This window comes from Bombina bombina, chromosome 4, assembly GCF_027579735.1.
Source record: "Bombina bombina isolate aBomBom1 chromosome 4, aBomBom1.pri, whole genome shotgun sequence".
NCBI lineage: Eukaryota > Metazoa > Chordata > Amphibia > Anura > Bombinatoridae > Bombina > Bombina bombina.
The window spans coordinates 953,033,785-953,149,311 of NC_069502.1; the positions used below are offsets into that span (position 1 = coordinate 953,033,785).

The window sequence follows — 115,527 nt, forward strand, 5'->3', positions numbered from 1 at the left end:
TTACTGAAAATGTGAAAAAGTATGAAGGAATTGTTCAAAATTCACCAAAATTTCACCACAGTGTCTTAAAGCCTTAAAAGTATTGCACACCAAATTTGAAAGCTTTAACTCTTAAAATAACGTAACCGGAGCCGTTTTTATATTTAACCCCTATACAGTCCCTGGTATCTGCTTTGCTGAGACCCAACCAAGCCCAAAGGGGAATACGATACCAAATGACGCCTTCAGTAAGCTTTTTCTATGTATCTGAGCTCCTCACACATGCATCTGCATGTCTTGCTTCCCAAAAACAACTGCGCAATAGAGGTGCGAAAATGAGGCTCTGCCTATGATTAGAGAAGGCCCCCAGTGAAAAAGGTGTTCAATACAGTGCCTGCCGGTTATTTTACATAATTCCCAAGAATAAAATAACTCCTCAAAACTATGAAGTATTAAAAATGCTTATATATCAATCGTTTTAGCCCAGAAAAATGTCTACCAGTCTTTAAAGCCCTTGTGAAGCCCTTTATTCTATTTTAATAAAAATGGCTTACCGGATCCCATAGGGAAAATGACAGCTTCCAGCATTACCAAGTCTTGTTAGAAATGTGTCATACCTCAAGCAGCAAAAGTCTGCTCACTGTTTCCCCCAACTGAAGTTAATTCCTCTCAACAGTCCTGTGTGGAAACAGCCATCGATTTTAGTAACGGTTGCTAAAATCATTTTCCTCTTACAAACAGAAATCTTCATCTCTTTTCTGTTTCAGAGTAAATAGTACATACCAGCACTATTTTAAAATAACAAACTCTTGATTGAAGAATAAAAACTACATTTAAACACCAAAAAACTCTAAGCCATCTCCGTGGAGATGTTGCCTGTACAACGGCAGAGAATGACTGGGGAAGGCGGAGCCTAGGAGGGATCATGTGACCAGCTTTGCTGGGCTCTTTGCCATTTCCTGTTGGGGAAGAGAATATCCCACAAGTAAGGATGTCGCCGTGGACCGGACACACCTATGTTGGAGAAAAGGAAGTTAGCTATATAATGTTGTGTATTTATTTCCTTTTTATCTCTATATCTATTAGTGCAACAAGTTTGGGGCAAACATTTGCACCAAATTTGTAGAAATAATATTGTCCCCTTGCTTTGTAATGAGAGACAAAGTTGTAGCATAATCCATCAGTAGTAATATATTTTTATCCCTATATCTGCTAGTGCACCAAATGTGGAGCAATAATATTGTTTGATTTAGAAAGGATATATAATTTTAATAAAGTTTCTAATTTACTTTTATTATGTCATATGCTTTATTCTCTTGCAGCATCGAACATAAGCTTTTGGTGTTTTCCGACTCACATTGAGTTCTATGGAATCTGCGACCTCAAGGGTGGCGGATTGAAAACTAGGTACGCTGAGTCGGAAAAGAAGCGAGTGTAAATGTAAAATATTTGATAACTTCGTGAGAGCTTCAAATAGTGTCGATTAGGAGGGCGAATGTACACAATTCCGCTCGAATACCAGGGTTTTCAACTTGCATCGATCCGAGTCAACATTTCAACATTTGCCAATCTTGACGCTTTGATAACTACGGTGGATCAATCTTGCAACAATTACGACGCGGAATTCCAGGGTATTTTCAGTTGACACTTTGATAAATAGGCCCCCAATACTTGAATCCCCTTTAAAATACAAAACTGCCATGATAGAGTATATGGTCACTCACAAATAAGACAGGACACCTGTAACATGTTAATAGGCCTTTATTCAAGAGGATCCATATTTAACATGCTATGACATGATCTTCACTCACTGACAAAAGCTATTTCATTCATAGAAATAAAGGGAGTTGCAATGTTGGTGCATGTTAGAATATGGTCTTGTAATACGAAAAAGTATAATATGGTGTAAACTAAAAAAATAGGCTTAAAAAAGAATCATATCTACAGAACAGCATAACATACAGTGACATAATTACCTTGTACAAATCTAGACAGTGTATGGATGTCTCGGGGTATGTGCCTACACACGTTCCTTTGATTCAAAAGGGAATCGATAAAGAGGTATCTCTTGGATTCTCTCTGAATCCACATATTTTGTTGGAATGGTAATCACCCATCATATGACTTGTAGTTCCAGCGAGCACACATGCAATCTACATTCATTACTCAACATACAAGAGTGAGTTGTAAATCTTATAAAAAAGGGTGCTTGTGACTCTATTCCCTTTGTAATCTCTACATGTACCTTGTCTTGAAAATAAATCCACCCCTTCCAGAATACATTAAAAACCTGCAATAAAAAAAAAAAAGTTCCTACTACAATCAATAAGGAATTAAAAGCAGGTAACCTACCAACCAGACATAACAATTGCTGTTATACAACCTTAGGATTAAAGGGACATGATACCCAAATGTTGAAACACTTGAAAGTGATGCAGCATAGCTTGGAAGACTAGAACATATCACCTGAACATCTCTATGTAAAAAAGAAAAATATTTTACCTCAAAATGTCCATTGTAAAGGACTTAAGCAGCAAATCAGTATGCCTGTCCCGGGACTTGCAAAGGGGTGTGCCTCATACACACTCATGTTATTTCCCTATTCAGTTTAAGGAAGTTTACTATGAAATCTCATGACCTCACAGTTCATGACCTCAGCATTGCTGATGCAGATTGGCTGCTGTTCATTTCTTTCTTTTTTTTTTACCTGCAGCTGGACAGTAACTGAAAGATAACTTTTTTCCTGAACACCTAATCTGGTGAGCTGAGGAAATTAAGGTAAAATATCTTACTTTTTTACATAGAGATGATCAGGTAATATTTTCATGGCAGCTTTTTACAGTTATGCTGCATCACTTTCAAGTGATTTAGCATCAAAGTATTCTCTCCCTTTAAACACTTATAGTCTGAAATGCTTTAGGAAACCATGTCCTGATACTGCTGGGTTGCACAAGCATCTTTATGTCTGTTTAATAAAGTTAATTCTGCTTTTCACTAATTTGTAAAAAATGTCAGCAACTTTAATTTGATGCTGTTTACATTTCCTGTGAGGGAACAGTGACACCCAGGATACATGACAAAAAATGACTACACAGAAGGGATGGTAGCGAGCGATTCGGTTTTGACCACATCTGTCCTTTTGATTTATTTTCCTGTGGATGAAAGTCTTGACAAAAAACAATAAAATCGGAACTAGAACAAAAAAATGCAAAATACTAAAAAATATTGAGCTAAGGCACTATAATGAATCAAAGAAAGTCTTCCTCACATTCCAATTTGCATGTCGTATGTCAAAGATGATACATTTGCTTCTGATCATTACTTAAAACTTCATGTCCCATTTAATTGCCATTGTCCGCTTCACCTACCTTTAAATGAAAAAATAAAATGCTAAAAACTACGTTTTGGCATGGAAAAGCAAAGCTTTGTCCTCTTCACTTTGGCTTATCCATTTTGTTTTACATTTTTATAAATAGTGTCCGCTTATACTTTTTTGATGCTGCGTGAAATACTGGTCATCTGCGTGTCTGACAATAAATAAGTGGCTGCAGTGCTTGGGGGTGTAGATAAGGCATTATCAGAGTCTTATGAATATACTGTCTGGGTTTTGCTTCTGCGCTGCGTCGCTGAGTGGAAACACTGTGGATATGGCCAAATCCACAATGCCTTGGCAAAGCTCTGTGTAAAGTTTCCTTTAAAAGAAAAACAAAAGGACAAATAATTATTTAGGTCTGAAACATCAGTGAGCATCAATTCATATTACCCCTTTACAAAAAAAGTAATCAAATAAACTGTTCAATGTACCTTTATGTTTAAATCATTTTTATTATTAACAAATTCTTTGTACATAAACCAAACAATTTCCATGAATTATACAAAGAAGAAATTATTATTTCCTCCCGTCCGATCCTCCAAAGGAGCAGGAAGTAAACAAATTAACATATTGGAGGATAGCAGCTTTAACACAGTCTTACAACCTTTCCCCCACTACCTCTCTAAGTATCTAAACCCCCATCATGCTTTTGGGAGTTTCTCTGTTGGATGTTGTGGACCTTGTGAAAATAATTAAGTTACATATTCCAGTAGTTGGTCCTCTACCAGTGGGTTCACAAATAGAATAGTTGTTTCTGATCTGACTATATGTGGGGTTATCATCTAACAATTATACTGATGTAAATAGGTTGTTTTACATGTATTTTTCTAATAAACATTTAAAACAGTACAAACAGTGCAAATGAAATTCCCTCTCCCGAATTCCCCTTTCATTTATAAAGGGTCTAGCAAGAAGATAGTTATTGGGGAGGAGGAGGGAGGGAAAACATAGGATAGGGAGGGGGGGGAAGCGTCTCTGCCTCCCAGCGATCCTCTAAGGTCTGCTGAATTTGCTCATATACAGTGTTCAGAATACCAATTGTACATCCTATCGTCCTCTATGAGATGTCGGGTTACTAATCCAGTAGTACCATATCTTCTGGAAAGAGGTTCTATTATTTAACGTATCCACTGCAGATTCATACATAGTATAGGTATGGCTAATCTTATTGTATACTTCCAACCATGGGGGCGAGCCTATCTTCCAATATTTTGCAATACACACCCTTGTCACTGTACAAAGGATTCTGATGAATGTGTTAATATATCTGTGAAATTTATCTATTTGTTCATGTAGTAGTGCTTGTTGGGCAGTGAGTGTGACCTCCTCCTCTAATAATTGACTAATCAGTGTGGAGAGCCTCTGCCATGTCCCACGTATCCCCTCACAGTCCCACCACATATGTCTATAGGATCCCAACTCCCCACATCCTCTATAACATAGTTTGCTTCCATTTGGCTGCATATGGGCCGTCCTTATTGGGGTTAGGTACCATCTAAATACGGTTTTCATCACATTTTCCTTCAAATCCATACTAATTAACCCCCTATCCGCTTCCTGGATCATTCTCTCCCACTCCTGTATGTCCTTAACCATATCTAGATCTTTTTCCCACGCTAACATCATCATGGATTTGGCTCTGTTGGGTGGTGTCTGCAGTGCAAGGTATATTTTAGAAATATTGTGTTTAGTTCTCGTAAAGCTTGCGCCACAGGTCTCTAATATCGTGGATTGTCCACTTCTTGAGATTTTCAAGAAGGAGTGTAAAGATGAGTGTAATTGGAGGTAGATGTACCAGTGGAGTTTTGTAGGAGCTAGCTTTGACTGCAGCTGTGTAAAGGGGAGCAACTGACCCTTCTGTATCACGTCCGCTACCCTGTAAAGCCCCTTGTTTTCCCATTTGGCTACTATCACACAGGAGCCATCAGGCATGAGGCATCTAATTGGGGTCAGTAAGGAGAATTCAGGAAATAAGTCTGGTCTTTTAAGTGTTTGTCTCCAGGTTTTTGTGGTCAGGTCTGAGGTGTATGTTTTAGTAAGTTCCCTATCTGGGGTCACAGGATGTGCATCCCATAAAATCGAATCTCTCTCCCCTCCCATCCCCCTTAGGAGACAAGAGTCTTGGGCCAGTCTGGCGGCTCTATAGTATTCCATTAGGTCAGGAGCGCCCACTCCTCCTGCTGCTCTACTTCTGTTTACCACTTGTCTTGCTATTCTGGCCAATTTTGGGCCTCTTATATAAGCTAATATTTCAGTTTGTAGTTTAATAATATCTGTCCTAACTATTTTGATGGGTAGGGCTCTAAAAAGATATAAAAGGCGTGGAAGTACATTCATTTTAATCAACGCTACTCTCCCCATCCAGGAGAAACCGCACGTTCGCCATTTAACAAGGTCGTTTCTGATCTGGCCAATAAGTGGGGTGTAATTATGTTTGTATAAAAGATGCATCTGTACCGGGAGATTAATACCTAGGTATTTGATTGTTTTGGAGACCCACCGAAATTCAAAATTAAGTTCAATAATTTTACGCGTGTGTGGAGGAATAGCTATCGGTAGGAGTTCACTTTTCTCCATATTAATTTTGTAGCCTGATATATCTGAAAAGTCGTTTAATAACTTATGTAAATTAGGGAGTGATAAGAGAGGTCTGGTAAGTGTAAGCAGGATATCATCCGCGAATAAGGATATTTTGTACTCAGATTGATTCACCCGGACTCCCGAGATGTCCGGGTGACTCCTAATTTTGGCCGCCAGTGGCTCAATGCAGAGGGCAAATAATAGGGGTGACAGGGGGCATCCCTGTCTTGTCCCATTTAGTATGGGGAAAAGAGCGGATTTGTATCCCCCCAAGACAACCTGGGCCCGTGGGTTTGAGTATATTGCCTGCAAAGCTTTCAAGAAGGCATCATTGAAACCTAGTTCTTCCATGACCGTAAACATATACTTCCAGTCTATTCTGTCAAACGCCTTCTCCGCATCTAAAGATAGAATTAGAGAAGTTTTCAATGTACCTTTAAAAGGAACACGAAACTTAAAAATTGCTCTTCGTGATTCTGCAACAATTTTCCAATTTATTTCTATTATCATTTTTTCTGCTAGTATCCTTTATTGAAAAAGTTGCAGTGCACTACTGGTAGCTTATATGAACAAAAAGGGTGAGCCAATGACAAGGGGCATATATGTGGGGCATATATGTGCAGTCACCAATTAGCTGCAAGCTCCGATCAGTGCATTGCTGTCCCAGGTACCAAGAGGACAAAGCAAATTAGATCATATAAGTAAATACCAAGTTAAAACAACTTTCCAATCAGAATTATTAATGTCTAATTTTGACATTACTGTCCCTTTAAAGCCCTTCTTATAGATGGTGACATCCTACTGCATTGTTCTATAGTTTATTTGGCCATGCAACACACTACAAATTGCTAGCTTTTAGTATATGAGTTTATTTAGGCACAGCAAAGGAGGTAAAACAAGCATTAGTCAACAGCAATACCTTGCCTGCAAATCTTACTTATAATAGACCAGCTTTAAAGGGACATTGTACTGTACAATTGTCTCTCATTTACAGTGGTTATTGAAAAGAATCACCCCCTTGAAAATTATCACATTTTGTTGCTTTGCAGCCTGAAATAAAGACACAGTTTTTGTTTATCCAGTTATAATTACTCAGTGCAACTTATAACATCCAAGTGAAAGATATAACACCAACATGTCAAGCAAAAATAAAGACAATCAAAAACAGAATCACTGAGTTGGAAAAAGGATCAACCCTTGTGTCAGTATTTTGTTGAACCGCATTTTGCTTTAATTACAGCCTTTAGTCTATTGGGATATGTCTCTACTAACTTTGCACATCTAGACTGTGCAATATTTGCCCACTCTTCTTTGCAGAATTTCTCCAGTTCCGTTACATTTGATGGTGACCGTTTGTGGACTGCAGTCTTCAAGTCATACCACAGATATTCAATGGGGTTTAACCTGGGCTCTGACTAGGCCATGCAAGGACATTCACCTTTTTCTCCTTCAACCACTGTGTGGTTATTTGTTGCTGTGTGCTTTGGGTCATTGTCATGTTGGAAGGTAAACGTTCTTCTTCCCATTGACAACTTCCTGGCAGAGGGCAGCAGATTTTCCTCAAGAATTTGACGGTATTTTGACCCATCCATTATTCCTTCTATCCTGACAAGTACTCCAGTGCCTGCTGCAGAGAAACAGCCCCATAACAGGATATTATCACCTCCATGCTTTACTGTAGGTATGGTGTTGTTTGGATGGTGAGCTGTATTGGATTTCCTACAGATATATCGTTTGGTGTTGAGGCCAAATAATTAAATGTTAGTCTCATCTGACCATAACACCTTTTTCCATGTGGCCTCAGAATCTCCTATGTGTGTTATCGCAAAGCTCAGTCGTGACTGCATGTGGCCTTTCCTGAGGAGTGGCTTTTTTCTTGCAACCCTCCCATACAAGCCACATTTGTGGAAATTCATGATATTGTTGTCACATGCACACGACTACTCTGTGTCATAAATTCCTGCTTCAGAGTTGCTGTGAGCCTCTTGGTAGCCTCTCTGACCAGTTTCCTCCTGGCTCTTTCACCCAGTTTGGAGCGATGTCCTGATCCAGAGAGGGTCTGCGCTGTACCAAATCCTTCCACTTCTTAAAACTAGACTTCACTGTGCTTCTAGGCATTGATAAAGCCTTTGATATTTTCTTGTATCCATCTCCTGACTTGTGCCTGTCCACAACATTATCCCGGAGATATTTTGACAGTTCCTTGCCACCCATAGTTGATTGTTTGCTTCAGTTGCACTACCAGGGACAGAGATGCTCCAGAAAAGCTCTTTTCATGCTGAGTTAATCAATATGCCCACAGCTGATTGCAGTTGAAGGTCAAATGGCTTTATGTGTGCCATTGAGAAGGCGATTAGCAACACCTGATTGAGTTTACAAGTAATTTTAGGAGGGGTGATCATTTTTGCAACTCAGTGATTCTGTTTTTGAATTGTCTTTATTTTTGCCTGACATGTTGGTGTTATATCTTGCACTTGGATGTTATAAGTTGCACTGACTAATTACAAATAGATAAACAGAAAATGTGTCTGTCTTTATTTCAGGCTGAAAAGCATCAAAATTTGATTATTTTCAAGGGGATGATTATTTTCAATAACCACTGTAATATGTTCCAAATGATAAATTTTACCTATTGGAGTATATACAATTGATTATAAATTATCTTTATTACTGTTATGCTGTCATTTGAAATAGCTGTTTTTGCCTTTCAAAACCACAACCTATACTGAAAATATGAATATTTTTGTATTCTCTAAAGAAAAGCTATGTAAACAAAAATCAGCAGCACCCCAGTAGGGAGTGAGAGTGACAGATATAAAATTGTTAATTTTCAATTGCTCTCTATAGTATACGCCTTTGTTTATAAACAGATAGAGGCATGTGTGTATAGACAGATAAAATAAAGCGATGTGTACATAGGCGTCACTACAGGGGGGCGAGGGGGGGCAACCGCCCCCCCCTGAAAATATTTTGCCCCCCTATTTGCCCCCCCAAAGAGATCTACTTCATTTACGGTGAGTAGCTGCAGGGGTGGAACAATCACTGTTGCAGATGGGGCTCATAGACATAGGAACAGCACACCACTCACTGCTTACTCAATCTAATCTCCTCCAATGTGCTGCTTAAACACTCGGCTGCTGCGCTAATATAATGCAGCAGATAGTTGATCAAGTCAGAGAGAGTGAGCAGTGACTGTTTACAAGCAGCACCATGCTTTCAAAGTTTGCCTTCCGAAACCAGGAAGTAATTGCAAACTAACCATGGCAACCATGATGTCATGAATTTGCTGTGTTCCTGCCTGAGTGCTCTAACAGGAGTTCTGTGCTGACTGACAGCTGCATCATCCAACCATCAGCAAGCAGCCCGCGCTCAAGCCTCACACTGCACATCGTGCTGCTGACAGGTGCAGCTTCAGGAGGAAAGAGCTAAGTAATAAATCCTTTTTTCATTTACACTGTGGCTGCTCAGAAAGGCAGAAGTTGTTTAGAAATGAAGATAATTTTGTATTCTTCATTGTAAACTCTTCATGCCTTTCCTGTGAAAAGTAACTTGTTGTTTTTGTCACTAATTTAATTAATTCAAACATTTTTATGGTATGCCATGCTGCCTAACTACAGAATAAAAACAACCTATTTCCCCTGAAATAAAGCTTACTGCTCTAAAATCAGCTTGCATGGGGCAAAACTAGAACATGAGTTATATGTAAATAAATGTGTATTTCCTTCTCTATGTATGCATGTGTGTATAAATGTATGTATATTTGTATTATGTGTATAAATGTATGTGTGTATAAATGTATGTATATTTGTATTATGTGTATAAATGTATGTGTGTATAAATGTATGTATATGTGTATTATGTATGTGTGTATAAATGTATGTATATGTGTATTATGTATGTGTGTATAAATGTATGTATATGTGTATTATGTATATGTGTATTATGTATGTGTGTATAAATGTATGTATATGTGTATTATGTATGTGTGTATAAATGTATGTATATGTGTATTATGTATGTGTGTATAAATGTATGTATATGTGTATTATGTATATGTGTATTATGTATGTGTCTATAAATGTATGTATATGTGTATTATGTATGTGTGTATAAATGTATGTATATGTGTATTATGTATATGTGTATTATGTATGTGTGTATAAATGTATGTATATGTGTATTATGTATGTGTGTATAAATGTATGTATATGTGTATTATGTATGTATATGTGTATTATGTATGTGCATGTGTATTATGTATGTATATGTGTATTATGTATGTGTGTATTATGTATGTATATGTGTATATGTATGTGTGTATAAATGTATGTATATGTGTATTATGTATGTGTGTATAAATGTATGTATATTTGTATTATGTGTGTGTGTATATGTATGTGTATATAAATGTATGTATATGTGTATTGTGTGTGTGTGTGTGTGTGTATGTATGTGTGTATAAATGTATGTATATGTGTATTATGTGTGTGTGTATATGTATGTGTGTATAAATGTATGTATGTGTGTATAAATGTATGTATATGTGTATTATGTGTGTGTGTATATGTATGTGTGTATAAATTTATGTATATTTGTATTATGTATGTTTGTATAAATGTATTTATGTATGTGTGTATAAATGTATGTATATTTGTATTATGTATGTGTGTATAAATGTATGTATATGTGTATTATGTATGTGTGTATAAATGTATGTATATGTGTATTATGTATGTGTGTATAAATGTATGTGCATGTGTATTATGTATATGTGTGTATAAATGTATGTGCATGTGTATTATGTATATGTGTGTATAAATGTATGTTTATGTGTATTATGTATGTGTGTATAAATGTATGTGCATGTGTATTATGTATATGTGTGTATAAATGTATGTGCATGTGTATTATGTATATGTGTGTATAAATGTATGTTTATGTGTATTATGTATGTGTGTATAAATGTATGTATATGTGTATTATGTATGTGTGTATAAATGTATGTATATGTGTATTATGTATGTGTGTATAAATGTATGTATATGTGTATTATGTATGTGTGTATAAATGTATGTATATGTGTATTATGTATGTGTGTATAAATGTATGTATATTTGTATTATGTATGTGTGTATAAATGTATGTATATTTGTATTATGTGTATAAATGTATGTGTGTATAAATGTATGTATATGTGTATTGTGTGTGTGTATGTATGTATGTGTGTATAAATGTATGTATATTTGTATTATGTATGTGTGTATAAATGTATTTATGTATGTGTGTATAAATGTATGTATAGTTGTATTATGTATGTGTGTATAAATGTATGTATAGTTGTATTATGTATGTGTGTATAAATGTATTTATGTATGTGTGAATAAATGTATGTATATTTGTATTATGTATGTGTGTATAAATGTATGTATATGTGTATTATGTATGTGTGTATAAATGTATGTATATGTGTATTATGTATGTGTGTATAAATGTATGTATATGTGTATTATGTATGTGTGTATAAATGTATGTATATGTGTATTATGTATGTGTGTATATGTATGTGTGTATAAATGTATGTATATGTGTATTATGTATGTGTGTATAAATGTATGTATATTTGTATTATGTATGTGTGTATAAATGTATGTATATGTGTATTATGTATGTGTGTATAAATGTATGTATATGTGTATTATGTATGTGTGTATAAATGTATGTATATGTGTATTATGTATGTGTGTATAAATGTATGTATATGTGTATTATGTGTGTGTGTATATGTATGTGTGTATAAATGTATGTATGTATATGTGTATTGTGTGTGTATGTATGTGTGTATAAATGTATGTATATTTGTATTATGTGTGTATGTATGTGTGTATAAATGTATTTATGTATGTGTGTATAAATGTATGTATAGTTGTATTATGTATGTGTGTATAAATGTATGTATAGTTGTATTATGTATGTGTGTATAAATGTATGTATAGTTGTATTATGTATGTGTGTATAAATGTATTTATGTATGTGTGAATAAATGTATGTATATTTGTATTATGTATGTGTGTATAAATGTATGTATATGTGTATTATGTATGTGTGTATAAATGTATGTATATGTGTATTATGTATGTGTGTATAAATGTATGTATATGTGTATTATGTATGTGTGTGTATAAATGTATGTATATGTGTATTATGTATGTGTGTGTATAAATGTATGTATATGTGTATTATGTATGTGTGTGTATAAATGTATGTATATGTGTATTATGTATGTGTGTGTATAAATGTATGTTTATGTGTATTATGTATGTGTGTATTATGTATGTATATGTGTATTATGTATGTGTGTATAAATGTATGTTTATGTGTATTATGTGTGTATTATGTATGTGTGTATAAATGTATGTATGTGTATTATGTGTGTATTATGTATGTGTGTATAAATGTATGTATATGTGTATTATGTATGTGTGTATAAATGTATGTATATGTGTATTATGTGTGTGTGTATATGTATAAATGTATGTATATTTGTATTATATATGTGTCTAAATGTATGTATGTGTGTATAATGTATGTATTGCTAAATTCTCTTGGAATCCTTTGTGGTACAGCAAACGTGGGTAGGAGCAGGAGCAGCAATACACTACTGGAAGGCAGCAGCTGATTGGTGGCTGCACATATGTCTCTTGTCATTGGCTCACTTAATGTATTCAGCTACCTCCCAGTAGTGCATTGCCCCATCCTTAAACAAAGTATACAAAGAGAATGAAGTAAATGTGAGGACAATTGTATGGGTGATCTGAATCACGAAGGAACATTTTTCAGTTTCATGTCCCTTTAACAAAAAACTATATACTATATGCTTATATTAAAGGGACAAAGAACGTGCAAAAAGAACATGCTGTATGTTAGAGCATTTAATTATTACACTGGTGCTTGTATACACCTATTTGTTTAACTCTGCAAAAGGGTCAAACTGATAGTCATCTCCAGCGCAGCAAAACACTATTGGAACTTAACTAAAAACATATGGTGAGCCAATGACAAGAGGCATATGTGTGTGTGACCTCCAATCACCAGTTAGCTTCCAGTAGTGCATTGCTGCTCCTGGATACAAAGAGAACAATGTGAATTTAATTACTCGTAGTACATTAATGCATGCTCTGTCAGAACTAAAATTCTTTATTTTTAAAAGGACAGTCTACTCCAGAAATGTTATTGTTTAAAAAGATAGATAATCCCTTTATTGTGGACAGATAAGATCCAAATCCCACAGGACCACCACCACTAGGGTTCAGGATTCCCCCCTCCCTGGTATAAGGTAAGACTCAGGGAGAGGGGAATACATTTTCGTTTAGTTTTTTTTTTAGTACCCCAATACAGCCCCTATCCCCTCACTACAGCCCCTATCCCCCCACTACATCCCCTATTCCCCCACTACAGTCCCTATACCCCCACTACAGTCCTATACCCTCACTACAGACTGTATTCCATCACAACAACCCCTATACCCCAGTACAGCTCCTATCCCCTCGCTACAGACCATATACCCCACTAAAGCCTCTATCCTCTCACTACAGCTACTATCCCCTTATTTAGTTTTTTTTCCGTGGCATGATTTAGTGGTGAATGATTAGTGCCCCCCCAGTTTTGACTGTGGTATCTTATGTGCCCCCCCTATATATTGTTCCTAGAGTCGCCACTGGATGTGTATAGAGAAATAGATACATGTGTATGCCCTTTTTGAAAGTTCAGCCCATTTAAATGGGCAGTGTTTTCAATCAGTAAAAAGTTATTACATTTACAGAAATAAACCTAAAGGAGCTATTTCAATATGCTTTACACTCTGTGGCTGGTATAACAAGTCTAATTGTAAACACATTAAGGGGAAACCAACACTGTCCCTTTATGTGGAACATTTATTGAAGCAGATTTTTTTTCGGTGCACTGTTTAATTGCACACACATAATAAATATATATATATATCTATATATATCTATATATATCTATATATATATATTTATATTGAGTTCCTTTACATATGTCTAGCAACGTTCCAAAAGCCAGGAGTAAAACACCTTTTGAAAGAATAAAAAACAAACTGCTTACTGAGCACAAGCTGGGGCGCCATTGACTTCTATCAACCAGACTTTCAGATTTCTATCCACCATAAAGTCAAATCCAAAGAGCTGAAAGCTCTGGTAAGGCAAATGTTTTGTGCAGATCGCAGGTTCTATGCAAGTCAGGCAGAGTCTGTACAGAGAAATAATAAGCAATTTGAATGTAGTGCACAGTATACGGCAAGCTTTATATACATAAAGACCACACAGAGTCATCACACCACAAGGAAGAGGAGCGATTATAAATAGCTTCTAACATAAGCATTGTAATATGACGTATAATGTACGTTACAATAATAAAGAAAAAAAAGAAAAAAGAGTTTATAACAGAATACCCTACTCACAGATTACCTAAACACATTGTCATAATACTAACAATATCCTGTAGAGATCATCTTAATGATTAATAGCAGAGCATTAACTCACTATCATTTTCATATACATATACATGGCTGTGTTGCACTGCACAATTAAAGGGGCAGTCAAGTCCAAAAACAACTTAAATGATTCAAATAGGGCATTTTAAACAACTTTCCAATTTAACTTGTATCACCAATTTTGCTTTGTTCTCTTGGTATTCTTAGTTGAAAGTTAAACCTAAGAGGTTCATATGCTAATTTCTTAGACCTTAAAGGTATTTTGACAGTTTTTCGCCACTAGAGGGAGTTAGTGCATGTGTTTCATATAGATAACATTGAGCTCATGCACGTGATATTACAGAGGAGTGAGCACTGATTGGCTAAAATGTATAAAAAGTCTGTCATAAGAACTGAAATAAGGGAGCAGTCTGCAGAGGCTTAGATACAAGGTAATCACAGAGGTAAAAAGTGCATTATTACAACTGTGTTGGTTATGCAAAACTAGGGAATGGGCAATTAAAGTGCCATAAACATGTTGAAATCTGTGCATATTCTAAAAGGGCTAATTAAGTAAAAAACAGAATTTATGCTTACCTGATAAATTACTTTCTCCAACGGTGTGTCCGGTCCACGGCGTCATCCTTACTTGTGGGATATTCTCTTCCCCAACAGGAAATGGCAAAGAGCCCAGCAAAGCTGGTCACATGATCCCTCCTAGGCTCCGCCTTCCCCAGTCATTCGACCGACGTAAAGGAGGAATATGCATAGGAGAAATCATGATACCGTGGTGACTGTAGTTAGAGAAAATAATTCATCAGACCTGATCAAAAAACCAGGGCGGGCCGTGGACCGGACACACCGTTGGAGAAAGTAATTTATCAGGTAAGCATAAATTCTGTTTTCTCCAACATAGGTGTGTCCGGTCCACGGCGTCATCCTTACTTGTGGGAACCAATACCAAAGCTTTAGGACACGGATGATGGGAGGGAGCAAATCAGGTCACCTAGATGGAAGGCACCACGGCTTGCAAAACCTTTCTCCCAAAAATAGCCTCAGAAGAAGCAAAAGTATCAAATTTGTAAAATTTGGTAAAAGTGTGCAGTGAAGACCAAGTCGCTGCCTTACATATCTGATCAACATAAGCCTCGTTCTTGAAGGCCCATGTGGAAGCCACAGCCCTAGTGGAGTGAGCTGTGATTCTTTCAGGAGGCTGCCGTCCGGCAGTCTCATAAGCCAATCTGATGATGCTTTTAAGCCAAAAAGAGAGAGAGGTAGAAGTTGCTTTTTGACCTCTCCTTTTACCAGAATAAACAACAAACAAGGAAGATGTTTGTCTGAAATCCTTTGTAGCCTCTAAATAGAATTTTAGAGCACGAACTACATAAAAATTGTGCAACAAACGTTCCTTCTTTGAAACTGGATTCGGACACAAAGAAGGCACAACTATCTCCTGGTTAATATTTTTGTTAGAAACAACTTTCGGAAGAAAACCAGGTTTAGTACGCAAAACCACCTTATCTGCATGGAACACCAGATAAGGAGGAGAACACTGCAGAGCAGATAACTCTGAAACTCTTCTGGCAGAAGAAATTGCAACCAAAAACAAAACTTTCCAAGATAATAACTTAATATCTACGGAATGTAAGGGTTCAAACGGAACCCCTTGAAGAACTGAAAGAACTAAATTGAGACTCCAAGGAGGAGTCAAAGGTTTGTAAACAGGCTTGATTCTAACCAGAGCCTGAACAAAAGCTTGAACATCTGGCACAGCCGCCAGCTTTTTGTGAAGTAAAACAGATAAAGCAGAAATCTGTCCCTTCAAAGAACTTGCAGATAATCCTTTCTCCAAACCCTCTTGTAGAAAGGATAGAATTTTAGGAATCTTTACCCTGTTCCATGGGAATCCTTTCGATTCGCACCAACAGATATATTTCTTCCATACTTTATGGTAAATTTTTCTAGTTACAGGCTTTCTAGCCTGAATGAGAGTATCAATGACAGAATCTGAGAACCCACGCTTTGATAAAATCAAGCGTTCAATCTCCAAGCAGTCAGTTGGAGTGAGGCCAGATTCGGATGTTCGAACGGACCTTGAACAAGAAGGTCCCGTCTCAAAGGTAGCTTCCATGGTGGAGCCGATGACATATTCACCAGATCTGCATACCAAGTTCTGCGTGGCCACGCAGGAGCTATCAAGATCACCGAAGCCCTCTCCTGATTGATCCTGGCTACCAGCCTGGGAATGAGAGGAAATGGTGGGAATACATAGGCTAGGTTGAATGTCCAAGGTGCTACTAGTGCATCTACTAGAGTCGCCTTGGGATCCCTGGATCTGGACCCGTAGCAAGGAACCTTGAAGTTCTGACGAGACGCCATCAGATCCATGTCTGGAATGCCCCATAATTGAGTTATATGGGCAAAGATTTCCGGATGGAGTTCCCACTCCCCCGGATGAAATGTCTGACGACTCAGAAAATCCGCTTCCCAATTTTCCACTCCTGGGATGTGGATTGCAGACAAGTGGCAGGAGTGAATCTCCGCCCATTGAATTACTTTGGTCACTTCTTCCATCGCCAGGGAACTCCTTGTTCCCCCCTGATGGTTGATATATGCAACAGTCGTCATGTTGTCTGATTGAAACCTTATGAATTTGGCCTTTGCTAGTTGAGGCCAAGCCTTGAGAGCATTGAATATCGCTCTCAGTTCCAGAATGTTTATCGGGAGAAGAGATTCTTCCCGAGACCATAGACCCTGAGCTTTCAGGGAGTTCCAGACCGCGCCCCAGCCCACCAGACTGGCGTCGGTCGTGACAATGACCCACTCTGGTCTGCGGAAGCTCATCCCTTGAGACAGGTTGTCCAGGGTCAGCCACCAACGGAGTGAATCTCTGGTCCTCTGATCTACTTGGATCGTTGGGGACAAGTCTGTATAATCCCCATTCCACTGTCTGAGCATGCACAGTTGTAATGGTCTTAGATGAATCCGCGCAAAAGGAACTATGTCCATTGCCGCAACCATCAAACCTATTACTTCCATGCACTGCGCTATGGAAGGAAGAAGAACAGAATGAAGTACTTGACAAGAGCTTAGAAGTTTTGATTTTCTGTCCTCTGTCAGAAAAATCTTCATTTCTAAGGAGTCTATTATTGTTCCCAAGAAGGGAACTCTTGTTGACGGGAATAGAAAACTTTTTTCTACGTTCACTTTCCACCCGTGAGATCTGAGAAAGGCTAGGACAATGTCCGTATGAGCCTTTGCTTGTGGCAGAGACGACGCTTGAATTAGAATGTCGTCCAAGTAAGGTACTACTGCAATGCCCCTTGGCTAGAAGGGACCCTAGTACCTTTGTGAAAATTCTTGGAGCAGTGGCTAATCCGAATGGAAGTGCCACAAACTGGTAATGCCTGTCCAGAAAGGCGAATCTTAGGAACCGATGATGTTCCTTGTGGATAGGAATATGTAGATACGCATCCTTTAAATCCACCGTGGTCATGAATTGACCTTCCTGGATGGTAGGAAGAATTGTCCGAATGGTTTCCATTTTGAACGATGGAACCCTGAGAAATTTGTTTAGGATCTTGAGATCCAAAATTGGCCTGAATGTTCCCTCTTTTTTGGGAACTATGAACAGATTGGAGTAAAACCCCATCCCTTGTTCTCCTAATGGAACAGGATGAATCACTCCCATTTTTAACAGGTCTTCTACACAATGTAAGAATGCCTGTCTTTTTATTTGGTATGAAGACAATTGAGACCTGTGGAACCTTCCCCTTGGGGGTAGTTCCTTGAATTCCAGGAGATAACCTTGAGAAACTATTTCTAGCGCCCAAGGATCCTGAACATCTCTTGCCCAAGCCTGAGCGAAGAGAGAGAGTCTGCCCCCCACCAGATCCGGTCCCGGATCGGGGGCCAGCATCTCATGCTGTCTTGGTAGCGGTAGCAGGCTTCTTGGCCTGCTTACCTTTGTTCCAGCCTTGCATCGGTCTCCAGGCTGGCTTGGTTTGAGAAGAATTACCCTCTTGCTTAGAGGATGTAGAGTTTGAGGCTGGTCCGTTTCTGCGAAAGGGACGAAAATTTGTTTTATTTTTAGCCTTAAAAGACCTATCCTGAGGAAGGGCGTGGCCCTTTCCCCCAGTGATGTCTGAAATAATCTCTTTCAAGTCAGGGCCAAACAGCGTTTTCCCCTTGAAAGGGATGTTAAGCAATTTGTTCTTGGAGGACACATCCGCTGACCAAGACTTTAGCCAAAGCGCTCTGCGCGCCACAATAGCAAAACCTGAATTTTTCGCCGCTAATCTAGCTAATTGCAAAGTGGCGTCTAAGGTAAAAGAGTTAGCCAATTTAAGTGCTTGAACTCTGTCCATAACCTCCTCATAAGAAGATGCTTTATTGAGCGACTTTTCTAGTTCTTCGAACCAGAAACACGCTGCTGTAGTGACAGGAACAATGCATGAAATTGGTTGTAGAAGGTAACCTTGCTGAACAAACATCTTTTTAAGCAAACCCTCTAATTTTTTATCCATAGGATCTTTGAAAGCACAACTATCTTCTATAGGGATAGTGGTGCGTTTGTTTAGAGTAGAAACCGCCCCCTCGACCTTGGGGACTGTCTGCCATAAGTCCTTCCTGGGGTCGACCATAGGAAATAATTTCTTAAATATAGGGGGAGGGACAAAAGGTATGCCGGGCCTTTCCCATTCTTTATTTACAATGTCCACCACCCGCTTGGGTATAGGAAAAGCTTTGGGGGGCACCGGGACCTCTAGGAACTTGTCCATCTTACATAATCTCTCTGGAATGACCAAATTGTCACAATCATCCAGAGTAGATAACACCTCCTTAAGCAGAGCGCAGAGATGTTCCAATTTAAATTTGAATGTAATAACGTCAGGTTCAGCTTGTTGAGAATTTTTTCCTGAATCTGAAATTTCTCCCTCAGACAAAACCTCCCTGGCCCCTTCAGACTGGTGTAAGGGTATGTCAGAACCATTATCATCAGCGTCCTCATGCTCTTCAGTATCTAAAACAGAGCAGTCACGCTTTCGCTGATAAGTGGGCATTTTGGCTAAAATGCTTTTAATAGAATTATCCATTACAGCCGTTAATTGTTGCATAGTAAGGAGGATTGGCGCACTAGATGCACTAGGGACCTCCTGAGTGGGCAAGACTGGTGTAGACATGGAAGGAGATGATGCAGTACCATGCTTACTCCCCTCACTTAAGGAATCAGTTTGGGCAACATTATTATCAGTGGCATCATTGTCCCTACTTTGTTTGTCACATTCATCACATATATTTAAATGAAGAGGAACCTTGGCTTCCGAACATACAGAACATCGTCTATCTGCTAGTTCAGACATGTTAATAGGCATAAACTTGATAACAAAGCACAAAAAACGTTTTAAAATAAAACCGTTACTGTCTCTTTAAATTTTAAACTGAACACACTATTACTGAATATGCGAAAAAGTATGAAGGAATTGTTCAAAATTCACCAAAATTTCACCACAGTGTCTTAAAGCCTTAAAAGTATTGCCCACCAAATTTGAAAGCTTTAACTCTTAAAATAACGGAACCGGAGCCGTTTTTACATTTAACCCCTATACAATCCCTGGTATCTGCTTTGCTGAGACCCAACCAAGCCCAGAGGGGAATACGATACCAAATGACGCCTTCAATAAGCTTTTTCAGTGGATCTGAGCTCCTCACACATGCATCTGCATGCCTTGCTTCTCAAAAACAACTGCGCATTAGTGGCGCGAAAATGAGGCTCTGCCTATGACTAGAAAAGGCCCCCAGTGAAAAAGGTGTCCAATACAGTGCCTGCCGTTTTTTTTTAACAGAATTTCCAAGATTAAAATAACTCTCCAAAGTTATAAACCATTAAATATGCTTATAAAGTAATCGTTTTAGCCCAGAAAAATGTCTACCAGTCTTTAAAGCCCTTGTGAAGCCCTTTATTCTTATATTGAAAATTAAGAAAATGGCTTACCGGATCCCATAGGGAAAATGACAGCTTCCAGCATTACCAAGTCTTGTTAGAAATGTGTCATACCTCAAGCAGCAAAAGTCTGCTCACTGTTTCCCCCAACTGAAGTTAATTCATCTCAACAGTCCTGTGTGGAAACAGCCATCGATTTTAGTAACGGTTGCTAAAATCATTTTCCTCTTACAAACAGAAATCTTCATCTCCTTTCTGTTTCAGAGTAAATAGTACATACCAGCACTATTTTAAAATAACAAACTCTTGATTGAAGAATAAAAACTACATTTAAACACCAAAAAACTCTTAGCCATCTCCGTGGAGATGTTGCCTGTGCAACGGCAAAGAGAATGACTGGGGAAGGCGGAGCCTAGGAGGGATCATGTGACCAGCTTTGCTGGGCTCTTTGCCATTTCCTGTTGGGGAAGAGAATATCCCACAAGTAAGGATGACGCCGTGGACCGGACACACCTATGTTGGAGAAATAGTGTGCATAAAAAAATGTTTAAAAATTGATGGCAAGTATTTTAAAATATGCAAAATGGCTTACATAGCTGTGCTTTCTGGAGTAGACTGATCCACCCCCCTTATCAGTGTTTAACCTCAAACACAGGCATTGTATTTTAACCGAGTTCACAGCAGCTTATTTGCTTCTATGGGGTAGATTTATCATAGTGCGAGCGGACATGATACGATGTAGCATATCATGTACGCTGCACATCGATAAATGCAGACAGCATAGGCTGTCAGCATTTATCATTGCACCAGCAGTTCTTATGAACTGCTGGTGCAATGCCGGCCCCTGCAGATTCGCGGCCAATAGCAGGGAGTGTCAATCAACCGATCCTATGGAGCAGCGGTCTTTAGTCCGCTGCTTCATATCTTCTGCGCGGAAACAGGGGCACCAAGCTCCATTCGGAGCTTGATAATTCGGCCCCTATGCATGCTCCAGCAGATAATGAGTGTTAAAGTCTTGCATTCTACCATATCAATGGTGGATATAGATGCAGCCATAAAAGGAATTGTGTGTGTGTGTGTGTGGGGGGGGAGTTAGAGCTGTACAATTCGAACACTTAAAAGAAAGTGTTAATGGCGAGGCACTGCAGTATAAATTTGCAGGTTAAGTAATTAAAGTACATATTATTTTTAGTTTGTCTCTATCCAAACTTGTTTCATGTCCCTTTAAGGGATTATCTCTCTTTAAAAAAAAAAAAATTCTGGTGTTGACTGTCCCTTTAATTTTTTAAAACATAAATTATGCTTACCTGATAATTTTATTTTCTTCTGATAGGAAGAGTCCACAGCTGCATTCATTACTTTTATGAATTCAGAACCTAGCCACCAGGAGGAGACAAAGACACCCCAGCCAAAGGCTTTAAATACCTCCCCCACTTCCCTCATCCCCCAGTCATTCTGGCAAGGGAACAAGGAACAGTAGGAGAAATATCAGGGTGATTTAAAAAAAGGTGCCAGCAGAACAAAGCGTGGGCGGGAGCTGTGGACTCTTCCTATCAGAAGAAAAGAAAATGATTAGGTAAGCATAATTTATGTTTTTCATCTTAAACAGGAAGAGTCCACAGCTGCATTCATTACTTTTGGGAAAACAATACCCAAGCTAGAGGACACTGAATGCAAACAAAGGGTGGGTACAAAAGAGGCGGCTTCTTCGAAAGGCACCACAGCCTGAAATTACTCGACACCCTACAAAAAACTATAACGACAAGGGAAAACCGGAGCCCGGGTAACCACTCATCAGTTACTCAACCTGCAAAGTCGTGCTAGAGACCACTCAGACCCAGAGTCTGCTGAGTATAAGGCCTCTGCGGCACTCAACTCCCACAATTCCAAAACCGAAAAACTTCTATCAACCCCCGAGAGGGAGAGTAGAGGACCCAGGAGATGCGAAGGACCATCCAAAACGGACTTAAATAAAAAAATGGTCAAAATCTCTATCTACCCCCGAGAGGGAGAATAGAGGCCCCATGAGAAATCTAAAAGACCAAATCAACATAGAGCAACCCGAGGTTGCTGCAGGACCACTGTCCAGGGAAACAAACTCCCTAGGAGGACAAGGACCAGAAGATAAGTCCATAGTCAGGAGAAAACGTCACTAAGATGACCAGAAGGCCACCCTCAAATCCCCGACACAGCACCATACCAACTATGGTGTTCCAGAAACCCGCAGATTCCACCTTGTAACCTAGACAAGACAAGACCCGCCAGATTAAGCATAGACAAGCTGAGACAGGAAAACCATCCCAGCAGCTTAAAAAGAGCTCTCCAAGAGGGCACAGAGCCACCTGTGAGCAAAACTTGCGATGACCTATCCACAGGCAACAACATGATTCAGATAGAGCATGTAATTTTAAACAATTTTCCAATTTACTTTTATCACCAATTTTGCTTTGTTCTCTTGGTATTCTTAGTTGAAAGCTTAACCTAGGAGGTTCATATGCTAATTTCTTAGACCTTGAAGCCCACCTCTTTCAGATTGCATTTTAACAGTTTTTCACCACTAGAGGGTGTTAGTTCACGTATTTCATATAGATAACACTGTGCTCGTGCACGAGAAGTTATCTGGGAGCAGGCACTGATTGGCTAGACTACAAGTCTGTCAAAAGAACTGAAAAAAGGGGCAGTTTGCAGAGGCTAAGATACAAGATAATCACAGAGGTTAAAAGTATATTATTATAACTGTGTTAGTTATGCAAAACTGGGAAATGGGTAATAAAGGAATTAGCTATCTTTTAAAACAATACAAATTCTGGTGTAGACTGTCCCTTTAAGCCATCGTGGGACTCATCCCACTGAATAGTGCTGAAAAATCTCGACAACAGCTCCCAACCAGAAAATTCCGGAATCCAAGGAGCGATCCATCCAACAGCAACAGCCGCCGCCGTTAGAGAGATGGGCACTAAGAGTCCCCCCAACAAAGGGGAGGACAGATTCATAAAAGTAAACGGTCCGGGGGCGGAGCCAGCTGGAGACCAACATGGCCGCGTTTCATTAGAGCTCCGCTAACAGTCATCCTGCAGGGCTTAAAGGGACAGTCTAGTATAAACTAAACTTTCATTATTCAGATAGGACTTTTAATTTTAATCTACTTTCCAATTTACTTTTATCATCAAATTTGCTTTTTTCTCTTGGTATTCTTAGTTTAAACTAAACATAGGTAGGCTCATATGCCAATTTCCAAACCTTTGAGGGCTGCCTCTTATCACATGCTTTTTAAATCTCTTTTCAACACAAAGAGACAGAAAGTACACGTGGGCCATATAGATAACACTGTGTTCAGGCACTGGGGGTTATTTAAGATTTAGCACAAAACAATGCTAAATTTAAGACAATAGATAATAAACAGTCACAGTCATGTGATCAGGGGGCTGGAAGAAGGTTCCTAGATACAAGGTAATCACAGAGGTAAAAAGTATATTAATATAACTGTGTTGGTTATGCAAAACTGGGGAATGGGTAATAAAGGGATTATCTATCTTTTAAAACTATAACAATTCTATGGTAGACTGTCCCTTTAAATATCAAGAGTAACCAGACCAAAAAAGGCTCAAAATAGTGGCACATATACTCCTCTTGCCCCGCTGACAGGATCGAGGGGTTCAGAGGCTTAGACGGATGCCGTAAACACTGTTCACACGATGGAGCCCTAAGCTTAGGCCTCCTCCACATCAAGTCACGCCACATGGGGTGAGCAGATAGCAGAGCCGACATGACAAGCGGGGCAAAACCTATACACTGACTTCGCTGATCACCAGAATTTCCAGCTTGCACTGCAGGAAAGGACCTAACAAGAGAATCAAATCCATTTACGTAACGGAGGACACAGGACCAGCGCAAACTCCACAAGTGGGAAGATAGCAAGGTGAGGTCGCTATTAACCACCGCAACACACTTCAGCCAACTTGTAGGGGATACAGTCCCCTCATACAGCTATAAAACAACTGCAGAGTAAGTTATAGTACCGCCACTTAGGGTATGCCACATCAGAGCAGATATACACCATTTGTTGCACCACATTGAGCAAACACAAGATATGGCGAACATAGAGATGACTGCAATGTCTCTTTTGCAGAAGCTGAGTGAATCACTAAATCAACATTATAAGGAACTATCACAGCAACTTGCTGACTCCATTGAGGCACATGATCACGACAGCTCGCGGAAAGGTGATGTCTCATTCTCACATAAGCCAGATGATAAGAGCTCGACACTCAGCCATGCTCATGAGTCGTCTGCAACATTAAGTCGGTCGCCGAGGAAATCTAACACTACAGGAGACCTCACCCAAGATGGTCATGAGAACACTGACTTAATCACTACGCTCCAGAAGCAGAGAGACACTACAGTAGCCTACTCAGAGAGACTGCTGGGCTGTAAAACCGGGATTCGATCCCAAATCACAGTAGGTGAGTGGGAGCAATCTGCAGACATTCAACTTAAGATGGGTCTCTGTCTCACCCCGATGCAAAAAAACACCCGCTATGGTCATTGAATATGACACACCACACAGCTACTGGTTGGTGAGTTCTGATCCACATCCTAGGAATAGTGTTCTCATTAGCTATTCCCAGCAGTCACTGGACCCCTACTTTGCAAAGGCCGGAGTGGGTTAATCAGTCTATAGCACAGGCTATATGCCTTCAACATCGGGCAATCTGAGTCTGCACTTATATGCTCACAGATAGCTTTTATTGCTTTATACATATACACTATTCTCTGTTGAAAGCTAGTCTCTCAGTTCTTCTTGGTATACACTACAGTTTTTATTTGACAAAGTTAACTCCTTGGACTCATATTTTCTCTTGGCCCTGCACTAAATGAAGACATTGAACATGTTCCTGACAATGTCTGTCTTACTGGCTGTTTTTGTACCAAATATTCATCTAATTTTCTAGTAGTTCATGATAGAAAACTCCTGCACACATGTATAACTGTTAGTGCAAGACTACAATTATTTTTCATTATATTAGTCAGGAAACATACCTATACCTGAGACCCTGCACTATTGAATATATCATCCATGCATCTCTAGCTCTCATTAACACTAAAACTTTTAGCGCATTTCTTATAATAGCTAGAGGAAAATTTAATTCCCCTATATAGCTCCACAATGATCTGGGTGAGATATATCAACACTGAGGTGAAGGGCTATACTTTTCTCATCAGGACTACAGAACCACATTTTTAATAGTTGACTTATTAGGATATCAGAGTCAGGTGGTCAGAGATAGCCCTTTCATGTATCTGCAGGTGAAATTCACATTGGTGTTAGATACTGGTTTGTTCTCTTCTTCTATTATTTTTATGTCACCCTCCCTATGTACCATGCAACAACTCATATAATTTCTATCTATACAGGGAGTGCAAAATTATTAGGCAAATGAGTATTTTGACCACATCATCCTCTTTATGCATGTTGTCTTACTCCAAGCTGTATAGGCTCGAAAGCCTACTACCAATTAAGCATATTAGGTGATGTGCATCTCTGTAATGAGAAGGGGTGTGGTCAAATGACATCAACACCCTATATCAGGTGTGCATAATTATTAGGCAACTTCCTTTCCTTTGGCAAAATGGGTCAAAAGAAGGACTTGACAGGCTCAGAAAAGTCAAAAATAGTGAGATATCTTGCAGAGGGATGCAGCACTCTTAAAATTGCAAAGCTTCTGAAGCGTGATCATCGAACAATCAAGCGTTTCATTCAAAATAGTCAACAGGGTCGCAAGAAGCGTGTGAAAAAACCAAGGCGCAAAATAACTGCCCATGAACTGAGAAAAGTCAAGCGTGCAGCTGCCAAGATGCCACTTGCCACCAGTTTGGCCATATTTCAGAGCTGCAACATCACTGGAGTGTCCAAAAGCACAAGGTGTGCAATACTCAGAGACATGGCCAAGGTAAGAAAGGCTGAAAGACGACCATCACTGAACAAGACACACAAGCTGAAACGTCAAGACTGGGCCAAGAAATATCTCAAGACTGATTTTTCTAAGGTTTTATGGACTGATGAAATGAGAGTGAGTCTTGATGTGCCAGATGGATGGGCCCGTGGCTGGATTGGTAAAGGGCAGAGAGCTCCAGTCCGACTCAGACGCCAGCAAGGTGGAGGTGGAGTACTGGTTTGGGCTGGTATCATCAAAAATGAGCTTGTGGGGCCTTTTCGGGTTGAGGATGGATTCAAGCTCAACTCCCAGTCCTACTGACAGTTTCTGGAAGACACCTTCTTCAAGCAGTGGTACAGGAAGAAGTCTGCATCCTTCAAGAAAAACATGATTTTCATGCAGGACAATGCTCCATCTCACGGGTCCAAGTACTCCACAGAGTGGCTGGCAAGAAAGGGTATAAAAGAAGAAAATCTAATGACATGGCCTCCTTGTTCACCTGATCTGAACCCCATTGAGAACCTGTGGTCCATCATCAAATGTGAGATTTACAAGGAGGGAAAACAGTACACCTCTCTGAACAGTGTCTGGGAGGCTGTGGTTGCTGCTGCACGCAATGTTGATGGTGAACAGATCAAAACACTGACAGAATCCATGGATGGCAGGCTTTTGAGTGTCCTTGCAAAGAAAGGTGGCTATATTGGTCACTGATTTGTTTTTGTTTTGTTTTTGAATGTCAGAAATGTATATTTGTGAATGTTGAGATGTTATATTGGTTTCACTGGTAAAAATAAATAATTGAAATGGGTATATATTTGTTTTTTGTTAAGTTGCCTAATAATTATGCACAGTAATAGTCACCTGCACACACAGATATCCCCCTAAAATAGCTATAACTAAAAACAAACTAAAAACTACTTCCAAAACTATTCAGCTTTGATATTAATGAGTTTTTTGGGTTCATTGAGAACATGGTTGTTGTTCAATAATAAAATTAATCCTCAAAAATACAACTTGCCTAATAATTCTGCACTCCCTGTAGTATGCTTTGATGCACCATTATAAAGGTCCATATGATCTGTAACCTGATTTTAGAATGTTTCAAATTCTCGTTTCTATAGATGAAGGTGGGCCAAAATTGTGTAGAGACATGATGCTCTATGATACCTCTCCCTTCAAAATAGAAATTTATATTCTCTCTCCTCCTCAGCCGGCGAGGTGGGGTGAGATCTTGTAGTACTCACCATAAATGCTCATTGGTCCTACCTGATCCTTCCAATAAATTATAGGATAAATAGTATCACACCTAAATTGGATATAAGAGGATGGCTCCGCCAGATATTCAGCACAATGCTTCCTTTACAAGCACAAACAATCATATATTTTCTTAAATGAGGGCCATAATATACCTTAGAAGAGACACCCTGAATGTGCTAGTACTTATCATAATAGTAAACGTCATACCAAATTTGATCTTTTATTTAAGCTCCTCACTTGGGGTTATAGCATCTCTAGTTTGATTGGGGTTTACCTATTTTTAAAGACTAATACACTTGGGTGTCTTTTATGTCAAAAACCCATCACCAGCTCTCCGCTATGTTTAGGGGTTGGGCCTCCTAGAGGTACAAGGCTTCTATCATCACTGGTCCCACTGTATAATAATACCATTACCGCCTCATAACTTATAGTACTCCTTTATACTTAGCCCACCCCTCACCCTCTGCACTATTATAGCCTAAGAGATGCAATACCACCTCAAGATAGACTATTACTTCTGTCAACTACCCATGGCTCTTAACATTCACCTCTCCACCTCCCCCCCCCCCCCCCCTATAGCTCAGCTATGATCAGTGTTTACCCGCTGTTAAACTTATAACCCCTTGGTGTAATTAGACATCATAGGGTCTTTGATCTGACTAACTTAATGTGCCAGTTTGACCTATTGCAGATGGCCTTCGTGAAGCTGGATATTTAGTCACTTATGAAAGCTTTTTACGATATAACACACACCTATATCACCTGGCAGTTAATATTTGCTGTACCTCTTTGAAAATCCTCAATAAAAGAATTAAAAAAAATAAATAAAAAAAGTAACCGGTCCATGCTGCAAAAGCAGACTGATCCCCGACCTTCCTTCCAGGATAACGGTCCCAAGCCCCAAGGCTAGTGAAAGACCTTTTGCAGACAAGAGTCTCAGACCTTCGGAAGAAAAAAGGATGGATCTACGAGGCATCAAAGCCCCAGAGTAGAAATCTGACTGCTACTAAAAAATTAGCATGCTACCCTGAACCATGACAGGAACCTCATGCTCGGGTCCAAGGAACCCTACACTGCAGCCTTCCATAAGAAGGAATACTCCTCAAGGGAAGAAAACACTCTGACCCACAGCATTCCGATACCAGAAATCAATTTTGTGATACTGATAATGCAAGAGAGGGAAAAAACCCTACGAGGTGAGAAAAACAAGGACCCACTGGCCCTTTAAAGATACTGAGGTACCTCCAAACCAAGGAGAACACGTAAAAATCCCTTCCCTACCCTAGGTGAGAAGATTAATCAACGGTAAACACCCTACTAGAGGCAAACCCTTCGGCCAATATTGTCAGCCCAGATGGATAGCAACTGGAGCCTACCAGGAAGCATCAGATGTCCCAGCAGACAAGTAGGGACCCATCAGAAAACCTCAAACTGAAGCCTCAGGTTGATATAAATCTCTCATAAAAGTCAGAAACCCCCCGCCCCCTCCAAAGGGACACGCGGGAGAACCAAACCCTAAAGGTTTAGCAGAATCTAATATCCTTAGATGTAAAGTATCTAGCAACATCCACAAACCCAAGAGTCTGAAAAGAACTCCAGACCGGTTTAGGAAAGGGACCCCAGTACCATTGGATCCCAAGGTAATCCATGTAGAAAGGCCTAACGACCTGACACCACGCTGGAAAGGCTAAATGGTCATTTTTCTGACCCCAGACAGATGAAAAGACTGTAACTGACCCAAGACCTCCTACCCTTAAGCCCGAAGGGCTAGATCTGCAATAAGATTGACGGGTAGCACCCGGGAGTCAAAGACCATGGTATGACAAGGGGCAGTTTTTATGCAGTATCGATCTCTCGACATGCTTGAAAAGGAATAACAACGGGAGCCTCGCAGCTCCTGGTAGAACGGTAGGGAGACCCTGCACTCCACGCACTAGAGAAAATGAAATACAGAAAAAGAAGGACATGTCCACTCTTCCATAACCAATGACCCAACCCAAGACGGGAGGGAAGGAAACATTGCCACCGCAAAAGGAATGCGACTAGGCTACAAGAGTCGTCATCTGGAGATACCTCAAGTGAAGATGCAATTGTCCACTATTCAGATACTAAACCTCAGGAAATCAACCACATCTCCAGACTTCCAAATAAATGGAAACCCACAGTTCTGAGCACACAACCCTCCTACCAGAAGCTTTGGATCTACGCCCCAGGCCCCAAACTTTGTTGTAGGATCCGAGTCCGGAGTCCATAACACTAGGCCTTAAGAGATGCATCATTTTTTTTAAAACCGACAGGCTAATCCGCACCACGAGGGTAACATGAAACCAAGAAACAGTAGACAGCGCCCGACCAGTACCTGCCTGGTACAAGAGAACTCCAGATCCGTCTAAGAAAAGTCGACCCGAAGGCTCGATAATATGAACTAGAAAACATAACCTCAGACTTAACCAAAGTGCGCAACTTCCGAGGAAGTGCCCATGCGACCACAAAATCGCAAGTATCAGTTCCAGAGAAAGAACGTTCTCAAAACGAAAGTTATATCAGCCGCCAGCTTTATACAAAATAATTCCGATACATCCTATCCGGATCTAAAATAAAAGTAAGGCAGCACCCGTGGGTGAACGCCCAAGGGAAAAAAAATGGTACGCCCAACCGGACCAGTCGATCAGAAGGCCCCCTTTACCCAAGCTCAGAACTGGAACAAATACATAAAATAAAGAAAAATGGAGACAAGGAGATTAGCTTCATCCCCAAAACGTCTATCCAGGTTGCCAGCCGGCATCTAACGCCTCAAATCCCTTGGCCCACTAGGACTGGGATCCTCCTCTAGCCAAAACATGTCTTAGTAGGACATGAAGACATGCCAATCTATAACGGAAGGCAAAATTATCCCTTACCGGATCGACAAACGACTCTGGCCCCTGTAATCTCAGAGGCCCCCGCGTCCCTAGGAGCAATCGGGCAATCCCTCGCCCAGCGTGCCCTGGTTGACAGAACACGGACAGTATCTTAAAAATATTTCACTTGGGAGATGCAAATGAGCCAAGGCCGCAGATATGGCCATACGGAACCGTGCCGTAACCTCTGGAGGAAACAGGCCACCTTCCAGAGAAGGAGTAAAAATCAAAGGGACACCTGCTTGCGTAGCAAAGGGAGTTTCTGGAACACATGCCCTGCAGGACCTAGCATCCTTGGGGGCGGATGGCTCAACGCATTCTGAGGACACTGAATCGGGAGAAGAGAGTACTCTGGAACGGCAATTGGAACATAATTGATGGGCATGGATAACCTGGGCCATTTCATATTCATCACAAGACGCATTCTCCGCATCAGAGACATCCGTGTCTAAAATGTCAGAATCCTCCATCATGGGATTACAAAAATTACAAACGGTAACTGACACCTTCTTTACACCCCCCATGGCTGGGGCACTCACCACCTCCTGTGAACCAGACAACCCACGAGCAGACTCTCTCTGTCGCCACACGGTCAGCATACGGAAGTGAAAAACAACGTAACCGCACCCGGTCACGAGGTGCACCATGCAAGTCATATAATAGCACGCAAATCTAAAGATCGCACCAAATGATGATTTTAATGTTCCGAAAGGCCATGAGACTATTGTATTACTACACATCAGCAGATAGAACCACATAACAAACATGATTAAAGCCCCCCCCCCCCCGTTCAATAACCCCCCTTAGGGGATATTAACTCATGATTCCTTATTTTAAGATAAAAGGAGTCCCACTGGGACCCTACCTTTACGTTAACATCACATTCACATAATGAAGTAAAATTAAACCATCTTACCGGAATCTACGCTGTGGAACAGGAACACGGCCCTTCAAGTGTGACAGATAGTAGCCTCGCTTCTGACATGGACTTGAGTGAACAAAGGCATGCAGCGAATGATTGCCAATGAGCTGTTAATATGAGTAGGGATGGTTCTGCAGAAAAACTCTCCCTGCATCTCCGGACTCTAACCTTCATCCATGCTCTCACTGAGAGGCTAACAGGACGACTTAAAACTCCAGTACCATTTCGAAGAGTACTACCCTCCATAAGAGACTTAACTCGAACTTCTGACACTTCTCTGCCAACCTCCTGTGACGAAAGGCAAAGAATGACAGGGGGATGAGGGAAGTGGGGGAGGTATTTGAAGCCTTTGGCTGGGGTGTCTTTGCCTCCTCCTGGTGGCCAGGTTCTGAATTCCCAAAAGTAATGAAAGCAACTGTGGACTCTTCCTGTTTAAGAAGAAAAAGCCGAGCGAAAAATAAACCCCCAAAAAAAACTGTTGTTGGGTATACTGTTCTTCATTTATGGATAAGTACAGCCTTGTTTAATTTGTAGTATGTATAAAATTACTAGAAATATTTTGCTTTAATAATTTCTACCTATTTGGAGTGATTGTTTGATGTGTCCTTGGGGGCGTCAGTCGGTAATATGTACTGTTACATGTGCAACCACATGCTCTGCTTTTTTGAGTGGAGATGGGCATTACAGATTACTATTGGCTGTACCGCCCACTGACTTGAAATTTAAAAAAACACCATATATTAGCAGCGAGGGGATACATAAATATCCACTAACTAATTTAGATTTATTTACAAAATATCAAGGGTCACTATGTACTGCTCTGAGTCATGTACTGTGTTATTTTTTATTGTTTACCTTTACAATTTGGCATTAAGGTACATTTTTGTTAATTTAATCTTAAAGGAATATGAAACCCAATATTTTTCGTTCATGATTCCAATAGAGCATGCGATTTTAAACAGCTTTCTAATTTACTTCTATTAGGAATTTTTCTTCGTTCTGTTGGTATCTTGTTGACAAGCAGGGATGTATGATTAGGAGCCGGCCTATTTCTGGAGTACTATATGGCAGTAGTTTTGCAGGAATGTTATCCATTTGCAAGAGCACTAGATGGCAGCACTATTTCCTGTCATGTAGTGCTCCAGATGCCTACCTAGGTATCTCTTCAACACAGAATATCATGGAAACAAAGCAAATTTGATAATAGAAGTAAATTGGAAACTTTTTAAAAATAGTATGTTCTGTCTGAATCAAAAGAACAATTCTGGGTTTTACATCCCTTAAAAAAAAAAAAAAATTTTTTACAAAGGGCTCCAAAAGTCAACAACATTGGCTTAGTTTTAGTTTCTTTAGAAAACATAATCACCTCAAAAAACTTTAATTACCAACATGTAATGTTACTCGTGTAGTAAATATTAATCATAAAAAATATTGGAATATTATAACACAACAGTAAAACAATTTCTCTTCTAATTAATTTCAAATTAGCAAAACAAAACCTGCAATTTTAGTATTCAGAATATGTGGGTTATTAAATTTAATTTGTAATTTAATTTATTTTTTAGAATCACTGACTATAGTTCCTTTCAATTTAGTTCGGTGTATTCTTTCTCGTACATGGTTTTAGTTACAGCAAAGCTTAATATGTTTTCCCATGTGACCATTGTTGCAACTGACATTTTTACTAGATTATTATATATTCTAAAATAATAATAAATAAAAACATTTTTTTAAATGTTTCTTAAATCAGAACATTTTCACTTACATACTACCAAAAATGTATTGCATGCAATAATTCAGTGTTCTCCCCAGGACCTTTTTAGTGGGCACAGTTTATTGATCACCCGGCTACAATTTAATCAAATATTACATTATTAAAGGACCGATAAACACAATAGAATTGTAAATTCCATAAATGTTTAATAAAAAGACAATGCAAAAGCACTTAGCTTGAATTTCAAATCAGTATGAGATATTTTTTGTATTTTTTTCAGTTAGTTACATTTTTCTTCCTAATGCATCATGTGATAGCCGTCAGCCAATCACAAAATGTATATAACGTATATCCTGTGACTCTTGCCCAAGCTCAGTAGAAGATGGTGCCTGAGAAACAGTGCATATAAAAAGATTGTGCACATTTAGATATTGGAAGTTAATTGGAAAGTTGTTTAAATCTTTCATGATGCAGATAGAGCACACAATTTTAATTTTGACTTGACTGTCCCTTTAAAGGGATATGAAACCCTATTTTTTTTTCTTTTGTGATTCAGATAGAGCATGCAATTTTAAGCAACTTTCTAATTTACTCCTATTATCAATTTTTATTTGTTCTCTTGCTATCTTTATTTGAAAAGCAGGAATGTAAGCTTAGGAGCCAGACCATTTTTTGTTATGCAGCTGGGTAACGCTTGCTGATTGTTGGCTAAATAAAGGCACTAAATGCAGTAGAATTGCATAATTAACAAACGCATAATAAAAAAGACAATGCAAAAGCACCTACTCAATTTGAAATAAGCAGTTGATTTTTTTTCTGTCAAATTTATTTTTCCTCCCAATATTTGGCCCCCTGTATCATGTGAAAGACATCAGCCAATCACAGCCTAGTATACGTATACCCTGTGAGCCTTTGCACATGCACAGTAGAAGCTTGTTCCCCTGAAAGTGTGTATATAAAGAGACTGTGCAAAGTTTGATATCGGAAGTAAATTGGCAAGTGTCTTAAAACTGCATGCTCTATCTGAATCCTGAAAGTTTATTTTGACTCGAGTGTCCCTTTAACGGGAATGCATTTGGGTGACCATGAAAAGGTATTTACTGGTCTGAGCAGTCTATGAGTTGGATGCTGGGCTTTTCAGACACTGCTTAAAAGGACTTTAAACACAAATTGTAAACTACATGATTATGAACCATCATATCTGAGAACACTTTTGCAAGAAGACTGCAGCTTTATTTTGTCAAATTAATATATTGTTTTATGTTTTTAAATTTCCACTGACTTCCCTGTTCCCCAGAACAAAATAACCTTTGCTAACAAATCACAAACTAAAATTCAGATATAGCACAAACTCTGTTTGCACATGTGTAGACTGGGTAGCCTGCCCTCTTCGCTTCCCCTAAAGTGGTTTAGCACTGATTCAATTTAGTAACTTAGTAATAATTTAACAGGTATTTAGACAGAGAGACATACATTCCTTTCTATTCTACATCTAATAGCTAAATACAAATAATATATATATATATATATATATATTATTTTTTTTAATAATATTCACACCTAAGCTACGTAGTATACCCACTGCTATTGCAAAGCATGATTTTCCTATCATGATTGTTGATGCAAAACTGATAATCCACCTTTTAAAAGTAAGTGACTGCAGAGAATGTTAGGGGTGGGGGGGAGTAAGTAAACAAAGCTCACATAAGTTGGCTAAAAGTATTGACCCAAGCCTCCCTGTTAAAGAAAAGATAAAAAAGCACAATTTTCAGATGTATTTTACAGCAACATGCATCAAAATAAACAATGTATATTGCAATAATGTTTCCCTTGCAATAAGGAAACATTTTATGCGTTGCTGAAATGTCAAAATTATCGGTCCATGTGGCTCCAAGTTCACGTGGGCAGTGTGAATATATCAGATCAGACTGTACTATACTATACTGACTCAGTGACTGTTGATTTATATCAATATTGGTTATGATACATAATTAATACAACAAAGTTTATTCTTGCATGTAATATTTTGAGTAGTGCAGGACTGCCATACACATGGGTTATTTGGAATATTACAGAAAATAACATACCAGTTGTTCCCTATTACCTTATGATTTCCTTGATCTGTGGTAATACGCTCGTCTCTAGACTTGTATCGAGGGAAGAAACAAGATACTGATTAAACTCTTCAAAAAACATTTCATTCCCTTCTTCATATCGTCCATAGTTTTTGGAGTGCTCCTTCTGAATGCAGTGATTGGTTAAGTGACTAGTCATATCCTGAAGATCAGAGGCATTGTACGGTTCTGAAGAGGTTCGCAGCACACCCTCTCGGTAGAGGAAGATATTGTACTGATTGTCTACAAGAACCCAGCTTCTGGAAAACACCAAATAAAAAAATGTAAAATGCCATAATCTCTGAATTGTTTGATGTTAAACTTAATTTCTAGAATGTGTACGTAGAATTAATAGTTTCCCTTTTCCATGGACAATTAAAAAAAAAATAAAAAAAAAATCAAGTTTTATATCTGAGGGCTGTAATACAATATCAACAACAACAAAATTAAATAACCAAATCAACCCCAATGTGAAAAATCAAAAAAAGTGATAAATACAATTTTAACTTTTAATTAACAAAATTGTAAAACCAGACTACTATATTAAAACCCCTTAAAATAATAAAAATATATTCTAAATCCACTCCCCCTGTTTTTGCCTGTATTACAATAAATTGGAACTGCAAGAAATAATCAATATAACCGATATTGATAGATTATTAAATAGTTGTCAACTAATCTCATTCAATTGGTTGTTCTGCGCACTGCACCAGTTACTTCATTCCGATTCCAAAGGCAGAACTTTTTTCCCCTTTCTGCGATCATTTTGAAATTAAAATTTTAAATTAGGCAGTTACAGCATCTCAATATCAATGTATTTACTAACTGGATAATAAAGCACTTTTTAAATTCTTATATACTGCAGCAGTTAAAAATTGAATAGCAATTTAGCTGCAGAGAAAAAAAAGGGAGGTACATTGCTCACAAGAACTTCTTAATTTCAGAAGTCACAGCTTTGCATACTGGGAGGAGCTATCATCAATCAATCGTGCTGCCATTTTGCAGCACTGCACTGTATTTGACTGTTCTCTTCAAACAGTGCTTCACTGTGGCTGCAGTGTGAAGGAAAACTTACACTGTGCAGTCAGAACATAGTACCATTTGAAGAGAACAAACTGAGATGGAGCAGCACTGCAAAGCAAAAGTGATTACAGTTCCTGCATTTGTCTTGTTCTTTCTGCAGATATACTGCATTTTCTGCGATAACATCTCAGATCACAGCATGTTCTTCCTTGGGGATTCCGATAAACTCCTGCACATGGTATTGTGTTTTATAGTAATGTTCTTAGCTTAAAGGATGTCTACAGATGTTTACTTTTCCCTTTTTCAGGACAGTGTAAGTTTCTTTTTCAGCTTACAACTTCTCCTGGCTTATGAGGATTAGATCACCTGTGTAACCCTGAAATAACAAGAGTCATCATTTGGATAATTTATATTAAAGCACAGATCGGGCATCTCACAAGGTCAGGCCATGTGACAAACGATTTGCTGTGTTTTCTCACGGTCACCCGGTGATCTGCATAAAACACACAGTGTGCTGGGGACCAGTGAGAAAAGCTAGGAGGCAGCAGTGAGGAAGAGAATAAAGAGGGACAACCTGAGGAGGACATCAACAGCCAAGTTAAAAATGAAGTCCAGGCTTACTTTGTTGAGAGGCCCTTTGCCAAGGAGGAAAACCTTTTGCATTGGTGGAAAGCTAACAAAGATAAATATCCCATCTTGGCGAAATAAGCAAAACCCTACTTATTTATCTCAGGCACCTCAACACCATCTGAGCGCCTCTTCTCTGCTGCAGGCAACAAAGCTGCAAAAAGACAGCCAGCCTCAGCCAGGAGCATGTGGACCTGTTGCCATTTTTGCATTTCAATGCAAAGTTCCTGGAAGAGCGAATAACAGAATATTACAAACAGTGATAGGCTACCTACTTCTAGTTCTACCTCTTTTCAAACAGTTTGTGGTTTTATTTCACTTAGTTATAAAAATGTGTTTTACTGCTTAAAAATTGAACAAACAATTGTGTTAAAGGGATATGAAACACAATTTTTCCCGCGATTCAGATTGAGCATGCAATTTTAAGCAACTTTCTAATTTACTCCTATTATCAATTTTTCTTCATTCTCTTGGAATCTTTATTTGAAAAACCTGGAATGTAAGCTTAGGAGCCAGACTATTTTTTTGTTCAACACCCTGGGTAGTGCTTGCTGATTGGTGGCTATATTTAGACACCAATCAGCAAGCGCTACCCAGGTACTGAGCCAAAAGCTTACATTCATGCTTTTTAAAAATAAAAGATACCAAGAAAACAACAAAAGATTGATAATAGGAGAAAATTAGAAAGTTGCTTAATATTGCATGCTGTAACTAAATCATGAAAGTTTAATTTTGACTAGACTATGGGGCATATGTATCAAGCTCCGTATTGAGCTTGATGCCCCGTGTTTCTGGCGAGCCTGCAGGCTCGCCAGAAACACCAGTTATGAAGCAGCGGTCACAAAGACTGCTCCATAACCTGTCCGCCTGCTCTGAGCAGGCGGACACACATCGCCGGAAATCAACCCGATCGAGTACGATCGGGTTGATTGACACCCTCCTGCTGGCGGCCAGTAGCTCTTGTATTTTCAGCGAGGTCTGGCGGACCTGATCCGCAGTGTCGGATCAGGTCCGCCAGCCCTTGATAAATAGGGGCCTATACCTTTAATGTAAAGTTTTAGTTTGGTTTATATTTGTATTACTCAGTTTGTGGATTTTATTTTAAAATATAGGGGGAAAAATTACTTTTTTTTGTTCCGATTCATTGAAAAAAAAGAATATTTATGCTTACCTTATAAATCTATTTCTTTTTTGACACGATGAGTCCATGGATCATCTTAATTACTAATGGGATATTCACCTCCTGGTCAGCAGGAGGAGGCAAAGAGCACCACAGCAGAGCTGTTAAATAGTTCCTCCCTTCCCTTCCACTCCAGTCATTCGACTGAAGTTAGGAAGAGAAAGGAAAAGCCAAGGTGCAGAGGTGTCTGAAGTTTACAATAACCCACAACCTGTCTAAAAGAACAGGGCGGGCCGTGGACTCATCGTGTCAAAAAAGAAATAAATTTAAAAAAGAAAAGTAAATTTATGCTTACCTGATAAGACACGATGAGTCCACGGATCATCTTAATTACTAATGGGATTCAATACTGAAGCTAGAGTACACAGATGATACAAGAGGGACAAGACAGGGAACCTAAACGGAAGGCACCACTGCACGAAGAACCTTTCTCCCAAAAACAGCCTCAGCCGAGGAAAAAGTGTCAAATTTGTAAAATTTTGAAAAAGTATGAAGAGAGGACCAAGTTGCAGCCTTGCAAATCTGTTCCACAGAAGCTTCATTTTTGAATGCCCACGAGGAAGCAACAGCCCTCGTGGAATGAGCTGTAACCCTCTTGGGAGGCTGCTGTCCAGCAGTCTCATAAGCAAAATGTATGATACTCTTCAGCCAAAGAGAAAAAGAAGTAGCCATTTCTGACCCTTACGTTTTCCAGAGAAAATTACAAACAAAGAAGAAGACTGCCGAAAGTCTTTAGTCGCCTGAAGATTAAAACTTTAAGACACGGACCACGTCCAAATTGTACAGAAGACGTTCCTTCTGAGAAGAAGGATTAGGACACAAAGGAAGAACGACAATCTCCTGATTAATGTTTCGATCTGAAACCACTTTAGGAAGAAATCCTAATTTAGTCCGTAAAACTACCTTATCTGAGTGGAAAATAAGGTAAGGAGACTTGAACTGCAAAGCCGAGAGCTCTGATACTCCTCGAGCTGAAGAAATAGCCACAAGAAATAAAACTTTCCAAGATATCAACTTGATATCTAAGGAATGCATAGGCTCAAACGGAGCCCCTTGAAGAACTTTGAGAACTAAATTAAGACTCCAAGGAGGAGTAACTGGTTTGAACACAGGCCTGATCCCTAATCTGGGACATCTGCCAGATGTTTGTGAAATAAAATATATAGCCTTTAGGGAACTTGTCGATAAACCCTTCTCCAAACCTTCTTGGAGAAAAGACAAAATTCTAAGAATCCTAACTCTACTCCATGAGTAGCCCTTGGATTCACACCAATAGAGATATTTACGCCAAATCTTATGGTAAATCCTAGTTACAGATTTACAAGTCTGAACCATGGTCTCTATGACCGAGTCAGAAAACCCCGCTTGGATAAGATTAAACGTTCAATCTCCAAGCAGTCAGCTTCAGAGAAACTAGATTTGAGTGAAGGAAGGGCCCCTGAATCAGAAGATCCTTCCTCAACGGAAGTCTCCAAGGTGGCAGAGAAGCCATCTCCACCAGATTTGCATACCAAATCCTGCAAGGCCAGGCCGGTGCTATGAGGATCAACGAAGCACTCTCCTGATTGATTCGAGCAATTACCGAGGAAGAAGAGCAAACTCCAGCTGACCCCATTTGAGAATCAGGCTGGAGAACACTTCCGGATAGAGTTCCCACTCCCCCAGATGAAAGGTCTGTCTGCTCAGAAAGTCCGCCTCCCAGTTGTCCACCCCTGGGATGTGGATCGCTGACAGGTAGCAAGAATGGGCCTCCGCCCTGAATTATCTTAGTTACTTCTGTCATCGTTAAGGAACTCCTCATTCCTCCCTGATGATTGATGTAGGCTACTGAAGTTATGTTGTCCGACCGGAACCTGATAAACTTGGCCGAGGTTAACTGAGACCAGGCCAGAAGAGCATTGAAGATTGCTCTCAGTTCCAGGATGTTTATAGGAAGAACAGACTCTGACTGAGTCCAAGTCCCTAAGCCTTTAGAGAGCCCCAGACAGCTCCCCACCCTAAAAGGCTGGCATCTGTTGTCACAATCACCCAAGACGGTCTGCGAAAGCAGGTTCCCTGGGAAAGATGATCCAGAGACAACCACCAATGAAGAGAATCTCGTCTCCTGCTCCAGAGTTATCTGAGGAGACAAGTCTGCATAATCCCCGTTCCATTGCCTGAGCATGCTTAGCTGCAGAGGTTTGAGATGGAACCGAGCAAATGGGATGATATCCATTGCCGCCACCATCAGCCCGATAACCTCCATGCACTGAGCCACTGACGGCCGAAAAGAGAGGACTGAAGGACTAGACAAGTATCGATAATCTTTGATTTCCCGACTTCGGTCAGAAAGATCTTCATGGATAGGGAATCTATTATGGTTCCCAAGAAAGTTATCCTTGTACTTGGAGTCAAGGAACTTGTCCCCAAATTTATCTTCTACTCGTGAGTTCTTAGGAAGGTAACACCAGGTCGGTATGGGATCTTGCTTGTTGAAAAGATGGCGCCTGAACTAGAATATCGTCCAGATAAGGCGCCACCCCAATGCCTTGTGGTCAGAGAACCGCCAGGAGAGACCCCAGAACCTTTGTAAATATTCTTGGAGCCGTGTCCAGACCGAAAGGCAGAGCCACGAACTGGAAGTGCTTGCCCTAGAAGGCAACCCTTAGGAACTTCTGATGATCCCTGTGAATGGGAACGTCCTTTAAATCCACTGTTGTCATAAATTGACCCTCTTGGATCAATGGGAGAATGGAACGTATAGTTTCCATCTTGAAGGACGGAACTCTGAGAAATTTGTTTAGACTCTTGAGATCTAAAATTGGTCTGAAGGTTCCCTCCTTTTTGGGGACCACAAACAGGTTGGAATAAAAACCCTGACCTTGTTCCTGTACTGGGAAGGGAACGATCACTCCCATGATAGAGAGGTCTTTTACACAATGTAAGAACACCTCGTTCTTTATCTGGTCTGCAGATAATCTTGAAAGTAGAAAAAACCTGCCTCTGGGAGGAAAACTTTTGAACTCCAATTTGTATCCCTGGGACACTATCTCTATTGCCCAGGGATCCTGAACGTCCCAAACCCAGGTTTGAACAAAAAAGGATAGCCTGCCCTCTACCATATCTGGACCCGGATCAGGGGCATGCCCTTCATGCAGTCTTGGAATCAGCAGCAGACTTCTAGGACTGTTTTGGCCTTGTTCCAAGACTGGTTGGGTCGTTCCTGCTTAGAGGAGGAAGAGGAAGAACTTCCCTTGAAATTTCGAAAGGAACGAAAATTATTCTGTCGTCTCTTTTGCTTGTTTCTCTTATCCTGAGGGAGTAGATAACCCTTACCTCCCGAAATATCAGAAATAATTTCCGTCAAGCCAGGGCCAAACAAGGTCTTCCCCTTGTAAGAAATCGCTAGAAGCTTAGACTTAGATGACACATCCGCAGACCAAGGTTTTAACCATAGGGCTCTGCGGGCTAGGACAGAGAAACCTGAACTTTTAGCTGCCAGTTTGATGATTTGAAGAGAAGCGTCTGTAATGAAAGAATTAGCTAGCTTCAGAGCTTTTATCCTGTCTTGGATCTCCTCCAAGGGCGTCTCGGTCCTGAGAGACTCGGATAGAGCATCAAACCAATATGCTGCCGCACCCATGACGGTAGCAATGCACGCAGCAGGCTGCAATAGCAGACCCTGGTGAACCTAAATCTTTTTAAGTAGACCCTCTAACTTCTTATCCATAGGACCTTTGAAATAACAACTGTCCTCTATGGGAATAGTAGTTCTCTTGGCTAAGGTGGAAACAGGCCCTTCCATTTTAGGAACAGTCTGCCAAGCCTCCTTGAAAGCATCAGCTATGGGAAACATCTTCTTAAAGATAGGTGATTGAGAAAAGGGAATACCTGATCTCTCCCATTCTTTAGTAACGATCTCCGAAGCTCGCTTTGGAACAGGAAATACGTATGAATAAGAAGGAGTTTCAAAATATTTGTCCAGTTTACTAGACCTTTAAAAGGGCCACCACTACTGTGGAATCACAGCTGTCTAAGGTAACTAAAACCTCCCTGAGTAACAGGCGGAGGTGTTCTAGCTTAAACCTAAAAGGTTACAACCTCCGAGTCCGTCAGAGGCAATAAACTTACGTTTGCCCTACAACATTGGAAAAACAGACAGGGCATAAGAAATAGTTGAAGACATAAGAGAAGCTATGTGTTGTAATGAAATCCCAGAAGGGACTATAGCGGAAGCGCAGGGCACTGCTTGTGAGGGCGGTAAAATTTGGGATGTTTGTGGAGAAGCTGCAGCATAAATTGACCGTCAACATTGGACTCCTGGACAACATCTGCCTTAGAGGAGACTGGTTTAGAAAATATCTTATCCCTAAAACTTAAAGTCCTTTGAATACATAAAGGACAGAAAGGGATTGGTGGTTCCACATTAGCGTCAAAATATAAAGCACAGGTGACATCTTGCAAGTCTCCTTGTCCATGTTTATACACAATTTATTAAATAACAAATAAAAATTATCAAATGTATTTGTGCAAAACACTTATAAAAAACAGTTACTGTCTCTTTAAATTTTAAACGGTTATTTTAATTCTTGCTGAAAATGACAGTCCTGTAAATGATCTCCTTTTACAGATAATTAAAACAAATAAAAATTATCAAATTTATTTGTGCAAAACACTTATAAAAAAACGTTACTGTCTCTTTAAATTTTAAACGGTTATTTTAATTCTTGCTGAAAATGACAGTTTTGTTAATGATCTCCTTTTACAGATAAACAATTAAAACAAATAAAAATTAACAAATTTATTTGTGAAAAACACATAAAAAAAACCCCAAAAAAACGTTACTGTCTCTTTAAATTTTAAACGGTTATCTTAATTCTTGCTGAAAATGACAGTTTTGTTAAAGCCAAAAATCCTCTGCACCTCAGCACTCTGCTGAAGTGCTCCTATCTGACCAAAGATCGTCAAGGTCCAAAATGGTCTTTTTGAGTCCCTTTCTTCACTCTGCCGTTATGACTGAAACAATAGAGGCAACTGATTACCAGAACAACCGCACTAGAAACGCATGAATTCTCCTCATGCAACTCAAGCACAGACCGGTCAATCCACTGAGCGCACTATCCCAGACTTGCGCAACGGAATGGCGCCAAAACCGGAAGGACCGCCTATCGTGGGCGTGACCTAACCAATTAAACATCAATTCCTGTGAAACCACCTGAGCCATCTTTAATATAGATAAAATACGATTGCCCTGCAATTCCGTTAAATATTTAACTTTCTCCAGCCCCAGTGCCCTGGTCCAATACACTGCTCAGAAACCTTTCCCATATTAAATAAAGGTATTATGTCCCCACATAAAGAACTTATTCTCTCAAAAAAAGCCCTTTATGATGAAATGTGTGCTTTTATATTGAAAAATTCTGAGTCCTTTTCCCCAGAAATTAAAGGTAGCACTTACCTGGCAGTAAGGCAGCTCTCAGGTTTGAGAGGTCCTCTCCCTCACATCGACCTGAGGATATCAAAAATGCGGAGTCAATGCATCTCTCAGGATAAGGGCAGCAAGTAAATCAGGGAAGCGCAGTGAGAATTATGTCCCACAAGTTCCCATTGCTCTAAAGCCACCAAAAGCTCTACTGAAGAGACTGATCTGGACTACGGCTACACCCTAGAACAAAGCTGCACACTCTGGCACTACTTTTAAAATAATAAACTCTTGATTGAAGAATCTTTAACTAAAACTTCACTTTACCTCTTCCTATCACTAACGTAGGCAAATAGAATGACTGGAGTGGGAGGGAAGGGAGGAGCTATTTAACACCTCTGCTGTGGTGCTCTTTGCCTCCTCCTGCTGACCAGGAGGAGAATATCCCATTAGTAATTAAGATGATCCGTGGACTCGTCGTGTCTTAAAAAAGAAATAAAAATCAGTTGATTAATCGATTATCAAAATAATTATTAATTGCAGCCCTACAATAAATATTAGATCCTAATAGAATTTAATTCTCTTACATATAAAGACCAGCACAATGTGGGTGATTATCCCCTTTGGATAAAATGTTCCCAACAAATTATCTGTAAATTCTATTATTCCCACTCAGGGTAACTATATAAAAGGATTCTTCACTATTCTCTCATATTACTCCATCATAATGATTTAAAAAGGCTGGATATTCCTGTGCTAGCCTCTTTACATTTTAGGCAGCATACCATCTAATTAAATCACATTTATACACATCAACAACTAGCTAACTGGCCCAAACAGTCAGAGAGAGTGGATTAGGCATGGCTCCTGTTTGACACATAGCTTTTTCAAAGCTATTATTGATTTTTCCCATTATGGTTGTTTAGGATAATTTTTTAAATATTTTGGTATGCTTTGAGAATGATTCTTTTTCTCTAAATAACCTTTTGTTGACCATTTTGAACACATACCACACAGGAGCAATGCCTTTCCTAAGAACAAGGCCAGCGAGTCAATCAGAAGGGACATAGTTGCATATTCCCTAATCACCAGTCGTGTCTTGCTCTGGAATCTCTATAGCAAAGATTATTTGTGCATGGTGCTTTTTTCTGAACACATTTTAACTGTGAGATGTACCTAATACTTATACTACATTCTTAGTTCCTATCGAATTTTAAATAACTTTGCAGCAAATACTGTGCGTCAATGCACTGCAGTCAAGAGTTAAGCATATTATTAGTAACTATAAATGCATTGGCGGGGACATCATTTAGGTTTCAAAGAGTTAAACACCAACCTTTACTAATTTAAGAACTTACACACAGATGTTATAATAAACATTTTTCTTTTTCTAAAAAAAACCGAAACAAAAAAACCCCAACACGCTATATCTAGATTTAAAGCACCTTTAACACGGACAAGAAATTATGCACTTCCATTAATGCATAACACTTATATCCCCTTATATCCCTTTAAGCAATGTATGTATGTATTGGGTACTTGTAAAGCGCGGCTAATCACCCGTAAGGGTATCAAGGCGCTGCTCATTTTATCGACCTCAGAAGGATGAAAAGCTGAGTGGACCTCGCCGGAGATCGAACCTGCAACCCTTGGGTTGCTACAGAGCTCAGCCACAGTGCCTTAGCATGCTGAGCTATCTGTTTTGCCTCTGAGCTATCTGTCCGGCAACTGAATTAAAATTGTGAGCAGTCCCTTGGTGACTGTTATAAAAAATAATTTATCACCTAATATCAAACTTTCGATGACCCGGTTCTAGTAAGAGTGGATTTTCTAAGTATTTCTGAATCACATGCACTTGGCCTTGATTATCGATGAAATTAAGTAGTTCACTGGCTTCCGAGGATATAAGAATCCCTTCCCCTAAAGAAAAAAAAAAGAAAAAAAGGTCAGAGGTATAGAAAAATTGTCCTTGACCCATAATTTAGCTATATTCAACAGAGGTCGATACTGTTCATTTAAAACAAAAATAGCAAAAGGACTTGAATATAAAAATGAAGCTTTCTTGGTTTAGATGGAGCACTCAATTGTTCAAATTTTTTTACCTAGGCTTAAAGGGACATTCCAGTCAAAATTTAAATGCACACAGATGAATTACATCTTTGAATAGAAAGATATTTGCAATATACATGTATTAGAAATAGGCTGACCATATTGCCGCTTTAAAAAGGGACACATGAAAAATACATATGTTAGGGCTGTTTTCAGGGCTGTTTAAAGAAATGGTTTTGTATAAGAACCCTCACATATGTATTTTTCATATGTGTTCCTTCTTAAAGCAGCAATATGGTCAGCCTAATTAGAAAAAATGTTTCTAGTAAAAGTTATCACTGTTTTAGTGTTAACATTTTGTCTGCACGTGCATGTGAGGCATAGCTAGATATTCTCAGTGCACCAGCATCTGAAATACTGACGCTGCTCAGAGCGCCAATGGGACTTCTATCATGTCAGCAATAAACAAACTGAATCATTACCAGATGGTACAAGCCCCATAGGCCATCTGAGCAAGTCATGTGTTTAAAATGCTGGTGCACACTTAAATACACATTTGAAACAGCTATAACTTTAATTAAAAGCATTTTTGCTAATACATGTATATTACAAAAATGCTTCTATTCAAAACTGAAATGCATCCATGTGGATTCCAATTTTGACTGGAATGTCCCTTTAAGAGCAGCAAAGCACTGAAGCGGTCTTTAACTATGTGTTTTTCCCAGGCTACACACGTAGTTATATGTAAGCAATAGAGCATATGATTATTAGCACATAAGCTGATTTTCCTTTTAAGCACTGCTAAATAGTAATGCTCTTTAAATTAGAATTAGATTTACCCTATCATGAGTAATAGGACTCACTGTCAACATCTAAAAAAAGCTTTCACATCAGTGCAATAGGAAGTTTATAAATGTGTACAGTTAAATAGGAAACTAAATGACATGAATCACAAAATTTATATATTAGCTAAAATCAAATTTGAAAATGATTAAAACAGATAAATGCTATTTTGACTTTACTGTCCCTTTAATTGAAGGGGCAAAACATGAGTTATGTAAAGAAGAAACAAATCCTATTAAAAATGGTAGCAATTAGTAACAATGGCTAAATAATACATTAGAAGACAAGTGTATTCATATTTAAACAGGTTTATTTAGATTGCTTTGCGGTCAGTGGTTATGTACACTGATGCTACCTCACATGAAAGTCTTTCCAGTGTAAAGAGAATACTGTATGCTCAGAAACTAGATCAGGTAAAGTTAAAGATGTAGATCAGACAGCCTCAAACTTGGCCCTCCAGAGGTTTTGGAACTACATTTCCCATGAGGCTCAGACAGCATATGAGCTGGCTGAGCATCATGGGAAATGTAGTTTCAAAACCTCTGGAGGGCCAAGTTTGAAGATGTCTGATGTAGATGGTGCAGTTCTATGGGGTACTGTGGATTTTACAGCCCCCAATCCTCACTTCAAAAATCCTAATTCTTATTTAAGGCAAATGCCCCAAACAAGCTGAGCTAGAACTATTTTTTCATTCTAAAACCTAAACATATTCTACTCGCCTTTCTTTGCGAACAATGAAGGTAAAATAAAGTTGGTTCGATCCATGAAAAAATTGAATGATTGTCTCTATCTATTGTTTGTTTCTTTTTTAAGGATGAGTAAAAACAGTAGATTTACATAAACAACAAATGCATGATAACAAGACAATGCAATAGAACTTAGTCTGAATTTCAAATGAGTAGTAAATTTTTTCTGACAAATTTCAAAGTTATGTCTATTTCCACTCCCCCTATATCATGTGACAACCATTAGCCAATCACACATGCATTTGTGTATATTCTGTGAATTCTTACACATTCTCAGTAGAAGCATGTGCACAAGCTCAAAGGGTATATGTATACTAGTCTGTGATTGGCTCATATCTGTCACATGATACAGGGAGCCTGGAAAATGTGAGAAATAATACATTTGTCAGGAAAAAAATCTGCTAATTTGAAATTCAGAGTAAGTGCTATTGCATTGTCTTTTTATTATGTACTTGTAAATTAGGTTATTCTACTGTCTTGAGTGGTCCTTTAAGTTGTCATAACTAACCTTTGGCACCTGATGAAGATTTGGCTATCCATACATTTCCTTCTCCACTCTCTTTTCTTTGATTAAATGAAACCAAGAACTCTTCTCGCTCATCAGTCCGAGAACTGTTAATGAGTTCGTGAAGGCCGTTCCTTTTCTGTGCCACTGGACTCTTTTCATTGGCTGGGTATATGACATAGGATTCTGGGAAACAATCACAGGATTCTAACAGCTCTGGACTGGTCTTGATTAGCCTGACAAAGGAATAGGTAGGAATAAATGTTAATATTATGGAAACCATTATCAGCTCGATCTAATAATATATTATTGTGTCAAGAAAACATCAAAATTGGATTAAGATAGTAACATTTTTGGTGTAACTAACAATAATGCCTATACTTTGTTAGTAAGATTCAGAGAAAAGAGAGCACAATGATTCATTGACAGTCTTATTTTTAAATTATATAGGGTGTTATAAAAGGGATACTAAACCCAGTATGTTTTCTTTCATGATTCAGATAGAGCATGCAATGTTAAGCAACATTCTATTTTACTCCTATTATTAATTTTTCTTTGTTCTCTTGCTATCTTTATTTAAAAAGCAGGAATGTAAAGCTTATGAGCCGGCCCATCATGAAAGAAAACATTTGGGTTCAGTATCCCTTTAAAAGAATATTAAACACTAGATTTTTAAATAAAGCTTAGTCTGAGAAGAATATGCAGATGCCTTTAAAAAAAATATTAGTTGTTTAAATATTGAAAAAATAATAAAGTTTTAGTGTCCATGAAGCATTGGATGGTACCTTGTTTTAACCTAGGTTTCCGTCTTTGCTGAGCCCAATTAGGAGCAACTAGAAATGACTCACTAGACTGTGCAAGCCAATGACTGTATGGCTCTATGGAATATAGCAATTTTTTTTTGTTTTTTTTTAAGGATGGATTTTGCCTTTATTTGCTATAACATATTAATAATAATTACAAATTATACATTTTGAGTTTCATAAAATGTATAATAAATCATAAAAATAAACATTGATGTATTTTAATAGTTGTCTTAATTATTATCAATTAATATATATATATATATATATTTTTTTTTTTTTTTTAGTTTTTTTTTTTTAGTTTTCAAAAGAGCTTTATTAAAGTCAAAAAAGATTACAAATCATATAGTTGTTGTACAGAAAATAGATAGTTAAATGTTACAAATTGCCATGTCTCAAACATATATATATATATACACAAACATGTATCTTAAAATATAATGTACAGGCCCATCAAACATTTATAGCGAATTTGACTATGGTTAATCAACAATATTCACCAAGCTCTTTCATTAACCCCCTATAACTAAGATTGAGGCCGCTCTTGGGCCAGTTCTTACGCTTAAAAAACATACATAGAGATTATTAAATATAAAACATTTACATATAGCACCAAGCACCATATTTAAAGACATTGTGAGACAACACGTTTCTGGTAAGTATTTATATAGGTGCTACGGTCAGGACTGTATGTAATATTTACACAAAACTCACAAAGAAAAAAGACTATTTTTGTAGTCTAAATATAGAACATCAGAACAATATAATAAGAGGCAAACCTTCACAAAACCCATTTCCTGACGTTGAATAATTTACCTCATGGAGCTTTGATATTTATATACATGTGCTTTCAGCAGGTTATTAAATGTCAAGCCTTAGACTAATATCAGTTATACAGGATATGGCCCATGTAGCTTTCCTCTAAGGCACAACTCATATTGATAATAATAGTTGATAATTAAGCGCCCCACAGCGGACCTGGCCGCAGCACGAAAGAGGGACACTGATATTGCTGTCCCCTATTTTCTCTTGCTTTGAACTGAGGCAGCTCTTATATCATGAAACCCTTCTTTAGTTGTATATTATGTCCCCCCAGGGGCCCCCCACCAAACCCCGCAGGGGACACACAGAGGTTATAAAGGGTGTACATGCATTCCTTATGCCTCCATCATAACTTAAAATCATAGGCAATTCTAAGGCTTACTTATATCATGCTACAACAAAAATATACTTATGGTTATTTATAATAAAACTTAGAACGACAACAGTCATTACAAACACTGTAATCTAGACATAAACAGGGTTAAAACAGTTTTAAACGAACAAGATGCAACAGTAGTTGTAAATACCCATGCTTTTTCAGGCTGGTTTTAGTTTGTCCCAATACTGCAATATATACTGTCTATTAGGGGCTTCTCTATCGGTAAGAAAAGGTATGTCCGTCTGCCAAGGTAAAGTTATTGCCATGAAGGGTGACATGTAATTGATGGCTATATCTAACCCGGGTCCAACTCTACATCCCCAATCGAGAGGTGCTTCTGACTCCTGTCTGAATATGCACGGGGCAGTTTGGATTAAAGTGCTGGGCTTCTTGATCCAATCAGGGACTGCATCGCTACTCACTCTGTCACCGCAGTTGTCTTTAAATGGTGATTCATCCCTGAAAGGTGCTTTGCGGCCCAGGCTCTTCTTATGCTTATCAGACGCTTGCGGCTGATTGATTTGTCGGGTAAGCTTTTTCTGAGCTACTGCCCGCATGGGCAGCCCTGAGTCAGCTTTGGAATCTCCTTTGCTTTGAGGAGGGAGAGCCGCGGGAGCGCTCTTAACCACAGCTCCGTCCTCCCCAACTGTCATCTCACTGCCTTTCATGCTGCTCCCTAAGCTGAAGTATGTCTTGTGTGATTGCATTAAAGAATCCCATGGAACCCTTTGCATAAGACCCAGTAAGCAATGTTCCATTTTCTCCAAGAAGTCGTCAATACGGGTCAGAGAGCTTCCTTCCTTCACGGCGGCCATATTTGTTGCGCAGTGACAAAATTCTAGTTGCAGGTTTATTTATATTAGGAAGGTCCTTACTGTTCTGATATGTGAACAAAATGTGAGATAGATCTCTTAATTATTGTGTCCAGTCCTGACAGTTACCCTCGGGAATCCGAGGGGGGTAGTGCTGCCTGTCCTGAGCCGCCGCTCCAGGCCTTTATTGTCCGCTCTTATGCCCCAGCGTAAAAAATACAGGGAATAATCCAGTTCTTTTTTACCAATCCACCAAGCCAGTAGTGCTGATCATTTGAGTTGCTTTATCACTGTAAAAAGTACCCTACACCGGCGGGTTGTTAGGTAGTCAGCAGGAGCTCTAAGAAGATGCGACCTTCCACAGTCGCTTCTTGGACACGCCCCCCGGAATATAGCAATGTTAAGTCTATTGTCTGTACCTCCACTTCTAACAGGAATTGGAAATCCCACAATGTTCAGAATTAAATTACAGTGTTTAATGTCCCTTTAAAGGAACATGAAACCCCAAAAAATTATTTCATGATTCAGATAGTGCATACAATTTTAAACAACTTTTCAATGTACTTCTAATATCTAATTTAGCGCTGCGGAATCTGTTGGCGCTCTACAAATAACCGATAATAATAATTTGCTTCATTCTCTAGGTATCCTTTATTGAAGGAGCAGTAATGCACTACTGGGAGCTAGCTGAAAGCCAATGATAAGAGACATATATGTACAGCCACCAATCAGCAGCTTCAGAGCCTAACTAGGTATACTTTTCAACAAAGGATACAAAGAAACAAAACAAATTACATAATAGAAATAAATTGGAAAGTTATTTAAAATTGTATGTTCTGTCTAAATTATGAAAGAAAAATTTGGATTTAATGTCCCTTAAAAGTTTACCATTTTGTGCATGTTTTGAACCACAGGACAAAATGTTAAATAATGATGGCTTCTGTATAATGAGGGACAAATTCCACCTTCAAAAAATAAAGGAAAATGCAGCCAAAATGTTTCAGGACACGCTATACTAATTAAAAATAGAAAAACATTTTTCAATTCAATAAAACGTGAAAAAAGTGAAGGTCAATTTGGATAAATTAGTGCCCGTTTTTTAATAAACCTATTAAAAACAAGGGCACGGGGGGAGGAGCTAGCCTGAGAGGAGAGAGGACGCACCCTGACAGAGCTCCTGCCTGTTTTTTTGTATTTAAAGTTTACATTCCGGCACTTTTCTAATATATAGGGGCGGACTGAGCGGCTAATAGTGTCATCCCCAAAGACTTATCTATTTCTCTCGTCTCTAGAGAGAACAGCTGGTTGCGGGAGTGTCAAGGAGGTGAGGCGGCACTAGGAGAACTTAGCTGTCAGATATAATCTTGGCCGCAAGTCCGGGAAGAAACTGGTGCGAAAAGCGCCATTTCTGGGTGACGTCACAAGAAGGAGGATGCAGAGAGAGCGCCCATTGGTGTAGAGAGGCGCAGCAAGGAGATCTGGACAATTCGCTTATCGGACAGGAGACCGGAGGACATCCGACATTCCCACACAGCACCAGGGCTATTGCACAGACCACTGTTGAGACGGATCTGTCTGGGTACACGCCTGCAAGCAAACTACAGCACTGTCTGTTCCGGAGGGTCGGGGCTCCGCTCCGGAGCAAAACTTTTGCGCACAGGTGGTTGAAGAACTGGCTGCATGCCAGCAGCTGAAACGGCTGATAGAATAGGGGACACTGAAAGCTTGCAACCTGCTGTGAGTACCTTGGGAGTCATAGTGGTGTGGGAACAGGATGAGGTGCAGCAGAGCACTTATACATTAGGGCTGAACTGCATTAAAGCTTGAACATATCTGACCAGTGCTGGGAAGGCTCTCCCTTTATCCAATCCCCCTCTGTCTGCACTAACTGGCCTAATAAACTCGCACCTTCTGTGCCCTGGGGATACTACACACACACCCCTAGGTGATATTCTCTGAGGATACACAACGCTGGATGTCTTGGGGCCTGTTAGGCTTGAGCCCTGACCTGATCTACACTATAGACTGGTATTTTCCTGGAGGGAGTGGACTATAAAATTTTCACACACTATAAAATTTTCACACATCAGCTGCCCCTTGCATCACCATTGCACATAAGGTCTCCATACGACAGTGTTTGGAATAAAAACTGCACCCCACTACACCTAGTTGCACCCTTTGGTGCATAGTGTTTCCTCTCCTCCCTTGCCTGCTGGACAGTACCTAGTGGGTCATACCCACATCCTTACATATTATAGCAGCACAATACAGGTCATGTGTGTTACAGGTAGGTTTCTTGAAGGGCTGGCTGAGATCCATCCACATTTAAAGTTTGCTCCATTTGCCCCGGCTTACAGTTTCTAAGTGTCATCTCAGTCTAGAACTAGAACTGTACCCTACGTCCTGAACATCCCTCATTAAGGGATAAATAGCCACCCCTCCTCAGGGTGGCCTAGGGCCCTGCGGGGAATGCAGACTCTTTTTCATTTACAAAGCCTAGGTGAACCGGTACCCCATAATACACAGCTCTCTCTGGGGACTTTGCTGAGTGATTTAGGAAACCCACAGGAGTGAATCTCTTTGAATAAGCTTCACTAGCAATTTAGACTTAAGCTGCAAAAGACTCTGTATTTCCCTTGCATGACATGTACATTCAGGGCAATAGCTGCAGCGACAGCTGAGGTGTCTTTCAGCAATTTTCTCAAAGTGTAGTGTAATTTTTATGTAGAATTGTAATTTCAATTTCTCACTGCCTGTTTGTTTATTGTATAAGTACATCTGAAGGGATATCACTTTATACTGCTTAACGTTGCATTTCTTTAGGTATATACTGTGCCCTTTCCTCCCTTTCCCGCTGAATCATTGTTGGCGGGTCATATCCTCTTTCCTTTTTCCCACATCGTCCTATGGTGACAACTTCCCCAGGAGAGGGGCATACAGTAGGTGGCCACTCAGGTGTGGGTCAGGAAGGCAGAGAGTACACTTAAATGGGCTCCAGTTCATAGCAGATATGTGAGACACCCCTCTGGAAGAGTTCCTCCCTGGGATATCTACAGCTTTGCATATCCTAGGCTTACTCCCTAACCAAATGTCAATTTAAAAAGGTCCTGCACACCCCCGCCCCCCTCTATTTTAAGAAGATAACATCTAAGTATCGACTACTACACCCGATATACCAATAGGGGAACTGATAACCCAACATGTTGCAACAAGCTAAGAAAAAACAGAAAGGCAACTTTGGGCCCAGGAAAACCATGATGGATCACTTCCACCCCCCGTGGGAACAGAGATAATGCCAGATCCGAAGATGAACATTCTCTTACCTCAGACTTGCCTGATGACCACCTTGACAGTAGGCTCTCCAGCTCCAGTACTCCAGGCAGAAGTAAGGGGGACGCCCCTGCTCTGCCGCTTGACTCCATTCAGTGCATGTTTGAGAACCAAAAGCAGACCCTTATAAGCTGGAGAGATCTTTTGAAGATCTAAGAAGAGATTTCTCTTCTATCAATGAGCGTACTGATATAATAGAAAGGAAACAGAAGGACCTCATGGTGGACCATGCTAACTGGGTCGGGCAAACACAAAGCCTGACAGATCAGGTATTATCCTTGGAAGCAAAAGTGGCAGATCTGGAGGGTAGATCCAGGCGAAATAACGTAAGGCTTAGAGGGATCCCCGAGTCGGTTCTCCCACAAGAACTAGAGGAGTATGCTCTGTGCTTGTTCCAGTCAATCCTGGGCCCAGCCTCTGGCGACACCGGTAGAATAGACCGGATACATAGAACAGCGAGATCTAGGAACCTCCCTCCTGGAAAATCCAGAGACACCATAGCACGCCTACACTATTATTCCTACAAAAACAAATTGATGAGGGCTATGCTGCACTCTCCACAACTCAATGGACAGTTTAGGGAGGTTTCCCTGTTCCCGGACCTTTCCTCGTATACCCTGAAGCAGTGGAGGAGTTTCTCAGAGGTCACCAGAACCCTGAGAGGTAACCAGATTAGGTACAGATGGGGGTTCCGGACTAAACTGATAGTCATGAAAGATGGACACAGCACACTATCCTGACACCCCGGCAAGGCCAAGAACTTCTGAGGACGTGGCATTCCCCTAGGAAGCCCCTTGATGATCCTAATGCCCCTGCTCTCCCGCCCAGGGGGAATCCTGATCTACGAGTAAATGCCCCAGAATGGAACCAAAGGGGCCCATTGTTAAAAGCCTGACCCACGGTCACTAAAAGATGTATACCAATAGGTTTACCATGAGGTGTTTGGGGATGGGGCGGCTAGCGGGCTGGACGTCCCATGGCTCTCCCTAGAAGCTAAAAGGTTTAATGTGGTACTTATGCACTTAATCTGAATGTTTAAATTTGCATTACAAGTGGGGGGAGGATTCTAGGTACCCATCTGGCGACGGGCTGTTAAAGCGAGTACAGCCTTTTTGGTTGAAGTGGAGGTCACAGGCCCCGCCAATTAAGAGGAAAGAAGTTGCCATATAGGGACAACAGAACCTAGGGTCCAAGCTTATAAAAAGGATTAAAGTGTCCCCCTGTAAAAATGTTTAATGTCTCACTTGTGCACTTAATTTAACTGTTCATCTTCTATTGCGGGTGGGCGGGGGGCATATGTCCCTGTCTGGCAATCGAGTATTACTAAAAGATAGGCAGCCTCTTTGGTTGGACTGGAGGTCCCAGATCCCACTAGCTGTGAGACTGGGGGTGCATTGCCGGGCGGGGACATAATTAGGACTTGAGCCTGCAGGGGAAGTTATAATGTTCTCATGTGTGTTTTAAATAAGACGGGCCTGGTTTTCTTACTTTACCCTTCCTTCTGGGATTGCAGGGGGAGGTTTGTGTCCACATCCGCTCACGGCGTGATGACACTGTGATATCTGCCTTCGTGTGCCAATTTTGGGGCCGTAACATCTGAGAAGAGAGCTGCCCTTACACCTTCCTAGCCTTGTGTGACCGTGGACATGCTGAGACTACCTGGGCCGCCCTGCCTGAGTTCATATCCCAGCTTTTTGTATATTTAAGGGGGTGTGTTGATACTATGTTTGGTTTACAGTTATATTTAAATATGTCTTTCTAATGATGTTATCTAAGATTTTAAGTTCTATTGAACTCATTTTGTTCGGGGGGTTTGGGACTATTGCTAGCTCCGCCCTCCACTATACAACTTGCGGTTAGGGGACCTCAGAGCCCTCCGCATACTTTGGGCAGAGTTAGGAAGTCTCTGCCACACCAAGGCGACAGGGCCTCTCAATTTCCTATAACCGTATCCATCTCTCACCCTATTCCACGTTCTCACCATGAAACTCTGCACCCTAAATACTAAGGGCCTCAACTCCAACAAAAAGGAGTTTACACCTTAAATATCTCCTGACACAACATATTGATTTAGCTTTCCTCCAAGAGACCCACTGGACTGAAGACGGAGCTTTTAGATTTAAAACACTGAGATACCCAGTTACAATTTCATCCACCTTCCATAAGAAGGCAAGGGGGGTGACGATACTGATAGGGAACCAAATAGCATACGAACCTATATATACTGACTGCGACTTAGCAGGCCGTTATGTGATGTGTGTGCCGCCTGAATTGTGTACTGTATACTCTAGTAGCCGCTTATCTGCCCAACACTAACCAAGCTAGTTTCCTTAGGAAGCTGCTCCTGACGGTAGCTAAAGTAAAACAGGGCCACATCCTCCTAGCTGGTGATCTTAATATGATATGGGACCCCAAGAGAGATAGGAGGGGGAATGCATCGCAGGCAGGAGATAAAAATAGGGATTTCATGTCTCAGAGATTTAGAAAATTAACAGCCCAATACGATTTGCATGATATCTGTAGGGCTCTACACCCGGACACTTGCGATAATACTTTTTACTCAGCCCCGCACTCTTCCTTCTCCAGGTTGGATTATGTCTTTTGCAACCCCTTGGGCAATGCGGATGGTTCGAGGTTCTACTATAGTGCCGTGCATGTGGTCAGATCACGATGCGGTGGTGGTCAGTCTTGACCCGATGATTGCCCAAGAGGGGCCCAGGAGATGGCGTATGCCAGACCATTTTGTTCCAGGATGTCCTTATGCCCGAGTGGTCCAGGAAAGTTCTCGAATTCCTAAAGATTAACGTGAACGGGAAAACTCTGAAACATATAGTTTGGTCGGCTCTGAAGGCTTACATGAGAGGAATCCTTATAAAAAAGGAGTCCCAGAACAGAAAGCGAAGGGGAGAGACTATATAGCAAGCTGGGCATGGTCATGGAACAGGCTAGTATAGAGCATGCAATTTTAAGCAACTTTCTAATTTACTCCTATTATCAATTTGTCTTCGTTCTCTTGTTATCTTTATTTAAAAAAGAAAGCATCTAAGCTTTTTTTGGATCAGATCTCTGGACAGCACTTTTTTTTATTGGTGGATGAATTTATCCACCAATCAGCAAGAACAACCCAGGTTGCTCACCAAAAATGGGCCGACATCTAAACTTATATTCTTGCATTTCAAATAAAGATACCAAGAGAATGAAGAACATTTGATAATAGGAGTAAATTAGAACGTTGCTTACAATGTCATGCTCTATCTGAATCATGAAAGAAAAAAATTGGGTTCAGTGTCCCTTTAACTTAAAACCACAATTTACCTACTTTATATAGTTTCTTTTTGTATCAGCTTGCATTGCAGACACAACATTCCGATGTAGACAAATTGAAATCCCGCGATCATGCACGCAATCGTGAGATTTCAGTTATGTGATCGGTTCAGGGGGGCATCACTATGACGCTAGGCATGCCCTCCAGACCGCGATCAGACCCAGGAAGCGCCATTGGCTTCAGGACAGCAAAACGGCTAGGACGTTTTATTCCATCCTAACGGCGCTAAAGCCCAGCGCAGTTAGGACGGGAATAAAACGCCATAACGGCTTGAAAAGGTTAATATTATAACATATTGTTTTTATGAACCATAACATATAACAATATCCATTTAGCATTTGTTTTAATATTTTTCTGGTCTTCCATAGTTTCTATATGGGATGCTGCCACAAACATTATCAGTATTGATATATTATGGAGAACAGAAGTTTATTTAAAATACAAATGCTGGGATAAATATATCTCTGTTTGTACATAGCAGCCTATTAAGGGCCAGATTACAAATGGCGTAATAAGTTACAAACAAGCGATATCGGGTTTATCGTGGGTGTTTGCACGCAATGGAAGTAGCGCATATTACAAGTTGAAAATAAACGTGTTCACTCAAGCACAATTTAATTTAATGCACGTTGGGATAGTGTGACCTCAGAGCACTGGTTAACTGTTAAAGGGACACTGAACCCATTTTTTTTCTTTCATGATTCAGATAGAGCATGCAATTTTAAGCAACTTTCTAATTTACTCCTATTTTTTAATTTACTCCTATTATCAATTTTTCTTCATTCTCTTGCTATCTTTATTTGAAGAATGTAAGTTTAGAAGCCGGCCTATTTTTGGTTCACAACCTGGGTTGTCCTTGCTGATTGGACAGCACCAATAAACAAGTGCTGTCCAGTGTCTAAACCAAAAATTGGCTGGCTCCTTAGCTTAGAGTCCTTCTTTAAAATTAATAGTAGGAGTAAATTAGAAAGTTGCTTAAAATTGCATGCTGTATCTGAATCGTGAGAGAAAAAATTTGGGTTAAGTGTCCTTTTAAGTTTGAATAAAAGTGTCACAAAACAGATCAAAAATACATGTAAAAGTAGAGTAACACTTAAGTGGATGTAAAGTCACGGTCTCCTCTGTTCCTCATCTTGTTATTTGCTTAAAAACAGAATTTATGCTTACCTGATAAATTACTTTCGCTTGCGGTGTATCCAGTCCACGGATTCATCCTTTACTTGTGGGATATTCTCATTCCCTACAGGAAGTGGCAAAGAGAGCACACAGCAGAGCTGTCCATATAGCTCCCCCTCTAGCTCCACCCCCCAGTCATTTGACCAAAGGTTAGGAAGAAAAAGGAGAAACCATAGGGTGCAGTGGTGACTGTAGTTTGAACAAAAAATTTTTTACCTGACTTAATTGCCAGGGCGGGCCGTGGACTCGATACACCGCAAGAGAAAGTAATTTATCAGATAAGTATAAATTCTGTTTTCTCTTGCAAGGTGTATCCAGTCAACGGATTCATCCTTTACTTGTGGGATACCAATACCAAAGCTTTAGGACACGGATGAAGGGAGGGAACAAGACAGGTACCCTAAACGGAAGGCACCACTGCTTGCAAAACCTTTCTCCCAAAAATAGCCTCAGAAGAAGCAAAAGTATCGAATTTGTAAAATTTGGCAAAAGTATGCAGTGAAGACCAAGTCGCTGCCTTACAAATCTGTTCAACAGAAGCCTCATTCTTGAAAACCCATGTGGAAGCCACTGCTCTGGTAGAATGAGCAGTAATTCTTTCAGGAGGCTGCTGGCCAGCAGTCTCATAGGCCAAACGGATGATGCTTTTCAGCCAAAAGGAAAGAGAGGTAGCAGTCGCTTTCTGACCTCTCCTCTTACCAGAATAGATAACAAACAAGGAAGATGTTTGTCTGAAATCCTTAGTTGCTTGCAATTAGAACTTTAGAGCACGAACTACATCAAGATTGTGCAACAGACGTTCCTTCTTCGAAGGAGGATTGGGGCACAGAGAAGGAACAACAATTTCCTGGTTAGTATTCTTGTTAGAAACCACTTTAGGAAGAAAACCAGGTTTAGTACGCAAAACTACCTTATCTGCATGGAACACCAGGTAAGGTGAATCACAATGTAAAGCAGATAATTCTGAGACTCTTCGAGCAGAAGAGATAGCCACCAAAAACAAAACTTTCCAAGATAACAACTTAATATCTATGGAATGTAAAGGTTCAAACGGAACCCCTTGAAGAACTGAAAGAACTAGATTTAGACTCCATGGCGGAGCCACAGGTTTATAGACAGACTTGATTCTGACTAAAGCCTGTGCAAACACTTGAACGTCTGGTACTTCTGCCAGACGCTTGTGTAAAAGGATAGACAGAGCAGATATTTGTCCCTTTAAAGAACTAGCCGACAATCCTTTCTCCAATCCGTCTTGGAGAAAAGACAATATCCTTGGAATCCTAATCTTACTCCATGAGTAACCCTTGGATTCACACCAACAAATATATTTCCGCCATATCTTATGGTAGATTTTTCTGGGGACAGGCTTTCTAGCCTGAATCAGAGTATTTATAACCGACTCAGAGAAACTACGCTTTGATAGAATTAAGCGTTCAATCTCCAAGCAGTCAGACGTAGAGAAACTAGATTTGGATGCTTGAACGGACCCTGTATTAGAAGGTCCTGCCTCATTGGCAGTGTCCATGGTGGGACAGATGACATGTCCACTAGGTCTGCATACCAAGTCCTGCGTGGCCACGCAGGCGCTATCAAAATCACCGACGCCTTCTCCTGCTTGATTCTGGCGATCAGACGAGGGAGAAGAGGTGGGAAAACATAAGCCAGATTGAAGGACCAAGGCGCTGCTAGAGCATCTATCAATGCCGCCTTGGGGTCCCTGGACCTGGATCCGTAGAGAGGAAGCTTGGTGTTCTGACGGGACGCCATCAGATCCAACTCTGGAATGCCCCATAGCTGAGTCAGCTGGGCAAATACCTCCGGGTGGAGTTCCCACTCCCCCGGGTGAAAAGTCTGACGACTCAGAAAATCCGCCTCCCAGTTGTCTACTCCTGGGATGTGAATTGCTGAGAGATGACAGGAGTGGTCCTCCGCCCACCTGATTATTTTGGTTACTTCCTTTATCGCTAGGGAACTCTTTGTTCCCCCCTGATGATTGATGTAAGCTACAGTCGTGATGTTGTCCGACTGAAATCTGATGAATTTGGCCTCAGCTAGTTGAGGCCATGCCTGAAGCGCGTTGAATATCGCCCTCAGTTCCAGAATGTTTATTGGGAAAAGAGATTCTTCCCGGGACCATAAGCCTTGAGCTTTCAGGGAGTCCCAGACTGCACCCCAGCCTAACAGACTGGCGTCGGTCGTTACAATGATCCACTCTGGCCTGCGGAAACATATTCCCTGAGACAGGTGATCCTGAGACAACCACCAGAGAAGAGAAACTCTGGTTTCCTGGTCCAACTGTATTTGAGGAGACAAATCTGCATAATCCCCATTCCACTGATTGAGCATGCATAGTTGCAGTGGTCTGAGATGTATCCGAGCGAAAGGGACTATGTCCATTGCCGCTACCATTAATCCGATTGCCTCCATGCACTGAGCTACAGATGGCCGAGGAATGGAGTGAAGAATTCGGCAAGTATTTAAAAGTTTCAACTTTCTGACCTCCGTCAGAAATATTTTCATTTCTACCGAATCTATTGGTGTTCCTAGGAAGGGAACCCTTGTGAGTGGGGACAAGGAACTCTTTTTGATGTTCACCTTCCACTCGTGAGACCTTAGAAAGGCCAATACAATCTCCGTGTGAGCCTTGGCTCTGTGAAAAGACGGCGCCTGAATTAAGATGTCGTCCAAATAAGGCGCTACTGCTATGCCCCGCGGTCTTAGAACCGCCAGAAGGGACCCTAGCACCTTTGTGAAAATTCTGGGAGCAGTGGCTAAACCGAATGGAAGAGCCACGAACTGGAAATGCTTGTCTAGAAAAGCGAACCGGAGGAACTGATGATGATCTTTGTGGATAGGAATATGCAGGTACGCATCCTTTAGATCCACGGTAGTCATATATTGACCTTCCTGGATCATAGGTAAGATTGTCCGAATGGTCTCCATCTTGAATGATGGGACTCTGAGGAATCTGTTTAGAATTTTTAGATCGAGGATTGGTCTGAAAGTTCCTTCTTTTTTGGGAACCACAAACAGGTTTGAGTAAAAACCCAGTCCTTGTTCTGCAATTTGAACTGGGTATATCACTCCCATCGTATATAGATCTTCTACACAGCGTAAGAACGCCTCTTTCTTTGTCTGGTCTGAAGACAGACGAGAAATGTGGAACCTTCCCCTTGGAGGGGAGTCCTTGAATTCTAGAAGATATCCCTGGGTAACAATCTCTAAAGCCCAGGGATCATGAACATCTCTTGCCCAGGCCTGAGCGAAGAGAGAAAGTCTGCCCCCTACTAGATCCGGTCCAGGATCGTGGGGCTACCCCTTCATGCTGTCTTGGTAGCAGCTGCAGGCTTTTTGGCCTGTTTACCCTTGTTCCAGCCCTGGTAAGGCTTCCAGGTTGCCTTTGGCTGTGAAGCGTTACCCTCTTGCTTTGCAGCTGTAGAGGCTGAAGCGGGACCGCTCCTGAAATTACGAAAGGAACGAAAATTAGCTTTGTTTTTAGCCCTAAAAGGTTTGTCCTGAGGGAGAGCATGGCCCTTTCCCCCGGTGATTTCCGAAATAATCTCTTTCAATTCTGGCCCGAAAAGGGTCTTTCCTTTGAAAGGGATATTTAATCATTTGAATTTTGACGACACATCGGCCGACCATGACTTGAGCCAAATCGCTCTGCGCGCCATAATGGCGAAACCTGATTTTTTTGCAGCTAACTTAGCTAATTGCAAAGCGGCATCTGTGATAAAAGAATTAGCCAGCTTTAGAGCCTTAATTCTATCCATAATTTCGTCATATGAGGTCTCCATCTGGAGCGACTCCTCCAGCGCCTCAAACCAGAAAGCCGCTGCAGTAGTTACAGGAATAATGCAGGCAATAGGTTGGAGAAGAAAACCTTGTTGAACAAAAATTTTCTTAAGTAAACCTTCTAACTTTTTATCCATAGGATCTTTAAAAGCACAACTGTCTTCAATTGGTATGGTTGTGCGTTTAGCAAGTGTAGAAACAGCCCCCTCTACCTTAGGGACCGTCTGCCACGAGTCCCGCCTGGGGTCAGTTATGGGGAACATTTTCTTAAAAATAGGGGGGGGGGGGGGACAAAAGGGACACCTGGTCTATCCCACTCCCTAGTAACAATATCCGCAACCCTCTTAGGGATCGGGAACGCATCAGTGTATACAGGGACCTCTAGGTACTTGTCCATTTTACACAACTTCTCTGGGACCACCATAGGGTCACAATCATCCAGAGTAGCTAATACCTCCCTGAGCAATGCGCGGAGGTGTTCCAATTTAAATTTAAACGCTAATGAATCTGACTCTGCCTGATGAGAAACTTTTCCTGAATCGGAAATTTCTCCCTCAGACATCAAATCCCTCACCCCCACTTCAGAGTGTTGTGAGGGCACATCAGATAAGGCTACCAAAGCTTCAGACTGCTCATAATCTGTTCTTAAAACTGAGCTATCGCGCTTTGTAGGAAAAATTGGCAGTTTGGATAGAAAGGCCGCAAGGGAATTATCCATGACTGTCGCTAGTTGTTGCAATGTAATAGGGGCAGACGCACTAGAGGTACTAGGCATCGCTTGCGCGGGCGCAACTGGTTGTGACACATGGGGAGAGGAAGACGGACTATCCTCATTACCTTCAGTCTGAGAATCATCTAGGGCCACACTCTTAAGTGCAACAATATGATCTTTAAAGTGTATAGACATATTAGTGCAATTGGGACACATTCTGAGAGGGGGTTCCACCATGGCTTCTAAACACATTGAACAAGGATTTTCCTTAGTGTCAGACATGTTTAACAGACTAGTAGCATACACAAGCAGGCTTGGAAAACACTTTAATCAAATAAAAAACACAATTTGAAAAAAACGTTACTGTGCCTTTAAGAAATAAAAAGAGCACACAATTTTACAAAACAGTGAAAAATGCAGCAATCCTTTTGAAATTTTCACAGTATGTACCTAAGGCTTTAATATGATTGCACCACAATTTGTAGAACGATTAACCCCTTAATGCCCAAACCGGAGCAACCTAAAGCCAGCAACCGGTTAAATAACTACAGCACCTTGCCACAGCTTACTGCTGTGGCCCTACCTGCCCTTAGGGATCAGATTTGGGGAAAAAAGCTTCTTTGAGGCCCTCAATCAGCAGCTGGACCCTCCATGTGAAGCAGCCTGAACTGTCTTTCAATTCTAACTGCGCATCTGAGGCGCGCAATTAGGCCCCTCCCACTCCACTCCGGAGTTGTAAGGCCTACAAAAATCACTTCTAAGTGATTACATTTTTGCCATGTGGATAATAACCCCAGAAAAAGTGCTTAAAAAAGTGTCTCCAACGAGTATTTCTTAAATAAATAATCGATTGCCCTGAATTAGTGTCAACCAGCCTAATTAGCCCTGTTATGTAAGCATTCAATTCTATACTAAGTCTCAGAACATAGCTTACCCTCCCCACATGGGGATCTTGTCAGTCTTCTAGCATTATCTCAGTCTTGTCTAGAAATAAATGACTGAACATACCTCATTGCAGTCAAGCCTGCAAACTGGTCCCCCAACTGAAGTTTTCTGGTACTCCTCAGTCCTGTGTGGGAACAGCAGTGGATTTTAGTTACAACATGCTAAAATCATTTTCCTCTCAGCAGAAATCTTCATCACTTTTCTGCTAGAGAGTAAATAGTACAAACCGGTACCATTTAAAAATAACAAACTTTTGATTGAAGATATAAAACTACAATTCTAACACCACATTCACTTTACCCTCCCGTAGAGAGACCCTAGTGCTTAGAGTCGGCAAAGAGAATGACTGGGGCGTGGAGCTAGAGGGGGAGCTATATGGACAGCTCTGCTGTGTGCTCTCTTTGCCACTTCCTGTAGGGAATGAGAATATCCTACAAGTAAAGGATGAATCCGTGGACTGGATACACTTTGCAATAAAGGTTAGTTTAACACACACAGAAAATAAATGACAGTGGCGCTAACACCCTCTTTAAATATAATAAAAACACTAATGTCAATTCTTACTGTAAATTCTTACAACCACATGTATAATTTTTAAAAAATAGATAAAAACCTGTATACAATTATATGATATTTAAAAGACTATAAAAATTAAAAATAGAACAAATGGAATAACAAAAACGTTTTACCACTTTCCAAAGAAATGTCAGTCCATAAACCACTAGAGTCCTCTGCTGCTTGTTAACCAAATGGATCCTTCACACCAAATGAAGTAGGGCAAAAAACTTGAATTCTGAAAGAAAAAAGCGCAAAGAGAGACTCAAGTGCAATAAATAACACAGACGCTGCTGCTCTTAAAAAAATGCACTTACAATGTTTATTAATAATAAAGCAGGTATAAAACAGTTTTCTCCTTCAAGGTAATTAATCCAAATACTCAGCTGCTCCGGTCTGTTTTCACAGCCTTACAATGTCCGCTCCCTTCTGATGTCCACCGGAACTTTCAGTGTAGGGGAAATCCTTGTTGATGGGGCTACGGTAGCCCTGAGAGTCCAAAAAGCAGAGTGTTCTATTCTTAGAACTACGGCTCCTCTGCAGATCCAAAATTCAGTCCTGTGGTACCTCACACCACAGGACATTGTAAGGCTGTGAAAACAGACCGGAGCAGCTGAGTATTTGGATTAATTACCTTGAAGGAGAAAACTGTTTTATACCTGCTTTATTATTAATAAACATTGTAAGTGCATTTTTTTAAGAGCAGCAGCGTCTGTGTTATTTATTGCACTTGAGTCTCTCTTTGCGCTTTTTTCTTTCAGAATTCAAAGGTTAGTTTAAGTCATCATTTTTTTTAAATTTAATAATATATCAGATTCGAAGGATTTATAAACCTATTTCGCTTACTTTCTTCCTCCACCCGCCATCTTGTCCCTTGTTTCTCTTTTGATTGACATCCCAGTATAACTAATAATAGATCGTACCCCGTGGCGTCCAGCCCCTTTTTCTCACACGTCACGCGATCAAACTGCGCATGCGTTCCCTAATGAATAGTCATTGACAATCCATGCTTGTTCACGTTTAGCGCATGCGCTAAGGTTTTACTATCATATTTACATTGGCGTTCAGGAAAAGCGGAAACAGGGCACGCATGCGCATATTAACAGGTTTTTGAAAACGCATGCGCAAATTTGATTCTCCTCGGGAGCGCGCTTCAGTGCTACGTCAGAGAGCAGGAGGGAATGCTCTATAAGAAAAGGACTCCGAAAACCGGAAGTCAATGATGGGAGGAGTTATCCTAGAAGACGTAGATAAGTTATTATATAAATTATATCACAAGATGATTTTTAAAAACAAACAAAAAAACATAGCAGTTTACATTGCAAACATATTGAGAATTAGAACTGAGGATTAGAAAGCTTATAATTGACATTCACTTTACAATAAGGCTATCTAATAAAAATTATTAAAAGAAAACATATTGCACAAAAAAGTTATAAAGGCTCAAAGATATGAGGCAGGCAAAGGGATTTAACAGATATATATATATATATATATATATATATATATATATATATATTTATATATACACACACACACACATATACAAACCCTCCTGGGCCAACTGCCTGGGTGCAAATATGGAATGTATACAAAACAAAAATGATGCACTCACAGGACTTGTTTAACAAAAGTGTCACAAATGTATTGAGGTTTCGGGGATTTACATAAATCTCTTTCATCAGAAACGTCAATAAATTTTTGACACTTTTGTTAGACAAGTCCTGTGAGTGCATCCTTTTTGTTTTGTAAATATATATATATATTTTTTTATGTATGTGTATACATATGTATTTTTGTATTTATATATGTATATTGGTGTATTTACAGACATATATACACATATAAACACATGAATACATATGTTTACATATACACACACATTCATATTTAATAAGGTGTTTAACTGTGGTCGTACAAACTGTAAATATTTCACATTCACATAGGTGAAGTATTTTAAATAGATATTCATATATATATATATATATTTTTTTTTACCAAAATAGCAGATATATATATATTGTGCCAAAACACAATCAGATATTTATAGAAATATGTATTTATGAATAAATAAATAAAAATTCTACATGAAGAACATTGGAATGTGAAATATTCATATTTTCACGTCGGGTTAGCACACTTGAGAAAATGTGATTGTGTTTGCACACGAGTAGGGTGCTAGTTCCCCACCACACACTTTTTGCTCTCCATTGAAGTCTATGGAAGAATATGTTAACACAGTCGCAATATTCTTTTTTTTTTTTCGAAAATACTTTTTTTTTTAAATTGAGGTCACACATCAATACAGGTACAAGATCATTGCATAAATACAGCTTTGTGTAAGTAATGTACATTTCCACATAGAACTTATAACGTAGATAGGAGAGAAATTCTAAAAGTCGCATTATTTTGCGTTTAATACATCCTAAGCAGTTATATCATTAAGTAGATCTAAAAAAAGGTAGATTTAATGGATACCTGCACGAATCCCTCTGAATTTTAACAATACAAAACAATAAACATATAAACCAACTAACCTAACAAAACATTTCGGTTTTAAACATTCTTGTTTTCTCAGTATCTAATGGGTCGTAATAACAACATTGCATCTTTGGTATATAGGGAGAGAAAAAAGGGGAGGGGTTTAGAAGAGTTTCAATAAGAATCCCTTCAGAGTCACAATTGGGGTTAGATGATGATGGAACCTCATATAATGCAGCCCAGTCTCCCCTCAGTGTTGTTGACAGTATGAGTTTGTGGTGAAGGAATGGCTTAAGGATTTGTCTTTGTTTTCCCAGTGGTAAAGTATCTATAAAAGCCTTTCACTTTCTCAGAAAAGGGGATAACCTATGTTTGGCGTCCAAAAGTACATTGTGTTGCTCAATAAATATGTGTTTGTATAAGCGGTGTTTAAATTGTGTTAAAGATGGAGAAATTCTGGAGCACCATAAGGAAAGGATACACTGTCTGGCATTTAAAGTGAATAGTGTTAGTAGGGAGTGTAGTTCACTGTGAATAGTAGTCCATTTGAAAAAATAGATATTGGTGGGAGTGAATGTAAGGTCTATGGCCAATTGTAATGTAGTCTCTGTTGATTAGCCTAACTTGGGCCTCCCGCAGTGTAAGGGATAAAGTGGCTTTCTTAGCTTGTTCAAGACTATTTTTAACATCGTGGACGGTAACATCATCAATGGTATCCAGCTGCAGCTCTCTAGCATTTCACACTGGATTCTCAGTGTATGTTGTCTAAGGAGCTCTTGATAAAAGTCTGTAATTGAGAAGTGGCCCATACCGAACGCCATTCGGGAAGTTAGGAAGGTTGCAGGATTCCAAAAAATTTGGGTTGTTTTCCCCCAACTCCCTAATGTAATGTCAGAGTTGCAAGTACGCGTAGAACTGGGCATTGGGAAGTTAAATTTTTTCTTTTAGGTCCTGGAAGGATCTCACAATGTGCAACAAAAGATCCAGAGCATCTCCCACTCTCCCAAATCTCCTCTCCCGCCAGGTGACAAAGGGAGCATGTTCATTTCCTGCAGGGAAATTCTTGTTTCCAATCAGGGGTATATATTTAGGGGAGGACTGTGGAAACGGTAACATCCTATGGCTAGGGTCCAGGCCCTAAGAGGGTATTGTATATAGAAAATTGTTCTTGACATGTATTGGTAAAGCCTTTGTTGGGCAGTATTGGAGATAAGACAGGACACAGGGTGCTGTCACTGATTCTTCTAACGTTTGGTCATAGAAGTGAGCTGTGTTGAGTTGCCAGTCTGTCACTAATCTCAGCAAAGTAGCCAAATTGTAATATTTCATATTTGGTAATCCCAACCTTCCATTTGAGTAGGAGAGATGTAGTTTACATGCTGCCACTCTAGGTTTTTCCTCCCCGCCATAAGAACACGCCAATAGCTTTTTCTAAGCCTTTGATATCTCTTTTATTCATCAGAAGTGGCAGCGTAAGCAGTGGGTATAAAAGTTTTGGAAGAAGGGACATTTTTAGTAAATTTACATGGCCGGTGAAGCTCAGAGGGAGGTTTTTCCAGGTTGTTAGTAGTGTCTGAAGTGAGGTACATTGACTTGCAATGTTTAAATCATATAGCTTGTTTGGGTTTTTGTGTAAGTGGATACCTAAGTAAGTGAGTAAGTTAGGCACTTCGACAAAGGGGTAGGAGGTTGTCACTGAAGTGTGGCGGCTTAACCATAGGACTTCCGACTTGGAGTTATTAATTTTATAACCCGAGAATTTTCCAAAGGTTTCCAATGTCTCTAAAAGTATAAGTATACAAGTCCGTCGGGTGTCAACAAACAGGAGCATGTCGTCTTCATATAACGCAAGCTTGTAAACACTGCCTCCAATTGACACCCCCGGGAAGACCTGTCTTAATTTAACAGCTAAGGGTTCCAATGCCAAGTCAAAAATCAGAGGTGACAAAGGGCACCACTGTCTATTACCCCTCTCCAATGTGAAGTCTGGGGAGAAAGTCCGTTGACCGATAGTCGGGCCATGGGAGTATATTTTATGAAGTGCATGCAGAAAGGTGCCTTGGAAATGAAACCTGTCCAGTGCCTCGAAGAGGTATGCCCACTCAACGCGGTCGAAGGCCTTCTCCGCGTTGAGGGACAGAAGCAAAGCCTCAGAGTGCTCCTTTGCAGAGCCCTGCCTTTCTCTCTCTCAATAGTGATTTATGACATGTAACACAGGTCTCAAATTAGTCACAGAGATGCGGTGGGATACAAAATCTGTTTGGTCAGAATGTACCAAGGAGGATAATATATTTTTCAGACGGTTTGCAAGGATTTTTGTAAAGATTTTGTAGTCTGTATTGAGGAGAGAGATAGGACGGCAGGACCCCGGTAATGAGTGATCTTTGTTAAGGGTACGGTACTCCCGATATGAGTGTTCCACTCTTTTCTGCAAGTCATTGTATTTTTGGTAGGTTTTGTGTCGGAAACTAGCCCCATAAGAAATTATTTGACCTGTGAGAACCACTTTTGCGGTCTCCCAGAATAGTAGAGGGTTATTTAGATGTTGTCGGTTGTCTGTATAGAAATCGTTACAACTATGTGTCAGGTATTTCTGGAAAGCTTCGGAGCTATACAGGTAAGTTGGAAATCTAAGCGTGTTTCTACTGAGTTTGGGTTTAAAGTAAGATAGTGTCAGTTCTATAGGGGCGTGGTCTGAAAGCAGAATATCATAGATTTTTTTTCTAGTCTAATTTGTGGGCTCAAAGACTCTGAGATCAGGAATAAGTCTATTCTGGAAAGAGAGCCAGCCATTTTTGATAGACATGTATAGTCCCTGTCTGTCGGATGTCTCCTTCTCCAAATATCGCACACTGCCAGATCCGAGTGTAATCTGGAAAATACCCTATTCTCAAATTTTCCCTTGTATGTTTTGTGCCTGGTGTTTGTTTGAAAAGGCTGCAGCCAAGATGTTTAGCCGTGGGTTTGGAGCTAGATTGAAGTCTCCGCCTAGTATTAACGGGGTGCCCAAAAATGGGAGTAGAGCCTGGATATGTCGGATCCCATTTTACTGGGCAGTTAATCCCTCCCATGTTCCATATCTTGACTAGATTTGAGGTGCATAGATATGGTGTAATGGAAAACATCTCTAAACATATTAAATAGAAACAAACAAGAAAGCAAACATGAGAACTTTTTGCAATGTACATCATACAAATAACAAATTGGGCAGGTCTAGACCAGTAATTGGTATTCATACATTTGTCTACGCTTGATATATGACATCTCTTTAAACTTAAATATATTGTGCATAGAAGGCAGTATGGTGCAAACAAGCAGAACTTTAAATAACCAATGCACAAATTAGAAACCAGAAGTATACTATTCCAGCAACAGCTTCTCAAACATAAGCAGCTAAAAAAGCAATATACGTTGTGAGATGGCAGATTGGTTCCACCAATTAGGCAAGTGTCAAATAGGCACATTAGTCAATATTAAGATGAATATACGTTAACCAGTACATATTTACGTGTTCCTTAGACAAAGATCCCTTCAGCCAGCTTCTTGGAGCCTGGTTAGATAGGTTTCCACAGCTTGGGGGGTATGAAAGTACTTAGGCCCCAAGGTGGTTTGGAGATGTAGCTTAGCAGGATATAATAGGGCAGCTTGACGGCCTTGGCTGTAGAGTCGCGAGCAGATTGGTGCAAAATCTTTCCGTTGTCTTGAAACTTGTGATGAAAAGTCCTGAAAAAGTAGAAGGCGGCTACCTTCATGTATTACCTCTTTTTGTAATCTGTAGACTCTAAGAATTTTCCATTTTTCTTGGAAGTTGATGCATTTAAAAATTACTTGTTCTCGGTTTGGAATTATTATTTTCCAGGTTAGGTTCAGGCTAGACTCTATGAGCCCTTTCCAAATTGATGGGTAATACATCTTGTGGTATGACCAGCAGCTTGGGGAAGATTAGGGCAGTGAAGGCTAAGAGATTGCCCTTGACTCCTTCAGGAACCCCCACTATGCGCAGGTTATTGCGGCGACTTCTATTTTCTAGGTCGTTGACCCGTTCTTGTAGGAGTTTGTTGCTTTTGAGTCATTGTTGTATTGAATGATTTGTTTCGGTCTGCCTATCTTCAACTTCTGAGATCCTCCCCTCAGTACTGGTTAATCGAGTTGAGTATTTTCGGACCTCACTTGTCAAAGTGTCCATTCCTGCCTGTAAGGATTCGATTTTAGGCAAAAAAAAAAAAAAAAGGATTTAAGTTCCTGCATAAGTTGATTTTGGTCCCCAACATGTTTAGTGTGATCCTCATTATGAGGGATTATCTCAGCATGTACTTCTATGGGCTGGTGTGTTTTTGTCAGCAGCCCTAGATTTATAACTCATGCTGTCTGCCGGGAAAGAGGAGAGCCTGTAAAAATATTTATCCACTTTCATTAGGGTATGCAGTTAAATTGTACTCTAGTCAATTGCGTTATATAAAGCTGGGGCTATATCAGGAAAATGTCCTGTTGTGTTACTGTTGCCTGATCTTAGCTTATTAGTGGGTGTTATTTAGACCCCTCAGCGACCATTCAGGTTGATATTTCCTTGTAATGTTAGCAATATGAGGCTGCTTATACAGAACAGCAATGAGGCAGCAAATATGAAATATATTGTATTTTGGCAGTTATTGCTCCTTTCCACCACACGAGGGAAGTGGTGTATCACATTTAATGCAGTTTGAATGTGTGAAGGAGATGAGGCATAGGACTTTCCTCTCTTTTCTTTCATTTCCCCCCCCCTTCTCGCTCCCCAGTTTGCAGTCCTGAGTGGATTAGTGTTTTAGGGTTTAAATCAAATAAAGGCAAGGGGATTACCTCATATAGCTGCTTGTAAAAGTGCCACAGTATTCCAACTTTGATGTAGGATGTAGTATTGTTGTGTCAAACATATGCTATGATGTTCAAGCTGTCTGTACATACACAAACACACTAGATCCTAGCTGATGCAGTGTGCGCTTTCCTTACTCACGGTTTCGTTGCAGCTATGCCCAAATAGCTCCCCCTCCTCCAAGACTCAGTGCTATTTTCTTTGGGCAAGATGGCGCCGGCGCTTTCGCTCTTGTCTTTGTGCTGTCCGGAGGCTGGGGTTTTGGTGTCTTACCCCACACACTCTTCTGGCCAATACAGACTGCTTCCCTGGTGTTGATGGGGCTGTATAAGGGTGTTGCGTGGAAGTGGATTTTCTGATGAAAACGACACTTATGATCGCTGCTATACCGGAGCTCTTTATATCTGCTCCTTTACCGCTGCTCCGCCCACCGGAAGTCCCAGTCACAATATTCTAACTTCTCTCTCATGGTTGTAGCTAGGTATGTGCAAAATTCATTATTCTATTATTTGTCAAACGAATTCCAAAAATGATTGCAGGTAGCAGCATTCAGCTATTTTTTGCGCTGGGTATACAGGTAATAGTGTTAAAGTGCAAATCACAAAGATCTGGATTTGCACAAACCTACAGTAGTTGTAGCCTTTAATATGGTGTTTAACACTCGTCTTACAAAGTTCTGTTTTTATAGGTTACACATCTACAATATGCAAGATAATTAGCTGCAGTTCAAATGGATATAAATCATGTACAAGCTAATATACTGATGGTTGTAGAATGTATCATCATATTTATTTATTTTAAATAATTAACATCTGTTTATTAAATAAATAAATGGATATATTATTTTAGTATATAAAATTCAAAACCAAACAGCAGTAAAGTAAATCAATAACAAGTGGCTAATTTTCTAGGAACAATGAGGGTTTTATGCTGTAACCACTCTTTGTTACAAGCTGTTCTCTGGAGGATGTGCATGGAAGAAAATGATTACATCAGGTCTTGGCAGAGGAAAAGCAAAACTGCCATATTAAACAAAACGCAACAACAACAGTGTATCTGGTATAATTTTACACTGAGAGTCTCCAAGTGAGTATCAGTGTTGGTCTGTAAATAATGAAAGGAAATAAAAATAAAATGAAAACAAATAAAAATCTGCAGATTTTAAGCTACAAGTATTTGGCATTGCCCTTAAAAATGAAATTATATCAAACACCTTGCACAGAACAGTATGCTTAAAGTGAACGTAAAGTTTCATTAAGTAGTGCCCGGTTTTAAAAATACAATTAAAAAAAGGGGCACTTTCATTGATGAAACTTTACATTGCACCATATTTGTAGAAATACTTACCTCTTCGTCTTGAAAGCCGCTGCAGCGCTTCGCCAGCCCATCGCAAGCCTCTTCCTACGTCAGCAATGACGATTCCGGCATCCTCCAATCACGGCTTCCCCCCAGGGGAAGCATTGCCTAAAGCAATGCCGTAATTGGAGGAAGGCCGGAATCGTAGGAAGAGGCTTGCGACGGGCCGGGGAAGCGACATCATCAGCGATCCGGCTTTCAAGACGAAGAGGTAAGTATTTCTACAAATATGGTGCAATGTAAAGTTTCATCAATGAAAGTGCCCCTGTTTTTAATAGCATTTTTAAAAAACGGGCACTACTTGATGAAACTTTACATTCATTTTAGATGAAATATTTTTTATTACTCACATTACACCAACAATAAAATTAGAAACAATACATGCATTTAGTTACAGAGATACATCATACAGGAAAGTCTCGACATCAAAATATATATAGAGTTATCGGATTGTGAGATGTTCCTTTGTATAAGAGTTCTGTTATTTTTGAGTCTCTTGAGAGTCCAAGTTTAAGATTTCTTAGGTATCTTTACTAGGATTACCATATCATGGTCCTCATGGTCTTCTGCTAATGCATGCGTTACAGTCATTTACTTTGCAGTTGGGTGAGTAGTTAGTTTTCAACATTTGTCCCCTTAAAGACAATCTATCGCTTTGAGTAGTCGCAGAAGGGAGTGTTTTTGTAGGGGGTAACAATGTTATATCTCTTCAATCTCAACAACTATCACAACAGAACAAAAAAAAAAAAAAAAGGGCGCAATTTAAACTTAAATCTTAATACAACAAAAAGAAGAAAAAAGATAAAGAAAATACTAAAGAAAAATAAACAAAAACAAAAGGAGGAATGCACAAATCAAAGACATATTTTAGTACTTCATCACTGTACAGTTATTCCTAATCCTATCTAACGAGTTCTTGCTCACCTAGGTCATCTTTCTTATATCCTATTTATGGGTGTCCATAATCAAATCCTTCTTCACTATCTCCCTATAGGACATGTTTATCTCACCTCGAACTTCTAACTTCCTCAGTGACTCTAGGTCTCATGTGAGAACTATTCTCCATTATCCAGTAATACCAGACCTTTTGAAATTGAGTTTCTGTATCCTGCATAGACGCAGCTGACTCATACATCAGGTACACCAACTGAATTCTAGCTAACACTTCTGACCAAGAGGGTATTTCCATCTTCCAATATTTAGCTATAGCTATTCTCGTTGTGGTGCATAGAATTCTAATAAAGGTGTTGAGATGTTTATTCAATCGTGGTACTTTTTCGTGTAGTAGTGCCTGAGCAGGGGTGAGAGAAATCTGCTCGTCCAGTACTTTCTTTACATTCATTTTAAAGGGACATTCCAGCCAAAACTGGAATCCACATGGATGCATTTCATTTTTGAGTAGAAGCATTTTTGGAATATACTTGTATTAGCAAAAATGCTTTTAATGGAAGCTATAGCGGTTTCAAAAGTGTATGCAAGCATGCACTGTGCACCAGCATTTTAAACACAGCACTTGATTAGAGAACCTAAGGGGCTTGCACCATCTGGTAATGACTCAATTTGCTTATTGCTTACATAATACAAGCCCCACTGGTGATCTGAGCAGCTGCAATATTTTAAAGGCTGGTGCACTGAGAATACCTAACCATGCTTCACATGCACGTGCAGAGAAAAATGTTAACACTAAAACAGTGATATCTTTTACTAGAAACCTTTTTGCCTATATATGTATATTGCAAATATGTCTCTATTCAAATGTGAAATCCATCTATGTGCATTTAAATGTTGACTGGAATGTCCCTTTAATACATAGTTAAAGGGACATGATAATCACAACTAAACTTTCATGATAAAGATAGAGCATGCATTTTTAATCCCTTCACGATGGGCGCCTTCGCAAAGATGATCAGGTGGTCAATCTATTTCAAACATGGACAGTGCGCAAGATATTTAGTTTAACTACAATGACATTACAATGGTGCCTGTGCTTGGACAAAATATTCTCCACAGATTAACACAAGCAGCAATAGCGTATCATTAGCAATTACCTTTCAGTACAGATACAAATGTAATTGGATGCTCATTTGGTGGAAAAATCCTTAGACAGTTTCATTGTAGCCTGATATGTTTGCTAACTGTAAAAGGTTAAGTATAGATATGGCTATGTCTCCTTTAAGCATCAGGGCTGACAGGTTGCCTAGGGCTCAAACACTTCACAATTCATATTTGTGTCTTATCAAGCTCTCTATTGCCAGGGAATGGAACAAAGCCAATCCCCCATTGGTTGAGGGGTTAGTTAGGCTTATAGATTACTTGCTAAAATGGAGTTGTATCAGGCACAAGACCAAACAGAAGCTTACTGAGATAGCTGGCTACAATGGGAAAGACAGTGATTGTTATATGCTATGTGGAAACTACATAGAGATAATGGATTCCTTTATAGTTTGGGTATTTAATGCTACAGAATATCTTCCTCATAACCCCCTCATTCATTTTTTTTACCTTCTTTCACACCTAGGAACTGGTTAATAACATTAACCTTTTATACTTAGAAGGAACGTTATATAATGTACAAGATAGTTGAATCTATTTACTATTTATGTGATTAGTAGCAGTCAGTTAATATGGTTTGATATATATCACTTACATTATTTACTAAGGCCTAGATTTGGAGTTTGGCGTTAGCCGTGAAAACCAGCGTTAGAGGCTCCTAACGCTGGTTTTAGGCTACCGCCGGTATTTGGAGTCAGTGATTAAAGGGTCTAACGCTCACTTTTCAGCCGCGACTTTTCCATACCGCAGATCCCCTTACGTCAATTGCGTATCCTATCTTTTCAATGGGATCTTTCTAACGCTGGTATTTAGAGTCGTTTCTGAAGTGAGCGTTAGACATCTAACGACAAAACTCCAGCCGCCGGAAAATAGCAGGAGTTAAGAGCTTTCTGGGCTAACGCCGGTTCATAAAGCTCTTAACTACTGTACCCTAAAGTACACTAACACCCATAAACTACCTATGTACCCCTAAACCGAGGTCCCCCCACATCGCCGCAACTCGAAGAAATTTTTTTAACCCCTAATCTGCCGACCGCCACCTACGTTATACTTATGTACCCCTAATCTGCTGCCCCTAACACCGCCGACCCCTATATTATATTTATTAACCCCTAACCTGCCCCCCACAACGTCGCCGCCAGCTACCTACAATAATTAACCCCTAATCTGCCGACCGCAAAGCGCCGCCACCTACGTTATCCTTATGTACCCCTAATCTGCTGCCCCTAACACCGCCGACCCCTATATTATATTTATTAACCCCTAACCTGCCCCCCACAACGTCGCCGCCAGCTACCTACAATAATTAACCCCTAATCTGCCGACCGCAAAGCGCCGCCACCTACGTTATCCTTATGTACCCCTAATCTGCTGCCCCTAACACCGCCGACCCCTATATTATATTTATTAACCCCTAATCTGACCCCCTCAACGTCGCCGACACCTGCCTACACTTATTAACCCCTAATCTGCCGAGCGGACCTGAGCGCTACTATAATAAATGTATTAACCCCTAATCCGCCTCACTAACCCTATAATAAATAGTATTAACCCCTAATCTGCCCTCCCTAACATCGTCGACACCTAACTTCAATTATTAACCCCTAATCTGACGACCGGAGCTCACCGCTACTATAATAAATGGATTAACCCCTAAAGCTAAGTCTAACCCTAACACTAACACCCCCCTAAATTAAATATAATTTAAATCTAACGAAATAAATTAACTCTTATTAAATAAATTATTCCTATTTAAAGCTAAATACTTACCTGTAAAATACATCCTAATATAGCTACAATATAAATTATAATTATATTATAGCTATTTTAGGATTAATATTTATTTTACAGTCAACTTGGTAATTATTTTAACCAGGTACAATAGCTATTTAATAGTTACCTAGTTAAAATAATAACAAATTTACCTGTAAAATAAATCCTAACCTAAGATATAATTAAACCTAACACTACCCTATCAATAAATTAATTAAATAAACTACCTACAATTACCTACAATTAACCTAACACTACACTATCAATAAATTAATTAAACACAATTCCTACAAATAAATACAATTAAATAAACTAGCTAAAGTACAAAAAATAAAAAAGAACTAAGTTACAAAAAATAAAAAAATATTTACAAACATAAGAAAAATATTACAACAATTTTAAACTAATTACACCTACTCTAAGCCCCCTAATAAAATAACAAAGCCCCCCAAAATAAAAAATTCCCTACCCTATTCTAAATTAAAAAAGGTAAAAGCTCTTTTACCTTACCAGCCCTGAACAGGGCCCTTTGCGGGGCATGCCCCAAGAATTTCAGCTCTTTTGCCTGTAAAAAAAAAACATACAATACCCCCCCCCCCAACATTACAACCCACCACCCACATACCCCTAATCTAACCCAAACCCCCCTTAAATAAACCTAACACTAAGCCCCTGAAGATCTTCCTACCTTGTCTTCACCATCCAGGTTCACCGATCCGTCCTGAAGATCTCCTCCGATGTCCTGATCCAAGCCCAAGCGGGGGGCTGAAGAGGTCCATGATCCGGTCAAAGTCTTCATCCAAGCGGGGCAGAAGAGGATCTTCCATCCGATTGAAGTCTTCATCCAGGCGGCATCTTCTATGGTCTTCTATCCGGAGCGAAGCGGCAGGATCCTGAAGACCTCCAGCGCGGAACATCCATCCGGCCCGACGACTGAACGACGAATGACTGTTCCTTTAAGGGACGTCATCCAAGATGGCGTCCCTCGAATTCCGATTGGCTGATAGGATTCTATCAGCCAATCGGAATTAAGGTAGGAATTTTCTGATTGGCTGATGGAATCAGCCAATCAGAATCAAGTTCAATCCGATTGGCTGATCCAATCAGCCTATCAGATTGAGCTCGCATTCTATTGGCTGATCGGAACAGCCAATAGAATGCTGGAGGTCTTCAGGATCCTGCCGCTTCGCTCCGGATAGAAGACCATAGAAGATGCCGCCTGGATGAAGACTTCAATCGGATGGAAGATCCTCTTCTGCCCCGCTTGGATGAAGACTTTGACCGGATCATGGACCTCTTCAGCCCCCCGCTTGGGCTTGGATCAGGACATCGGAGGAGCTCTTCAGGACGGATGGTGAAGACAAGGTAGGAAGATCTTCAGGGGCTTAGTGTTAGGTTTATTTAAGGGGGGTTTCGGTTAGATTAGGGGTATGTGGGGTGGTGGGTTGTAATGTTGGGGGGGGGGTATTGTATGTTTTTTTTACAGGCAAAAGAGCTGAAATTCTTGGGGCATGCCCCGCAAAGGGCCCTGTTCAGGGCTGGTAAGGTAAAAGAGCTTTTACCTTTTTTAATTTAGAATAGGGTAGGGAATTTTTTATTTTGGGGGGCTTTGTTATTTTATTAGGGGGCTTAGAGTAGGTGTAATTAGTTTAAAATTGTTGTAATATTTTTCTTATGTTTGTAAATATTTTTTTATTTTTTGTAACTTAGTTCTTTTTTATTTTTTTGTACTTTAGCTAGTTTATTTAATTGTATTTATTTGTAGGAATTGTGTTTAATTAATTTATTGATAGTGTAGTGTTAGGTTAATTGTAGGTAATTGTAGGTAGTTTATTTAATTAATTTATTGATAGAGTAGTGTTAGGTTTAATTATAACTTAGGTTAGGATTTATTTTACAGGTAATTTTGTAATTATTTTAACTAGGTAACTATTAAATAGCTATTGTACCTGGTTAAAATAATTACCAAGTTGCCTGTAAAATAAATATTAATCCTAAAATAGCTATAATATAATTATAATTTATATTGTAGCTATATTAGGATGTATTTTACAGGTAAGTATTTAGCTTTAAATAGGAATAATTTATTTAATAAGAGTTAATTTATTTCGTTAGATTTAAATTATATTTAATTTAGGGGGGTGTTAGTGTTAGGGTTAGACTTAGCTTTAGGGGTTAATCAATTTATTATAGTAGCGGTGAGCTCCGGTCGTCAGATTAGGGGTTAATAATTGAAGTTAGGTGTCGACGATGTTAGGGAGGGCAGATTAGGGGTTAATACTATTTATTATAGGGTTAGTGAGGCGGATTAGGGGTTAATTATTGTAGGTAGCTGGCGGCGACGTTGTGGGGGGCAGGATTAGGGGTTAATTATTGTAGGTAGCTGGCGGCGACGTTGTGGGGGGCAGATTAGGGGTTAATAAATATAATATAGGGGTCGGCGATGTTAGGGCAGCAGATTAGGGGTACATAGGGATAACGTAGGTTGCGGCGGTTTACGGAGCGGCAGATTAGGGGTTAAAAAAATATGCAGGGGTCAGCGATAGCGGGAGCGGCAGATTAGGGGTTAATAAGTGTAAGGTTAGGGGTGTTTAGACTCGGGGTTCATGTTAGAGTGTTAGGTGCAGACGTAGGAAGTGTTTCCCCATAGGAAACAATGGGGCTGCGTTAGGAGCTGAACGCTGCTTTTTTGCAGGTGTTAGGTTTTTTTTCAGCTCAAACAGCCCCATTGTTTCCTATGGGGATATCGTGCACGAGCACGTTTTTGAGGCTGGCCGCGTCCGTAAGCAACTCTGGTATCGAGAGTTGCATTTGCGGTAAAAATGCTCTACGCTCCTTTTTTGGAGCCTAACGCAGCATTTGTTTGAACTCTCGATACCAGAGTTATTTTTATGGTGCGGCCAGAAAAAAGCCTGCGGAGCGTTAACAGCCCATCTACCGCCAAACTCCAAATCTAGGCCTAAATGTGCTGTCACGTCAATATGTTGAAGGACTTAATAGGACACTAAGATGTGTATATTATGTTACTATATGGAGAATTCGGTTATCCATACATATTTCATATGGTTTGTTTTGTGAACAATGTAATTGCTGTACTTTAATGCATATTTAATATATATTTCGGTGTGGAGAAGTTCACAATGGTTCTCCTGCACTTGCTGAAAACATGGATATTACGTACAGTATATGGTTTTGTTTTGTTCTTCATAATTCATTTGTTGGACCTCCATCTTGGACTTACTCCTAAATCGCTGGTTTTCAAACCTGTCCTCAGGCCTCTCTAACAGGCCAGATTTTGAGGATATCTGAACTAGAGCACAGGTGAAAAAATAATCAGCGGATTGGAAAACAGGTTGTTTTTTTTTACCTGCTCTCTGCCAAGGCAATCCTGAAAATCTGGCCTGTTAGGGAGGCCTGAAAACAGGTAGATCCAAAAGACAAATCTTGGTAAATGTTTTAGAAAGAAAGAAAATAATGGACTGGTCCACACTGGGGAGGGGTTATTGATGTGATTAATTATTATGTTTAAAATATGGAGGAGTATGTCTTTTGTACAAAGCTCCATATGTACCTATATTGTGAAATATAGGAACCCTGGCTATCCTTAGGCCTGAAAACTGCAATTAACCTTCGATAGCATGGTGAAAGTCTTTGACGTTGATCCTTTTTCCAGATGATATACAATGATATGAGATTCCCTACTCCTTTTATCCCTCTTTATTCTTTCATCTTGTTTTTTTTCTCCCTCAGGACAACTCCCTAATTAGAAACTTTCTCATACACGTCTTGTCTATCCATACAGAGATTTGTTTGATAGAACATATATTTCGTTTATGCACACAAGTGTGTTGTGCAGCCCTTGAAATTCTCTTATTACCTTAATGTATTGTTTGTTTTGGATGTTTATTGAAACATTTTCAATACAAAATTAATTTAAAACAGCAGAATGCAATTGGACAACACTTACTTTACTAATGAAGCTTTACGACAAAGTTTGTCAGCCCCCCTAAAGTAATTTACCAGCTGCACAATTCCAGGCTCATGACCTGTAAGAAGAAAACAAAATGATCAGAAGGAGTAAATAAGTGTGCATAAATATTCTGTAGTATAGAACAGAAATGAGAGTACATGAATATTCTATAGTATAGAACAGATACCAACTAGTATGTAAACCAGGGTTGATCAACTTTAGCCCTCCAAAGGTTTTGGAACTACATTTCCCATGATGCTCAGACACTTTGGAACTACATTTACCTTGATGCTCAGCCAGTTTAAAGTCTCTGGAGGGCCAAGGTTAATCACCCCTGATGTAAACTATACAAGGACAGTTTCCTTTATATAATCTTCAAAAAATAAATATATGAATTATTGACACTAATGTTATTTTTAATGGGTGCACTACACAGCTGATTTTACTGACCACCAGGGTAAAATAAGCTTAAATAAGAGAGTACATTTTTTTTCTATGCATATTGCACAGATAATTATTGAATACATTTGTTAAAATGATGCATTTAAATTTGTGCCTTGGATAGCAGAAAATTTTATTTTACAAAGTATCACACTACTCCCCTAATGGAACCCCCCCCCCAAATAAATAAGTTGCACCGAGGGAATTGTACTGCAATGTCTGTATGACCATGTAATGTATATGGTATAATAGATCAGATACCGATTGCGGAGTAAGATGCTGAATTAAAGGTATTAGAAGTAAAACTGCTCTCAAGACAACACAGTAACAAAAAAGTGGTTTTATTTGAGCAGAAATAAGAGAACTATCAAGCCAATGTACAAGGGAAAACCTAGAGACAACAACAATATTCAGGAAGAGGTCCATATCAATAGGATGACAGTCTAGTCAGAGTGCAAAGGGTAACCAGAGTCATGATTTTATTGGGTCATAACAATTGCCAGTATGCCACGAGGAGAGATGTAACTGGAGCACAAGAATCACTAGGCTATTTACAAATTCCATTTGCAAGCTTCCAGAGGACCAATGCTTTTAAAAAAAATGTATTCTTGTTATTAAAGCTCAGGACTAGGACTGAGGCCCAGATGATCGAAAAGTACTACGAGGCGGCAAAATATTCCAAAGGATCCGCCATGTGGTGTTTAATATACATCCCATTGGTCCTTTTACTATATATCTCCAATATGCGGCGGCGATGCTGGGTGTTATCTATAGCCAGCATCGCCGCCCATATTGGCGATGTATAGTAAAAGGATCCTTTGAAACAGAACTGCCATACCTAACCACTAATCCTAATACCCCTAAACCGAAGTATCCCACGATCACAAACTAACACTACACTAATAAAGATCAAAATCGCCACTAGGTCACCGCAGGTATCTATCCTATTAACCCCTTATACTGTCACACACCCACCACAAGTATCTAAACTATTAACCCCTATACCGCCACATACCCCACACAAGTACTATACTGTTATCCCCTATACCGCCACATACCCACCGTAAGTACTATCCTATTAACCCCTATACCACCACATACCCACACTGCAAGTATCTATACTATTAACCCCTATACCATAACACATACCCCAAACGCAAACTACCCTAACCCCTTTCTAAACTAAAGCCCCTAAGTTACAATACTAAAAAATCTTAGTAACAAAAAAAAATTAAAATTAAATCTAAACCGCCACAACCCCAACCCCCCCCCCAAGCTAAACCCCCTAAGTTACAAAAAATAATAAACTACAGTATCCAAAATAAAAAACACACCATTATACCGAACACTAATCTTCATGCCCCATAAAATAAAAAACCCACCCAAAACGAAACCCCCCCCACAATTTATGCTTACCTGATAAATTTATTTCTATTGTGGTGTATCCAGTCCACGGATCATCCATTACTTGTGGGATATTCTCATTCCCAACAGGAAGTTGCAAGAGGACACCCAAAGCAGAGCTGTTATATAGCTCCTCCCCTAACTGCCATATCCAGTCAATCGACCGAAAACACGCAGAGAAAGGAGAAACCATAGGGTGCAGTGGTGACTGTAGTTTAAATGAAAAAATTACCTACCTTAAAATGACAGGGCGGGCCGTGGACTGGATACACCACAAGAGAAATAAATTTATCAGGTAAGCATAAATTATGTTTTCTCTTGTAAGGTGTATCCAGTCCACGGATCATCCATTACTTGTGAGATACCAATACCAAAGCTAAAGTACACGGATGAAGGAAGGGACAAGGCAGGTACCACTGCCTGTAAAACCTTTCTCCCAAAAATAGCCTCCAAAGAAGCAAAAGTATCAAATTTGTAGAATTTTGAAAAAGTATGAAGCGAAGACCAAGTCGCCGCCTTGCAAATCTGTTCAACAGAAGCCTCATTTTTAAAGGCCCAATTGGAAGCCACAGCTCTAGTAGAATGAGCTGTAATCCTTTCAGGAGGCTGCTGGCCAGCAGTCTCATAGGCTAAGCGGATTATGCTTCTTAGCCAAAAAGAAAGAGAGGTTGCCGAAGCCTTTTGACCTCTCCTCTGTCCAGAGTAGACAACAAACAAAGCAGATGTTTGATGAAAATCTTTAGTAGCTTGTAAGTAAAACTTTAAAGCACGAACCACGTCCAGATTGTGTAATAGACGTTCCTTCTTTGAAGAAGGATTAGGACACAAGGATGGAACAACAATCTCTTGATTGATATTCTTGTTAGATACCACCTTAGGTAAAAACCCAGGTTTGGTACGCAGGACTACCTTATCTGTATGGAAGATCAGATAAGGAGAATCACATTGTAAAGCAGATAACTCGGAGACTCTACGAGCCAAGGAAATAGCTACCAAAAAAAGAACTTTCCAAGATAAAAGTTTGATATCTATGGAATGAAGAGGTTCAAACGGAACTCCTTGAAGAACCTTAAGAACCAAATTTAAGCTCCATGGGGGAGCAACAGGTTTAAACACAGGCTTGATTCTAACCAAAGCCTGACAAAATGCCTGAACGTCTGGAACATCTGCCAGACGCTTGTGCAAAAGAATAGACAGAGCAGAAATCTGTCCTTTAAAGGAACTAGCTGACAATCCTTTTTCCAAACCATCTTGGAGAAAAGATAATATCCTGGGAATCCTGACCTTACTCCATGAGTAACCCTTGGATTCACACCAATAAAGATATTTACGCCATATCTTATGGTAAACTTTCCTGGTGACAGGCTTTCGTGCCTGTATTAAGGTATCAATGACTGACTCGGAGAAGCCACGCTTTGATAAAATCAAGCGTTCAATCTCCAGGCAGTCAGTCTCAGAGAAATTAGATTTGGATGGTTGAAAGGACCCTGAAGTAGAAGGTCCTGTCTCAGAGGCAGAGTCCATGGTGGAAAGGATGACATGTCCACCAGATCTGTATACCAGGTCCTGCGTGGCCACGCAGGCGCTATCAAAATCACAGATGCTCTCTCCTGCTTGACCTTGGCAATCAGTTGAGGGAGCAGAGGAAACGGTGGAAACACATAAGCCAGGTTGAAAGACCAGGGCGCTGCTAGAGCATCTATCAGCGTCGCCTTGGGATCCCTGGACCTGGATCCGTAACAAGGAAGCTTGGCGTTCTGGCGAGACGCCATGAGATCCAGTTCTGGTTTGCCCCAACGATGAATCAATTGTGCAAACACCTCCGGATGGAGTTCCCACTCTCCCGTATGAAAAGTCTGACGACTTAGAAAATCCGCCTCCCAGTTCTCTACACCTGGGATATGGATAGCTGATAGGTGGCGAGAGTCTCTGCCCAGCGAATTATCTTTGAGACTTCTAACATCGCTAGGGAACTTCTTGTTCCCCCTTGATGGTTGATGTAAGCCACAGTCGTGATGTTGTCCGACTGAAATCTGATGTACCTTAGAGTTGCTAACTGAGGCCAAGCCTGAAGAGCATTGAATATCGCTCTTAGTTCCAGAATATTTATTGGAAGGAGTGTCTCCTCCTGAGTCCACAATCCCTGAGCCTTCAGGGAGTTCCAGACTGCACCCCAACCTAGAAGGCTGGCATCTGTTGTTACAATTGTCCAATCTGGCCTGCGAAAGGTCATACCTTTGGACAGATGGACCCGAGATAGCCACCAGAGAAGAGAATCCCTGGTCTCTTGATCCAGATTTAGTAGAGGGGACAAATCTGTGTAATCCCCGTTCCACTGACTGAGTATGCATAGTTGCAGCGGTCTGAGATGTAGGCGTGCAAACGGCACTATGCCCATTGCCGCTACCATTAAGCCGATTACTTCCATGCACTGAGCCACCGAAGGGCGAGGAATGGAATGAAGAACATGGCAAGAATTTAGAAGCTTTGATAACCTGGACTCTGTCAGGTAAATTTTCATTTCTACAGAATCTATCAGAGTCCCTAGGAAGGAAACTCTTGTGAGTGGGGATAGAGAACTCTTTTCCTCGTTCACTTTCCACCCATGCGATCTCAGAAATGCCAGTACTACGTCCGTATGAGACTTGGCAATTTGGAAGTTTGATGCCTGTATCAGGATGTTGACTAAATAAGGGGCCACTGCTATGCCCCGCGGCCTTAGGACCGCCAGAAGCGACCCCAGAACCTTCGTAAAGATTCTTGGGGCTGTAGCTAATCCAAAGGGAAGAGCTACAAACTGGTAATGCTTGTCTAGAAAGGCAAACCTGAGAAACCGATGATGATCTTTGTGTATCGGAATGTGAAGATAAGCATCCTTTAAATCCACTGTAGTCATATATTGACCCTCCTGGATCATAGGTAGGATGGTACGAATAGTTTCCATCTTGAATGATGGAACTTTGAGGAATTTGTTTAAGATCTTTAGATCCAAAATTGGTCTGAAGGTTCCCTCTTTTTTGGGAACCACAAACAGATTTGAGTAAAAACCCAGTCCCTCCTTTGGAACTGGATGGATCACTCCCATAACTAGGAGGTCTTGTACACAGTGTAAGAATGCCTCTCTCTTTATCTGGTTTGCAGATAATTGTGAAAGGTGAAATCTCCCTTTTGGGGGGGAAGCTTTGAAGTCCAGAAGATATCCCTGGGATATAATTTCCAACGCCCAGGGATCCTGGACATCTCTTGCCCACGCCTGGGAGAAGAGTGAAAGTCTGCCCCCTACTAGATCCGTTACCGGATAGGGGGCCGTTCCTTCATGCTGTCTTAGAGGCAGCAGCAGGCTTTTTGGCCTGCTAACCTTTGTTCCAGGTCTGGTTTGGTCTCCAGACTGTCTTGGACTGAGCAAAAGTTCCCTCTTGTTTTGCATTAGAGGAAGTTGATGCCGCACCTGCCTTGAAGTTTCGAAAGGCACGAAAATTAGACTGTTTGGCCCTTGATTTGGACCTGTCCTTAGGAAGGGCATGACCTTTTCCTCCAGTGATATCAGCAATAATCTCCTTCAAACCAGGCCCGAATAGGGTCTGCCCATTGAAGGGAATGTTAAATAGCTTAGATTTTGAAGTCACGTCAGCTGACCATGATTTAAGCCATAGCGCCCTGCGCTCCTGTATAGCAAAACCAGAATTCTTAGCCGTTAGTTTAGTCAAATGAACAATGGCATCAGAAACAAAAGAATTGGCTAGCTTAAGTGCTCTAAGCTTGCCAAGTATGTCATCCAATGGAGTCGCTACCTGTAAAGCCTCTTCCAGAGACTCAAACCAGAACGCTGCAGCAGCAGTGACAGGAGCAATGCATGCAAGGGGCTGTAGGATAAAACCTTGTTGAATAAACATTTTCTTAAGGTAACCTTCTAATTTCTTATCCATTGGATCTAAAAAAGCACAACTGTCCTCGACAGGGATAGTAGTACGCTTTGCTAAAGTAGAAACTGCTCCCTCCACCTTAGGGACTGTCTGCCATAAGTCCCGTGTGGTGGCGTCTATTGGAAACATTTTTCTAATAATAGGAGGGGGAGAGAACGGCACACCTGGTCTATCCCATTCCTTATTAATAATTTCTGTAAACCTTTTAGGTATTGGAAAAACATCAGTACACACCAGCACTGCATAGTATTTATCCAGTCTACACAATTTCTCTGGCTCTGCAATTGTATCACAGTCATTCAGAGCAGCTAAAACCTCCCTGAGCAACACGCGGAGGTGTTCAAGCTTAAATTTAAATGTAGAAATATCAGAATCAGGCATCTTTCCTGAGTCAGAAACATCACCCACAGACTGAAGCTCTCCTTCCTCAGCTTCTGCATATTGTGAGGCAGTATCAGACATGGTTCTTAAAGCGTCAGTATGCTCTGCATTTCGTCTAACCCCAGAGCTATCTCGCTTACCTCTAAATTCAGGTAGTCTGGCTAATACCGCTGACAGTGTATTATCCATGACTGCCGCCATGTCTTGTAAAGTAATCGCTATGGGCGCCCTAGATGTACTTAACGCCATTTGAGCGTGAGTCCCTTGAGCGTGAGTAAAAGGATCTGACACGTGGGGAGAGTTAGTCGGCATAACTTCCCCCTCGTCAGATTCCTCTGGTGATACATTTTTTAAAGACAAAATATGATCTTTATTGCTTAAAGTGAAATCAGTACGTTTGGTACACATTCTAAGAGGGGGTTCCACCATGGCTTTTAAACATAATGAACAAGGAGTTTCCTCTATGTCAGACATGTTTGTACAGACTAGCAATGAGACTAGCAAGCTTGGAAAACACTTTAAATCAAGTTAACAGGCAAATATAAAAACCGGTACTGTGCCTTTAAGAGAAACAAATTTTGTCAAAATTTGAAAAACAGTGAAAAAAGGCAGTAAATCAAACGAAATGTTTACAGTGTATGTAATAAGCTAACAGAGCATTGCACCCACTTGCAAATGGATGATTAACCCCTTAGTTCAAAAAATGGATAAAAAAACCCCGATATAGACGTTTTTTTAACAGTCACAATAAACTGCTTTGGAAAGCCTTTGAGCCCTTTAGAGATGTCCTATAGCATTCAGGGGACTTCTGAGGGAAGCTGGATGTCTCAGTCTGTAATTTTAACTGCACAAAAAAAATCGCTAAAATAGGCCCCTCCCACTCATACTACAACAGTGGAAAGCCTCAGGAAACTGTTTCTAGGCAAAATTTAAGCCAGCCATGTGGAAAAAACTAGGCCCCAATAAAGTTTTATCACCAAAGCATATATAAAAACGATTAAACATGCCAGCAAACGTTTTATATTGCAATTTTATAAGGGTATTACCCCTGAGAGTAAGCATGATACCAGTCGCTATTAAATCACTGCATTCAGGCTTAACTTACATTAATCCGGTATCAGCAGTATTTTCTAGCATTTTCCATTTCTAGAAAAAATTGTAACTGCACATACCTCATAGCAGAGTATCCTGCACGCCATTCTCCCGCTGAAGTTACCTCTCTCCTCAGACATATGTGAGAACAGCAATGGATCTTAGTTACAACCTGCTAAGATCATAGAAAACTCAGGCAGATTCTTCTTCTATTTACTGCCTGGAATAAAATAGTACAACTCCGGTACCATTTAAATAACAAAGTTTTGATTGAAGATAAAAAACTTACTATATTTCACCACTCTCTCTTACTACCTCCATGCGTGTTGAGAGTTGCAAGAGAATGACTGGATATGGCAGTTAGGGGAGGAGCTATATAACAGCTCTGCTGTGGGTGTCCTCTTGCAACTTCCTGTTGGGAATGAGAATATCCCACAAGTAATGGATGATCCGTGGACTGGATACACCTTACAAGAGAAAAAAAAACTCTAAACACTTAAACTAAAATAAATTAAAATAGCCCTTAAAAGGGCCTTTTGTAGGGCATTGTCATAAAGATAATTCAGCTCTTAAACAAAAAATGACAAACCCCCACCACTCTACAATACAAGTAACCCCCGCTCTGGTTCCTGGCTCCAGGGGCCCATCTTCACGGTGGCGGAGGCAGACTTTGGCGGGGGGTTAGGTGTTAGTGTATTTCTTGTTTGCTTTGAGAGGTTGCAGTTTAGGCTTTAATTTTCTAACCAACCCCCATACCTGTATGGGGGTTGATTAGGTGATTAATGATGGTTAACATTTATAAGGCCTTAATCTCCTAACCACCTCCATACCTGTATGGGAGTTAATAAGATGATTCTTGATGGTTACCTTCTGGGATGAATGGGGGACCGGAGTTTAGGAGCCCCCGATTCCTCCCAGAAGGTAGAACCCCCAAACAAGTGGTAACCCTAGGTGCCTCATCAAATTGCCAACAACATACTAAAAGGGCGACGTGATCCCCTGCACCCTGCTCAATCGGCACTTCTTTTAATAAGCACTGGTCCGTCGCTGACTTTAAGGAGCCCGGCAATGTTTTGCCAGCCGCCGGCATTTTAGCACATCTCTGTGACACATTATTTAAACATTGATTATAATTTTAGCAACTTAGCTTCATAGTTATAATGGGGAGTTTTACTATTTAGTACAATTTATTATAGTGAGGTATTTTTATGACAGTAGGCAGTATGTGAGCGTAAGCTGGGGCGTTCCAGGGGAGTGCAGGCTAGACATTACGTAAGTGTAGGCGGTATTAAGGACTTAGCGGTTAGTTCCGGGGGAGTGTAGGTTAGAACAACACCAACAATCAGCGCACCCAGTAAAGCTGAGAAAAGCAAACGATGGTAAGCAGTGGAATACCTGTTTATTGTTTAGCTCAAACAAATGCTCAATATGATAGGTAAATGTCCATACATTGCCAAAACAGGTAGAAAAGGCTTAAGTGGTAAGTGACAGGCAAAATAAGGCAGGAAAAAATAGGTCAGACGCGTTTCCTATGTCATAAGCATATTTTTCCTCAGTGACCATACTTAATACCCACAACACACTGCTTTATAAACCCTTTAGCCGGACACTCCCAATAAATGGCTGTCCAATCAAAAGCCAATCCGTTACAAAAGCAGTGTGCAGAGGGCAAAGTGAAGGGGGAAAAAGGAAAAGAAAAAAGGAGAAATTAAAAAAACAAAATATTTAATATACATTAACTGACCAAGTTAAACACGTAAGTAATCACATAAGTAAACTGACATCACAATGTACAAATTCAATTATACTTGACCAGTGAAAAAAATATTTAATTAGAAATATATCGAATATATGCAATAATGCTGTGGATGTAAAGAGACATTGTTTTAAAAAAACAATGCAAAAAGAGGAAAGAAATAATGACTTATTGATCTACATATAACTTCACATCCCATTCTGAATTTAACCCATCTGGCATTCTAGTATCCAACTGAAAAATCCAATAAACTTCTCTTTTACTGAGAGTTATACCTCTATTACCACCCCTTGGGTGCCTTGGAATCAGTTGGATCGCTTGGAATGTCAGCAGGGAGCTGTCAGAATTGTGATGTTGTTTGAAATGCAGGGAGAACACGCAGAGGGGGGGCGTGGAAGGAAACCGAAGTCAGGATCCAGAGACACTGAACCCCAGACCACGGCGGTATCCACAGAGGAGGAGAGCCACACAATTTCAAAAATATGCATGAATTACAAAAATGTCGTTAATCTTTCATCCTTTGTTTTATCTAGGACACAGTTAGAGGTCCTGTCTTTGGGTCTTGGTTTTTCTCCTACCACACACTTTAACCTTTTTGACACAGTAGTTGATCTGAACAGATTTGTCAGATCTCTTGTTCTAAAGAAACATTTTTTGGGTGCTGTGGATACTGGTCAAGGTGTAACTAGTAGAGATAAACTAGTAGAGATAAACCAACTCCCATTAGATGTGGTTTAGATTTTTCTGAGGAATGTTCAATTTTAGACCTCATTGCATTGGATAGAGATAACTTAGATTTGCACTCTTGTGCAGTTGGGGATACACAAGATTTAACTAAAATGAAATTGAAATCTAAATTTTATCCTGTTAAATCTAGATCCAGTTCAATAGAGGTGTTCCAGAAGACAGTGGAACAGGAATTAAGGAAACTTAACTCCACTGAACCCAATCGACAACATAAAAATGATAACCTATCTAAGGCACAATATTTGTCAATTCAAGAAGTTAAGAATAACCATGAGCTTGTCATACGTAACTCAGACAAAGGTGGTAAGGTGGTAGTTCTTGATCGACAGGACTATTTACAGGAGGCATTTAGACAGTTATTGGATGTCACAGTGTATGAGAAACTCAGGAACAATCCTGTGTTTGTGTACAAATCACAATTGAAAAGTATTTTAGAAAGTGCACTACATGATGGTGTCATCACACAGGCTAATTTTGACTTTCTCTACACTGAGCATCCAATTACAGCAATTTTTCACTACTTACCCAAACTTCACAAGCATGATACCAATCCACCTGGTAGACCCATCGTGGCTGGAATTGGCTCATTGAATGAGCCTCTTTCTGAGTTGATAGACGGGTATTTACAACCCTTTGTTTTGGGTCTTATGAGTTACATTAGAGACACATCTGATGTTATTACACAGATAGAAAGTGTGGTTTGGCAAGAAGAATTTATTTTTGTGACCATTGATGTTGTCTCACTGTATACCTGTATACCCCATGACAAAGGAAGTTTTTTCTGGACACATCAGACTATGATGATGCTGTTAAGCGGTTCATCAGGGTTTCTCTGGACTACCTTCTAACGCATAATTTTTTCATGTTTGAGGGGGAATTCTATCTCCAGAGACGTGGGACAGCAATGGGGGCTAAGTTTGCCCCCTCCTATGCCAACCTCTACTTGGGTTGGTGGGAGCTGTCCCACGTCTATGGAGATGGGAACCCATACAGAGAGTACATACAATTTTACGGTCGCTACATCGACGATATTTTGTTGATTTGGAAGGGTCCGGGGAACCTTCTTGAACCGTTTCTGAACTATTTACAAGACAATTCTTTAAATCTCAAATTTACCATGGAGTACAGTAAAACCTCAATTCCATTTTTGGATATTGAGTTACATCCCAATAGAGAAAGTTCATGTATAGAGATTGAATTGTTTCGCAAAGTGACTGCTGGAAACACTATCTTAAATGCTAGATCATGTCATCCTAGACATACCTTTTCATCTATCCCTAAAAGTCAATACATTAGGGTAAAACGTAACTGTACCACTAATCAGAGTTACTCAAAACATTGTAATGATTTAACTGACAGATTGGTCCATAGAGGGTATTCAAGGCAAGCTCTTGATACTATTAAGAGTGAAGTTGATCTTTTAGATAGAAAGGATCTCTTTTTGTCTAGTGGAAACAAGGATGTTGATAAATTTAATAAACCAAAATTCATCACTTCTTATAGTGTTGAATATGGTCAAATTTGCAACATTATACGTAAGGCTCTTCCAATTTTGGCTACTGACGACAGTCTGGCAGGCATCATTAAGCAAGGTATTTGCTTTGTATCACGCAAAGCTCATACTTTGGGCAACTTACTGTCACCCTCAATGCTGCCACGGACACAGTCTAACAAAAATTGGCTTTCTATTAAGCCAGGATTCTTTAAGTGTGGGAGCAGAAAATGTAAATCCTGCTCCTATGCTTCTTTTGGTACAAATTTTGTATCTACCAAGAATCAAAAACACTTTGAAATTCGGGAGCATATGACTTGCAACTCTTGCTACGTCATATATCTTTTGACCTGCAGGGGCTGTTTCAGGCAGTATGTAGGACAAACGACACGTGCTCTTAAAGATCGTTTTCTTGAGCACTTACGTTCAATTGAAGATTCTGAGTCCACAACTCCCATCTCCCTGCATTTCAAACAACATCACAATTCTGACAGCTCCCTGCTGACATTCCAAGCGATCCAACTGATTCCAAGGCACCCAAGGGGTGGTAATAGAGGTATAACTCTCAGTAAAAGAGAAGTTTATTGGATTTTTCAGTTGGATACTAGAATGCCAGATGGGTTAAATTCAGAATGGGATGTGAAGTTATATGTAGATCAATAAGTCATTATTTCTTTCCTCTTTTTGCATTGTTTTTTTAAAACAATGTCTCTTTACATCCACAGCATTATTGCATATATTCGATATATTTCTAATTAAATATTTTTTTCACTGGTCAAGTATAATTGAATTTGTACATTGTGATGTCAGTTTACTTATGTGATTACTTACGTGTTTAACTTGGTCAGTTAATGTATATTAAATATTTTGTTTTTTTAATTTCTCCTTTTTTCTTTTCCTTTTTCCCCCTTCACTTTGCCCTCTGCACACTGCTTTTGTAACGGATTGGCTTTTGATTGGACAGCCATTTATTGGGAGTGTCCGGCTAAAGGGTTTATAAAGCAGTGTGTTGTGGGTATTAAGTATGGTCACTGAGGAAAAATATGCTTATGACATAGGAAACGCGTCTGACCTATTTTTTCCTGCCTTATTTTGCCTGTCACTTACCACTTAAGCCTTTTCTACCTGTTTTGGCAATGTATGGACATTTACCTATCATATTGAGCATTTGTTTGAGCTAAACAATAAACAGGTATTCCACTGCTTACCATCGTTTGCTTTTCTCAGCTTTACTGGGTGCGCTGATTGTTGGTGTTGTTCTATTAATTGAGCGTGGATGGAAGCGCTCTTTTCTCCGCACCAGGACAGCTGAGTATTCTGAGAATACGTCACCACTACGTCACGGGGGTGTGTCTGACTACGTGAAGTGCACTGATCGTCGGGGACTTTACTCACAGCCAGTGTTTGAATGTTTGAGCGCTTCCCGGTTGTTGCATACATGAGTGTAGGTTAGGCATGATATAGTTATTGGCATTCAGGGGGAGTTAACGGGGCATGCTAATTGGAGTAGCCTGCACTTTGATTTGGACACATTGACACAAGATCAATAGGTTTGATTCAGCAAAGTAAAGGTTGCGAGGAGGGAAGCGGCCATGTTTGTCTCGCCAGCTATCAGCTGTCTAAACTACTTCGCCAGAGGTAGTAAGTGTAGGTGTAATTAAACTTAAGTCCCTAGGGATACCACTAGGTATTTTAGTTTCAGTGAGCTCACTGTCTGCTCCGTGAAAACACACTTCAAATAAGGCCCCCCCCCCCGGCAGCAGCAATATGTCGACGAGCGGTAATGTCAGCGATGCGGGTAGTGATGTCACACTCCCATTGACTTCTATGGGAGAGACATCGCCACTCGCCGGCATTTCTCGGACATAACCCTTTTCTTTCAATATCTCGACAGACCATCGGACTTGACCCTATGGCCTTAATTACCTGGTAAGCTGTTACTAAAGAAACCAAAAACATGGTTACGTTTCACAGCATACTTCCTTGTTTGGACTTATAATGCTCTAGAACAGTGATTTTTAACCTTTTTTTTGCCGTGGCACACTTTTTTACATTAAAAAATCCTGTGGCACACCACCATCCCAAAATTTAAAAAAAATCACACATTGTAGCCTAATACAGCATATATATATACACATACAAACAAAAAACACATACTGTATGTATTGTGCTGTTATGTCATGCCTCCTACAAACTACCCCTGCACTGGGAGTAAAAAACAAGCAAAAATTAAAAAATATGTCACACTGTTGTCAGTCTGCCGTGGCACACCTGAGGATCTCTCACGGCACACTAGTGTGCCACGGCACACTGGTTGAAATACACTGCTCTAGAAATGCGCCGACTCCTAAGCATACGTCCCTGCTTTTCAACAAAAGATAACAAGAAAATTGATAAACATAAATTGGAAAACTAGAAATTAACAACCAAATAAAAGCAATTTTTATAGCCTGGCCGATAAGATACCTTTTATTGCCATTGCACAAGTTAGAAAAAAAAACAAGGGCAACGAAATATATATAAAAACATCTAACCCAGGCATTGCAAATAAATAGTAATAGTACGTGCAGAAGCTAATACAATAATAGTTGTAGATAATTTAAAGATTATAAAATGAAATAACTTAGGTGTTGAGTACATACAATGTAACATATGTAATATCGATAATTAAAAAGTGATATACTTTGTGTGTGAATGCATAACAAAATATGTGCAGTAGAAATAATAGTTTACACACTGAGAATCCCAGTGCGACTATAATTCAGCATAGTAAAAAAGTGCGTAGTGCAAATCAGTATCAACCAGCAAATCAGTTGTAAAAAATATATAAAGCACAGAAAAAGTGTAACAGCGTAATGCAAATTATCAATGTGATATGGATAAGTGCATGGTGCAATCCGTGTAGTATGGATAAGTGCATGGTGCAATCCGTGTAGTAAGCACAGGTAATGGATAAAATATGAGTGATAAGCAGTAAAATGCTGCATGATAATATAGCACTGTGGATTTACAGCTGTGCAAGTAAATGCTGCATGATAATATAGCACTGTAGCTTATAGTTGTGCAAGTAAATGCTGTATGATAATACAGCACTGTGGTTTATAGTTTCTGGAAGTAAATGCTGCATGATAATATAGCACTGTAACTTATAGTTGTGCAAGTAAATGCTGCATGATAATATAGCACTGTAGCATATAGTTGTGCAAGTAAATGCTGCATTATAAAAATATAGCACTGTGGCTTATAGTTGTGCAAGTAAATGCTGCATGATAATATAGCACTGTAGCTTATAGTTGTGCAAGACAATGCTGCATGATAATATAGCACTGTGGCTTATAGTCGTGGAAGTAAATGCTGCATGATAATATAGTGCTATAATATAGCACTGTAGCTTATAGTTGTGCAAGTAAATGCTGCATGATAATATAGCACTGTAGCTTATAGCTGTGCAAGTAAATGCTGCATTATAATATAGCACTGTGGCTTATAGTTGTGCAAGTAAATGCTGCATGATAATATAGCACTGTAGTTTATAGCCGTGCAAGTAAATGCTTTGTCATATTATAGCACTGTAGCTTATAGCTGTGCAAGTAAATGCTGTATGATAATATAGCACTGTGGCTTATAGTTGTGCAAGTAAATGCTGCATGATAATATAGCACTGTAGCTTATAGTTGTGCAAGTAAATGCTACATGATATTAAAGCACTGTAGCTTATAGTGAAAGTAAATGCTGTATGATAATATAACACTGTGGCTTATAGTTTCTGGAAGTAAATGCTGCATGATAATATAGCACTGTAACTTATAGTTATGCAAGTAAATGCTGCATTATAACATAGCACTGTGGCTTATAGTTGTGCAAGTAAATGCTGCATGATAATATAGCACTGTGGCTTATAGTTGTGCAAGACAATGCTGCATGATAATATAACAATGTAGCTTATAGTTGTGGAAGTAAATGCTGCATGATAATATAGCACTGTAGCTTATAGTTGTGTAAGTAAATGCTGCATGATAATATAGCACTGTAGCGTATAGCTGCGCAAGTAAATACTTCATGATACTATAGCACTGAAGCTTATAGCTGCACAAGTAAATGCTGCATTATAATATAGCACTGTGGCTTATAGTTGTGCAAGTAAATGCTGCATGATAATATAGCACTGTAGCTTATAGTTGTGCAAGTAAATGCTGCATGATAATATAGCACTGTGGCTTATAGTTTCTGGAAGTAAATGCTGCATGATAAAATAGCACTGTGGCTTATAGTTGTGTAAGTAAATGCTGCATGATAATATAGCACTGTAGCTTATAGTTGTGCAAGTAAATGCTGCATGATAATATAACACTGTGGCTTATAGTTGTGGAACTGCTGCATGATAATATAGCACTGTGGCTTATAGCTGCGCAAGTAAATGCTGCATTATAATATAGCACTATGGCTTATGATTGTGCAAGTAAATGCTGCATTATAATATAGCACTGTAGCTTATAGTTGTGCAAGTAAATGCTGCATGATAATACAGCACTGTAGCTTATAGCTGTGCAAGTAAATTCTACATTATAATATAGCACTGTGGCTTATAGTTGTGCAAGTAATGCTGCATGATAATATAGCACTGTAGCTTATAGCTACACAAGTAAATGCTGCGTTATAATATAGAACTTTGGCTTATAGTTGTGCAAGTAAATGCTGCATGGTAATATAGCACTGTAGCTTATAGTTGTGCAAGTAAATGATGTGTGATAATATAACACTAGTTTATAGTTGTGCATGTCAATGCTGCATGATCATATAGCACTGTAGCTTTTAGCTGTGCAAGTAAATGCTGTGTGATAATATAACCCTGTAGCTTATAGCAGTGCAAGTAAATGCTGTGTGATACTATAGCACTGTAGTTTGTTGTGCAAGTAAATGCTGCATGATAATATAGCACTGTAGCTTATAGTTGTGCAAGTAAATGCTGCATGATAATATAGCACTGTAGCTTATAGCTGTGCAAGTAAATGCTGTGTGATAATATAACACTGTAGCTTATAGTTGTGGAACTGCTGCATGATAATATAGCACTGTGGCTTATAGTTGTGCAAGCAAATGCTGCATAATATAGCACTGTAGCTTATAGCTGCGCAAGTAAATGATGTGTGATAATCTAACACTGTAGCTTATAGTTGTGCAAGCAAATACTGCATGATAATATAGCACTGTAGCTTATAGCTGTGCAAGTAAATGCTGTGTGATAATATAACACTGTAGCTTATAGTTGTGCAAGTAAATGCTGTATGATAATATAGTACTGTAGCTTATAATTGTGCAAGTAAATGCTGTGTGATAATAATATAACACTGTAGCTTATAGCTGTGCAAGTAAATGCGGTGTGATATGATAGCACTGTAGCTTATAGTTGTGCAAGTAAATGCTGCATGATATTAAAGCACTGTAGCTTATAGTTGTGCAAGTAAATGCTGCATGATAATATAGTACTGTAGCTTATAGCTGTGCAAGTAAATGCTGCATGATAATATAGTACTGTAGCTTATAGCTGTGCAAGTAAATGCTGCATGATAATATAGTACTGTAGCTTATAGTTGTGCAAGTAAATGCTGTATGATAATATAACACTGTGGCTTATAGTTTCTGGAAGTAAATGCTGCATGATAACATAGCACTGTGGCTTATAGTTGTGCAAGTAAATGCTGCATGATAATATAACAATGTGGCTTATAGTTGTGGAAGTAAATGCTGCATGATAATATAGCACTGTAGCTTATAGTTGTGCAAGTAAATGCTGCATGATAATATAGCACTGAAGCTTATAGCTGCACAAGTAAATGCTGCATGATAATATAGCACTGTGGCTTATAGCTGCACAAGTAAATGCTGCATGATAATATAGCACTGTGGCTTATAGTTGTGCAAGTAAATGCTGCATGATAATATAACACTGTGGCTTATAGTTGTGGAAGTAAATGCTGCATGATAATATAGCACTGTGGCTTATAGCTGTGCAAGTAAATGCTGCATGATACTATAGCACTGTAGCTTATAGTTGTGCAAGTAAATGCTGCATGATAATATAGCACTGTAGGTTAAAGCTGTGCAAGTAAATGCTGCATTATAATATAGCACTGTGGCTTATAGTTGTGCAAGTAAATGCTGCATGGTATTATAGCACTGTGGCTTATAGTTGTGGAAGTAAATGCTGCATGATAATATAGCACTGTGGCTTATAGTTTCTGGAAGTAAATGCTGCATGATAATATAGCACTGTGGCTTATATTTGTGCAAGTAAATGCTGCATGATAATATAGCACTGTAGCTTATAGTTGTGCAAGTAAATGCTGCATGATAATATAACACTGTGGCTTATAGTTGTGGAACTGCTGCATGATAATATAGCACTGTAGCTTATAGTTGTGCAAGTAAATGCTGTATGATATTATAGCACTGTGGCTTATAGCTGTGCTAGTAAATGCTGTGCAATATTATAGTACTGTGATTTACAGTTGTGCAAGTGAAAGTTACAATATAACACTGCAGCTTAAAGCTGTGCTGATTAATGCTCCATTATAATATAGCACTGCACAGGCCTGCAACGGAAAAGGCTCATGCTGAAGCTAAATTTAAAGCACACACGTGCATACTCAGAGGTGCCCTCAGACGAGACTCCTGTGATATTGTGGAACATGGCGGCCTTAACACAGTAACTCCGGATGGAGAAAGTTATCGCCGCACACCATACCAGTGGCTTGAGCCAACCTTGGATGCATAAATGCAGATACATGCTTAAAAACTGCAAAATGCCCTGGTGCTATAAATTACTGCCAAAAATGATCATCCTCAGAAGCCTTGCGTGGGGAGTTTCCTAGCCCTGTCCACCTTGTGGCTGGACAGAACAAGGAAGAGAAAAAGGAGATGCCTAAGGGTTACCTCAGGGTTCTGCCCACGCTCCTTGGGGAGGTGTTCTTCACTGGTATTACCGGGGAAGGCCAAGATAGTTGTTTAAAATCACATGCTCTATCTGAATCGTGAAAGAAAAACTTTGAGTTTCATATACCTTTAAGCTAAATTTTAAATGTTAAAGGGACATTAAACCAAAAAGATTTCTTTCATGATTCAGATAGAGGACACAATTTTTAAAAAGTTTCCAATTTACTTCTATTATCAATTTTTTTCTCTCTCATGTTATTCTTTGTTGAAGAGATACCTAGGTAGGTAGCATGCACATGCCTGAAGCACTACACAACAGGAAATAGTGCTGCCATATAGTGCCCCTGCTAATGTATAACATTGTTGCAAAACTGCTGCTATATAGTGCTGCAGACACGTGCACACGCTTGAGCTTACATTTCTGCTTTTCCACAAAGCATAACAAGAAAACTAAGATCATTTGATAATAGAAGTAAATTAGAAAGTTGTTTAAAATGTTATGTTCTATCTAAATCATGAAAGAAAAAAAATTTGGGTTTTATGTCCCTTTAAATTTTTATTGCACAAATTATTATTAAATACATTAATGTAAAATTATGCAATTAATGTGTGCTTTGCATAGCAGAACATTATATAATAATAATAATAATAATAATAATAATATTAGACAGTCCTTATGCGGCTACTCCATAATGCACCTAGCTGGCAAAATTTTCTTTGGCGAATACTGAATGGAATATTTACATCTCATAATACAGCTTATACATGCAACCTAAAAGGCAGTTTTATATCATTTTTAATACTTTTAAATGCACAGTTATGCACAGTACCCCCCAGAAAACTAGTAAAGTACTGTAATCAGAAAGGGAATATTTGTTTTTTAAATAAATATAGACTATTATTTCCATTTTAGAACACAAAACCAAAACAAAAACATAGGCAGAGAGTGACTCACAGATAGGGAAAAATAGCAGGGTGGATAATATTGTTGTTTTTTTTTGTAATTTAAATCAGATTTTTTTTTATTTAAATAGGATTTTGTAAAATAAAAAAAATTTTGAGGAAAAATCTAAAGATAGTTTTTATTTAAGATACATTATAATCCAATGGTTATTCATCCTGAAATATAGATTAGTTAATTAAATAGCAAGATGCTGTATTTTCATGGCTGATGCTGTATTATTTTATTTTTTTAAATGAATTCCATTAATCCATTCACAATGTCATGTTCTCTGAGGTTTCTGTCAGATAAATTTTCTATCTTGAAGATATTATCTATCATATTACTGGTTTTGTAGTTCTAAAAACTGTGAATTCATGTCTGCAGAAATAATATGCCCTTTTTCACAGCAAAATGTTCTAAAATGAACATACCAAGTTGATTAATAGACCTTAAAGGGACATAATCATGAAAGAAAAAAACTTTTGGGTTAAAGGGACAGTCAACACCAGAATTTTTGTTGTTTAAAAAAATAGATAATCCGTTTATTACCCATTCCCCAGTTTTGCAAAACCAACACGGTTATATTAATACACGTTTTACTTCTGTGACTGACTTGTATCTAAGCATCTTCTGACTGCCCCTAATCACATGACTTTTAGTTATTATCTATTGACTTGTATTTTAGCCAATTAGTGCAGTGTCTGCCACTAGCCACGAGCGTGATCACAATGCTATCTATATGGACTACATGAGATAGCTCTCCCCTGCTGTGAAAAGTAAATAAAATAGAGGCGGCCTTCAAGAGCTTAGAAATTATCATATGCACCTTCCTAGGTTTGCTTTCAACTAGAATACCAAGAGAACAAAGCAAAATTGTTGATAAAAGTAAATTGGAAAGTTGTTTAAAATTACATTCCCTATTTGAAAAATTAAAGGTTTTTTTGGACTTGACTGTCCCTTTAAAGATAGAGCATACAATTTTCAGATTTACTTCTATTATCAGATTTGCTTCATTCTCTTGGAATCCTTTATTGAAGGAGAGCAATGCTCTAGTAGGGCCTAGCTGAATAAATTGGGTGAGGCAGTGACAAGAAGCTAGCTCACAGTAGTGCATTGCTTCTGATCCTACCTATACAGGCTTTTCAACAATGTATACCAAGAGAACAAAGCAAATTAGATAAGAGAAGTCATTTGAAAAATTGCATATTCTTTCTGAATCATGAAAGTTTACATTTGAACTTTACTGTCCCTTTAATGCCATTGTTCCCCTGCATATCTATGTACACAGAATCAATCTATACTAAGTTTCAAGAAGCTCACTGAATAGAATATTTAAACTGTTTTATTTAATAGAAACAATAACATATTTCGTTTTCAATGTTTGCCCTTCCCTTCTCACACTCCTTGTGCAGATCTATTCCACTCCAATCTTCTATTCAGTGAGCTTTATGAAACTTAGTATGGGTTGATTCTGTGTTCATATATGTGCAAGGGAACCAGGGCATTAAAGGGACAGTAAATTCAAAATAAAACTTTCATGACAGAACTTGCAATTATTAGCAATTTTCCAATTGACTTATCTTATCTAATTTGCTTTGTTCTTTTTGTATCCTTTGTTGAAAACATACATAGGTAGGCTCAGAAGCAATGCGCTACTGTGAGCTAGCTCCCTGTCATTGTCTCACCAAATATGTTCAGCTAGGCCCCAGTAGAGCATTGCTCTCCTTCAACAAAGGATACCAAAAGAACAAAGCAAATGTGACAAAGTAAATCGGAAAAATGTATGCTCTATCTGAAACCCAAAAGATTTCTCATTCATGTCCTTTTAAGGTCTGTTTGTCAACTCTGTATGTTTATATTATAACATTTTTGTTGTGAAGAAGGGGGCATGTAATAATTTATTTAAAAGATGGGCTATTAAAGGGTTTAAATATGTAAGTCAATTAAACGAAATAGATTCACCAAGAGTGCTAATGTTTGAAGCTTTAAAAACATAATATGATCTCCCAAATTCAGATTTTTATGTATAATTACAAGCTCTTTAAGATCACAAGAGGATATGCTTTTTCTTGTTAACATCCAGGGATTCAGATGGAGCACTATCTTTATAAATTCAGAAAACATTCTATAACCTACTGGTAAAAATTAATATTTATTAATTTAGGAGCTCAGAATATACAAAAAAAAATAGCTAGAAAATTGTGTCAAGACTTAGAGGAAGATAAGGCAATACTTACAAAAAGAATAGAGAAAGCTACTTTGGATGCAGCATGGCTTGAAAGTCATCTTAAGCTGATTAATTGTATTTATGTCACGCCAGCCAACATCTATATATGGTACCCTAACACTCAAAGTGAATGTCCCTGATGTAAGGCATTAGATGCTGATTTGATACACATGAACTGGAACTGGACAAAAGTACAAAAAATGTTGGTGTTGTGTACCTTACTGGATAAGTAAGGTTCTTCAAACCAAAATTAAGCTTGAAAAAACTTTTTTTCTATTTGAGAACAATAGACAGGATAATATTTTGTTTTCTTAATGTTGTCATCTCAGGAGGGAGATATCTAATACTTAAAAGTTGGAAAAATAGAAAAGAGCCATCTATTAATTAACGTATTAATTTATTACAAAAACAAGCAGTAATAGAACAGTTTGTTCTTAAAAAAATATTAAGTAATATTGTAGAAAATTAATAAGTTTTAAGATATATGCCAACAATATCCAAACACAATTTCTAACTCGTTTTTAAATTCTACTACTGTCAGGAGACTACTAACAACAGAACAGTGGTAATATTTATAACATTTAGATTGTAGTGGTGCTAACTGTGTTGGTGCCCCTCTCTCTCCTTAAAGTGCTATACTTTATAAGGAAAGTCTGTTTTTTCATCCTCGAAATAGCCAAGCTGCCATTGGCGAAACGTACGTCGGAGCGTGGTGACGTCACCGAATGGGCAGAGTATGTCATACTGAACCTCGTAACCGCATTTTAAAGACAATGTGAATAAAACGGTCGGTGGTAGCAGAGGTTCTTGCATTGGAACATTCTCTTACTTTTGCCTGGTGATCTCACTTTTTATTAATAAAATTGCTCAACTTTTATCCACTTCTGTCTCTCCATTTGGAGTCTCCTTAAACCTAAATATCTAGAGTTTGATTTTGAAGCTCTAGACTATCTGAGTACCCTCATCCAATATTATATGCTTGTAATTCATTTGCGGGACTTCACTATATATATTTTTTCCCTTTCTCTGAGGTATTCTCTGGATCTACCAGCTACACCTGAGACTTTTAATATATCCTTTTGTGCACTATCACATTTTTTTTCTTTTGTCTGTAAGGAATATTAGTAGGTTAACCCTTTACGCCATGCTATGCCGTCCTAACAGCACTGGGCTTTAATGCCGTTAAAACAGCATGGATCGTCTTACCTTACATGGCATCCTTCAGTTTCTCTCTTTGACACAAGCAAGAATGGGACTGGGGGAGTGCCTAGCACCCTTTTTCTAAAGAAAACAGGCCCAGTTTGACTAGTCTCTCGTCATAGCTTAAATTCTCCATTCCCCTTATTAGCTTCGTGGCCCTTCTCTGAACTTTTTCTAGTTATGCAATATCTTTTTTTTGCGATTGGTCCACAGAACTGCACTCCATACTCAAGGTGAGGTCTTACCAGGGATTAATATAGTGACAGAATTATGCTTCCCTCCCTTGAATCAATGCCTCTTTTAATATGTGCTAGTATCTTATTAGCCTTTGTAGCCACTGCCCTGCATTGTGCACCCATCTTTAGCTTGTCATCTATTACTACTCTCAAATCCCTTTCCTCCTCTGTTTGGCTAAGTCTTGTCCTCTTTAAATAATACGTTGCCTGCTTATTTTTACTTCCAAAACGTAGGACCATGCATTTTCCTATATTAAATCTCATTTTCCATTTACCTGCCCATACTTCTAATTTTTGCAGATCTCTTTGTAACGAAAGTTCATCCTGCTCTGACCTAATGACCTTACTTAACTTAGTATCATCTGCAAAAATAGAGATGTCGCTATTTAATCCTTGCTCCAAGTCATTTATAAAAATATTTAAAAATAACAGGGCCCAGTACTGATCCCTGGGGGACTCCACTGATTACCTTTGTCCAATCTGAGTATGATCCATTTACTACTACTCGTTGCTCCCCATCTTTTATCCAGTTATTTATCCATGAGCTAACATTTTCAGCTATTCCCAGTCCCTTAATTTTGTGCATTAATCTCTCATGTGGCACTGTATCAAATGCCTTTGCAAAATCTAACTGATTCCCCTTTATCTATATTTTAACTTACTTCCTCATAGAATCTAATTAGATTAGTTTGACATGATCTATTTCTCATAAAACCATGCTGATTAGAACTCAGAATCTTGTTTACACGAATGTGCTCATCAATATAATCCCTTCAAATATCTTCCCCACTATTGATGTCAGATTAACTGGTCTATAGCTTCCTGGATCATCCCTTCTTCCCTTTTTGAAGAGTGGCACCACATCAGCTTTACGCCAATCCTGGGGTACCATGCCTGAGGATAATGAGTCTTGAAAAAATAAGAGTAGAGGTTTGTCTATAACACTGGTAAGTTCCCTTAACACCCTTGGGTGTATTCAATCTGGGCCTGGAGTTTTATTTACCTTAATATTATCCAGTTTTTTCCTGATATCCTCTATACATAACCCAGGTAATGGTATGGGCTGGCATATTCTAGTTAGTCCATTAGTATACTTAAGAAAAAAAACTGGTTTAGTACCTCAGCCTTCTCCCTGTCACTATTAACCATGCTACCCTCCACGCATTTAAATTTACCTATATTGTCCTTCTTATATTTTTTGCTATTTATGTACTTAAAGAACCTTTTAGGCTTAGACTTAGAATAGTAGGTAATTAATTGCAATTAATTTTTCATTTTCAATTTTGGCTAATTTGATTGCTTTTTTGCATGCAATGTTATATTCCTTATAAATATGGTATGTTGAGTCTGTACTATTTTTTTTTGAATAATTTAAATGCCCTACGTTTTTTCCTAATTTCTCTTAACACATTTGTATTTAGCCACGTTGGCTTAGATTTTTTATTTTTATAAACCATATGGTATTTGTTGATGTATATTTAACAAAGTTTTAAATGTTATCGATTTATCCTCTGTATTTTTATTATTAGAGAATACTTTGTCCCAATTTATGTTATTTAATGATTTCCTTAAATCGTTGAATTTTGCTTTCTTAAAGTTAAAAGTCTTGGTTAACCCTTTAAGACACTGCTTATGAAAAGAGATTTCAAATGTGACCATGTTATGATCACGGTTACCCAAATGTTCTTTGACTTCTATGTTTGATATTATATCTGTATTGTTTGATAGCACTAAATCCAAAATAGCTTTACTCCGATTTGCTTCTTCTATTAATTGTGACAAATAGTTATCCCTGAGAACATTTAAAAATCTATCCCCCTTAGATGAATTACTAGTTTAATTGGCTCAGTTAATATCAGGGTAGTTAAAATCTCCCATAATTACAGCTCTGTTATTAGCAGTCTTACCTATTTGCATTAGTAGTTGAGTTTCATCCAGGTCACTAATGTTGGGGGGCTTGTAGCATGTTCCAAGTAATATTGTGTTAGGATTCCCCTCCCTCTTTATTTCAACCCACAGGCTCTCTACATTGTCACCTGTATCATAAATATCTTCCCTTACTGTAGGTTTAATATACATGCAGATTCCTTCACCCCTTTTATGATTCCTGTACCTCTTAAATAAAGTATACCCCTCTAAGTTAAAGGGACAGTTTACTCAAAAAATGTCTCCCCTTTAATTTGTTCCCAATGATCCACTTTACCTGCTGGAGTGTATTAAATTGTGTACAAGTATTTCTATTACCCATATATTGGCATTTTAAATAGTTTATTTAGCCTGTGGTATCCCCACCCGTCCTGAAAGTTTTGGGCCTCAAGGCCAAGCTGTGTAAACACAGCCAGTAGAAGAAATTACACTCCCAGTGGGTTATAGAAGAGATAAGGTAATAAAATGTTAATTTATCATTGTTCTCTCCAAGTATTGGTGATTAGTTTATGGACAGATATAAGATAAAGAAGCAGGTATATTTACACAATGTGATACAGTAATGAGATCTGATTATACCTACAAGCTCAACCCATTTTATTGGGTTTTGGCTTCAAAACACAAAACCAGCTAATTCATATACACAAATAAACCTTAAAAAGCAAATTTTCATAGATTTTATACTCTGCAACTGGTAAAAAAAAGTAATTAGAAACACATTAAGGGAAAAACAATTTTACAGTATACTGTCCCTTTAACTGCCCAGTCATGTGAATCATCCCACCAAGTTTCAATTATACTGATAACATCATAGTCCTCTTCTGCAACTAAGAGCTCCAGCTCCCCCATTTTACCTGTCATGCTTCTTGCATTTGTTGTCACACATTTAAAAGGATAGTAAACCCCAAAATTTTCTTTTATGAATCAGATAAAACATACAATTTTAACCCCTTAATGACCACATCACTTTTCCATTTTCTGTCCGTTTGGGACCAAGGCTATTTTTACATTTTTGAGGTGTTTGTGTTTAGCTGTAATTTTCCTCTTACTCATTTACTGTACCCACACATATTATATACTGTTTTTCTCGCCATTAAATGGACTTTCTAAAGATACCATTATTTTCATCATATCTTATAATTTACTATAAAAAAAATTATAAAATATGAGGAAAAAATGGAAAAAAACACACTTTTTCTAACTTTGACCCCCAAAATCTGTTACACATCTACAACCACCAAAAAACACCCATGCTAAATAGTTTCTAAATTTTGTCCTGAGTTTAGAAATACCCAATGTTTACATGTTCTTTGCTTTTTTTGCAAGTTATAGGGCCATAAATACAAGTAGCACTTTGCTATTTCCAAACCATTTCTTTTCAAAATTAGCGCTAGTTACATTGGAACACTAATATCTTTCAGGAATCTCTGAATATCCATTGACATGTATATATTTTTTTTTAGTAGACAACCCAAAGTATTGATCTAGGCCCATTTTGGTATATTTCATGCCACCATTTCACCGCCAAATGCAATCAAATAGAAAAAATTGTTCACTTTTCACAAATTTTTTCACAAACTTTTGGTTTCTAACTTAAATTATTTACAAACAGCTTGTGCAATTATGGCATAAATGGTTGTAAATTCTTCTCTGGGATCCCCTTTGTTCAGAAATAGCAGACATATATGACTTTGGTGTTGCTTTTTGGTAATTAGAAGGCCGCTAAATGCCACTGCGCACCACACGTGTATTATGCCCAGCAGTGAAGGGGTTAATTAGGGAGCATGTAGGGAGCTTTTTGGGGTAGTTTTAGCTTTAGTGTAGTGTAGTAGACAACCCCAAGTATTGATCTAGGCCAATTTTGGTATATTTCATGCCACCATTTCACCGCTAAATGCGATCAAATTAAAAGAAACGTTAATTTTTTCTCAATTTTAGGTTTCTCACTGAAATTATTTACAAACACCTTCTGCAATTATGGCACAAATGGTTGTAAATGCTTCTCTGGGATCCCCTTTGTTCAGAAATAGCAGACATATATGGCTTTGGCATTGCTTTTTGGTAATTAGAAGGCCTCTAAATGCCGCTGCGCATCACACGTGTATTATGGCTAGCAGTGAAGGGGTTAATTATGTAGCTTGTAGGGAGCTTGCAGGGTTAATTTTAGCTTTAGTGTAGAGCTCAGCCTCCCACCTGAAACATCAGACCCCCTGATCCCTCCCAAACAGCTCTCTTCCCTCCCCCACCCCACAATTGTCCCCGCCATCTTAAGTACTGGCAGAAACTCTGCCAGTACTAAAATAAAAGGTATTTGGCCCTTTTTTTTTTTAAAAAAAAAGCATATTTACATATGCTGATGTGTAGGATCCCCCCTTAGACCCCAACCTCACTGATCCCCCACCATACTGCTCTCTAACCCTTCCCCTCTGCAATAATGGGCGCCATCTTGGGTACTGGCAGCTGTCTGCCAGTACCCAGTTTTGTAACAAAATGAGCCTTTTTTTTTTTTAAATTCCCTTTTCTGTAGTGTAGCTTTCCCCCCCCCACCGAGACCAACCCCCAACCCCTTCCAAAACCCTTAGATTGCATTTAAGTTTTGTTTTTTTTTTACTTTTTAACTTTTTTTTTTCTGTAGTGTAGCGGTTCCCACCCGCTCCCGCCCCGTGCACGCGCCCGCCCACCACCCCCGTGCACGCGCGCGCTCCCGTGCGCGCCCCCGTAGCTCCCGCCCCCCTCCACTCCACATAGCGCACCGATGGCCGCCACCCGCCTCCCACGTAAGCTCCCACCCACCAACGATACCGGCCATCGATGTCCGGTGCAGAGAGGGCCACAGAGTGGCTCTCTCTGCATCGGATGGCCAAGGGGGGTTATTGCAGGATGCCTCCATATCGAGGCATCACTGCAATAACCGGAAAGCAGCTGGAAGCGAGCAGGATCGCTTCCAGCTGCTTTCCACACCGAGGACGTGCAGGGTACGTTCTCAGGCATTAACTGCCTTTTTTTTGAAGACGTACCCTGCACGTCCTCGGTCGTTAAGGGGTTAAACAACTTTCCAATTTAATTATATTATCAAATTTTCTTCATTCTCTTGTTATCCATTGCTGAAGGGACAGCATTGCACTACTGACAGGAAGTTGAAAATATCTATTTAGCCAATCACAAGAGACAAATGTGTGCAGGCACCAATTAGCAGCAGCTCCCACTAGTGTATGATATGTGCGTATTCATTTTTAAAAAAAAAGGGATACTAAGAGAATGAAGCACATTTGAAAATAGAAGTGAATTTAAAAGTGTCTTAAAATGACCTGCTCTATCTGAATCATGCACGTTTAATTTTTACTTTCCTATCCCTTTAATTTTCATGTGATTTCTGCTGCTACTTGGTGTGCTTTCCTCCATACTTTCTAATGTGACATTTCTTAAGTCATCCCTTCCTTGAGATATTATAGGAGTGACATATTCACAGACTGATCTCTCTGTTCTATTGTGTTCTAACTGACCCTTCCCCCCTTTGCCTAGTTTAAAATATTTTCTAAACATGCTACCATATTTCCCCCAACACACCTGCACCCATGTCATTCAGGTGCAATCCATCCTTAATATAAAAATTGTACCCAAGTGAAAAAAGTCAGCCCAGTGCTCTAAAAAGTCAAACCCCTCATTTTTACACCATGTTGTTAGCCATGAATTAACAGACTTTAGCACCTGACTAAGGTGCTTGCAAGTGCAACCTTTACTGTTTTTATCTTATATGTCATATGCAATTCAGTTATAATACATTTGCAAGTTGTGCTCTCTCTAAACTCTTTTATAGATGTTTCTATAAGATGACCGTTTAATATGGTAATTTACACGATCTACTAAGATTTTTTCATGCTAAGGACCTTTCTAATATTAGTAACATTGTGCTAAAGATGATACCGCTCACTTAAAAGGGAAATAAAACTCAATTTTTTTCTTTCACGATTCAGATAGAGCATGCAATTTTAAGAAACTTTCTTATTTATTCCTATTAACAATTTTTCTTTGTTTTCTTGGTATCTTTATCTGAAATGAGGAATGTAAGCTTAGGAGCCAGAACATTTTTGGTTCAGCGCCTGGGTTGCGCTTGCTGATTAGTGGACAAATGTATCCACCAATCAGCAAGCGCTACCCAGGTGCTGAACTAAAAATAGGCCACCTCCTAAATTTAGATTCCTGTTTTTTTAAATCAAGATAGCAAGAGAACGAAGAAAAATTGATAATATTAGTAAATTAGAAAGTTGCTTAAAATTGCATGCTCTATCTGAAGCATGAAAGAAAATTTTTGGTTTCATATCCCTTTAATATTTACTTTTTTCATCTCCAGCTATCCTTTGAGTTTATACAGTTCAGTCTGTTTCTATACCTATAATCAGATCTATTGCATAATGAAGACACTATGAAATAGCTTTAAATAAATATAGGATTACAATTTGGGGATTTAGCCTTAGTTTTGAATAAATCCTTTTATATTAGGTGTGTTACTTTTTTTTATTCCTCTGTGACTGAGTAAGTAAGTGTAGGAGTGGCCCATATTCTTTATTTTTCAACCTATATCTACAGAAGGTCTTTGATTGACCCTCAATTTAAAGGGACATTATACACTCATTTTTTCTTTTCATAAATGTTTTGTAGATGATCTATTTATATAGCCCATCAAGTTTATTTTTTTGGGTTTTTTTTTAAATGTATAGTTTAGCTTATTTTTAAATAACATTGCTCTGATTTTCAGGCTCCTAACCAAGCCCCAAAGTTTTATGAGAATACTGTCAGCTACCTTCTCCAGCTTGCTCCTGTTTGTGTAAAGGGTCTTTTCATATGCAAAAGAAGGGGGAGGGGGGAGTGTCTTATTTCCCACTTGCAGTGGACTTTCCAGCTACGTTTTCAACAGAGCTAAACTGAGAGCTTCTAAGTAAGTTTTTAAACAGTTTTATACTGGATTTTTATATCAGTATCTGTGCATCTTATTCTTTATAGAAGTGTCTATTACATGCAGTTATATGAAAATGAGTGTATACTGTCGCTTTAAGTTAAAGTGAATGTCAATTTGGATGAATTAGTGCCTGGTTTTTAATAAACCTATTAAAAACAAGGGCACTTTAATTCATCAAAATTGACATTTCACTCCTTTTCTTCAAAAACTTACCTTTTAATCCTGAAAGCCGCTCCAGCGATTCCCCCGGCCATCGGAAGCCTCTTCTTACGTCAGAAATGACAAATCAGGCTTCCTCCAATCATGGCTTCCCCCCCCAGGGGATCATGGCATGATGCAACACCATGATTGGAGGAAGACAGATTCGTCATTTTGGACCCGCGAAGAGGGCATGCGACAGGCGGAGGAAGCATTGCAGCGGCTGTCAGGATTAAAAGGTAATTTTTTTAAGAAAAGGAGTGAATTGTCAATTTTGATGAATTAAAGTGCCCTTGTTTTTAATAGGTTTATTAAAAACTGGGCACCGATTCATCGAAATTAACCTTCACTTTAACCCTTAGCTTCTCAGAAAATAAATAAATCAGAGGTCCATGAGAGACCTATATGTGTCAGAAATGGGTAAAAAAAATGGGGACTGTTACCCTGCATGTTTAATATTGTGAATCAGATATGATGTAAATATTTGATGTGAACATTGCTCTTTATTTTTGTTTGTATATTTTTTAAATGTCCATTTAAACTTTAGATGGGTGATGTGCTTTCGCCAGCCTTTGACCACTTACGACTGCAGGTTCTCACAAGAGAACCTGCAGTCTGTATTTAACAAGCAGCGGTCATTAGACCGCTTCTTCCCTAACCTTTGTGGCGAATTTCAATCGCCCCGGTTTTGTCCGACCAGGGAGATTGACACCTCCTGCCCACGTGTGATTGGCTGTACAAAATTGTGTTCTTGTGCAATGCTGAATTCCAGCAGCGGAATTCAGCCTGCCAGAGGCGAGCTGCAGCGGACAGGGGTGCGTATGTGCACCCCTGTCTGCCGCAGCTTGATAAATTGACCTCTTTGTAAATCAACTGATGTATCACAGCAGATAAATGCCAGCAGATGACAACGATGGTATTGGTATGACGCTGCATTTTATTGGCAACTAGGATATTCATTATGGCCATGAATTCCAAAAGAATTTTAAATATATGAAGGAAAATAGTGGAATAAATATGTACTGTGGATTAAATCAAGGTTTTGTAAATCCCTAGAGCAAAGTAGCACCAGCCCTCCATACATTACACCTATGTTCTATCTTTGTGGGATGCTGTTTGACAAAGATGAACGGATCAGAGTTTTTAGTCAAATGCTCAGCTATTTAACATTATTTCACAACAAAATAGGAAGGGGACACATCCAGACTATGCCACACTATGTTACTTATAGACCTTAAAAATTACCTGAAATAATATACAGATAGCAGCTTGGGGGGAAAAGTATCTTTATATTGTATGTATATCTATATATCTATATCTATATATATATATATATATATATATATAAAAAATATACACAACATTAATAACTAAACACTTACTGTGACTATATGTTGCACTAAAGAAAGTACAATAGTCAATTGTCTACTCTAATACATTATAATAGATGCTTTAAAAAAAAAAAAAAAAAAAGTACTGTACATGAGAAAAAGCAAACGAAATTAAACAGTAGTGAGTAATCCTAGTGACCAAGTATTAGTTCTGCAGTTGCACAGAGGGAGCCCCCCCCCCCTCTTGGTACAGAAGACAACACCCAAATATGCACAGTGCAGCGTTCTAGGTCTCTATATACTGCACTCTATAATATACAAAATAACAATCCAAGTAACGGTAATACGTTTGCAATGAACGAAAAGACAAAGCATAAAAAGAGAATGACTTTTGTATTGTTAATGTATTCTGTGTCATACCCAGTCTCCCGAATGGCAGGCGGTTCCTCTCTCCCAGCATCAGGTTAAATCTGGGGTTGTCCCTTTTCAGTTTCTTCCATTGTCCTGTCGCAAGGAGGATTCTGGACACTTCAGCATACACTGTGCTGTTTTCATCTCTTACCACGAAAGTGTACATGATTTTACAGAGCTCAGCCTAAGCAAGTGATGTGGGTTTGTGCCTTTTTATTGTATTGTCTTCTACAGAGCATCCCATGCTATAGTTTAAAAATTAGATTCATTAATAAAAGTCTCCCAAAACAATCACACACAGGGTACCAACTTGTCAGAGAATGGATTACTGATTTAAAACCAATTAGACTGTGTGGGGTGGCAGCTATAGGTGTCATATAGGAAGCCAGATAGGGAGACAGTAGCAGCTGCAGTCACTCAGCTCCTTATCGAGGCAGCGGTCCAGTTACGTACCAACTCCTCCCTGTGACTGGAGGCTGAGCTATAGGGGTCAGGGAGCAGGGGGAGGAGAGATCCGCAGCATGGCAAGGATAGGGAGGAGCTGCAGTCAGGCTTCTAAACATATTGCAGATACTGACCATGCTGAGCTGTAGTGCGGAATGCGGTGACAAAGGCTGTCTGGCAGTGAATGCAAATCAGTGCTGCTGATGGCGATAACACATTAATTTAGCGTCTTCAATTTTTCACTGAGGCATATAGCACAATTTGACGTTGGAAGGAGCAATATGAGGGGGGTGAAACATTGGCAATGACAATATTTTTATCATTTTGTGACAGTATTTCCGGGTTTAAACAAGTAATTTTACCGATACATCTCTGTGCACAGATTACACACAATTGGCAACACATTAATGGTGCATTGAGAAATGCGAATCGGTGCTAAACATGGAACTATAAAATGTGTCCTAGAAATCTTTAGGACATAATAACAAAACATATATGTAATAGAAAATGACTCAATCAGAAATATGGTATTGTTTTATTTATAAAATTTGTTTAATCACATTTTATTCATAAAATGTTAGGTGGGGACTGAATGGAGTGTCGAGAATGCAGTGTTTCAGGGAACAATGCGGTTCATATACAGTACTTTCGGATCTTACCATAGGCGATTGTAGTCACATATTTTTTTACCAATTATTGCTAATTATCGATACAATGTGGGAAGAAGTTTGCATTGATGTAATCAGCAGTGTGCATCACTTTCATACCTATGTTGTTTAAAATATATATATATTTTAACACCAATCAGAAAATAATTGCACTAATTATTCTATAAAAAAAGTTCACAGAATTACATCAATTTTTACACTTTCCCAGTTCTGCCATTTGTTTTGATAGCTGAAAATTGTATTAGCTCATGAAAAACAAGTATCCATAATCTGTAACCCAACAAAATTAGGTTAAATGCTTTCTAATCAGGTGATCTTTATTAGACAGGACCACTAATTTATAATTAAAATAGAGGGCCTATGTACTTTGGGACACGCAGTGGATGCCCTACCCTCTTTATATGTTCTCATATTCCTAAGGCTCTGTTAGGTGATCACTAATGCATTGTGATCAGCTGCTAATCACATGGCCATGTGACCATCCTTTGAAAGAGGGTTTCTTTTTCTCTCCAAATAGGCATCACTTGTACCATTTTTTTTACTCACAAATGATTTGAGTTTTCTGAACAATGGTAACAAGGATCAATCATATTTACATGTGAATACTAAAGAGACACTAAGCAGTCTTCAAGATACCATAATATAACAAAGCAAAATTACAACAATATGAGGAAAGGTACCCAGCCCTGTTTTCCCAATGACAATTTTATATATATATATATATATATATATATATATATATATATATATATATATATATATATATATATATATATATATATATATATATATATATATATATATTTTTATTCCAAGAAAGGGCACTCACAGGGCTTGACAGTAGAAAAAAAATCTTTATTTCATACAATTCATCATAATGTGTTAGTCGACGCTTCGGCTATACATCTAGCCTTTTTCAAGACAATCTAAAAACATAATATATATACAAAAATTAATATACAATCAATAATTATCTTAATTACAAAAACAAACATTGTGACCAACTCATGCCTAAAGAAAAATTAACAAAATCCTGTGTTTTAAAAGTTGAGAAGTACAGCCATTAATGCATCATAGGTTACATGCTATATCAAAATAAATAACCCAAAACAGAAAAAAATATTTTTATTATTATATATTACGATATCACATAATGTCCAAAGTATACATTTCTATCATCCAAGTATCACATTATGCTATGCTGTAGTACCTTTCGATTATTGTTAAACAGTATCGTTGCCAAAATAACTTTGTAGTCTTTATTTGCCAATTTTATGTATTGTGGAGCATTACTGACACCAACATAAACAAATTGGAGCCCATAAGAAACAATCACTGAATGTCTCATTATATTACCGAGTCGCAATAGCGTTACATAATAATGAATCATAGAATAAGCTTAACTCCCCAAAAGGCTTAAAAACTAATTTTAAGCCGCATAAACTGATCCAAACATTAAAAGCATAAGTAAACATACCTGTATCCATTATTGTAGCAGCTCAGCATTTCAAAACGCCAGTCCGTGGCATAGTATGCACATGTTGCAAATCTAGCCCTTTTAAACCAACCCGCTGTTCTATGATTGGGCCCAAGTAATATACGTGTCACAGCTAAAGGGCGTGTCCACATTTATGCTATTCTGACAGATGCTTAAACAAAAAAAGCAATCACCTTTGTCAGACACCAAATATTAAAATGGATTATGTCAGTATATGGCCGGGATATAACACAATATATTTAATAATTATCCTTTAAACTAAACCCCAATAAAATATACATATACTAAAAACCATAAAATTAATATAAATTCCTGAATTCTTTTTATTAGTTAATATCTATAAACACATTGAAATATATTTGTAGGAACAAGAATATGAATCAATACTATACAAGTTTAAAACTATTAAAATATGCTATGCAAAGTTCATAAAAGTTGCCTTATTCACAATAGCCTCCCAAATCAGAGTTGCATTTAAAATATCACAATGAGACTAAGATATAAGCCACTAACATTCAGACTGGTACAATTTTAACAGTGCTTAGTTAAACAATAGGATAATATACACTCCAATTGAAATACCAGAAAGCTGTATATATTATT

The 115,527-nt window shown here is 39.2% G+C and overlaps 1 protein-coding gene across 1 annotated transcript; it reads right to left on the reverse strand.

Annotated features, from left to right (window-relative positions):
• Positions 1-1,724: 1,724 nt before the first annotated feature.
• Positions 1,725-112,745, reverse strand: TTL (tubulin tyrosine ligase). The gene is made up of 7 exons (XM_053711949.1): positions 112,324-112,745; positions 80,714-80,792; positions 47,585-47,817; positions 45,223-45,358; positions 35,198-35,467; positions 14,054-14,197; positions 1,725-3,671 (listed from the first exon to the last, which is right to left on the reverse strand). The coding sequence occupies exons 1-7, from the start codon at positions 112,478-112,480 to the stop codon at positions 3,557-3,559; spliced, it is 1,134 nt and encodes a 377-aa protein (XP_053567924.1). The 5' UTR covers positions 112,481-112,745; the 3' UTR covers positions 1,725-3,556.
• Between the last annotated feature and the right edge of the window lie 2,782 nt (positions 112,746-115,527).

Coding starts and splice junctions, on each gene's coding strand:
- TTL (XM_053711949.1), bottom strand. CDS start 112,480: ATGTACACTTTCGTGGTAAGAGATGAAAACAGCACAGTGTATGCTGAA. Junction 80,793..112,323: donor CCTGCCATTCGGGAGACTGG/GTATGACACAGA, acceptor TTCTTCTTACAG/GTCATGAGCCTGGAATTGTG. Junction 14,198..35,197: donor CAGATCAAGGAAATCATAAG/GTAATAGGGAAC, acceptor TTCTCTGTACAG/ACTCTGCCTGACTTGCATAG.